This window comes from Cygnus olor, chromosome 15 (genome assembly GCF_009769625.2).
Source record: "Cygnus olor isolate bCygOlo1 chromosome 15, bCygOlo1.pri.v2, whole genome shotgun sequence".
Classification (NCBI taxonomy): Eukaryota; Metazoa; Chordata; class Aves; order Anseriformes; family Anatidae; genus Cygnus; species Cygnus olor.
The window spans coordinates 11,790,100-11,892,874 of NC_049183.1; the positions used below are offsets into that span (position 1 = coordinate 11,790,100).

General features: G+C 48.0%; 4 protein-coding genes and 1 long non-coding RNA gene across 10 annotated transcripts; 2 read left to right on the plus strand and 3 right to left on the minus strand.

Annotated features, from left to right (window-relative positions):
• Window positions 1-235: 235 nt before the first annotated feature.
• Window positions 236-60,384, minus strand: ADAP1 (ArfGAP with dual PH domains 1). Of its 3 annotated transcripts, none has more exons than XM_040574693.1 (11): window positions 60,239-60,384; window positions 47,797-47,927; window positions 45,946-46,037; window positions 36,376-36,458; window positions 11,497-11,609; window positions 8,743-8,889; window positions 4,122-4,205; window positions 3,594-3,656; window positions 3,124-3,195; window positions 2,594-2,822; window positions 236-2,228 (listed from the first exon to the last, which is right to left on the minus strand). In XM_040574693.1, the coding sequence occupies exons 1-11, from the start codon at window positions 60,294-60,296 to the stop codon at window positions 2,200-2,202; spliced, it is 1,101 nt and encodes a 366-aa protein (XP_040430627.1). In that variant the 5' UTR covers window positions 60,297-60,384; the 3' UTR covers window positions 236-2,199. The 3 variants fall into 3 exon arrangements, with proteins under 3 accessions (XP_040430627.1, XP_040430626.1, XP_040430628.1); XM_040574692.1 differs by lacking the exon at window positions 60,239-60,384 and adding an exon at window positions 57,951-58,247; XM_040574694.1 differs by lacking the exons at window positions 45,946-46,037; window positions 60,239-60,384 and adding an exon at window positions 59,192-59,210.
• Window positions 60,385-71,119: 10,735 nt separating this feature from the next.
• On the minus strand, window positions 71,120-72,789 carry LOC121078468 (cytochrome c oxidase assembly protein COX19). The gene is made up of 3 exons (XM_040574707.1): window positions 72,576-72,789; window positions 72,330-72,441; window positions 71,120-71,658 (listed from the first exon to the last, which is right to left on the minus strand). The coding sequence occupies exons 1-3, from the start codon at window positions 72,754-72,756 to the stop codon at window positions 71,571-71,573; spliced, it is 381 nt and encodes a 126-aa protein (XP_040430641.1). The 5' UTR covers window positions 72,757-72,789; the 3' UTR covers window positions 71,120-71,570.
• A 285-nt stretch (window positions 72,790-73,074) lies between these two features.
• On the minus strand, window positions 73,075-98,889 carry LOC121078470. Of its 2 annotated transcripts, none has more exons than XR_005824580.1 (9): window positions 98,706-98,889; window positions 94,376-94,548; window positions 91,921-92,027; window positions 89,760-89,844; window positions 87,394-87,523; window positions 85,351-85,634; window positions 84,126-84,303; window positions 83,153-83,283; window positions 73,075-73,678 (listed from the first exon to the last, which is right to left on the minus strand). It is a non-coding gene; the product is annotated as an uncharacterized LOC121078470 (long non-coding RNA). The 2 variants fall into 2 exon arrangements; XR_005824581.1 differs by having other exon boundaries at window positions 91,921-92,030.
• On the plus strand, window positions 77,964-85,690 carry LOC121078469 (cytochrome P450 2K4-like). The gene is made up of 9 exons (XM_040574709.1): window positions 77,964-79,100; window positions 80,962-81,124; window positions 81,322-81,471; window positions 81,879-82,039; window positions 82,844-83,017; window positions 83,546-83,687; window positions 84,256-84,443; window positions 84,927-85,068; window positions 85,457-85,690. The coding sequence occupies exons 1-9, from the start codon at window positions 78,903-78,905 to the stop codon at window positions 85,642-85,644; spliced, it is 1,506 nt and encodes a 501-aa protein (XP_040430643.1). The 5' UTR covers window positions 77,964-78,902; the 3' UTR covers window positions 85,645-85,690.
• On the plus strand, window positions 91,151-101,577 carry LOC121078461 (cytochrome P450 2W1-like). 3 transcript variants are annotated; one of them, XM_040574685.1, is made up of 9 exons: window positions 91,151-91,348; window positions 93,398-93,560; window positions 95,425-95,574; window positions 95,674-95,831; window positions 96,621-96,794; window positions 97,795-97,936; window positions 98,278-98,462; window positions 98,990-99,131; window positions 100,576-101,577. In XM_040574685.1, the coding sequence occupies exons 1-9, from the start codon at window positions 91,151-91,153 to the stop codon at window positions 100,764-100,766; spliced, it is 1,503 nt and encodes a 500-aa protein (XP_040430619.1). In that variant the 3' UTR covers window positions 100,767-101,577. The 3 variants fall into 3 exon arrangements, with proteins under 3 accessions (XP_040430619.1, XP_040430621.1, XP_040430620.1); XM_040574686.1 differs by having other exon boundaries at window positions 91,278-91,348; window positions 93,398-93,465; XM_040574687.1 differs by lacking the exon at window positions 93,398-93,560 and having other exon boundaries at window positions 91,213-91,348.
• The last annotated feature ends 1,198 nt before the right edge of the window (window positions 101,578-102,775 follow it).

Consider the following 102,775-nt stretch of genomic DNA (forward strand, 5'->3'; position numbering starts at 1 on the left):
ATACAGTACAGCTCTGTACGCACACGGACGCTGTGTTACATAACACACTCATTTCACACATCCACCCACCCCCAGCCCACCCCTCGGGCAGCCCCAGGGGGCCGCGTGGTGCTGTGGGTGGGCAGCGCTCTACCAGCACCCTTCACACCTCGCCCCACTGGGGTTTTGGTTTGGTTTGGTTTTAAGCCCCCGTCTTACCTCTCCCGCAGAGCCAGCACGACACTGCCACCCATCTGACATCATAATTTATTGGTGCGAATGACATTTAGTACCACAGTTGTCTTACCAGTGACATAACAAACGTACACAGCCCATGAGATGGGTTCGGTTACAAACACCAACGTAAGGAACGCGTCGGACAGATCAGTGTCTCGGTCTGTTACTCAATGGATGCAGAAAAACATTTTTTCAGGTAAAAATTCAGCATGTTCTGTGCAGGTCCCAGCCCAACCGCCACAAACGCGTCGCCCCCTGCCCGCATCAGTTACAGTGCTCAAAACATCGCTGAAATGTCACTTCAAGCAGCTTTTTTATCTTTCAGAAAAAAAAAAATTAACCAAAAAAAATATCAAGGGATGAATTGGGGGAAAAAAGTGCAACAACCAGTTTGCAGAAGCACCGTGTCAGCAGCCAGCAGGGCTGAAGGGAGGCACCTGCCCTTGCACTGGGCACAATCCAGCCTAAAGCTCAACCCCAACCAACCCGGCCCCAAAAAGACAGCGACAGCCCAGCTGGGGGGCAAGAAGCCTCTGTTGGAAACTAGCCCAGAGACAGCATCGCCACCACTTATGAGGCGTGACACACCCACACCCAATTTATTTATAGTTTACCTCTACGACAGCTGGAGGATCAGTCATTTAGCAACATTTACATGCCACAAGACCACGCAAGCCAAACTTGGGCTCCATTTCCACCCGAGCTGCCCAGGAGGCGCATGCCCAATGGCCCCTGCAGCACCTCCAGCCTGGACCACACACAGCCATGGCCCCCGCTGCCTCTCTGCCGGGGCCAATGCCCACATGGACACCGTGAGGAAGCGGCCACGGTGATACCGGTGGTGGCTTCCAGAGGACAGGTGGGCTCAGCTGGGAAGGGCAGCACTCCCCTGTCCCTTTCGGGGAAGCAGGAGGAGTTTCACCTTGGCACAAACTGGGATGGAAGGGTGGAAGCGGCCAGGGCTCTGCACGGAAAGTACTGTCCATGGGGTGGAACGCGGGGACAAACTTACTACCAGGAGTTGATTTAAGATGCTCTGAGCTCTGGCACTTCTTCGTGTTTTAAGGGTCTGGAGGATGTGGGCGAGCAGGACACACAACGCTGCCTTCTCACACGGTTTGGTCACCTCCAAACTCCCCTGCCAATGAACAGCTGCAGCTTCCTACATTTAAAGACAATGTTTTCCCTCCTTCATGTCTTTAGGGTCATGCTTCGCATCCTGTTAGGATGTCAGCATCTCAGGGACTCACAGTCTCCCCTGGGAAATGGCTGGCAGGGAGCTGGGTCAACAGGAGGTGCGGGTGGACGCCTGTAGCAGCAGCGGGACCAAGGCTGACCCAGACGAAGCCCTCTGGTGAGGCTGGGCCTTGGCTGAGCTCTGCCACCAGAGCAGGCAGCTCGGCCCTGGGGCCGCATCTCCCGCAGAACTGAAGCAGCACTGAGCCACAGGGGAAGAAAAGCAGCTTACCACCAACCCCGCCACCCAGCAGCACCTCAGAGAGGGCGTCTGAGTGGGCAGGAGGGAAGGAGCACATCCTCTTGTCCCCCAAAACAGTCACCACTTGCCACAAGGAACCCTTTCGGGTTTTTGCACTGGCCACGGACCACATTGTCCAGAGAAAGCCCCACACCCATGAGATGTGCCACCAAGACTCTTCGTCATCCCATGGTGGGGCACCCCTTCCAGCCAGTAAGGTCCTTGAGGCAGGTACCTACTGCAGGAGACACCCAAATCGGCTGCACGTGGACACGAGGTGCAAGGGGGAGCCATGGAAACAAATTTCAGGTTGAATCAGCATCTCTCACATTTCGCTGCTGCCCTTCTTGGCTTCCAACATGATCAAGTGAATGATGAAGGGAAAGGGAAGTATTATTATTATTATTACTGTTATTATTATTAATAATTATTTTTAACATTTCAAATAAAACCATGTTGTGTTGTAAACAGAAGCTCATTCCTCAGGTCTGACCAGCCAGTCCCATCTAAGGTTTATGCTTGAAATGGGCTTCCACTGAAACAACAACAAAAAAAAACAAACAGAGAAAACAAAGTTAAAGCCAGGAGCACCATGAGCACAACAAGCCCAGCTCTGTGGGCAGACCTCGTGCTGCTGATGCTCTTCAGGTCTAACTATCCTCATAACTGGGTGACCAATTGTCCTTACAGTACTGTGGACATCACCACAGGGTGAGGAGGAGGGAAGCAGCAGGACGCCATCCTCCTCCTCCAAAAGTGAGCCTCGCAGAGGCTGCTCAGACTACATGCAAGGGAGCCCCCACAGTCATTGCATCCCTGACCCCTCTCCATCCATCCCGTCCTCTAACAAATGGGAAATAAACAGGACGAGCCTGTTCTCCAGACCTCTTGAGCACACACCTGCGTATTCCTGAGGCAGCATCGGCCTGCTTATAACCTTCTGGAAGGTGGTGATCCACTCCAGCTGGTCGTCCTCTGTCTCACAGGCGAAGAGGAATTTCCTGTCCGGGGTGACAATGGTGATGCCGTGCTGCCAGTGATTTCCCTGCGTGGATGGCGGGAGCCCTTCCAGAACTTTGTAGCTGTTTTCCTTGCTCCCAATAAACACCTCCCCTCTTGCAAAGGCATCCTAGAAGACAGTGGAACAGTGAGGCAGGATGCAGATGAAAATCCATCTCATGGGCTTGCTCTGCACATGGCCAGAAGAGCAAAGTGCAGCCAAGCACCAAAACACCGGTGGCCCCATGGAGCTTCCCACCAGCAGCACCCAGGACTTGGGACCTACGCCCCCAGCCCCCCCACCAGGAACGCATAATCCAGATGCAGAAAAATCTGCAGTTGGTAAGGGTTGCTCAAACATTTTGGTGAGTGTCAGCCTGGGCTTTACTGCAGATGATGCCCTGCAGACAGCCCAGGCTCCTTTGTCTTACCAGGGGATCTTTGAAATACATGAGCCTTCGGTCATCCATGGTAAACCACCGCTTCTTGAATCCTTCTGTTTGCTGAAGAGTCAAGAAGTGACAGATTACACACCAAAATAAGCAGCACCTTTCTCACTAGGCACGACCCAGGGCATTGGGGTTGTGTCGGGCAGCTTGGAGGACCCAGGAGGGCTGGGGCAGTTTCAGAAAGGCAGTTTCTGGGGCCAGATGCACCAGGCGGGCTTGCAGAAATGGCCAGCAATCAGGGAAATGAGGTGGGTCGGTCTGTGGTACTTTTGGATTTTTTAACCTCTGCTTCCAAATGCAAAGTGTGGGGGTGAAATGCTTATTAACGTGATTACAGCGTTATGGCTTCACCTCTCCAGTGAGGGTGAGTCTGTCCCACCAGCAGACCTCTCTCCACCCGGTATAGAGAAAGCCTTGGTTTTGGGGGTATTGCAGAAACATTTATACCCTACCTTTGGCCCCGTTTTCTCCATGTATCCTTCCTTTAGGTAGTTTCTAGAAAGCTTTGGCACCAGCTGGAACAACCCAAACAGGAGAGAAAAAAGAACGTGGCATCAGCTGGGGGGGGAATCAGGCAGCCATGGGGGTTCCTGGATGGGGGCAAGCCCCCACCTAAGCCCACCCAACCCCTCTGCCACCAGATCCCACGGGAATCCAAACCTTCTCACTGACCACTGGACAAAACAGCAACTCTATTAAAGCTTCTGGAGAAGGGGGTGGGTTTATTTGTTGTTTTTTGTTGGCAATTCTATGCAAATGAGCCAGCCACCTGTACCACAGCAGACCGGTAAGGCTCCCTCCTTTCAGTTTTTAGTATTTACCCCGTAGAACTTTTTGTCTGAAAATGGTCTGAAGTCTCTTGCACCAAAATAATGGTAATTGTACAGCACACATTGAAGGATGGAGCACTCCCAAGCTTTCCTGCTTTTTAACAAGATGATAAAAATGAGTAAGGAAAAAAAACATGCAGGAAAACTCACATCAGCATCGCTGGCTCCAGGGAACGCCACTTGTAAGTAATGAAAACGTGCTGCCCGGATGGCATTGAACCAATCCACGATTTCCTAATAACAAGAAACGAAAAGAACAGCAAGTCATGTAGTCTGCACATAACGAAATAATGTGATCCTGCTTCATTTCAGCTCTCCCAGCACTTTGTCCCAAGTGACAACAGTGGAGTTTAGTGGCAGCCCTCAAAAAAAAAAGAAAAAAAAAAAGAAAAAAAACATAAAACATAAAAGAGGGGATAAAGCTGCAGTGAGAGGCTCATGGCAGCAATAACCCTGCTTCCAGCCACAGCAGCCTGGGCTCACCCAGCGGAGCAGGGGAGCTGCTTGCAGGGCGGCCTCACATAGAGGGGCTGCAGCAAACGGGCGAAGGCTGGGGAGCAGCTAGCTGCTCTCCTGGACTTCACAGCCTGCATGGGGCGCCCAGTGAGCACCCAGGGTTTTTCTGCAGAGGCTTGTGCTCCCTGACCCATGGACAGCACAGTGAGGTGCCCAGGCAGTACGCAGGATGAGCCATAACCTCTGAGCCATCACCTCTGAGCAAACTACCCCCATAACCTGCAATGGGCATCACCCTTTACGTGCCATAGCCACTGCCCAAGCATCATTTTTCTGTAAAAGATGCCTGCAGGGCTCAGAAAACTGGTAGCACTTCTCATCCTAGCTCCCCATCTGCTTAAGTAGTGCTTGTGGGAGGGGGAAGGTCAGCAGAGGAAAACCCAGCCGGCGGCTTGAAATGAGATTTCAGGTGAGTCAGGAGCCACCGCTTAGGATTAGTGGAGCCCAAAGCACTGGGGAGCTCCAGGACGAGGAGCAGGACATGCAGGGGATGCTTGGTGGCCCCAACCCCTCCTCCTGGTGCACAAAGAGCTGGTGAAGCCCATCGTGGATATGCTGAGCCCAGCAGCGAGCCTAATCCTGGGAACATGTTTTTTTACCCCCGTTGCATCCCTTTTGCTTGCAGGTCCAAAGCCAGCCTGACACCACCGCAGCCTGTTCCCCATCACTAGTCCCATCCTTCTGAATGCAGAGCATGTGAGGAAACTTTTAATGCCTGAATCCTCCCCAGATTTGGAGGCTGTAACAATATAGTTCTGTATTTTGCTAAAAGAGCGACCAAATATCTCCTTAACCTTGTACTTCAGACCACCGGTCATATCCTTGAGACCTCTATGGAAAAGCACAATGATATTGAAGTCCCAGCTCAATTCCCAGACGCTGTGGCACTTCTTCCTTTCCATGGAAAACATCTCCTTCCATTCTTTTCCCCTCCAAAATAGTTGTGGTTATGAAGGAGACGGATGCACTGGCTGTTATTAACACGCGTGAAGTGTTCTGTGAGCCAGACCTGATCCTAAGATAACCGACCTTCTAGGTGAGGTTGCTGTAGTGTAGGAAATACCGTAACCAAGTAGAAGTCAGCCTTTGGTAAGATTTAAATTTTTACATACTTTAAAGTGATTGAGGGGGAAAAATAAGGCTCTTATTTGTAATTTTGAATATCTCAGTTTTAAGGAGTTGAACTTGAGGTATCTTAAAAATGATCTAATGTAGCAAATGGCTACATCCTCTAAAAGTTCTGATGTTCTGCTTTGGCTTGTTACCTATTTCAAGTTGAAAGGGGAAAAAACATAACAGGACATACACAAACAGCATTTTGGAAAACTCTGACCTACTTCTCTGAGGTTTTACTTACTTATCACTTGCTTTTCTACCTTAAGCAGCTAAGCAGACCCCAGATAGCAGCACAAAGAGGATCAGCAGAAGGAACTGGCTCCTCAAGTTAATGATGACCATAACAGGCTAGAGGTAATGAAAAATAAGCTGTAATTTTAAAACGGTGATATTTCATACAATCACCAGTTGCATGGCTACTGGATGTCCTGCCTGAGGGTCACCTCCTTCACTGGGATGTGAGGTAGGGTTTCACCCTGCAGAAAAGCAGAGGATGAAACTCTCATGGACTTCAGACAATCGATCGTTTCTTAGAGCATGAATCACCCATTGCTACACCACCTTTCTTTACACAAACCTCTACCTGTGTCTGCAAAGCCAGGAGGCTCACTTGCTAAAGGTTTTCTGCATTTATAATCATGAACACCACCACAGATTTGGTGAGGATATATCTGATGTACAAGAACAACTTTAAACTGCTCGGTGGTTTTGGACAGGAAAGTGTTGTCTCATGAGCTCATTAGTAGAGATTCCTTTAACTGATTTACGTCTCAGAGCAAGCACAGAAAACAAACTACTGGCAGTACCTTTGCAGATGGCTCTTGCAGGCTCTCAGCTTCTTCCTGATTTGCTGCCAGTGCCACCTCAGACCTCACCTCACAGGCCTGATGGTGCCACCTGGGTGTCCCTCCAGTCTCTGTCCCGAACCTGAGTTACCTGCACTGCCAATGGGATCTCAGACTGGACAAAAATACAACTTCTCATTGTTCCTCCTGCTCATCAGTCACTGGAGCTCGAGCAACAAACTCCTGCTGTTGCTGACTGATCCCCCATGCCGTCTCTGCCCGTCCTGAAAGCCCCTGGTGTGGCTCAGCAGCATCGGGGAAGAGCACTCAGATGATTTGACCAGAGAAGATTCAAAGATACTGATCTGCACCCCGAAGGGTGCCCTTTCCTGGAGATCCAGCCCACCTCTGAGGATGCTAAGGATGACGATAACTTCAGGGATGTCAGCAGCACACAGCAGCTTTCTGAGCTGCTCCTGTGATGGCTTCCAGAAGTCCTGCAGAGGGAGCTTCAGCCCCAGACAGGAGCTCAGTGCGGTGGGAAATCAGCTTCTGCAGATCTCCTGCGAGCCACAGTGTGCCTGGAGCCCTGCCAGCCTGCCTGCCTTCAACCATCAGAGCAGGTCCTGATGGTACGGTGTGCAAGAGCTGTAACTCAAACCCCACTGTTCTCCTCTCCTGCACCTCCCTGCCTCCAGCTCAGGCCATCGAAATGTCTAGTGGCCTTTAACAAACTAACCCTTCTCCTGGCAAAACAGGCAGAGTTCTACTAAGGCCTTGTTTGCACTGGAAAATGGTGCCAGGTAGAACCCCTGGATCATTTTTAGTTTAATGGACATGGGGTGTGATGCGCACAGCCTTCAGCTGTGGTGCTCCGGCCTAAAGCTTCAGCTGTTGTGTCCTAAAGTGAAAGAGCGAGCTCCTCAGCTCCTCCCGCTCACACACAAGGTGTGTTGCTCTTCATTTCATTTCCAGCAGACCCGGTGTCCACCTCTAGCAGGTGCCTCAGGCTCACCTCAGCTGGCCTGATCCATCTGGTGGTGGGTAGGTGCTAACGAAACCCCCAGCTGCATGGAACTGCCCCAGCCCCTGGAGCTCTGGGGCAGCAGCAGGGTGACCCAGGCTGGCCCTTCAGCCTTGATCCTCTTGGGTGCCTCACTCCAGTGAGTTTTTGGGGTTATTACCACAGGGTGTTTGACCTTCTTGCACTCCTCAATCAGCCAAAAGGGCAAAGAAATTTCAAGGAAGTCGAGAGGCATTCAGCTTAGGTGTTATCAGACGGTATCAGTGAGCTTCCTGCCCACACACCCTAATGGAGGCAGGAGCAACCGCGTTCAACCCGTGGGAGCAGAAATTCAGACCAGGCAGTCCTGCCTACAGCAATGGCCTGAACATCACAAAATGCTCCTTCCATGAGGGGCCTTGGCTGAAAAATCATCTTTTTAAATCTAAGCCAATTAACAGCAAAATCCCAACTCTGCCGAGCAGACTGCCAGCAAACCAAAGACAGCAGCACGATGGTGGGATTCAGCTTTCACAGGAAAGAGCTCCTTCCTTTTATTTCCCGTGCTCGTCCTCAAATCAAGAGCACCTTGGTTTTTGGTGGCATGACTGGACTATGGTCTGGAGACAAGTGGCTCTGCTGTGAGCATGGACTGCTTATTGCTAGCAAGGCTGGCTGGCTCCCCACACCTGGGTGAACAGAGAACGGGCTGTGCATCCAGACAATTCCACAAATCCTGGGGGACCTGCCATGCTGGTCCACATGGGATTGCCCCAGAAAGCCTCACAGACAGACAGGGCCCTTAGCTAAATGTAACATCAAAGGATGTAAATGCAACGTGAGCATGACAGTTTTAGGTTTGGGTTTATTGGCCACTCCAGGGCTGCTATTTTATGGGGAACCCAAATATTTGGTGGAGGAAAGAGATGAAGATATGCCTGTGAGATGGCATCACTGCAGACTCAGCCTGGTTCTGCTCTCTGCATGCATGCCAGTGCATGGAGACAAAACCCCAACCTGCAGCTGCTGAGTCCAATGGGGCAGTGTGATGACTCTCAGGGTTCTTTCATGGTGACCCCATGGACAGGTCCCCTCTGACACTCTCCAGGAGGACTGTGACCCTCCTCTCACTGCCCTGACCTCTGTGTCCCACTGTCCTCCTTGTGCAAAGAAATGCCCCAGGCCCCTGAGCCCTCTTCTCCACAGATTTCCATTTTAGAAAGCTCCACATCCCTCCCATATCCCCCAGCAAGTCCCAGCTGGGTTAGAGGCAGGTGTGACCCAGGCTGGCTCTGCACAGCACCAATCCCCCAGGACCTCAAACAAGCCCTTGTTACCTCCATGCTCTCACCTTGCCATCTTCGTGATAAACAAAGATGTTCCTTGTGCTATTGTCCTTCAAGTAAGTGATCTGTAGTCCGTGCGGGTTCCCAATTTTTGCAGGCTGGAAAGTTGCATTTAAATGTTCAATCTTCATAATTGCTTTGGGTTCTTTTGCCTGAAAAACACAGCTGAGTGAGCAAACACCTGAGAATTGGCTTTCAAACCAGAAAGCAGTTCACTGTGTCAGAAACAAACTCGTGATTGAGGCCATTAGCTACAACACGACGCCCAGCACACAAAACTGCCTGGTGATAATATATCTGAGGCTTTGCTCAGGCAGCGACGAGTGCTTTCTACCAGCTTGGGAAAATGCTCTGCTGTTCTGTGAAATTCAGCAAAGTTCAAGGGGAGATAGATTTCAGCCCAGAAGCAAGATATACAGGTCAGGTCTCAAGATAGGATATTGTGCTATGAAAGACAAGCAACTTCATGCCTCTTCTCCCTGCTTCTAATTCCATTGTCTCCTGACTCACAGATTTCCTCCAGCCTCTTTACATAATGATAAATGACCAGCATTACACCTGGATGAGCACTATTAAAGAAGAAAGAAAACCAATCAGCCAGACAAAAAAAAAAAAAAAAAAAGCACAGACTGCTAACTAACAGGCCAGAATGCTTTCTGCATCTCAAGCACCCACAGCCAGTTCACCCTTGCCCAAGAGGGATGGAGGATTGTCCCCTTGAAAACATCAGACCTGACTGCCAGGGATACCATGCCCATGTCCTCACCAGTCCCATCCTTCCACATGAGTCACTGGCTTCTGACTCTGCTCCTCTGTTTGCCCTCTAAACTGGGTATTTGCTTTCCGGAGGAACAAATGTACACCTCACAACCACCTCTGGGGTAGATTAGCCTAGCAGTGAGTCTGGACCAGGCCCTTCCCAAGCACCAACCCCATCCTCACCCTCTGTGGCAAGTCACCTGTATTTTGCAGCACAATGTCTTCCTACAAACCAGGGCTAGAAGCTTACCGCCCTTTTAGGATGGAATGAACACAACAGAGAAATTAATCATTCTGAGAAATAAAGATTATGCTCTTTGTAACACCAGCTTTAGGCCGTGCTAAGTCTCCTGACTTACAGCTGCAATTAGCTAGAGGAGAACCCCCCCAGGGCCAATTCCCACTCCATGGGATGCGACTCAGCCCAGGCATGAAGACGTGAGTGTCTCCAGACAGCAGCGCTGGGACACACAGACGAGAGAGGCTCCATCTCCCTGGAAGCTAGATGGCACTTGGCCAAGTTGGTATCGCTTTATTCTGCTGCAATGGGGACAAAACCAGAAGGATTTTTCAGAGGGAGCTGAACAGCTTTGTGGGTGGTGACTAATTTCAACCCAATGCTCCCACTGCCTGAAGCATCACGGTGTGACAGGACTTGAAATCTCAAGAAACAGAAGAAAACTCCTCAGTAGCTTTCCGCTGCTCGTTTCTGCACCCAGGATAAGAATGGTGGCTGACACGCGGCCTGGGACACAGCCAGGGGACAGTGCTTGGGGACAAAAGGCCACACAGTGGAGCCATGGTCCCCCCCAGTGCCACAGGGAAGTCCCTGCATGGGAGGAGATGCCAGAGCTGCTTCGGGAACTTGGGGACTTAACGTGGAAGCCAACTCGCCGTGGGTGACCGCGGCGGGGAAATCCCGGCAGAGAGGATGCGCCGTGGCAGTGCAGTTCCCACCATGGCTATATGGTCACCAGTGAAGCAAAAAAAAAAAAAAAAAAAGCCTTAAGCCACACCATAGCAGTTAATAGCAACTGAATTGGGGCTGGATTTGGGACTTTCACTTCTCCCTCACTTATGACTGGCTGTCTCCTCTCAGGATGCATAATTGCACCACCCCACGCAAAGCTGAAAATGAAGACAGCACTATCTAAGCTGGTCACTGGGCATGGAGAAGAGTGGCTGGATGGTCCCCTCCTCTGCACGCATGGCCAGTGATGCCCCCATCACAACACAACAATTGCACCAGATATTTTTAGAGCCTTGCTGATGGCTCTGTCTGGATGGCTGTCAGTGTTTTACTGGAGCTTGATGCACAGCTGTGATGGAAGCATTACCCTCTCTGAAGGTGATCAAGACACATTGAAGGTTTCAGGGGAGACTAAAAGATCAGAGGAAAACACCTCAGCTCCCTCCATTATGTGGTACAGAGTAGTAGAGTGTCTGTCCATTCATCACCCATCCAATTTTCATGGTAATAGCTCTGTATCTCACTTACAATAAATGAAATCTGCTCTGGGGAAAAAGACAAATGCTTCTACCGCTTGACACTGAAAGAGAAAAACCCGAGGACTTTCCCTCTGGATTGCTTGCCAAGTCAGTTAAAGGAGGTTTCAGATCCCAGTGACCCCCATGAGGTGGCGTTACCTTTGCCATTAGCTAGCCACAGACACAAAATCCATCTCAACTGGATCATACACAGACAGAGCTGAGAAAAACTCCTTCATTGGTGGTTTAGGGAAAGCCTTAAGGACTTTAAAACACAGCAGGAGGGTGTCAAATGGTCATTTAGGGTGTCTCACTGTGACTGTGGTGGTGGACCAAGAGCATACACTACAATGAGGCTGGCAAGCTGGTGCCTTTTCCTGAACCGATCGGTGACTCAATGCTATGAAAACTCTGTAACCCTATAAATTAAACAGTGGCCCAGAAATTACTTGTTCGCAGATGCTCTTACAGCTGTGATCCCCCATCCACACAGAGCAACCCCAGAAACTCACGTCATTTTTGTTGAAGTACTTCAGTGCACCTTCCCTCTCCGATAACACAAATTTTCGGCTTAGGAATTGCCCGTTGTCACGTCCTCTCTTCCACAGGAATCCTTCTCGGTACCCTGCAGCAGAAAGCAATTGCTGAGACCCAGGGATAAAACACTTCACTGAAAAAAGAGATAGGGTAAAGAAAAGGAGAACTTTGACATCAACACCAAGTAGATCAAAGGTGTGGCTGGACTGCACAAGACAGAATAAACAGGCCTTTTCCTTCAGATTTGCCTTTCTCACTCTGATGCTCTTGCCCAAGCTCTCGTGCTTCAGAGATCTCCACGCTCTGATACAGCGACGTTGACAGGTAAAGGGGGACTTGCACCATGCATCACATGCTGTGGTATGGGCAAAGACTTGAGCCCTTGTTCCCAAGGGACAACCCCACCACAGCTCCTGGCACCACCTCTCACAACTCATGGAAATAGCACTTCTGGAGCAAGAGGAGGGCAGGGCGGATGGGGCCTCCTGCACTGACGAAAAACAGGAACCCCCAAGAACTGTCCAATAAAAGCTTTATGAATATCAGCAGAGTGGTTGGATAGTCTTCTTCCAGCTGTTTAAGACACAATTATTAAAAAGTCCCACTGAAAAAAGTGTTCCCCTTTCTCTTAATTTCAATCCTTTCAGATTTCTGGTTTTGGCTCTCAGAAGGGAGGATTTTAAATTAAAAATTGCACGTTATAACAACTTGCAACTATTTTCATTTGTTCTAGTAAGTGGAAGTGACTATGGAATCATCAAGCAGCCTGTCCTTCATCTGAGCGTTATGAATGGTGGCGTACAGAAAATCCTCATTCAACCTGCTTTTCAGACAGTTGCTCATGTCACCCAGTGTCATGTAGGATTTATTTAAAACACAGATGAAAAGATGCACAAAAACCACTCAGCCGGCTCCTTAACACTCACTCTACAGGTACAAATGATATAAAATGGTTCCATGCCATAAGAAACCTAGAGAAAAAAAAAATGTCCACACACACACAAGCACATTTAACAATCAGAAATCACAGAAAGAAAAGAGTGACACAGACAAGGGCTATAGATGCTAACTGAAGAGAAAGTGCCCATCTAGCTAAATGTGCCTTTGCTGATAAGCCAAGATACCAGTTTATTCTGCCTGGACTGCTGAAACCCCAAGCCAAATACTTTATCTAGCTCCTCAGAGAGACTTTTGCTGAATGCGAGGCAAAGCCGTCAACATCTGGAGTAAATAAGTGCAATGGCAAAGCCCGTGCTGTCGGTAATGCTGAATGCTAACCATAGAGCGTCATAAATCTGAGCTCACATCAACTGCTGGCGTGCAGGACTGCAAGTGGGCTGATAGCGTGATGCAGATGTAAGGGGTGGAAGTATTTAAAGCTGTCAGCGGCCTCTCCTTTGTTTCTGTATTTTATACGGGTCGTGTTGCAGCAGGGCTTTCTTTTAAAACGTGATGTCAGGCTGCTGCCCACCCGGTCCTTCCATCCCTGAGCCCTCCTGTCCCTCCGGCACTGGACAAACGCTCCTCATGGGCAGAGCACTGAGACCCACTCACAGCAACACACATACGCCAGCCCGCGAACCCAAGCACCGACACCAGAGACATCAGGAGAATTAAAGGGGCAAAGCTCTTACTGTGGTCCAGCCGTCTGTCCCTCAGGCTTGGGGTGCATCCTCCCCAAAGCCACAAGTAAGGCTGGCGGATTCAGTCTAACAATTCAACCCCATTCCAACTCCAGCTGGGACTTTTCTACCAAAATGCCATGCCCAGGCCCTTGGGGGGCACTCGCAGTGTTAGAAAGAAGCACCCACTGACAGTGGAATTACCCAACGCCTAAGCAAGGGGAAGCCAGCCAAGAAAGCCACCAGAACAGCCCAGGGCAGCAGCATCCACGCAAGGCACAGGCTGAGCTGCTCTTATCACCGCCACGGCACAAATTAATTCCCAGCTTTGCAGGGAAGGCCACTACCTGCCAGGTTTGTATCAGCAAAACCGCTACGCGCCCGATAGCGCCTGAACAAGATGGAGCTCAACGGGGACAACAGCCCCCACAACGCGGGGCTGACAGGAGAGAGACAGGCAGCAGGTTCTGCCCGGCTGATAAGTTCATAAAATGTAAGATTTGCTTAACACGAGGCAGAGATGCTGCCAGGGCTCTGACGGCTGGCGGCTGCCCTCCGGAATGGGAAATGGCTAAGTGGCAGGGATGGTTTCAGAGCCTTGCTGTGGCTGACACGTGGGAAACACCGCCATCTCGTCGGGGGCTGGAGAGAGCTGGATCTGGAGGAAAGGACACTGGTGTCAAATAATAGAGAGGGAAGACAACACGTGGAGGATGGTGACAAATGCAAAACACAAGGTGATGCAGGAGGAAACACAATCTTGTAGTTCAAAACCACCCACCTGGGTTTGCCCAGCTCAGCAGCTCAGCCCTCAGCAGCACAACCTCAGAGCAGCTCCGCTCTGCAAGTTTTGGCTGCGGGTCATATTGCTTCACTCATCTGGAGTGTTCTGTTACAAATATCTGAATGGCACAGGGTGTAAGGATGCTGCAGGCATTCCCTGTTAAACTTGTTCCCCTCCACAATTTTTTTTTTTTTTTGTGATTTCTCTTAACACTTAAGGAACAGGGAATAAAAACTTTCTGCATTCCCCCAAAGAGGATCTCAAATAATTGGAAATTTGTAAAGCCCACATAACACTTGCCCCAGCACACAGGCATCCTAATGGTTTTATACAAAGAGGTGGAAGCACACAGAGGTTTGGTGAGCTGCCCAGGATGATACTGTGAACCAGTGCCAAGGCCAGGATGGAAGCCTAGGTTTTCATGCCCCTGTATGTATGGATATTTTCGTTGTTTTGATCTCCTTTTTCCAGACCTTTGTGGCAAAACACAGTTATCTGAATTCCACTCCAAGGGAGAAAAAAAAAGTAGAAGAAATTAAATTAAAAAACAAACAAACGAACAAAAAATCCCAACACAATAGTAAATGTAATCCCTTCCCATAGTTCACATGCCAGCTCTTTCCAGAACCATCACCTCTGCAAAAGAGCTCCTGGCTGCTCTGACAAAGCCAGCTGCTAATTTTGCTGTACTTTGGCACAGATTTTCTTAAATCCTTTGCTTGCTTCTTTTCTTTCTTTCTTCCTCCAGGGCTGTGTCCTCAGGAGCTGCTCCTCTGCTCTGTCCAAACCTGCTGCTTGCACCCCTGTCAGCGCTGATTAAATGCAAAACACAACGAACTGGACGTGAACTGAACATGAACTCATCCAGCTTCCCCAGGCAAACAGTATGTCAGCAAGACGTGTCCTCAGCAGCCCGATGTAAAAGATTGCGAAAACAGCTGGAGAAAGTGTTGAGAAGCAGAACTGCAGGAGGCTGGAGAGTGGAGCAGATCTCAGAGCAGAGGTACCAGAGTCCCTCCTCGCCTCTGCACTACCTTACCAACAGCTTCCAGTGTAAAGGTATCTGGTCACATTCAGACCTTTGTGAGGGTTGTTCTGCTTGTGCTGAAGCAAAACAATCACCAGCCCTGCCACACTTGCCAATTTGTAGCACCAGGGCACGCAGCACCCTGTTGTCAACACATTTATATCCTCTCCCAAAGGACGTGGCCGCCTGTTGACACCGCGCTTGATCACGAGCACCCAGCCGTGGCTGCAGGAAGAACTACCTGACGGAGACCTGCAGGCCAGCACCCTTTAGAAATAACACTCTCCCACTTTAACCACCTGCCAAGAAGAAAAACCAAACAGGCAGCTCTGCCACAAAACCGGGACACTCGTAAAAAAGCTGCCAAGCAGTTGTGACAAAGTTGGCCAACAAACAGCACGTATATTACCTGAAATGGCATAGCCCTTGGGGTGCTCCAGCCCAACCCAGCTTTCTCACCATCCAAGGGGCCACACAGGAAGCAAGGGAGAGGATTTGCTCTCAAGACAGTCTAACACAGATACCATCTTTCCATCTGACTTCCTCCAGCAATTTGCCCAAGTTCCCTATTTTTAAGAAGAGGGATATTGCTACTTCCCCAGCGCAGAGCGCCGTTATGGTGTGTAGTTATTGATGGGGCTTTTGGTATGTCTGAGCATGCGGATTATAGGAAGTACCCAAAATGACTCTTTCAGTTTCAGCCTTTGTTCTCAGAGAACAAAAAAAAATCATCCCAAGAGAAGGACAATCACATACACTGCCTTGGGAAAAAAAAAAAAGAAAACCGCCACGCATGGACTTCGCTTTCCCTCATCCTATGTAAAGCACGATAAACTTGTACTTGAACCACATCTGCTCTTCAGTTTCTTTGGTGCCCTACTTTGCAGTTTCAGCTGGGAACAGAACTGCTTGTTTCCATGACATTTCTAGGTCAGTGGTAAAACCAGGTCTGGTGCGAGGCTTTTAGGAGAAACATGCTTATATATCCAAACCCAGCACAGTAATTTATTATTAGCCAATACCATCCCCAAGAACAAGTGCATTACTGCGTTGTTTTTTTCCTGGTCTCACTGCAAGACAAAGCATGGAAGGCTGAAAAAGAGGAAAAAATGTACTCGTGTGCAATCCAAGAACAACTGCATTTTCCTAGAGTTTGGGCAGTGCCCCTCCACCTATAGAAGTAGGTTTTCTTTTCTCTAGGCAGTCAGACAAGGTGCTCTGACCCCGATTCAGAGCTTTGCAGATGAAGAGGAAGATATAAACACAACTACATCACTTTGCTGCTAAAATTACCTGGTACATATCACCACTTCTTCTGTATGTCAGAAGCCGAGTAGCCTGCTATACTCACGCTGTAAGATGTTAATTAAACCAGAACGGTGGATGGGTACTCACTGGAGATGATGTGTCTGCGTTTTCTGCGAGGTTAAGGAATTGCATAATTACTTGGAGCAGCTGAGTGGAGAATCCCTACCATCCTTCACTACCACTGACACTGATGTCACAACCTCCATTTAGCACAAAGAGTCTGAAGGGTATTTCTTCAAAAATAAACCATAAACAGAGAGATGGGTTGAGGTGGCGGCATATTCTAAGGTTTCCCAAGGGACTGGACTTCTAATAGTGTTGCAAAAAGAGCCGCACACCTCTTGTTTGGCTGCATCAGTGTAAACCGTTCAATTTGATTGCTGTAAGTTGTAATATTTCTTTGTTGTGTTTCAATGACTTCAATGTGAATTTTTTAAGCATTCCAATAAAAATAATTTTTTAAAAAGCCAAATTTTCTTGTGGAGTGAGAACAGCACTCTTTGTTTGGAGACAAATTTGTCCGCCCCACACAGAAAGCAGTCCCCTGTAAGTGTTGTCAAGGGCAGTCAGCCAACTGAGAGCTTGCAGCCAAGGCTTCAACTGCTCCTCTGGTCCACCGCACAGCACCAGCAGCTTTTTTTCCCCGTCTGCAGCTGTGCTGAGTAGCTTATAACTTCCCTGAAAATAATTCTGCAGTCATCTCCAGATAAATACACTTCCTGCTGGTTACACGTTCAGCAGTGCAGATAGAGGCGTACTGGAGATGTCAGCAGCCACATGTGCAGGAGGCAGATGGGACCTCGGAGGCTGGGGGATGCGATGGCATCCTCTCCTTTCCCCCGGGCACTGCTGGCATGGGCCACGTGAGGAGCCACCCGGAGATGCCCCCATTCAAGCACAGTTCAGTGCTTTGGAAATGAGAGCCTCAGCAAGGGGTGAATGTATGTTGAGTGGTCCTGCAGACCAAATAGTTTCCTCGCCCCTGGAAGGATGCCTGGGAGGTAAGCTCTGGGTGCACCTTGTGTGGGGATGGGTGCCTGGCACATCTCGTGTCATGCCAAGTGGGACCCCTCATTTCATGGCACTAGACATGACCTCCTTCATCCCACCAGCAAGACAACATCTCTTCAACCCACCCCCAGGACAACACGCCTTTACCACGCCACGCTCAGACAAGCAAAGGAGCCTAGGATCTACCATCCATGACACCAGCCATTTTCTCATGCACACGCATTTTAGAGGGGAGAATTTCCCAGCTCTTAATCAATCAGGCCTCTCCTAATGAACACTTAGCATGCAAATTACCTTTCCTAAAGGCCATTTTGCAGAGAAAGGTTTCCTGTTGCCATCCAGTCTGCCTCTGCTGCCTTCCAGGAGCTCATAAAACAATTATTGTCCTGCTGCATTGTAGCGCCTCAGCTATGGATGCAAGCAGCTGATTAGATCGATTGCTTCCACAATACCCAATTAACCCACTCACTCTGCAAATGATTGACTTAATCAAAGGCAATTAGTGCTTGAATGGCTACATCACACACAAAACAAGGATTCAGTAGATGACTGAGATAAAGTGCTACAGATCTCCTTGGCCTTCTGGGGGAAAACATCATTATTAATGTTCAACTCTGCGCTGGAAGCACCCAAAACCTTAGGTTGGTGGTTTTAGGTGGCACAAAAAAAACCCACAAGGAGCAGGAACACGTGTGTTTCCCTTTACTGATAAGGGAAATAATGCCACATGCTACTCCTGAGGAGAACTTGACAAATGTCTATGTTCCCCTTTTCCCCCCTCTTCTTGTTCATGCCGGACTAAGAGCACCAACCAGCTGAAGAGACCTCAATGACCACCTGTCATGAACTGGGGACTTCTGTCCCTGACAGCTTTACACAGATTTGATCCACACGTGCCTGACATACAAGGTTGTCTCCCATTACCTTTTCTCCCAGCAAAGTCAGAAGCGTTTTACAAAACCCTCTTCAACGATGAGATCTTGCAGGGCATCTTTTCCCACAATGTAAAAAAGTCACCCAGAGAAACTGGATTTGGAGGCAGCGACTGCTTTCCCTCCAGCCAAATCACCCAAAACCAGCACAGCTAGCCCACTCCCCCTAAAACAAAGGATAGAGACCGTTTTAGATCATGCCTACAAGAACTTTGAGGTTGAAGCCAAGGATGGAAAACAAACTCTAGAGATCACTGCACAAAGAAATCGTCATCTTGCTTCATTGTGAGCAGCAAAGCCTTTGAAATGGAAAAAGTTCCTTGTTCAGCTACCCATCTGCTGGAGATCAGCACGTGAAACAGAGCCAAACACATCGTCCCTATGGAAACAACATGGGGCTGAGCTTAATAGAGCATTGAGGTCTTGAGTATGATGGAAAGAAGATGAGGTCTGTCCCCATACATGGGCACGTGGTATTTAAATGCAAGGTCAGTCCCTGGGTTTCCAGTCCCTTTTAATGTCACTCAGTACACTTACATTGCTGGCTCACAGCTGAAAATCCAAATTGCTTCTAAGCAAAGCCCCAGTAATAAAGCTGAAATCCATTAAGCTTGTGATGTTTGCCACCGTTTAAAAACGATTAAAATTGTTCATGACACCACTAAGCCCAGCACTCAGAAAACGCTCTTGTTGATTCCGATGTCTCCCAGTGTAATCCAGACACCTTTCTTTCACTGGGCTGTCAGATAAAAGGTACCGTAGTAAGAGATCATGTACCTAATCCAGCTTCCTAAACTGTTTTTAACTGGCTTCTTTAATCACATATTATCATTCCCTATGAAGTAGCTCTCAGGTGACAAAGACATTAATACAGTCATTAATACTCCCAGAAGGTATCTTGGGTGGGATCTTATTGCCCCTTGTGCTGGCTGAACGTAGCAGAACTGAGACACGGGAGGTGCCTCCACGGAGCCATCCATGGGATGAAAGGTGGGGCACAAGGCAGCAGGATGTGGCAATCTCTGGGGGAGTACAACGTAAGGTGGTGCAAAGGACATTCACCAGAGAAAAACTTCAATTTTTAATAGATTCATTCCTGGAAAAGCTGATCTCCCAGCGAGCACTCACCTCCCCTGAAAATGCTATGCAAGAATGAATATCGGGAGAATACACTGAAACACAAAATTCCCAAGTCTTTACCTGACCATTATAGGCATATCAGGTTTGGTCTGCTCTGTAGAAAACACAGCCACAGCCTCCTTTTTATCAGTTTATCTTATAATTGGCCATCGATACAGTACAACTTCCATGGTAACTTAATTATTGAGCAAGCGTTTACATATTGAAGATAAGGCAATAGTTAGCTGCTGCAGTGCAATTAGATTGTATCTGCTGGGAGAGGTTAAAACCCTCTACTACAGAAAACATCTTTACTGGAAGTCTTGTGCTTGTGTTACTGAGAATTGAATGTGGAATCTAATTTTACTTGGAAATCAAATGCTTCCTCCTTGAGTGGCATCCCTGCATTGCCACCTGGGAGCTGCTGGCTGCTCGGAGAAAAATTCCAGTTACAGGTAAATAACCTTCAGGTTTTGATCTTGTGAATCTGGTCTTTCATTTTAAAAAGGCAGATGAAAGCTGAGAGGTTTGCAATGCGATGTTCATTCCCCTTACCAGCACCGAATGCATCTGAAGTCTGACCTAGCTGGGAAGCCGTGAGAGAAGACATCTAAGGACAGGCACGCAGTACTGAGTCACGGCAGTGTCTCTACAGCAGCAGCATTACCCTGCTGAAACCACTCCCAAACCAGAGACTGGGGCAAGACACGCACACCCCAAAAGTCCTCGCAGAAGCCATTGTGCAGTTACGTGCACAAAAGCTGCACGTGAAGATGTGCTGCTGAGAAGGAAATGGGCACAGGGATTGCCGACCACCACCCTGCAGAAGGCTTTGTATGAAATTTTAAATGCTTGAAGCCCCAAGGAGCCAGCAGCACAGACAGATCCTAACCCTGCTCTGAAAGGATAAACCCCGTGCTCAAGGTTTGTGCTTGGCAGAGCTCAGTGCAAGTCTCCCACATGTTCCACCTCACCACTCTCACCCAACACGACCATCAGCAGAGGTTTCGCGATGAAGACACGTGGCCAAAATAGTGAGTTGTATGCAGCAGGCTCTCTTCCTGCAAAGGGGTGAGAACCTAAAAAAAAAGGCTTGAAGATGAGGAGCCTTTCCGCCCTCAACATGCACCGCAGATGGGCTATGCCAAGCCATGTGCTGCTGAGGCTTTGGCTCAAAATGACTGCAAAGCTCTGGGAAACACCTGAAGGTTTGGATTTCACGCAGGCATTGTGCAGCATCTCAAACCACAGCTATGGGCGCAGGCCAAAATATCCTCCAAGCCCTGAACAGTTTTAGATGGACTGTCTAACACCGCTAACAGTAAATAAAATCTCAGCCCGGGCAGCTGCTCCCATAGATCAATCCAAGCAAGGATTAAATGAACTTAACCATCGACCAGAGCTCTAGTGAAGTCAGCAGAGAAGTTCACCACTGACTTCAGACGGGTTTAGGACCCTCTCTCCAGGGCGTCTTGGAATAAAGCATTCCCCCCACGTAGGCAGCGCTGCTGTACGATCGTAAATCAGGGAAATCCATCCTCACACGCACACAACATTCCTCTTTGTTTGCTTTGAAGAGAAATCCAAATGGCTCTGAGCACATCTGCTGCGGTGCTAACGGCTCCTGATCATCTATTATTGAGGGTTCGACACATTTACAGGCGAAGCTATTGCTTTATGTGGGGAACGGAGAATTTTTTCATTTAGGACTTGTTCCTCTCCCGGCTGCCAGTTTTACAGCTGTCCCAGCAATCAGCTCGTTTCGGTGCTCCTGGAGCTGGGGGATCGAGGGAGGTGCACTCGGCGGTGCAGCCACAACCTCCCAGTTGCACGAGGATATTTGCACACGTTGGGATGTTTGCTTTTCTAAACCTACCACCCCCCCGTCCCTGGAGCAGGGCGATCCCACTTTATGAACTCCTGTAATTATATAAATCAGGGCTAAATCCTGGCCTAAATAAATCATTGGCCAAAACTCCCACTAACTTTACTATGCTAAAATTTCTTCTTCCAGCCTCTGCAATGCGTGCAAGTTTGAAATTCACTCCCTGCTGAGCAGCTTTCTTGCCTTTCAGATATTTTGGGGATATGGTGGTTGTTAGCCATGTGCCACATAATCACATCCCTCAAGGGCTGTTCTCACAGAGCTGGTTATGAAAATGAACCTGGCTCATCTCCGTAGCTGCTGTGTGTGCACCTCAACTGCAGTAATTTTTTTAAAAACAGTCATACTGAGACAGCTGGGGAGGCATCTTCAGTCCAATTTCTCTGCAAGCGTTCAAGAGGTAAGGGGTGGGGTGTGGACAACTCCTCTGCTGCAGGCTTATCTGCTGCATCCAAGGCATCAGGGTAAAATCTCAGGCAAGCTCACTACAGAACATGGTGTCATATTCTGCCCTTACCCCACCTGAGAGCTCAGTGGACATGTCCAGATAGCGCTCGCTGCTGGATCACTCATGTCTGCAACCGGAGCACTCGTGCAGAGCTTCCCTGCATCAGATGCCAAACCTTCCCCATCCCTCCACAGCTTTACAGATTTGCAGCGTTTTATTTTTGGAGCACAGAATTATGAAATCAGTGATGGAGATGGGCTAGTGCCGAGCAGGAAGAGGCATCACCAAATGCTTACACTTCTTGGTCAAGTTTGATCTAAGGCTCAGCAATGTCTTCGGCAAACTCCAGAACAAGAGACATGACCTCACTCCGGAAACATGTTCTTTATCTGGTGAGACAGAAACTGCCTGGCCCTGCACAGGTCTCCAATATAAAATGGATCGTTCTTTAATAGCAATTTAATTAAGCTAGAACAAGTTGCCATGAAATCAGCCTTTTCCATGTACTTGGTTACAGCATTACTTCCCAGTCACTCCCTCCCCATCATCAGAAGATGCTGCACCAGCCTTTTGGCCCTGTGTCACTACACCGTGAAAATACCGTAGAGATCAGGACACCAAGAACTACCTTCACAAACCATCAGAAATAGAAAGGGCTTGTTCCTTTATTCTTTCTCTAAAAGTTATCAAAAAACACAGAGAACCAGTCTGATTTCTTTCTTTAGCTCCCTTCCGTTCGAATGGATTCATTTACTGACTGCAGAAACACAAGGTTACAGGAACAAACAGCCCGAGCAATGCCAAATGCAGTATTTCGAGCTGGTTGACCCTAGACGGGGAAAGCCATTGAGGACTGACTCCTGCCATTTACAACTGGGGTGTTTCAAACACCTATTGATCTTGCAGCCTACACTCACCTTGTGGACTGAGTGTCCCGGAGGCACAGCAGCTCGAGGGGCTGCCAGGAACCACCCCAAAACACAGGGGATGCCTTCAGCCGCTGAGTGTAAGGGCAGGAAGGTGCTGAGTGTCTCTCCCATGAGAACCCTGACTAGCTCAGCTCACGTACCTGACGCCGAGTTGACCACAAATGAAACTTTTTTTGACTTGAGTTTACAAATGTAAACATTTTCTGTTACGCACGATGCAAAATGAAACAGCGCTTCTTACTCGTTCTTTTTTGAGGGGAAAAAGCAAAAAACCTGACCAAACATTTTGCACAAAGCACTTAGATGGAGAGGAAAAAAAAAAAAAAGAGACCAAACCACAACTATTTAAAATTTTATCAGCCAGCCTTTTCCACTTGCAGTAAGGCTTGCTCCCTTGCCTTTCTGCTTCCCCTGCCACAAGCAACGCTGCTGCTTTAATTTTTGTGAGAAAGCTGCTGCTGCCGGGCTAATTATAGAAGCTTGGATCAGAACCGTGTTGAAGGCAGCTTGACAGAACCAGCTGTTAAAATTACAGCTGGATCCTAACCTAGCTCTGAACATCCAGCTTCAGCTGGTGGTGGTGCCACAGCCGGCAGTGCCAACACCTTGCTTGGCCGACTCCATCCCCACTCGGACCCACGCGTCCTTGCCTGCAATTCTGGCTGCCTACGTGCTTTAGGGGAGCTGAAGCCATCAGCACGTTGCTCGTTGCTCCTTGATTTTCCTTGCACACCACCTATCTGTAAGAGGAATATTGATTTCCCGCCACCCCCATGCACCAACACTGGGTCACTGCAGCGCTCGCGGATTTCCTGGAGAGCGCAACAGCAGTCCCTGGCATCTGACCATGACCCAGAGGGGGCTGTGTGCCTGTACGAAAGGCAGAAAAAGTAAAAATGCACTGAAGTTATTTCTAAAGGAAAAGCTTTTGCATTTGCTGCCTTGTCCACTGTTTTCTGGTGCTGGTACCGCATGCTTTCCTTTTAGCGACGGGGGGGAAGCGGCACAGCACCTTCCTTGGATTGTAATGGAGCCTCATTAGGTGGCATCCCTTTCTCAGAGGGGTCACCCTGTGTGAGAATCAGCACTTAAAAACGTTACTGGAAAGCACCGAAAGGCTGCTTCAGTCCCTGGGTGCACGCCGCCACCCTGCCGAGGCCCAGCACATCCCACCTGTCACAGGGACACACAGCGTGGGCACATCCCCGTCACCTGGGAAAAAAAACAAGATGACAACCGTGCTGTGATCTCCCCTTGCATCTTTCCTCCTGGTTTTGTTAGCTAAACAGCTCTTTGATGTGCCTTGTCTGTGCAGCAGCACAGTCCGTGCTTGATGCTTACACCACCTGTACTGCAAAGCAGGCTGCTCTCGGAGCCAGGGCCGCGCGAGGCTCTCCAAAAGCACTGGGTTTGCCACTGCTGATGCCTGCAGTGGGTGTCGTTCGTCTGGCAGGGAATTACAGGGGAGGTTATTTTATTTAGTGTTTTTTTTCCTGATGTACACCTTTCCTTACCTCTACCTCTGAGCACTGCTGTGGGGTTTTTGCTCTCGGCTTGGGATGAGGCTGCAGAGCCAGGCGAGGTGAGCTGTCCCGCAGCACGCCCCACGCCTGCCGAGGAAGAGGAAGCAGCAGCCCTTTGTTTGAAGGCGATGGCTGCATTTCCCTCAAACCACCAAGGAGACGATGGGGAAAGGTTTCCTGAACCGAGTCCTGACGGGGAGTTGTGTAACATTAAATACGGGGTTAAACCAGGAAGACATAAAAAGGTGACTGAACATGGGCAAGTGGCGATGCAGATGCTTTTCTCCCAAACCACAAAACACTGGGTCTGGGCTGAAAAAACAAACAAACAAAAAAAAACAAAAAAACCTATGGAAATCTCAGCTTGCCACCTACCAGCTCTGAGGGCTGCCAGGCCAGCAGGAGGAGCCTGGGGGGAAGGATGCTGACCAAAGCCGCTCACCAACGCTCCTTCCACCAACTTCTTGTGTGTGACCAACCTGCCTGACAGCCCGGACATGGTCCAGCCAGCCACAGAGGAGCATGAGGGCTTTGAGCGGGTGCTGTGCTTGGCGCTCAGTGCCACGTCCAGCACCTCTCTCTGGGTGCTGCAGTGCCCGCGGAGCCTGGCTCCTGGCATGCGTCACCTCCCGGCCACCCGCGTGATGTCAGTGAAGAGAACAGAAGCCCTGTCTGTGCCTGCATGAGAAGGAGGTTTCACGCTGGAGGGATGCTTGCGCCTTAACCCCCTCCTGGCCACCAGACTGCAGTAACCTCGACATGCAGCTTTAAAAACTGATTACATCTCTGAAGCAGTGGCACGTTGGCGGGCATTCAGGTTTTAGTGTCAGTATGGACACCCACACACCCACCCCTGCTAAATGCTCTTTGATTATAATCTCGCTGGACCAGGGCTGCTTTTTGCATCTGCACACCAGGGCACATCCCTACGGCATCTGGAGCACAGACCCAACCCCTTCGTAATGCTCTCGTGTGCCCTTGAAACGCAAGGAGTGGCATCATTTTGGTGAGGGCTTTGTCCCTTCACTTGCCCCCCAGGCTTGTGCATGCCACCATCCCCACCGCTCCAGGCACACTTGCTCCTCTTTTCCTGCCAGGCACCAGCCACAGCTCGTATGCTCAGTTCTGCCAAAGAGGTGCAGCATCCCTGCTGCCCATCTTCGGAGGGCAGCCCTCATCTCCCTCAGGGCACAAAACCAGGTTGCAAGGGTATAGCAATGCCAAACAGGAATCGCTCCTGGTTTCAGCTGGGGATGGTGAAAACGGAGCCAGAGCTAGGGACGGACTAGCCAAGATCTCACAGACAAGGGGAAGGCTGAGCACGGCTTTGTAACAACATTTTACAGAACTCAGAGCCAAACCCGGCACTTCAGTTCAGCCAGACACCGGAAGCAGCTGCTGGGAATTTACTGGAAACCATGATTTAACAGAAGGCACCAGTGATGCAATCATGGTACACACACCGAGCACCAGCAGGCATCACACTGTCATGACTTCCTCCCACAAAGCATCTTTGCTGGTGTCTAAATCTCAGTCGTGCAGGACTCTGCATGAAGTTTCAGCAAAATATCAGGCTGCCCTTAGCTTCCCTGCTTTTTAAGCAGCACTCCTCTTTTACTTCAATCTCCAGGTCCATGAAAGCTCTGCTTGCAGGGATGGGAGAGAGAAGGGCCATACCAAAAGCACCAGACTGTGACGGATGCTCTGCAGGCCACTGAGCATGCCTCACCTTCCTGATGCACGCTGCAGCCCTGCCTCAGTCAGCACGACGAAAACAAGCACTGCCCATCAAAGAGAGGCACCAGCGGAAAACGCCAGAGCTGCGCTCAAAGCCCAGCTCTAATTCTCAAGCCTTTCAAGCAAAAGAAGATACTTTCATCCATTTTGCAGCTATCATCAGATAACAGTGGCATTAAAAATCACCCAGAGCAAAGCGGCACTCCTCTTTGAGGCTAGGCGGTAGAAATAAATTAACTGATTTCTTTGTATTGAAAATTCCTCTCTGTGGGCTAAGGTCAAGGCTTGCTAAAGCTTTTGACAGCTCTGTCGGCCAATCAGTCATGGGTTCACTGAGGTTAAATAAAGATTTACATTCACAGAAACTGCTGAAAAAAATCAGATCTTTGGGTGGAGATTACAGCTGAAACCAGTATCTTCAGAAGTTCAACTCACAAAATAGCAGAAGAGCCCATTATAAACAGCCTTTTCCTAAATTTCTATATATGGTGTAAATCAAGAGTCAAGTCACTGGCATTATAGGAAACTTGCCAGCATAAAAACAGAAAGGGAGGAAAATAAACTCTCTATTTGCATGGTTCTATTCACTTTATAGACACACGACGCAGGCCGCGCTTTAAAGACTACTTATAGCTCTGCATCATCCATGTGGATCTTAAGACCTTTGTGGTATTCAGAGTCTAATGTAACTCAATGTTTATAAAGTGACACTTCAGATCTCGCTGCTGTCAACAGAAATATCGCTAGGATCTGGGGAGGACTTGGGGTTTCATGAACACAAACCATTGCAACTTCTTCACAGCTATTTCTCTGCTGCTTGAAATACCAAACAGGTAGCAGAGATTATAAACTCACTTTTACTGGTGCTTACAGCCTGATTAAGAACGGCTCCAAGTTGCAAAGCCAGTCCCGTCGATCACCAGATTAGCTGCAGAATTTAGCATCTGTGAGCTCCCTGTGCTCACGCTGCAGCCCTGCAAGAAGCAGGCAGGCAGAGCCGCCGCGGCCCCGCTCAGCCTGGCACAGCTGCCTGCTGGCACCGAGGGCTGCTTTGTCACAAGATGTTGTGAACTGGTGGGGGGGGCAGGAGAGAAGGAGCACTGGGAAAAAAGTGCTGAAGCATTTATATCACCGGCCACGTCACACAGGAGAGGGGCAGCCCGCGTACGGCTGCAGCGTGGCCAGGTACACCTGCCCCGCACCAGAGCCACGCTGCTCATCAGGCAGCTCGCTGCAGACAGAGTGAAACCAAATCCTGCCCCAAAAGGATTTGCATCACAACACTCCCCTACAGCAGGCACTGGTGTCTGCTCATCGAATTGGGTGAGCTACCGATGATAGGCTTGGAAATGCTTATCATTTTTATTATCAGTATACATAATTTTGATATATTCATATAATTATATAATTTTTGTTGTTACAAAAAATAAAAAATTTATCACGTGGCTTTTCTTATCTTTCTTGTAAGCTTGGTGTCCTAGGGAACCAAAGCTTATGCAAGCATTGCCCGCTCATCTTCCCCTCTGGCTTTTCAGTGTCTTGGACAATCCCAACCAGATGCAGCTGTGATTGCTAAATGCTCCACTTCTCCTTGCTTATAAAACAACAGGATAATTCACATGCTTGCAAAAGAAACAATTAAGCTGACTTTTTTAGAGCCACTCTTGCAGCGGGGCAATGCCTCCTTTTTTTTCTGAGCAAATGTCGCCTGTCTGCTCTCACCTTACACCCAACTGCACTGCAGTCCCGCTCTGCACTTGTGCAGTGCTTGTCACCATATTGCCATTGTCACCTGGGGAAAGTGAGAAGAGCTTCACTGGACTTGGTGGAAACATAAACAGGAACGTCAGCCAAGGATTCGTCCACATCGCGTTGTATGTGGTTGCAAAAATACAACAATGAAATAATCTTCTTGTCAGTCTGCATGAGAGAAGCTGAGATGGCATCAGGCTACCGTTCTGAGCGCATCAGCTGGCTCAAGCCTTCCCAGTGCTAAAAGCAGCTCCTCATTCAGCTGGTAACACCTTTGCAAGAACAGAGTTTCGATTAGACCCTTTTGCTTAATGTGCTCACCAGCATGTACAGGATGCTACAGGAATCACCTACGACACTGCTGCCTGCCTAGGAGGAGATGGTGTCACACGACAGATTTCCATCATCTGTTTCGGGTTGTTCCCACACTCCCATTTCGTCAGGTGTCAGGAGAGGATCTCATTACCCACGGCATCGTGATGCTCTGAACACAGACCGGGTCTGATGTCAAGGCATTCTGAGAACAGAACCCAACGCAAGCTTCAACAGAGCAACACACATTCACACCAGCCAAGGACGCAGCCCTCACCTGCGAGCAGATAGCCCTCAGAGAGGTAGGACAGGGCCGAGAGGCCGCACTCACCAACCCTGCTGATAAACATGACCAGCGACCAGCCTAAAACCTTGGCTGCAACCCAGGGAGCTTCACCTTGAGGCCATGAGCCCCTTTTCCCACCGGCATTGACCCCCCAAGCGAACAAGAGCTGGGGCTCCGTCCCCTGCCACGCAGCAGCATGCAGACCCCCAGGGCCCTCCATGCACCCACCTGTGAAATGGGGCTCGAAGGCAAACACCGCCCACCAATACACTTCACTCCTTCACTGAAAGCATTTGCATCAGAAAAGCCATCTTTGCCCAAGAAGTCAACGCTTCAACACACGTTGTTCAGACACAGCAGCAGCACGAGGGTACAGAAACCAGAGTATGCATTACTGCAATACCTGGAGAATTCACTTTCTGCAATTTCATGCCATTCCCATAGCCCCCAGGCCATACACTCCCCTGTCTGAAGGGGGAGTTACCAGAAATCAGAAAAGGAGAGGGGGGAAGAAAAAACAAAACAACAAAACCCAAAAAGCCACCCTTGCCTATCTCGGTGCACAACCCACTGCTGTGACCCTGACACTGCTACAGGCCCTCAACTGCGACGTTGCAGATGTCTCTTTCAGCAAGCCTTTGCAGTAGCATCAATTTCTTTTTTGCTCCAACTGCCCTTCCCTGCGAGGGAACTGCGGCCAAGCCCAGGAGGCCTCTGTTGCAGGGCAGCGAGTTACTGGTACAGCCACATACGTGGAGAAGGATGCTGGTGAAAACGCCTCTCCTTTGAGCAGCACCAGAGCACGCTGCAGCACAAACCAACCATCCCTGCCCTCCCTGGTTCCTCAGGACACAAGCCTCCCCCCACAAAAGCCCTCTCCTCTCTCCAGCACTCCCAAGACCCTCAGGCTGTGCTCTGCCAACTAACCAGGAGGAGGGGGAAATACGCCAGCCTCCCAGAAGCTCTCAGCTTACCACGATTCAGAACTCATCCTATCAGACTGGATGCTTCTGGCAGCAGCGATTTGACCTTCTGAAATTGCCTGTGACACTTGTTCTCCCCCACCCACAAGGGAAAGGTGGGCAAATGAGAAGTCTGATAATTCTCTAACTGCCTTTTGAAGCTGTGAATTCACCAAAGCTGGCCACTTCCTGCAAGCATCTGACGACGAAAGGCAAAAAGCGTTTCACAGGGAAAGTCTGACCACCTTTCCTTTGCTGCCGTTGTGAAAAGCTGCAACCCTGCCATCTCCCATCTCCCCCCTCCACTCTGCACTTTCACCCTCTCTTCTCACAGTCAACCACAGCTCAGAGGGCACAGCCCTGTCCCTGACCAGCCAGTCCCGTCCCCATCACCTCCACCATCGGGTCCTACTGGGTGTGCTTGCCAAGCCAAGGGGATGGTGCTGATTCACACAGCACATCCAGCTCCCTCCTGCACAAGCATTTCCTTAAGGACTGCGTGCATTAACATCTTAACAAACGACAGCAGCAGCCCTCTAGCTGGTGCTTTATTTCTGTGCTCTGGTTGCTTCTGAGGCTGAGAAAAACACAGGGCTGAAGCACGGCATCGCTGTGTCACTGCAGGCTCACTCGCTGAAACAGGGAAGTGACAGCAGAGGATGAGGTCTGTCACTTAAAATACTTGGGTTTAAACTGCAACACTGCTCACCACTTTGTCTGATCACGCCCAAAATAAACCGCATTACATCACTGCAGGTCAGGCTGAACTAACACGGGTATCTTCCTCGCGGTGAGAAGGAACATATTCACATCCCGTGTGTTTGCTCTAGTCCTTTGCAGCCTTCCAACTGTGCAAGCGCCGTGAAAAATTAATTCAGGTTGTTTCCCAAGTTATGCAAGAGCCACATGGAATAGAAAGTGCACAGATTTTACTATTTCAGGGTGTTCTTTCATGTCTCATAATTTACTGTGCTATTATATTTGCAGACAAATACAAACTAACACATAAGCAAAGTCATCTCTGGGGTGTTGAGAGAACACAGGGCAAGTGAACGGACACCCTCAGCCAAATGCCCACCCTTCAGAGCTACCTGGGTAGAGCTCACCCTTCTCAGACCTCCGTAATGACAATGAGATCTAGTCCACGCTACAGATACAAGGAATATAAACCAACAGAGGCTAAAGCCATCTAAGGCCGCAGCGCCACCGAATTATCTCACGCTGCGGAGCGATAGGCCGCCACCCTCAGACATATAACCACCAATCAAACAATCAAGGCCTTTTCCGACTTCCATCCCAAAGGGCAGGGTTTAAATCTTCAGCCTGTGTAAATCTCAATTCCTTCGCCATTTTTACGGGACCTAGGACAATTTGCATCAGCTTAGGAGCTGCAGCCTCCCATGACTGAAGAACGAAAGCAATGATGCTTGCTGGCATTTACATCCTCCCTCCTTGCAAAGGATACATTCCCATCCCGAACGCCTTTGGGAAATGTCTCAACGTGAAAGATACGCAGCAGTGTGTGCTGTGAGGAAGGGAGAACTGCTGCTCCCCTGTCCTACTAAAATGGAATGGTATTGGCATGCCGATTTGGTAGCAGCACGTTTGATCTGCAAATCTTCTCCTGTTATTGACTGCTCTTCCACGACCTGATAAATTAACAGCGCTAGGACGTGCCGGCCTATTTATAGAAAATACAAGAAAGCAGCATTTGCAGTAAAGTTGCAGCAAGCTGCATTTGGTGAAGCTGTTGCTTGCACGAAGTTCACCCCGTGCTCGCCATCTGTTCACACTGTGCTGGAAAGCACCTCCACCCTGGTCTGAGAGCCTGTAAATCACTGCTGAACCATCTCAGTGACCTTATTAAATAACAATACATGGCACAGAATCTCTCAGCAGTCTTGTACGTCTGCACCTCACTGGTGAGGCTTTGCTCTCCTGGGCTTGGACTCTTTAAGAAGACCAGTGAGTCAGAATCTCTCCCTCCCCCCATAGAGATGACCCTGCCTTTGTTTTAGTGTAAATAACATCAAGTATTTGGTCAAATGATTATTCGTATGGCCTTGGCCACTACTATAGCTGGTAGCATTTAAGCCAGAACCCAATCCGCCGTTGTTCCTTGTATCCATGGTGCTCCTCTGGCTCCCTGAGAGCACCCCCATCTCCGCAGAGCAGTGAGTTTCACAACCGGCTTTGGAAGGAGGGAAGTGCTAACAGCATCCTTGCTGGAAACAAGGGGATCAGCTCAGGGAGCAGACCAGCAGAGAACAGTCTGCTCGGATGTGTGTGGCTTTAGCAAGGCCGGGGAAACACCACGTGTACGTTCAGAATTGCCTTGTTTGAACTTTGTACAATCAATCTGGTTTTAGGAAGCAGAATTCCTACTGCCTTCCGGTTTCCTATTAGATACCCTGCCTGAGAGACACCTGACACGAGCTGCTTCCTCTCTGCAGCTCAGTGTCTTCCACACAGCAGCACCCTGGGGAATCTGCAGCATCTCCCCCTCCCAGCAATGGTGAGGCAAAATGCACCCACCAAGCAGCAACCAGCTGGAGCTCAAAGAAAAGCTTTGGCACCGGACCAGCTCATTGCATCACGAGACAGGATTTGCCTCACCATCCAGCTGAGGGTCACTTCAAACCTTTAAATCTTCCAACAGCTACCGACTGCCAGTTCTCACATCCCCTCCAGCAGAACATCTCAGTGCTGGGTCCTGCATGGAAATCGCAGTTGGAAAGATGGCGTAGGAGGCAAAGAAAGAGGGGAAAAACATTCTGCCCAATGACAAGGAACAGTAAGGCAATGGTAGAAGGGAACCCAGTCGGTTTCACACTGATTTATTTGTAGAATACTTTTTCAGATGCATCTTATCTGCCTACCATCAATTGTGCAGATATTAGTCAAAAAAAGCTGGGACCTCTGTTGTGGTGAGCTTTGTCTGCATGGACTGCATGAGCACCCAGGGCTCACCCACAACGAGCACCCGACAACAGACCGACAGAGTCAGCGTTTCCAAGAAAAAGGTGCCAAATCCTCTTACACAGACTGACATCTCTGTTCGTCGCCCATTAGCTCTCTCTGACTGCCCTTCCCATGCTCAGCCCACGGGTAAGTGCTGTCACGACCCAAACTGTAAAGTTACGCCATTTTTTTTTCCTGACAATCATTAAGAGATTTAACACCAGGTAAAGCAGTTTCATTTGCTAATGTTAAAGTGAAGATCCAAAGATCTCCCTGCACCTTGGTGGTAATGGGAAGGGTCCATCAGAAGCCAAAGGCAGGCTTACAGGAGCTGACGCCTCCCTTTTGCTTTCTTCTCTTGGCCACAGGCACATCCCCTTCTCATCTGTGGCCTGAGATACATTAAAGCAGCTGCATCTTTACCAATTTATCATAATGCTCCAGCTCTGAAAACACTGTTCTACTTCCTCCACACCTTCCTTGGTTAAAATAAATCCATTTGATAAAGAGTAATCAAAAGCAACCAAACGAACTAACTTTCAGCACGACATTTGGAAAGCATTGCCGTAACTGCTGCCAATCAACAGCAGGGGAAAACATCCAAGCTCTTAAAGAACAATCACACAAATCTTTCAACTGCCTCGAGTTCCAGATCAGAACTTGACGGCAATTAATACCACCCTTCACTTCCAGAAGTCAGTGCCTGTGCCCCATTAAACTCCCCGAGAGGGGACAATTAGCTGGAGACTGACAGTAATTGAGTCAGTTCATTTATCAGAAGGAATAAAACCACCCTCAAACACATTAATGTGTGGGTCTTAAAATCAGTATTATTCTATGCCACTGCGCAACAAACGTATCAGTAGCATGAGGAACACAGCCACAGCATTAATCAGGATTACCGGGGTGTAAATAATGTTTTGCCTCGTGAAGTCTGTCTAGGACGATCAGATTATTTAGCTCTAATACTACAGTTGAATTAAGAGCTCAAACGTATAAAAGGGTGTATCTAAGAATCGATAGTGGATCACCGAAGCATTTAATCACTGTTTTACTAATCTTCTTGCACTACCTGAACTCAAACTGACTCCTTGCACTAAAATCAATGGTGCTAACATACTCATTAATGATGGCTCATTCAGAGGAATGAAACCATCAGAGTTTGAAAAACTAACCTACGGCACAGGAGCTGGAAGCTGCAGCTGTCAGTGGCGCACGGGCTAACACCCAAAGGCTTCCTGTGGGAGCAAGAAACTCCCTACAATTTCAGTGGAAGTTCTTATAAGGAATCTTGTACCAAGGGAAAATGGCCACGACTGCAGGTGTAATAGAGTGTCCCAGAGAGGAGACATCTGAAGCAGGAGCCGTGGATCTCCAGCCATTGCTCCTGTCTGGGGTGAGGCTTGAGAACCTGCTTGAACATTCAACATTGCCCACACCAGGGATTTCTGTTCACACAAGGTGTGTGTGTTTCCCAACTCCATTGTCTGCTGCCTTACATCACTTCCCACCACAGAGGGCAGCTTCCTGTTGGTCCAGGGGCTATACAAAGCCTTTTGGAGCTATGCATTGCCTCTGCATCCCACACTCGTGTCTCTTGTTTATACTTCTCACCAGCAGCCAACGAGTCTGCCGCATCCCCCTGCCAGGCTCCCCCATGTGACTGTCTCAGCGCTGACCCGCACATCTGACACTCCTGTCCTGAGACTCATTTCTCCAAGGTCTGTCAGTTCGGCTGCGATAGCTTCTGCTTGGCATCTACAGGCTCCAGGCAGTCTCTCCCCAAAGGACTTTCTGAAGATGAGAACACTGAATTTCTGACTAGGGTTTCGTCAGGCTGCCTGGAAAAGGATGTTACTCAAAACTGCTCAAAGATAGCATTTTCTTATTTCTATGCAATTGTTGAGCAAATATCAGAATGCAAAACTGCCCTTGGGATTGTAAAATGGAATTAAATCTTCCAACAAACAACAGAAAATGGATACCGACACCTCTATTAGCAACAAAATGTTTCATGCTTAGAAATTGGTAATCTAACACCCCTCCAGGGAATTCAGAATGGTGAGAAAAAATGGTCTAAGGCAACACCGGAGAGAAAGCGAGATATACATAAATTTAAATGAGACACAAACTGGGTGTGGGGTGGGCAAGAGGGCATCCTTGTATCAGTCCCACCCCAGTGCATCCCCATTCAGGAGGTCATGAATGGAAAGCAATTGCCCAGATGCTCTGCAGCTCCCAGCAGCGCTGAACCCAGCACGAGCAGGCACATGAGGATCACTCCACACAGGGCGCATCCTCCAAGCTGCTAAGCTGGATCACTCCCTGCAAGCAGTGATAAGGGCAGAGCAGGGACGAGTGATGTGGCTGAGCTTCTTCTGCAAGTGCCAAACTCCAGCCTGCCTTGGATGGCATAGCTCAGACAAGCTCCTTGATAGCACTGGTTCACACCAGCTTGGCAACCTGGTGATCCGGCACCGTACACAACACAAGCCACGGCCCTGGGAAACAACTGATCTCAGTGCAACAGCCAGAGAACTGAAAACAGTGTCCTCAACTGAGCTACGTCACGCTGTCCAGCAGAAGAAGCATGGTTTGGCACAGGCAGAAGCACGGGTATGCAAGCACACTTCAGGAGCTGTTATGGTGAAGCAGAAAGGGTAAGTTGGCACTGGAAGTTTGGTCCCCACCTCCCTGCTTTGTCCAGAAGAATGAACAGATGACATCCTGGTTAGCATCACCAAGGTAATTTACACAGCTCCCATGTTGGATTTTGATGATGATACAATTCTCAGAGAAAATACACAAAACTAAAAAAATGGTACACAACCTACAAGGTGCCCATCAGCCTGCCTTCCTTGCCTCTCCTTCTCCCGCAAGTGTTGTACATTTAAAATGGCTTGCCATGTTCTCTTTTATGTTCTGCAGTTAATGGTGTTTGAACTTCAAAGAGGAGAGAAAACCCTATCCCTTCACCACGCAGTCAAATATTACGCAACAGCATTACTGAAAAGCAGCTACAAAATACGATGCTAAAATAAACTCCTGTTTGAGCTCTTCCTACGGTATTTTTCAGGAAGTTCAGAACACACTGCCCTTCTGCCCAAACAACACGGAAACATACTTCTCTCTAACCAGGTACACCCTCTTCTTGGAGTCAAAAGGAGTAATTGTGCTTAAAACGATGCATTTGCCTGAAGTACCCAGTTGAAACCGGGCTTTTATATCTAAAAGTTGCACGGTATGAAATGGCAACATTATTCCTGGGTGAACGTTATACACATACTGGCAGATAAATTCCAAATCTGTCTAGGAAACCAACAATTTATCGTTAATACAACACGTCCGACTCCAGCAGACTGTTTGGAAAACCTAAAATGTGCAGCATACTATGCATGAATATGGATAACACACACACATGCACGCACATTACGTGCAGGTTTCATATATAGAAAAAAGCGGAGCAGAAAGACTCTAAACATAAATTGAGACTATATGAGATCAGATTTTAATTTAAGTTTTAATAGCAGCAAACTGCTGGAGCTACCTGCTTGTTATTAGTCTTGAAAAGCAGAATGAAAATAGAATTTTAACCTTTCATCTGTAACATGGTTCTTGGTAATAAAATTATCCCAGAGTCATGCATGCACATAGCTGGTGTCAACTCCTTAATATGCAGAATAAATTAAAGGCCACTTACATATAGCAAAAAAGTATCCAGTTAATTTCATGTGCTTTCGTGCCAGTCCTTATGCTGGTGCAGCTGCACAAGGAACCCGGCCAAGCCCTGCACCTCCTCCTTAAACTCTGCCCTTCTTTAAGAAAACTGACTCATTCTCTGAACCTGGCCCTTACTGACCATTACCCAGACTGTGTCATTAATCCTACTTCATCTTTCCACAGCAAAAGCCACCGTGATGAGACAAACACCCTTACCTCCATTTTAATGTGCATTTACGTCTCCGGCTATCAGAAATAAAATCACTGGTACTTTACTGACTGTGGGTGAATAGCCCATTGAAGTCAACAGAAAGACTCCTGATAACTCATTTCTTTCCATCAGGCATTGACATTGCCAATATTCCCAATCAAATACATGGAACACCGGCCAAATCTTGTCCAAAAAAATCATACTGTCTCTTCCTCTTTAGTGCCGTACAAGCAATAATCAATATAAAGAAAATATAAACAGATACAAGAAAAATGGAAGGTGCTGGACATCAAAAAACTTATCTGCCAAAAGTTTCTTTCACTACCTGCAGAATAAGGCTCCTGCTTCTCACTGTGAATGAATTCTTTCCTTTCGTATTTGGCTCTGATCCACTGTTCCCGCAGCAGTCTGGAAAAAAAGAAAAAAAAAAGTAGACACGGTCCAAGATAAACTAAGGAAGAATCCATAATCGTTAATTCTACAATCAAAATACAACTGTGATTTAAAAGTCTTCTGAAAATTAAATTGCACACTTTGGAGTCAAGGGCTTCTTCCACTGTGTTAGAGAGCAAATCAATTGTTTTATTTTATTGGAAATTTACTAAGACCTACAGATTTAGCAAAATAGCCCATTTCCTTCCACCCACCCAATCAGCCTCTGCACATAATTCCCTCAGTACAGGAACAATTTTAAACATAAGCTCCTCAGACTGGATTCTTTAGTAAATGGGATCATTGAACAACAACAACAAAAAAACAACAACAACAAAAACAATAAACAAAAGAGAAAAAAACTTTGCCTTAAAACTGTCAATACAAAAACTGAAACTTGGTACATTCAAACTTAGAGCCTGGACTGCTTACCCTAAGAAAGAAATCTATGACACATGGTGGAAAACATGTCTATTATGAAGTCCTCTATTCTTCATGCTGAAAATGATACCAAGACTTCCAGAAAGGAATAAACAACCCAGACATTATAAATATATTTTTGTTATTTTATTTTAGCATGAGTACTGGAATTAATGAAGGACATAAGTAGTTTAAATCTAGAATAAGACAGCAATTGCTTCAAACAGCTCTAACTGTGCTTTGTTAATTGCACAGGAACCTTAAATAGCCCAAGCAGGCAGAAACACATGGAAATAACGGCATGTGTCATCCCAGCTTCACAGCAGACATTTAGAAGTGGCCTACACTGACGACAGTAAAAGATCCCCCAGCATCAGGCGTGTTCTGTAAAACCCATCACACTTCAACACATCAACACCCCGCTAACGAAAACTGTTGATACGCTTAAGAATCTCCGCTTTTTTTTTTTTTTTGCTGACCGCACAAATTTAACACTAGCTTCCCAGCAAGACACATTCCAGAAATGTTCGAAGAAGATAAGCGTACTAGTATTGCTTGTGAAAATTCATCTGGGGGCCACAGCAAACAAATAGATCAAATTTGCAAGATATTATTCAAACAGAACCGTGGGTGTAATAGGTTTCCTGGAAGTAAAGAAGGAAATAATCACATGTATTTTATCCCACCCATTGTTTCATCTCCCCACCCTTCTCCCACAAGCCTCAGGGAGCAACACAGCTTCGCTGCATCCAAAACTCAACTGGGAGCCTCTGCTGTAACAGAAATAATGCACTGAATCTGCCTTTCCCACTTCTGTTCCTGTTTTCAGGACTGATCTTTAGTTGTTACACACATCTGCAAGTTTCACTGTGAACTCGGAAGGCAAACACCCATCTCCCTTCTGCTGCCACCCTGTGCCACGCTCTAGTCTGAGGATAACCCATCCTCAGACCTTCATGGGGGGGGGGTTCAGATGGGCTTCGCAGAAGTGTGCAAGGGGGTCTTCTGGGCTGAGCAGGATCCTCTTTCTCGATCCGATACCTACAACACTGTAAATGTAGAGTGTTGTTGACCCAGAAGGAAGAATTTAATGGCCTGTTTCTGTATTCTGCTGCTCATCAAGAAAGCTACAGAAACTTAACCAAACAAAATCAACATTAGTACTTAAATTTGTTTCTGTTCGTGCAATTTTCCAGCCTGGCCGCTGCAGACAGCTTGCTGTCACTGTAGCCAAACTTGGACCTTTTCAACAAGACAATTAGGAATTTAACGATAAGGAAGAGAATTCACACCACCCTCGGCTCCAGCTGACTTCAGTGGGTTCAGCAGGAGCTGCAGCTGTTCAGAGCCTCTGAAAGTCAGCCTTCCAATGCAAATGTTTAAATAAGGTTCATGCGCAGCAATGGGAAAACACTCTTGCTCTATAATGCAAATACTACAACAGATACACTCTGCTGGTCTTACGCCTTAGGGAACAGTGCTCTGCAATGACTTATTTCCCGTGATGCTGTCAGTGACAGTGGTTCAGTATCTCCACAGCTGTTGTGCAAGAGAGCACAGATTTATCAGTCGTGAGGCACCTAGCCCAAGTGTACGTCCTGAGAAGCTGCAAAAAGCTCTCGGTAACCTCTCCCAGCACTTGGGCCAGGCCACAAGTGGCTCCAGTGGCAAGTGCTATGGCAGATAAGACTGGCCACGCTGCGTTCCCAGCTCACACAACTTCCCACCACCTCACACGTTCTTTCTTCCTTCTTCATCATCACAAACCCGGGTTCTTTCAGCAATAAATTTCCCAAAAATCAAGTTACACCAAGAGCAGCCCGCAGTTAGGACGACTCGGTGCAAGGCCGGCAGCTGCAGCTTCTGCTCCAGTTATTATTTATAGAAAGCAGAACAGCTCTAGCAAAAGAAACTGAAACAAAGGCCCAAGGAGGACGGCGAGGAGTCCAGCTTCTCCTTACAGAAGACTAAGAGGCTGAGCAGGGACTTGACCATACTCAGTACCATGGACCGGAGGCAATCCTGCCACAAAAAAAAAAAAAAAAAAAGCTTTTGAGTCTGGAGTTAAACCCTAGTGTCACTGGCAATCCTTGCGTGAATCTAAACAGGAATTTGTCTCAGTATCTACGGGATCTGAAAGCAATCAGAGCTCAGGGCCAAGCCAAAGGTCCCTAAGCCATATAGTCCCTCTACTGTTTCCATTAGACTTCAGAACTGATCTCCATTTCATTTTAAGTATGCCTTCGGGGGGCTTTTAGACATTTGCTGCTATTAGTTGAAGTGTATTTTTCTTGAGGTTAATTTGTACGTAAATAACCCAGGTCAGATATCACATGCCTAATACAGGACGCTACATCCAAAGCCCCCTTTGATTTCAACGCTCAGTGAACAGAAATGATTGTAGCAGTAGCCTTATGGTATTTTATTGCATTTCTGGTGATGGGATGTGCAGCAAATAGGCAGTTTGTATTTGTTAGAAAAATATAACCATCATTCCTGAACTGCGGAGACGCACAGCTTTCAGGATCAAGTCCAAAAGCTTGAACAGCCCACCTAAAGTCTGGCAGGCTGCTGCTTACAGGGAATGTGTCATGGTTTTGGCAATTAAAACAAAGCTCTTTGTAATTACCAGGATGAAAACCTGGGAGCAAAGGAAAAAAAAATAGGGAAAGATTACATTTCCAACAGAATAGTAGCTGCCCACTGAACGGAGCAGGACTGCGTGGCACCAAGGAGGCAGTGGATCCGGAGGCCAACAACACACTGCCAACACCAACACCTCCAAATCTCATCGTAGGTACTTGTTTGCTTGCCTGGCCACCCACACGAAAGTGCGTGGCCCCTGCCAAAGGATCAGCAAGAAATGATTTAAAAGAAGTCAGTGGAACAGCTTTATCTTGGTCCCACATACTCAAAGCCTTTGTTGCAGAGCACAAAACAGCACAGCACAGGCTGTTCTTGTGTTCCAACAGTTTGATATCAAACTGTGGCTGCATGGCCTCACTGTGCTCCACACAGGAGTGCTGGTCAGCCAAGTTTACAGTCTCCAATTTATTGTTAAACAAGACCTTCAGCAGGGCTGGCTTTCCTAGGATGCTCTATGGTGCACCCACCACAGGGGCTGCATAGCTGCTGCAGCTTTTTGGACACGTAGGCCAGTCAAGAAGCCCCAGCCAGAGCTGTAAGCGGCCCAAAAGCCATTGAAGAGCAACCATCAGTCTTCTGGTGATGTCCTTGTAAGCCACCAAACCAGACAAAGACTAAAGAACGTCATCCAGGAACGTCTTTTCCGAAACCCAAATCTGCAGCATCTGGAGCTTGTCAGAGGTTTGTCCAGGAAAAAATTAAAAATGCTTTTTCAAAGGCAATTCTGTGGACACGGCTATGCCAAGTTTCTGTCAAAACTCTGTTTTAATGAAATTTTAAGTCTGAGTCCAAATTTTTGCTCATACAGTGCAAGGGCAGCCATTGCAGCGTAGACTAAAAGCCCTTCCAGCTTCACATCCTGCTCCAGCACCTTTTCCTATGGGGTAAGACAGCTTTCACTATTTCTGAGCCTTACCAGTGCAAGGGGAGTTGAACGTGACTCAAGCCATCACAGGAGGCTCCAGCACTCGGGAACCAATGAGCAGCCAGTCTCTGAGAGGCTGTGCTGCAATACCTCGAGATCTTTATACCCAAGACATCAAGGCACTTTTTGAAAGCCATGGATATAAGATCTGAAGAATCTGACCAATAAGTGGGAGCTGGAGCAAAATGCTCAACCTTATATCATTAAGCCTTACTGGGATACATCCTTTCTCTGACTGATGCCTCACCTCATTCCAGATGAGGCAACTACCCAGCACAACCCATACTGCTCCGTTTTTCCTACCAAGGCACTTAAGTGCACTGTACAGTCAGTATATTTAAGTGTTTTGCATGAAGACCAAATGTATGATGCTCTATGTTACTGAATCAAGCAAGTAAGCAACATGAACCACTGTTAAGTATTGGGCAGGGACACGGACGTACTTCCAGCATCGCAAAAGCCCAGCAAGAGCTTGTCTCCATCTTCTAAGAGCTTTCTGTCAAGCATGTGGCTGAAGAAGGCCTTTTTCCTTCACTTTTACCCTGTGCTTGCACTGTATCCACCCCAGGAAACTCTACTGGTACAGCTCTCAATCTGCTGCCAGCACACAGAGCTGGAACAAGATCACTCATGACCATCCAAAGAGTGATTTTGTGGTTTAAGTTCCTCACCCAACACTCTTTGGGTCAGCGCTGTGCTGGTGCAGGAGCAGGGTCTGGTATTCTTTTCAGCCTCAGGGACTCCCCAGATGTACAAAACTTGGCTGCTCTGCTCACTGCTCCCGCTGCATGGGCCAAGCTGTTGGCAGATGGAAGATGAAAGGAGAGGGCAGAATGGATTTTTTTGTTGTTTGGTCTGTTTTTTTTTTTTTGTTTTGTTTTGTTTTTTTTTCTCCTGTGCACAGCTGGTAAAATTTCCCTGGGCAATTCCAGAGCACTCCTCCAACTTCTGTAACCACTGCCAAGTTTCTGACAGAGCCAGGAAGCCACAATGGGGTTTCTGGAGGATGCAGAAGCCAGATGCAGCAAGCAAACACCACATATTTTCCAAGGAACGAAGCAACATTACAGGCAAGTAGAAAAAAGGACAAGCTGGCTCCAGAGCACTTCTTCCCTCTCGTTCTGAACTTTGCAATTCTTCAAGCAACCAAGGCAGAGGGATTCCCAAAGAAAAGACTAAAATGAGTGAACAGCCTGTCCTTATGGCTCTTATGTCAGCATCCTGACGTGCTGAGCTTGAGAGCGGCTTCTACAAAGCATGCCCAGCCACCGCAGCCATCCAACACAGGGCGTTGTAATTAGAAGCATCAAAACCTCCAGATGCTGCAGAACGCAGGTTGGCACACAACAGCGTGGCGCTAGCGGTGGCTGGAGGTGTTAGCCATGGCCATGCTACCCAGGGCTGCGAGCTGGGAACAGCTCGTGCTGCTGCAGTGATGTGGATGCAGCAAGGCAGGGAGATAGCTAAATACACACCCCTTTACAAGGCAGAGCTCCCCTGATCTTTGCTAGCATTTATCTACTGAAAGGCAGAGGGAGCCTCTGACCAGAGAAAGAAAAATACAACCTTGCATATCGCCCTCAAAACATCCCCAACACACGACATACCCACAGCTGTTTGTACAGCAGCACAGTGTGTGAACAAGACCTGCTGCTGCAAGGGATCACATCCATCTTGCTATTGCAGAGAGCACCTACACGAGCAGAACTTCAGGCTCAGCTCTGAAACTCGGGCATGCAGGCTGAAAATTGTCCCTGTGCAAAATATTCGCAAGTTACAAGCACAGAGCAGACAAACCGTCCCAGAAGCAGCAGCTTGCAGGAGGACTAGCATTGCCTCCTAATTAAGAACAAAATTAAAAGCCTTAAATAAAGAAACAACAACAACAAAACCTTAGCCCCCCTTGTAACTTGCAGGTTATAAGCCTGGCCACGTACATCTCCACCAGGCATCCGGGAAGGGCTGCAGATTGAGCAGCCACCCCAGCAGGGTCAACGTGATCTCGGAGACTGCTTTTACGGGGCTGTGGTTGGAGCTCAGCCACTGCTCGGCAAAGCTCCCCGGAGCGCAACAGCACCACAGGATGAAAGAAAAATACAGCAGAAGCAAAGCCCATGCTGCATTATCAAAGGAAGCCAAACTAAGTGAGCTCAGAACGAGCCACAGTCATTTCTGCCAGCCCAGCAGCAGAAGGGATGAAAACGCTTGTGGTCTGAAAGCTGGCTGAGCAGCAGGGCCAGCTTCCGCGTGCTCGCAGCCTGACCGCTGTGAGGGGAGCTAGGCGCAGTTCACAGCCACCTCACAACATGCAGCACAGGTCGGATGGCCCCAAAAGGACACGACAGCAGCTAGGGCTGGCACGCCATCACCTAATTGAATTTAACCGAGACGTGAAATGGAACAAAAACCCTTCGGTATGGGTTGCATACACATTTCACTCCCATTATGCTCAATGCAATTATTTTGCAGCTTGTCAGTTGAAGGAGGTTAAAATCTGATCATACCCCTGAGTTTAGCATCAGGAGCTGCAGTTAGCGAGGATCAGTTGGGCAGGAGCCTCTGCCATTTCTGGCTCTTTTCTGTTCAGTAGCTGCCCTCCAGTGCAGGAGGGCACAGCTGCCTCAGAGGTGTGCTGACCTCCAGCACTGCCAAACGCCCACAGCGTCCAGTGAAGCCAGTGGGATGCATCTCCATCTAAATCTACAGCTTGCAGGTTGTTTTGAGACACAGGGAGACAAACTCCCCCAGCGCTGTCACTGCTAGGAGAAGCACCACTAGGTGAAGACCATCCTTAATATCCCAAGTACAAGCAAGTCTGAAAACAGCACAACCAACTGCTGGGATTTTGGATCTCAGCGACACAAATGTGGTACTGGGCCCTCTCAGGACCGCAGCAGTCCATGAGAGCTGTCTGGTTATCAAGGACAGCATCCACGTCACAGTTGCTGCTGGCATAGCTAGCAACTCCTCCTGACATTTGGGTAGCACGGCGAGCTTGCAGCACACTTTTTCTTCTTTACATCAAGGAGACGCTAAGGAGAAGACAAGGGAAACAAGCATGAGTAATGCTCTGCCAAAAGACTGTAGATTTTTGGTTTAAACCCAGCTCCACGGAGAAGCAAAAGAGAAATAAGCAGCAATTTTCCTTTTGTAGATGCACCATCTTAGGAAGTGCAATCTATTTACTCAGCAGGATCCATGAAGCAGTGGATGCACAGGGATGACAAGGATGCTAGAAGCATCTGCAAGGGGCACCACAGCCCTCATGGGGATGTTGAGACATGCATCATAAGAAACCTGAGGCCACCAGGCCCTGCAGCAATGGGATACATCTGCCCTGGGGAGACAGAGGCAGGCTTTTGTGCATGGAGCTGGGTGGGCTAATGGCATGCCAGAGCCCGTAGGAAAGCAGGCAGCCGGGTCAGGACAGGTCTTCTCATCCCTCCATCTGGGTGGGGAGGCCAGTGCTAGGCAGAACAGCAATCCTGTCACCTGAGCACAGACAGGCAGAAGGCAGGTCTTGTCCTTGACTGTCACAAAGCAAGTCCCCTCCATCTCCTCCAGCTGCCCAGTTCGAGGCATCTTTTTTCCATCACGAGTCCTTACGAAGTCATAGCCCTGACCTTTCAGATCCTCACCCACACAAGCACTTCTGAGCCCCAAGAAACCCCACTTATTCTAGTGGTGAACCATCTTCCCCCACCTTCCTCTAGTCAGGACCCAGGAGCGTCCATTCAAGGTGGGAACAGAAAGGTCCCAACCTCCCCACATGGTCAAACAAACGTGGGCTCTTTCCTCTCTCCTTCTTGGGAGAGGCAGAGTTAAAAAGGAAAGAAAAGTCACTTTTGCTGAAGCTATTTTTTCCTCCAAAATAGAGAAAAAAATAAACAATGGTGCTGCCACGTTGAGCTGAATTTGCATTGTCTGCTCCCCAGGATGAACACTACACACCACAGAGACTGCGGGACTGCTCTGGCTGGAAGCCCCTTCCTGGCAGCTCCTCCTTGGGCTCTCTCCCACAAAGCGCAGGTGTTGGAGCACGAGGAGAGGTAAGGCACTGAGACGTTTTTCTTGAGAAAAATAATCCTGGCAAGATAACCACGCCACACTCAGAGCATGCTTCTCCACAACACACAGTGGCTTGGCCAACCCTCAAATCACTCCTGCAGTTGCAGGCACTGCGGAAGTTGTTGCCAGAAGCCATTTTAAGATCAAAACCGAGATCTGCCAACTGTGCACAAATGAACGATTTCTGTTATTGTAAGGCCAGGCAGTGCTGTTCACACCTGGGCCTTCCCAGATTTAGCATTTGGGCATTGTTGAGTAGTGGGTAATGGATGCACCACCAATATACTTCACAGGGACAACGGGTGCCCTCTTCTTTCTTTTCTACAAAGGCTTTTTGCATGATATAGGAAGACAAATATAGGATTAAGAATATAAAGTCACCTTGAAAATGAGCGGAGACTCTTGTGAACCCTTTGGCTCACTTTTGGTGTGATTTCAGATTTGGGGAACACAGCAGAGCCTTCCTACTCAAAGGCTAGCATCTCACAGAGGGAGTCCTACAAATGCTTCCAATATTTCAATTTTAGGCACCTCTTAATGTCTGAATGCATTTCAGAGCCTCATATACAGACCAGGCATTTCCATAACACGGTGCTGAACAAAACCTCCTGTTCACTGGTGACAGCAGTTCAAGCAGCAATCTCAGGGCTACTACTCACCAGTTTGCTAATACTAAAATACTGGCTGGCTCTGGAATTTATGCCCTCCAGAGAAGGTTCTGCAAAGACCGTTTTCACATACATTTAAAACTCCCTTGGTACACGGCAGGATCAGGCCCTAGAAAACAATCCTGCAGAACAAACACCACTTGTTCATCCTCTCCTTGCTCCCTGGCCAGTACAACACGTTCTGTCTGCTCGGCTGCAGTGGTCTGTAAAGTCTGCCCCAGCTTACGATGGAGGTTTACGCTACACGGTAAGGGATACAATATCTTTTTGCTTGTCCCCATGGAGGAGATTATTTGTCATGTCAAGAGGGAAAAAAAAGAAAGGAAAAAAATCCACCATTTTGGCACTAAAACCCAGCATTTCTGTATTACAAGTAACATAGCCTCTCATATATCAGATAAACGAGCTATGTTTTGATGCAGAAGGGCTATTTGAAAAGGCAGAAATCGATGGGTAGAAATTGGCATTTCTGTAGCCCTAGGAACCTGGAAGAGTCTGGGGAACAGACAAACTATTGACTTCTCTGCATCATCTCAACCGGACTTATTAAATAAGATCCCACGCGTGGTATAAACTCTACCATATGCGTTCAGAAGAACAAAGATTTTCAGGGCCTTCTATAAATGAAACTCCCCTCTGCAGCGGAAAAAATGCATCATGCTAAAACTAAAACATTACAGAGGCTGCAGCTGCACAAACAAACAAATGTTGTTTACCAGCAAAGGTATTTACTTACTGACAGTCAAGAAATGTTGGCTTGTAATAAAACGGTGGCATTTTTGATTCATATTTTGCTTTTGCTACATTGTTTCCATTTGCAGCCATAAACTGTAAAAGAGAAGAGAAAAAAAATAAGAAATTTTAATGCTATTTCCTCTTGTCCTCCTTTGTTTCTACAGAGTAATAAACTAAGTGGGATGGGACCTGTGTTCATTTATTAAAAGGTTTCTCTGTGTGCAGAAGGGATGCTGTAAAGGCTGTGCCTGCAAACCAAGCCTCAGAAATTAGCCCTGGAGACCCGTCGACACTCTGACTATACAGATATTACATCTCTGATCCAGCCTGGCATTTCAGAGACAGGGCACAGAGGTGAAAAAGGAGCTAAAACTGTCCGTGCTCAATATCCCACAGCAGTCTGCTTAATACTATCAGGGTGGGGTTTTTTTTGCTACAGATTTGCTGTAGGATAGAAAATCCCATCAGATCATTTCAGTCATTTGGGCTGCTGTCCCTCCTAGGAGCCAGGCCACCCTACTGGGCAGGGACTGCCCTGAATATTATCACATCCCACTGCCTGAGAGAATCTGCTTAATGCAGTGCTGGGGATGGGTGCGCAACCCAGTCACACGTGCACAATTTCCACTGGTCCCCATGACAGCAGAAGGCAGCACACAGTGGCATGTCCCACCTGCAGGCATAGGAATGTGATGGCTCCCAGAGATGGCTCCAGCAAGGTAATAACCTGACAATATGACCTATGCTGTTTGCTTTGGTGAGGAACACATCGCTTGTAAAAGGATAATTTTATTTTTGCAAAGCCATGCCAACAACCTCAAAAAGGAGCTTGAAGTATATTAAAAAAATAAATAAAATTATCTGCCCTGACAGCCCTTCTTTCCTCCTGACCTCTTATAAAAACGGCTAGCTGAACACACTGCAAACAAAACCACATCTTTTCCTATTCATAGATGTTATTTTATTTAATGAAAGTCACTTTACAAGCCTAAGAAAAACATCTCCTCCCATACAGCCCATGCTAAATGTGTTTTGCCTTGTATCAAATGCCAAGCACACAAGCAGAACAAGCAGCTAAGCTTTTATTTTATTATTTCTAAGCACTTTTTTTTTTTTTATTACTTTCATGTTTTGAAGGTTCTTGAGTTTACATACAGAGTCTACTCAAAAAAAAATCAGGGAAGGGAAAGCCCATGCAAAACAAAAGCCTATTTTCCTCATAAAACACATGACTGAGAGCTGTGGCTTTCAGAAAAACCTCAAATCTACAAAATAAGATAAAAATCAATGACTGTTAGCATTCTCAATGCCTTTAAAGATAACGACAGTCAAAGCACATAGGTTTCCTGGTTGGTTTTAGCAACATCATCCAAATCTATTCAGGTGTGTTGTATAAATACAGAGAATTTATGTTGCAAGGGTTCAGTTCTTCAGGACACTGAGTTTAAAAGCTTTCAATGCTAAGTGGAAGAAAGTCAGAAACAGCTGAGCTGGGCAGGAATGGCAGACTACAGCTGGAGGTAATGTGAGAAAACGGAGACAGTCCATTTATAATTAATAATTTCTACACACTATTTTAATGATATTTTATAGGGGTAGGGGAAATCCTCCCAACTTCTTCATGAAATGGTTATTCCATTTTTCAACCAGATCTCATAAGTACAGCACCACAAATCTCATTCCCGCATTGAGGAATTTAGTTTCCTGGGATCACATTTGCTGTAGTATCTTTAGAGAGGACTTGGTTTTACGGCTTTGCTGGTGAGGAAGCTGGAGGGTAGGTGGCATTTAGATCAGTGATGTAAAACAATGACCCAAGCTCACTGACATTTCAAGCCCGAGACGCATGTACCTCCACTTGAGCATCATCCCAGTCATCCAGACGGACAGACTTCACTTTGCTGACTTGTGGAATGTTGCGATGGATTCCTGAACAATTCAAACAGATGAAGATCCCTAGGCTATGGGACGCCCAGTCCGGATCTGAAAGAAAAACGGAAAGAAAATTGCACTTGGCTGGTCTATTAAATTCAGCATGGGAGGCAGGAGAGGTGGCCAGGACAGGGGATGGCAGGGGAGGTAAGGAGTCACCAGGGCTGAGTTCCCTGATTGTAAAGGCATCAAGTAAACATACAAGAAAAAGGTTTATGTTAGTTTAAATTAACAGTTATGCCAGTTACACTAATAATTAACAGGACTGCAATCTCAGCTGCAGCAGTTATTCACAGAAACCCAATACACAGACAACTGCATGTGCCCAAGAACCCCAGAAGTCAATCCACACTCACACGAAGAACAAAATGTCTACCCTTCACCAGCAAATCCCACCCAACGAGCCCTGTGTGGAGCAAAACTTCCCTATAAATCAAGCAGCTCAGGGAAACCCTTATGCTGCTTCTCTACTTTGACAGTTCTTACTTTATTTATTGTTTTTTACAGTGGAAATGCAGCACACAGACTTTCCTCCCACAGTCGTGGCTGCACGGCAGAAAAGGCCTCTGAGCCAGGAGGGTTTCCAGCCCTCGCCTTAATGGAAAAAGGCTGCTGGTGGCAGCTCTGTGCTTTCTCTGAGCAAAACCACACGCTGTTTACAGCCCTGAGCTGACGTCTCACACAAAGCACTTTAAACACACGTCCCTCGTCTCCAAATTCCTCCTCAGGAGAGTTGCTGCCAGCCACCAGAGGCAGTGCCCAAAACGCAGACACGAAGCAGCGGAGGGCAGGACGCATCCAGCGGCATCTCTCATCACCAATAATGCCAATACAGGCCTCTTTGTTTGAACCCTGACCAGCAAATGTCAGCGCCTGCCATTCCAGCTGCACCCCAGAAGAAAGAGCTCCCTGACAAGTCGCCAAGCCAGCCACAAAACCATCACACAACTGATGGTGGCTCCTCCGCCTCCTCCCTGTGGAGAACTGCTCCCAGCATGGGCCGCTCGCCTCATCCTCCCCACACCAACACAGGCCTGGGGGCCGCCGAGGCCTAGGCCGCCACCGAGCAATGAGGGCAGGCCTTGCTTCCTCACAAACCACCATCATTTGTTTATTTCCCCACAGTAATTTGCTGAACACTTGCTCCTCACGGAGCAGCAGTTATTTGTAACAGCAGGGGAATGCACGTTCTCCTCACACATGGGTACGGCCTGGCCGTGTCAGTGCAGCAGGGAGCAGGGTGGCGCGGGGCACCACAGCTCTTCTGGGCGGGCAGCCAAGGCCTGCTGCCAGCCCCTGCCCGTGGGGACGGCCACCAGACCCCAGCACACCACGGAGGGGACAAATCCAGTTCCCTGGTTGTGTTCAGCTATAAAATCATGAGCTAAGTGAGCAGCCCCACGGGATGCAGCTAGGTGTCCACCCTGGAGAGAAGACCGAATTCCCAAGTTGCTGCAAGTCCCACAGAGCCAGCAGCCACATCACAGGGGACTAGCAGCCAGACATAAAGGTGTTTTTGAGTATTTCATGTGGCCTCCCATCCTCACGCAGGACTCCAACCACTACAGTTCAAGCATGGTAAATAAAAAAACGTGCAAGTCAACCTAAGCCTACTGCAGCAGGAACCAAGCGCCACCAGCATCCAGCAATACCAGTGAGGGCAGAGGGTGCTCTGTGCCATCGGCCCAGATCCCTGGATGCTCACCTGGGGCTGACTCTCCTTCACATCACAAAAGAAGCACTCAGCAGACAGGCACCCCTATTACAATAGCTGCTGCCAGGTACTGAATTATAGGCTTGCAACAAGAATCAAGAATTATATACACTGCAGCACCACTGTCCTATGGCAGTCCAGGAGCTGCCTTACAAACCCAAAAGCTGGTTCAGTTGTAAAAAGAAACAAAAAAATAGGCAAAAAGGAGCACATGGAGCTCATCACAATCCCCATCCTCATCTCTAGCTGTGAGTTATAGGTCTATCTTCAAGCATAGTTCAACACAAAGCCTGCTGAAGTCATGCTGCAGCAAGCAGAGAGGGTCAAAATGGCCATGGTAAAGGTCTGATGGCAGAGAGGGATCAGGCACGAGGGATGGTGAGAGGGTCTGTGGGATGGGGTGACCACAGAGCAGCAAATGACAGCAGCAGTGAGGAAGAGGAGGTGGCAGTAGCAAAGTCTGTGAGTCAGGAGCTAGTGCAGTCAGCAGCACCATGTGCTCAGCCACGCTGCTACACAATAATCACACTTCAAGCCTTCCCAGAGCACTGATATCTGATTGCAGCAGCACCTGTCTCAGGGAAACATGTATCAAAGCATGCATTGGCTTCTGTGGGATTTAATCAGGAGCTTCAACACTTGTTTTACGTTAACAGTTTTATCTTACGCACATAGGTAGATTTCTTTATACTGTCTGCAGCTTCATGTTTCCAAGTCCTCTCAAAGAAGTAAGCCCTTCACCACCTACACTGATGTGTGCTACGGGACTAGGAGACGTCAGATATTCCTCAAGACAGGGGTGAAGATCTGTTTCGGTAACACCCTGTAAAAATATCCCTGGGCTCAGACAGAGGTGATGTCAGGTCTGAAGGACACTGAGCCAACTCATACCCAAGCCACATCTTTTCAACATGGGCTAACAGCACCTTAAGCAGTAAGCTTTATCCACAAAAGGGGCTTTACGACATTCTCCTAACACCAACAGTATTTTCTTTAGGCCAGAATCTTAAACTTATATCCCCCCCACTCCACACAATATCAAGCTGTGTTTAATTAAGAAAGCAAAAGTTGGGCTACACACAGGAGCCCATACGTGTGTTCAGAAAAGAGATGGAGACCGCAGAGCCAGTGGTGTCAAGACCCAACTCTTAGAAGGGATAATCTCAGCTCATTCGATAAAACCACACCTGCCCTTTCCTCCTGGTCACCCTTCTTACAGCATTTCTTCTTTTACTCAGCTCTGAGCTCCGTTTCCATCAAACGGCAGCATCACACGCCGTGCATGTAGGGGAGCACCGCAGAAGAGCTGCACATTTAACTGCACTTACCGAACCTGACACCGGGCAGTTTGCGCTGCTGCCGTACATTAATAGCAACTTCCTGTCTGTTGTTCTACGTGCTTTAACAATATATAACTCTTCAATCCAAAAATCACACAGCAAGGGGGATGTGGGGTGTGTGTGTGCGGCGGGGGGGGGGATGTAAGAGCTGTACATGCTTGGCTCTTTGTGGCCTGCTTCCCTGCGAGAGCTGCAGCCCAGAACTACACGAATTTGCCAATGGTTTTTAGCACCAAAGAGAACCTTATGGAGAAGGGATCGAAAAGCCTCAGGAGTTGAGTAAGACCCCTCCAAAAAAATCGTTAAGTAGTGAAATCCCCCAAACCAACTGACATACTGAGGGAAATCTCTCCGAAGTGTAACTGGTAAAATAATTTATTAGCAAATTTCTAATTTTCTGAACAAGCCAAGGGGTTATGGTCCATGCAAGCCCCCAGGCTGGTGCATCCCTGTGACTCTGCGTCACTGCGCTGCCCCTGGGCAGGAAGGAGGGCGGAGGATTCCCTTTTCTCCATCTTCCGGAGGTCTCTGCCAAGGCCACTTCCCCCTTGCACTCATGCCCCACAGCCTGCCCCGCGTGCTTGTGACACAGTTTTCAGAGAAATCCAGCTACAAAGCCACTGCACGCACAGATCCGCAGAAGCTGGTGGCAGATCCACAGGCAGCTGGCCAGGGTGTGCACCCAGTTCTGCAGGGATGCTTTTTTAAAGTCCTTCATAAAGCACGCAGCAGCTACAGCCTTCCCCAAAGCACATCACTGCCCCTCTGTCTTTGTTTCTGCTCTCCAGCACAAAAGACATGAAAAATCCTCAGCTCATGGCAGATAATGACAGAGATCTTCAATTTTGGCATAATAGCAGGCTTCAACACTTCAAATGACTGCACTAACATAGACTCTGAGACAAGACAACATTTTATCAACCATCTGACTAAATCCATGTCTCTACACAACTGGGAAAGGAAGTTTGGGGAAGAACTGGTGGCACCTTTTAGGTTAAGGGAACTGACTTTCCCTACTGCACGGCCAGTGGAGAGATGCTTCTGCAGAGCAGTGATCATCAGCAGACGTAGCATGAGTAGCAGCCAACTGGAGTCTTTGCAGCCACCTGAAGATCACCTTGCTGCTAGATACCTCAATGGCTGGAGCGCCCTGGACTCCTGGGGATTTCAGTAACTTTATTTAAGCCACTTCATTTGTTTTGATCCAGCAAATGCAGTCACTGCCACGCACTCTTCACTCTTCCAGATTATGATATATTGCCATTTTGGTGCACTAGTCACCACTTGGGCCCTGCCCAAAAAAAGATGATTTTTTCTAAGCCTCCAGAGTGTCAAGCAAACAGCAGTGAAGCCTAATGAAAACTCTCTGCTGTTCCTAAGTTCCACACAAATGACTTTATTCCATTATGCCAAGCCAAAAGGAATAAAGACTAACAAGGAACAAAGGGAACATTAAACCAAATGAAGTCTTTTAAGTGCAGTAAGTCTCTTATCCTTCAGCATCACTGCTCCAGAATGCTTGCTCTAGAAAGCTTTCACTGCACAAAGCAGTAGAGATTTTTAGTCACTTGTAAATAGATTATAATGACTTTAAAAATAAAAACATGATGCAACTTCATTTAAAAACAATAAATAGATAAAGCTAAACTAAAGTCAAGATAAGGACATTGGGGTGACATTTTCATATCTTGTTCATCTGAAAGGGAAGGCACAGTCAGAGATTAGAGAAGCATCCAAAGCAAAACTGAAACACTTGGGCAACACAGCTAAATTCAGAAATTAACTTCCCTGACCAGCCTCCTGGGGCCACCACAAGGCCCAGGAAAACCCAGCATACAGCAAATGAACTCTGCAGCTTCAACTCAACGTTACTAAGTGTAGGAATGGCCCACAGAGGAAAAAACTAGGGCTGAACCCCCAAAAATAATAAATGAGAACCAAGATAAGATAATTTATACAAACCAAAAGGAGAGTAGAGAAGATTGGAGGTGGGATGGCAGTGGCATATATTTTTTTCAACCAATCTTTCCAGTACCCTGGCTATAAAAACAAGGTTCCACTTTGAAAAGCCCTAAATGCCATCAACCTGAGTAAAACCCCCATGAAGTAGAGAAGTAATAGGCTCAAAATAGCCACGAGACAAGAGCAAGAACTGAGTCACAAAATTCACCCACATGTCCCCCTCCACCTTTTGCCTTAAGCTAGTTATTGCACCAGTGCTGACCAAGACAAACATCCGCAAGAACGTGGCCAACGCATTGCAGCGCCCCAGAAACGCATCCGCCAGCTCACGCCACTGGCTCCAGCACGCGAACGATGGCCTGGGCCATAAGCTGTGGGGCTGCATCCCAGCTACACTGGCTGAGCTGGAGCCAGTCTTTTACCGGGATGGGGCTTCCACACGTATTTCTGACTTCCTTCCCCTGTTTGAGGTGATAAAGACTTATCAGAGGGGAGAAGAGAACCTCTGCAGGTAGGCAAAACCTCTTTTTACCCTGCGCAAGAAAGGTAACTTGTGCCCTGTGATAGGAGATGTAATCACTGGTGTGAGTTTTAGTGCAGTCAACGCAAGCAAAGCCCTTTCTGCTTGCCACTCGGCTGCTGTTGATTTGCTAAATACCACAGTCAGGAGAAGCCCATGTTCAGCACTGAAGTTCTGTCGCTATTTACTTTGGGAAAGGATTAGGAGGTTAATAAACAGGCCCTGGCCATGCATGTTTAAAAATAACAATAAAAGACATTAAAACTGAAGCCAAACAGCCTCCCACCAACACTCCTCGTTAAGTAGGAACATTTTTCAGTGAAGGCACTAAAGTTGCCAAGGTCTTTTGATTCAGCTGTCAGGTCTCAGCAGCCCCCTCTGCTTGCTGCCTGCAACCCACAGCACTGCTGCAAGCCTGGGCATCGGGAAAGGACAGATAGCACCGTCACATTACACATCCTTTGTCTGAAAATGTTCCCTTTCCCTGCAGAACGTGGCTAAATACAATGGCCACAGGACTTTTTCCCCCCTTCTTTCCCTCCACTCTGTTTATGCCAAGGGAGAAGAGCTGGCAAATTCCTGGGAAGAAAAAGAACTCTTTAAGTTGGAGGACAATGGAGGTGCGGGAACAAGTTTCCGCTTTTAGCTTGAAAATGAAAAGACCGTTTCACGCCATTAGAGCAGCAAAGCTCTGGAACAGCTTTCCAGTGGGAGGTGGTGGGGGCAAAAAGAGAGAACGAGCTCCACGGCAGAGCCCCATCGCTCCACGGAGGGGATGAGAAGATGTCACTGCGGATGACAGTACGAGACAGGACCCGATGACTCAGTCACCTGCCTTCCAAATCTGTGTTTTTAGGACTGGGGAGCGGATACGGGATGGAGAGGCTTGAGATCAGATCTTCTCAGTGCCCTCCTTAACCCAGGAGGAATCAAGCCATGCCTGGCACTTGTGTGTTTTCCTCGAATCACCGCCCTTATTTCATGAAAGCAAGGGATTGGAAAAGCTTCACCTGCTTTAGAAACAAGAGGATGCTGGGGCTGCAGGAAGGCGTTTATAACCCCCTCAGCCGAATGCCACCCACCCTCAGGCTTTTATATATACCACTACACCAAAATACCAAATCCACTCAGTTTTGCAGCACAAAAGCCCTCTGATATAAGGCTCCCCTCTATCGCTCACCCTCTGTTCCTTCTCTGTTTCACCCCACCTGAGCCCCATGCACAGAAAGGCCGATGTTTCCCTTACTCCTTCCAGGGTCCAGGTCCCCAGTAATCCAACCCAAATAAGAAAGATGAAAATAATAATTAAAAAAGAGAGAGGAAAAAAAAGCCATGTAAACTACTATAGGGTTTAAACTGCAGGATACTTTGATGGGATTTCCACTTCTGTCATCAGAGCCTCACTGTCCCCCACAATGTAAAATGACTCTCGCTCTGTGGAAACACAACCGTAAGTTACAGAAAAATGGAGTAAAGGGAGAAATACTCAAGGTCTTGTTATGCCCTGAGATAACCATCGCTCTCCTGACGTGTGGAAAGATTGCCTGAGACAAAGAATCGTTTAGGGGGGAAAAAAAGCACTGAATTGCCACATTAGTCTTGAAGAAAAAAAGATTATTCTAATACATTGAGAGCTATTACACACCAGTAATTCAGAGCGATCGCTCAGTTTGCACTTAAGGCTGCATTTACCATGCTGTCTTCATTGTGAAAGCACGTCTTTAAACCCACCAAAACAAACACGGCCCAAAATGACATCTGGGACCCTGACTTCAACACAGGAGAGCGTAAGGGCAGGGCACTCCACGTCCCATAACAACCCTACTGCTGTGGCTCCTACCCCACAGTTCAGTTTCAAAGATGTAGCTAATGCGATCTCACTATTCATTACGGATAGATGACATTTCTGCAACTGGTTTTTTTTTATTCAGAAACACCTTTCACTGAAAATTAAGGTTCTGCAAAGCAGCAATTAATAAAAAAAAAAAAAAACTATGAACCTTAAAATAAAACAAGAACTGCAAGTGTGAAATGTAGCCACAGTGATTTTTTTTTTTGGCCACGCTGTCTCTGCTTCAGCATCCTTTCTGCATTCCCAGCTGTCACGGCCAGAGCACTGTAACCCTGTTCCCCCTACCTGAGACATGTCCTCAAAATCTCGTCTGGGACAACGCTACAGAAGCTCTGCTTTTGCGTAAGAGATTTTCCTGCCAGCCCACACGCTGGTCCTGGGGAAGATAGAGAGCATAGATCTGACCTTCCCGAGCATCAGATTCAATGCCCCTTGAGACTAACCCCGCAAGTAGCGTTGGTTCTAGGACTTGGCCACTTAAATCGTCCTCAGCTGGGCTGATCTAAGTGGCAAATGCTGGCCCAGAGCCAGGCAATCATGAGGTTTTGCCTGGAGCTCACCAGCGATCCAGCTAGGTGACGACCCTGCAGAGGACAAAGCTCCTTCCACAGCCTAGGAGAAAAGGTGCTGCCTCCCTGACGTTCCCTCTGTCCTGGGGGTTGATTTTTTGCATGGTCACAGCTTAGTCACAACAGTGCCCAGCTGCAAGCAATTCTGCATCAGGAACTCGCGGTTTTGTTACGTGAGCCTGCAATGCCTGGGACAAGCCCTCACTCCAGGGCTGTGGCTACTGTTTTGGCACCTGGGTGAGGCGCAGGAACAAAAGACAAACCCTTTTTTAACAGCAGGGAGGGAAAAACTTCCACTGACTCGTAGATTTCTGAAACAAACATTTCCAAGAGCAAAAGAAAACCCAGCTAGTTTCCAAATACATGAATTAAACTGACTAACAAAGAATTTTCACCTGGTTTATTTCTAACCCATCCCATTCTTTGTTATCTGTATCCCTGAGCTAAATGGCTACCTCTCATCATGGCTCCTGAACCACCTCAGGATTTCAGGGAAGGAACACACCCACCTGGAAGCAATCATGATTAACCAGGGATCCTGACCTTTCGCTTCCCCGCAGGTGCACCAGATCGGCAGCATGACGACATGTAGGAGCACAGAAGTACTACGTGCTTTTGCATCTCCTGTTCGTTCTCCACTCTCCTCTTCTTTCATTCTCACTTTATTTTCTCTGCATTGGTACTTTTCTGTCTCTAGCTGTCCACCCGGTACCAGCTCTCACCCTTCTCTCTCTGTGCGTCCCACTTCTCAGTGAAGACCACGCTTACACCCCATTCTGGAGGCTCTCCAGCCACCTGTCCCACATTACCTCCTACCCAGCCTCAGAAAGGCCTGGCCTGCCTCACCTGCCCAGGACGAGCAACCGGACCCAGCCTGAATATTTCATATACTACCTACAGACACAAGTTACGCATCTTATATTAAATAACCCAGGGCACCTCATATTTATCGTCCCTTCTGAGCAGACAAGCACATTACAGCACCACTACTAGCTCTTATTTGCCAAAGGTACCGAAGCACAGCGATAATTAAAGAAATTGGGTTTCAGAACAGAGGTCCAGTCCCAGGGAAGCATTGCTGGGACAGTTCAAAGCGGCTGAATGATATTAATGTAGCACACGTCGTGTTACAAAAGACACTGGCCCACATTCGCCGCTCCAAGTTTCACCAAGATATCTCTGCATGCAAGCGTCACCAAAAGCAACACACATCTTTGTTGTTTTACCAACCCATTTAGTCTTTAACAACAACCACACATCCCCAGCATGAGCTATTTCACTGACCTACAGCTTCACCCTTATTCTGCTGATGCTGAGAAACTTCCCATTTTGCAGAGGGGCTTCATATCACACACAGGGCAAGGAAGAATTATCCCATTAAGCCAAGTGTCCTCCGGGAAGGGACAATTTAGGGAGCCACTTATTTGGCGAGCCCGAGCCGTGCTCAGCACGACACCCAAGAGGGGGGCTGCTACAGCAGATGGGTGGGAGCAGAGCAGGCAGCGCGGCACGGCACAGCACTGCAAAGCAGTTCACACCATGCAGAAAGTTCTTTGTCCTCTCCAGCCACAACGCGTCTGAAAGTGTGCTGCAGCTTCCTGAGATGCAGGCTGGGGACCTGAAACCACTGGTGACGGTGGGAACTGGATGGCGGTATCCAAGAGAGCTTGGAATCCCATAGAAATCAGTATCAGTAATTTAGCTGAAGCAGGATTTATTTTTATTATTTTTTTTTTGCCTATGGAGTGATGGAGGTTGAAAGGACATCCCATCCCTACACCTCTCTGAGCCACCCTGCCCAACCTAACGCACATTTAGCTGTTACCATGCAGCGACTAAAATACATAACGATTTAAAAAAAAAGAGGCCGGCGAAGGCGAATTCACCTGCTCCGCGATTTCCAAGCCCCTTCTCCCGGGCAGGTCCCGCAGCCCCCAGCTTTACCGAGCCCAGCGGAGGGGGGGGCACTGCGGGCAAAGGCTGCTGCTGTGCGGGAGCGGCGATGCCTCTGCTCCCCCCGCCACGGTTGCGTGTGTACGGCTGGGTGGGGGTCTGCAAGACCCCAAAGCAGGGGCTCGGAGCCCCCCCCGGCCCCCCCCGCCCCCCGGTGCCCTTACCGGGTGCGGTGCAGTCGGCGCACGCCGCGTTGCCCGGCCGCTGGAGCAGCTCGCCCAGCGCCTTCCTGCTCCTCTCCTTCGCCATGGGGGGGCTGCGGAGACTGGGGAGGGGGGGGGGAAGGCTCCGCCGAGGCTTCTTTTAGGCGAGCTTCATGGCGAGGGGCTGCCGGGGCTGCTGCTGCTGCTCCATGCGGCCCCGAGCGAGGGGCAGGCCGGCGGCTCCCAGCCCCCGGGAGGCTCCAGCCTCCGCGCCCCGCAGCCTCCTCGCCCGGGCACGGAGCCGGGTCCGCCTCCCGCCTCTCCCCCTTCGCCGAGCCGCTCGCCCGCGACCTCCAGCGGCCGCTCGCCGTCGGGGCTCCGCGCCCCAACCCCGCCCGCACCCCGCCGACCTCCCCCCCGGCTCCCCATCTCGGCCGCTCACCGGCTCCGGAGGAATTTGGGGGCGCCCCCCCCCGCCACCTCCACCCCAGGGGGTTCCCGGAGTCCTGCCCTTCGCTGCTTGAGCGCAGCTGGGGTTCTCCTGGCTGTGCCGCTCTCCAAAAGGACATCACCACCTTTTTCCTCTCCGTGTATCTCAGGACCATCCGCTGAGTGTCCCCCCACACCTTGCACCCCAATCCTTGGTGCCCAGGGAGCGCTGGGGTGAGGGCATCCCAACGCCACCTGGGGCAGGGGCACCACGACTGCGCTGAGATCAAGGACTGCCACCTCTGCTGCATCTCACCTGGCCTCCGGGCAAACGCTCCTGGCTCCCATTTTGCCACTAAGGGTAACTGAAGGTGGTGATGGGGGAAATCTGCCAAGAGGAGGGGTTCAGGGATGTGGCTGGAGAAAGACCCCTGCAGAATCCATCCTCTCAAACACAGGCAGCAGGCAGCTGTTATGCTGCTTTGACTTATTCGTGGTAAATGCAGCTCTGGTTATAGAAAGGGTTTGGGTTTTGTGGAGCGAGCCCCCCATTCAAACTGTCCATCTCTGCTCCCTTAAGCAGAGCAGGGAACCTCCTGCACAGCCCCGCTCCTGCCATTTGTGCTGCCCGCAGGGCCGAGGGCAGCTCCTGGAACCCTTCCACCCCGAACCACCACCTCGATCCTGCCAACGTACGCGGATGTGAGCAGGGCTGCAGGTCCCAGAGAACACTTTGTGCAACGAAACCAGCATACACCCTTACATGCGGGCAAAACCACGGCCTGATACGTTTACAATGCCCCCGTTGTCTGGAACACATTTTCCTAACTGACCTTTGCATTCGTGCCATCAGGCGAGCGGCCGTAACCGAGTTAATTTCTGATTGTTCCGCGCTGACGTCAGGCTGCTCCTCGCTGGCTGTGCGGCGCTACGCGTTGCGCTGCCGCTTGCTGCCTGTACACGTGTAGGCTGATGACATCTGGAAACTCGTTCCCATGCTAACCAAAGGCGTAATCCCACACAGAGTCCTTTTGTTGAGGTTTTTCAGCCGCAGCAACCAGCTGGTGTGCCCAGAGGCGACCTTGCCTTCACCCTCCCAGCCCGTAATACTAACCTGGAGCAGCACTGCTGCTAACACCTGCCAGGGACTTACACCAGTCCAACTGGCTCCAGCACAGAATCACAGCCCTAATCCTCCAAAACCCTGTTATATTCCAATTTGTGGGACTACTGCTTGGTGTAAATGCTTACAGGAGCAGAGCTCTACCTAAATCCAAGCCAGGAGGTGAGGTTTTCATTTGCACTTCAGCCCCAGTCCTCCGGCATTTCCAGCACAGGCAGTTGCTGAATCCCTCACGTGGCAGCCGGGATGCTGCAAGTCATTATGAACTTACCAGGGGCAGGGGCTGGGAGGGAGACTGGTTTTAAAGTCTCTGTTTAGCTTTCCATTAAGTCTTATTGATTCTCTTAATTTTTTGTTCTCTTGGTTGCTAGGCAATCCCTCTCTGCGTGCTGGAAACCAGGGCTGCAGACAGAAATTTATATCTTGTAATAAAATCAAATATAACAGAGCCTGTTGTCAGCGATGAGAAGGGAGCGGTTCATAAAGGACAGGCTGAGCAGTGGAGGTGCAGAGCAGGGCCGGCATGGACCAAGCCACGGCCATCTGCAGCATCCAAGGCCCCAAACAATTCCCAATTCCCCCAGCACAAACACAACGGTGTGAATCCTGTTTCGGACTTGCAGCTGGGAACCAAACAGCACAGGTGGGTAGAGGGGGCATGCAGAGGGAGAAAAGTTGGAACAGGACCAAACCAGCCAGGATGCAGGAGAAACTTTTGTTTAGTTGGAAATCAAGGGCTTGATTCAATCTCACATACCAGTGCGTTTCCAGCGGTCTGTGGTGGTGGTAGCAGGCTCCTGGGAGGCTGGTGGCATCTCAGCTCAGGCAGGTCCATGTCAGACTGCTCCCTGTAGGATCCAACAGCTCACCCGAGCTTTTCCCCACGCTCTCCCTGTGGATAGGACTTGTCAGGGAGTGCTTAATGAATTTGCTCCCAGTTCTTACACAGCCCCTGGCCATACCCTCCAGAGACCAATTGTCACTGCCAGTACGTCGTCCTCGTTCAGGCGGTTTCTGGCTCTCCACTGCTGAGTGACTTCTTAAGCCTGATATCATTTTTATATCTATACACACATATACGTATATTTACACAAATACACATTTGTGTGTAAAATGTCTGTTTATAAACACCCACACTTTTAGCTCGGCTTTTCTAAGTTGCAAGGTTGTTGTCTTAGAAACAGACGTTATTAATGGCATCTCTCAAGGTGCTGAGCATGGTGGCAGCCAGGGCAGCCTCTAGAAATGCTGAACCGTGAGGGCAGGGGAAAAGATGCTCAAGAATTCCCGGAAACCTTTTCATCATCTTTGTGGTGACACCCTGAAAATTCACTACCTATCCCCAAATTACCTTCTCCTTGCCCCTCTGTATCAGCTCCTTTCACCCTGGGATTGCTCTGTTTTGTTACCAGAGAGCTGTTTACACTGGCATTCAGATAATTTTGCAGCCCCAGCCCTGAAACTGTGAAATCAATGCCACAATCACGCGAACACAAGGATATTAAACTCAGTCCCTTACACGACCTGGGAGCGCATTCACAGTGCAACGTGGGGAAACATTAAAAATTCTTGTGCGAACAGCAGACCCTAACAGAAATATCAATAATTCATGCCACTGCAACCGCATTCAAGCAAAACTCTGGAGCAGCAGATACACCAGCCCGCGTCCCTCACGCTTCCTCGACGCTACAGCAGAGGTTGTAGCAGTATCTGCTCTTGCAGCTGGAGGTTGTGTGAACAAGCCATAGCACTGACCACTCCCACGTTAAAGCAGCTAGTTTCAGTTGCACTATGGTTTCCTGTTCAAAAGAAAAAAGGAGAAAAAATCTAGATTTTTTTAAAAATAATACTGAGTTAAATCAAGAGTGGCTACACCTCGGGGGGAGGAATGCCATGCAACACTGAATTCAGGCCAGGGCAATTAAAAATCCTTGAACTGAAAATCTGATAGCAACACCAACTTTCTCTGATTTTGACCAAATTGCTTTATGGTTCCTGTGGTCTTTTCTCCTTGTGTAAGACAGGGAAAAGCACGCTCCCTCTTTGAGATGTGTTGATCACATGGAAGAGGAGAATGCAAAGGAAAATTACGTGAGGCTGCCCAAATACCAGACCTAAGCCCTACATCTGCAGAGCTGCTCTGCACCTGCTCCAGCCCCAAAGAGGAAAAGGCATCCCGCAGCTCTAAATGTGCCTCGCTGTGGAGTGATTTGCAGATCAGGGTTTCACCACATTTGCATAGTGGCCAACTCTGTTGCAAAGCCCAGCCGTACTGACATGAAAAGAAGCCTGCTACTCCCATCATTTACTGGCTGTGCACGCCACACCACTGAGCTTGTCATCAAGGGAGAAAAATACGGGGAAAGAGGACAGGAAGGAGTTGCAGAGCACAATTTATCTGCTGATTTACTTAGACACCATTTTTCAGGCTTCTGTGAGAGCCACTGATCACAAACCAGCCAATTTGTTCCTGCCCTGCATCCATGACTACGCCCCAGAGCTGCGACCTGCTCTCGCAACCCTGCCGCCGCAGAAAGGAAAGTTACCCCAACCACTTTTCTCAGCCTGTCCGTCACGTGCTCGGGCCCTTTCTGTTTCTTCCCCCAGTGTGACAGTGCTCTTCGCTCTGCCTGGGCTCGCTGCAGAAATGGGCAGGTTTGGGAATCGTTATACAGAAGGGCAAGTTCCTCACCAGGGTCACACGGGCTGCTCTGTCCCGCTGACGGGTGGCTGGGAGCCAGGAGACATCCGTGAGAGCAGCTGGGTACTTGCTACCTTCAGGATGTCAGGTGTTTGCATCTGTCTGCTGCACAGAGGGAAATCTGAACACAAGAAAAAATGCACTGCAAATATCCCTTCGCTCTTTCATACAACATAAAATAGGACACCAAGGGGCAGCTGGGGGAATGGGCTCCACAGCAGCTACCATGCACCTGACGGGAGCTGTGCTGCCTAACGATGCTCTCAGAGAAGATGAAATTAGATCAATGAAGTCAATAATTCACCTACACCCCTGTTACACCACTGCTTTTAGCGTGATTCCTGATTTACAGGAATTAGAAGACTTAGGTCTGGGGAACCAGATGGAGAAAGCCATCGCACACGTGAAGAGATTCGCACATCAGGGCACCAGCTCCTCCACGAAAAGCCAGCGTGACCAGTCAGAGCTGGCCATCATCAATTCAATCTGTATCAGGGACAGGTTCGACGTGCAAACCGCAGGGCAAACACTCATCATGGAAATTGCTTTTGCTCAATTCCAATAACTTAATCTCTCCCTGGCTCGAATGGCTCATCCTTCCAGGAACAGCTCGGAGATGTTTAAGCAGGAGACTGCACTGCACGATGTCCCATCGCAGGGTGCAGACTGAAGTGGCCAAGGCAGCTCCTGTGCCCTCTGGGGGACTAGGAGGTGCCCCCGCCAGGGACCCAGTGCAAAGAGGATGATGGAGAAGCTATCGGTAGGACTGTGGGACAGAGAGAGGAGCTGAAGCCCAGCACAGCACTTCTGGCCTGGAAGTCCCTGCAGCAGAGCCAGAGTCATCAGAAAGAAGCCAAGCCGTCTCAGAAGGGCACAGAGGAAACTGGGCGCAGTTACAGCCCCCAGGAGCCCGTCTCGTATCACGGGCTGCTGCCTTCAGCTGCCCCTCCAGCTCAGACAGCTGAGACCACATCACTTTCTGTAATATTGTTCAGCTGTGATTTGAATAAAGCATTAGATGGAAACAAAGCTGTGGTTTTTCTCTAGAAAGAGATTAGAAATGATTGCCTGGAGGAAGTTGCCGAACAGCTGGAGCTGGTAATTGAGCCTCCCCCAATTAACTTTGTCCATAGAAAGTTGAAGACCATGTCCTAACCTTCCTCTGGCTGCTGATGGGATCATTTGGATGTCACTGCATGCCTCGTAACAGCTCCCACAACATCAGGATACAGAGCATGCTGTTCACTTATTTGTTTATTTCAGTATGCTTTGCCAAAGAAAAATCAGCAAAGAATTAATTAACAGCAATTATTTCTAGCAACAACAGAGCAGCCCTGCTCCAGAAGCCATGAAAACAACATCATGAGACCCCTGTGGCTGAAAAGCCTTTATAAACAGGTGCAAAAATAAACAATTTTATAGCAGGCTATAAAAAGAGCCCAAGCCAGGTTGGGGAATGGGAGGGGAGAGAGTGACAGAACAGCCATTTCGGTGGCTGAGTCAAAGCAGCTGCCCAGGTGACTTCTGTGAAAGAGCTTTAATAACCAAGCCAGCCCTGAGCAGCAGCAGCAGCCTGATTCAAAGAACCAGCAGGGCCGGGTTATTGCTGCAGCAGAGGGTTTGCCATACCAGTCACTTTGTGCTATTAGCGCTGCTAATGTGATTTACAGTCTAAGCCAGTCCAACCCTTTAGAGCTGTGATCTCAAGTACTAGCCAGCTCCAGTTTCAGTGATAAACGTCACCCCCCCCGCCTATTATTTGCTAAAGTAAGCCAAAATAAAGCCATCAATTCAGACACCTCTCTGTTCCAATGAGTCCTTCTACCTGGCACCACCACACCTGCAAGTCTCCTGGAGTGAATGCTGAAAGGGAAAGGAGGGAGATGTTCCAGACCCGCTCTCATTTTTCACCCACCTGGTTCTTTTTCAACAGCCACTGAGCTCAGTGACCCTCTGACAGAGCTCACACATCCTGTATCACCAAAGCTGTGCAGTGACCTGCTGCTGGTTACGTCTTTGTCCTGCACGCAGATGGCCCCACCGACCATCTCCCCACGTGAGGAGGCCAGGATGCATCTCTTCCCAGGAGTTCACCTCCAAGCAGGTGGCAGTGGACAGTCGCTTTTCCACTGGATCCTGCAACACCGTTTGGAGAGGTAGGAACCGAATGGAAACCCCAGTCTCACCTGTGCATTCACACCGTTACCTGCGCATGCAGAATATTAACGCCTGATCTACGCCATTGCTTGCACACTCTCACACAGATCCCAGTCTGGCACACAGCTACCTCTGAACTAGGCACAAATCTGAATGCACAGAGAGAAGGGGCAGACTTATGCTGCCAGGCTATGGGCACACATGGATGCTGCCTTTGCAAGCATTCTCAGTATGCACACACACGCGGGGGACACACCAAAGAGCAGGCAGAGCCCTGCCCGCCCAACAACACATGCTCTGGTACACATGGGTCACAGCATGGGTGGCAAGCACAAGGGGTTAAGGACAGCCTGCTAAATACTTGGTCAAAGTCCGCACAGCGTGACCTCCCCATCCAAAATATGGAGCAAAAACATGGGGAGGCAACTGCAGCAACGCCAGCAGCCAACCTTATCCCCACCCTGAGACTCCCAATTTGGTACCTGGTCGCAGGGATGTGAAAGCTCATTTAGCAATGTTTTGACTTTTTTTTTTCTCCTGCTTGGTTCAGCAACCTGTTACCAGCCAGTGTCTTGGCACTGATCTGATCTGCAGCTTCTGTGCAATTCCCGAGTAGCAGTAGCAGGACTTTTTCCTCCATTTAGGTCTGTCTGCTTGAAAACAGCCTGCTTTCCTCCGTGCAGTGAAATGCTATTGACCATCTAGCAAGCCATGTTACCATGGGCTTGTCGTCAGAGCAACCCAGAGGGAAAAGCCCCCTGTAGATTGCCAGCAAATTGCTCCTCTAAGCTCACGGGAGATTTGCTGTTTCCTGCAAATGAAACCCTGGCTCTTCACCAGCAGGTTTGTGGGAGCAGGATCTCACCCCATAAACCAACAGCTCCACTACCACCTCTCTCAGAGAAGAGATGAAAGAATTTGAGAGTGCAGACTGGGCTAGAGAAGATAATCCATGCAGGAGGCTTAATTTTTGTGTGGTGTCCACAAATCTTGCCTCTCCTAAAGAAAGTCAGGGTTTGGCATTAGATTCTGCTGAGCACTCACAATATCTGAAGCAGGCTGCAGCCCACAGCATCACAACAAATCCTCAGCACAGTGCTGGTGTCCCAGATTCTGCGGGGCTACCAATCTGCTGCTTGTCCTGAGGAGAGATTCAGTGCCTCCTAAGCTTGCTGAAACCCAGAACGCAGTTTGGTAACAGGGAAATGCAAATTGAGCAACCAAAACTGGGCCTGACTGCCTTGAGAGCACCTCTCCATGTGACTTGCTTCCCACATGCCCTCCCTGATTAGCAGCTTTGCAAGCAAGATTAGAACCAGGTGCGTTAACAGGTTCTTGCTGGGCAGAGCTTGCTAGCATTGAGGACACCTGAAAGCCTCCAGAAATTAGAGCTGTCAGTTCCTGGAAAATTACTAAAATAGACAAAGAGCTCACTCATCCAAAGGGGCTGCAGAAACAGCCCCCACTGCCTGCTTTTTAAAATCATCGAGATAAAGTTAAAAGTTCGAGCCGTTCTGGGCAATTCTCCTTTTCTTCACCACCCTGCTCTCTTTTTGCAAGGCTACTTTCCATCACTGCTCCTGGAAGAGTTTGTCGTAACCCATAAGGACCTGAGCAGAAGAGCATCTGCAGCAGTGGTTTAAGGCACCGCTCACTACCAGCCAGCAGAACACGCGGCCAGAAGGACCACCACATCCCTCCCACGTCAGTGGGAACTTGCCTTACACTGCGTGGAAGCTGGGAAAGACTGCTCGTGCTGATAGCTACACATCCCACCAGAGCCAGGGAAGTGTGGAATGGCACAGGCTGGATTCAGCCCACCAAATTTTAGGCACCTGAGCTGTTTCATGCTCACAGAGGTAACTGGGAGCTTGCCTGGGCTGTATGGTGAATGCTGGGCTTGTCTGGGGTGTCTTCCATCCAGCCAAGCCCGGCAGGAATCAGCAAACATAAGAGACCGATGCACCTGCTAATGTAAATCCCAAAATCTCCTGGAATAAGGGGAATAATCTAGTAGTGAAACAGCCTGCGCAGTCCTAGAGAGTGAATACAAACATTAGAGTCTGTAGGAAGAGTCACAAAAAACCTGTATTATCATTGGTACCAGGAAATAAAAACTGCATCAAGGTCTATCAAGTCCTCTACAGACGCACACGTTGCACTTCTGGGTGACTTTCTATGAAGCTCCTATTTCTAGCAGTGATCACTTCTGTGCTTCAAGCCATATGGCACCATCATTCCAGAAGGAAAGCATTTTGTCTTGAAATCTGCTAGCTAGAAAATCTGCTGCATCCTGACAGAAGTGCAGCATTGCCAGCTATTCACAGGGGAAAAAAAAGTCATTAAAAGAAATAAAGAACCGGGTTAAGATTGATCAGACATCCAATTTTCACTGAAACACCCAGGAAGGGGAAAATGACCCTTGCATGTACCTTCCCCAAAGTGTTTTTGTTCTCTTAATCGATGAACTTCGATTTCTGTGGGAAGCCTGATACAACATAGCCACATTCCCAAATTTAACAGGAGAATCTACTGCAGAAGGGATCTCCTCCAGGCAGAACAGTAACCAACACCCTTTGGGGTCACTGGTTGTGCTAGAAATTACTCTATTCCCACCTGCTGGCAGAATCATTCCATGCCCAGGAATCACCGAGAAGTCTACAGGCACACTGCTCTCCAGTGGAACTGGAACACCCAAGGCACTTTTCAGAGCACACAGCATGAAGCAATGCCACAGATGCTTTTCATACAGGGAAAAAAAAAATCCTTCTTTCATGGTCTGCCTACAGAATTTCCTCATCCTTAACTGCCTCCATGCAATGCCCCAGCAGCTTAGCGCTGCCTCCCGGAGCTCTCTGGGCCTGCTTGGAGCAGAGTGAGATAACAGGGTGCAAATGTATGTGCTCCAACCTACCTCCCGCAGTTAGCACTGGTTAAGTGGAGCCTCCAAAAGCGGCAGTAAGTGAAAGGCTATTTTGATTGCTGCCGCAAAAGGCGATTAGTCACCAGCAAAGGTCAGCAAATCTGTGGTCACCAAAGGAAACCAAGTGGGCAATCACTCACTGCAAGCGTAATGCCCAGCTGCAAGGAATTTGTGGCCTTGGAGCAGGCAGCACAACCCGAGGAGAATGCTTTGGAAGGGGACTGGGGAGGACCAAAGGTGAAGGTCAGCCTGCTGCACCCACTGCCTGCCCACAGCTCCGTGCTGACAGGTGCAGCCCTTCTGCTACGCCTGGCGTCCCACTGCCAGGGGGCAGGTGCAGCAACAGCACGGTAACAACCCTTCCCTACCGCAGCAGCACCGCCTCATCGTGCTTATACGCAGGACTTTGGACCATGGCTCGTTTCCAGCACAACCACAGGAGGCTCTCTTTGTATAGGCTTTTTTTTGTTTTTTAAAGGAACTCGCAGAGCCTTGGAAATGTTTATTAAACCCCTTCTTCCTTGTTCTGCAATTCATTGCCATTGTTTGGAGATACACGTAAAGCTCAAGGTCTCCCAGGAAGATGTAACGAGGGCTGGCTTGCAGCAATGTTCTCTTTCTGTAAATAACTGCAGCGATCAAGGTCAAACTCTGTGGTCGAATTGATTCTAATCTGAACAAAGAAAGGGGGTATGTGCTCTAAGTGCCAACACGTAAAGCTCTGCTGACCTGGAGCCCTCTGGGGATTCCCTGGGACACAATCCCAAGCAGCAGAGTGCCTCCTTATTGTGTGAGGTGGTTTGGCTGAAAAAGAGCTACAGGAAAGACTATTACAGCCCCCTCACTTATTGATTTCTATTGTTGTATTAGCAGCTCACACAGATCTTCATGGCAAGATAGTCAATGCCTCCTTCTGCTTTGGGCTCTCCCTTCCACACCTGTACAACTACAACCAGACCGGCAGTTTGTACATTAAGCCGAGCAGAATCTCGTTCTGCAGCTGTTTGCATTTCTCCAAGTCCCAGGGTCTGTCAGCAGGGGGTGCTTCACGGCAGCCTTTGGCAGGCAGCACTGGTGCAGGCAGGGACGTTCACCCAGTTCTAGCAAAGAGGAATGCACTTGTGTGGGCCTTACCTTGCTCCTGGTACCACACGTAGCACAGCAGCTCGTTAACTCCGAACAGCTACATAAAGAAATCAGCTCCCCAACAACGCTGCCTACCCTGTACCACACATGCCTGAGCCTCAGCTCACCGTTTCCAGAATAAACTTACCCGGCCCAGTGTCAGCTTCTGGAGAGCTTCCTCCTTGGTACGGGAACAGGAAAGCTTACCTACAAACTTACGACTTTCCTTTGGCTTAAAACACTGCTGTCATTTGACAGGAGAACAAACCTGGATCCCACAAGCAAAGCTAAAATAAACAGGTTTTAGAGAAAGGTTTTAATTAATGACCCGTGTGTTGGCAGGAATAAATCAAAGAGCATTCCGGGAACTTCTTCCAAATGACTCCGGTGTTGCAGGCACATGTCCCCAGAGCAAGTCGGAATTGTTTGACCCCAGGCTGTGCACTGATTAATGACCTGTTTTTCCACCGCTTCTTAGTTGCATTAGATCTCAATCAAGACCAACTGATAGCCCCCTCCTGCTTTGAACTTGTCATACAATTCCACTGAACACATTATCTTCTCCAGTTAATGCCCTACAGCTAGAAAATACGTGTCTCTGTCAGCTCCCTGAGTTTTCAGCTATCCGCTCACAGCCCTTGGTCTCGTCCTGGTGCAAAAGGGCCAGCGCCATGAAGCTGACTCACCGTGCTGGGAGGTGGGATGAAATCTACTCGTGGATCTACACAGGGCAATGTTTTCTTCAGAGTGGTGAAAGGTGCAAAATTCCCACCCCGGCGTTCCCCGTCTGGATGGCAATTACTACTTCTGTAGTTATTTTGTGAAGGACGGAGCACGCTCTGCCCGTTTTGGTGGCTCAGCAGCAGTGAGCCCGTGCTACGTGGGGTCCTGCTGGCTACATCACCAGGACACTACGGAAAGGCTCCAGGCCTACAAGCAGCACCCAGCACTGTTTGGTTTGGCATGGCACGCAGTTTTGGGGAACTACCTTTGTTCCCACCAGCCCTCCTGCAATGGGTCCAAAATTGAGGCCTTGGACACTATTAAAAAAAAAAAAGATGCTCCTCTCTCAGCACGTCATCTCAGTTCATTCAAACAGCAGCTATCACTCCAGCTCGGCAGCCGAAATTCAGTCAGACGAGACTTGAGAAACATTACCCCTCTTACTCTGCAGTAACCTGGACGACAGCATTAACTCTCCCAGGAAAAACCTGGGCTGAAATCGTGAAGTAACTGTTGGGTCACATCAGCGTGCGGAGTGACACAGAGAGATGTAACGACCACTGAGAACACCCCAAATTACTCCACCACCACTGGTGGGTTTTCAATCCCTTGTAGGTATAAACATCACTTCATAATAATTAAGGAGCATGGAAGCGTGAAATTTGATTTCTTTCTTCTGAAGATGTAGGAGATTATTTTAATAATTCTTACTCAGTATCACCAACAGAAAGCTCTTGTTCAGTGGTTTAATATAAAGCCTTTTAATATCTGTTTCAGCAATAAAATCTCTGCTTTCTATAAATGTACTAATCTCACCAGAAGATACAATTTAAACAGTAGAATGAAGCAGAATAAAAATATGCAGCAGGGACCGAACATTCTTTTCAAATGGGGACCTGCTCTGAACTATCTGTAGTCTCTTCAATCAGATTAGACCCAAGCAACAATTTAAATCTCATCTCCACCCCTCAATATGAAGAGCAGAAAATATTCCTTCACCTTTTCCTGGATGTCTAGGAACACAGAGATGCAGAGAGAGGAGCAGAACCAAAAAGAGCAGGAACAGAGCGCAGGAACGGCAGGATGGATCAAACAGAGGACACCAAATAAAGGAGAGCGTAAAACTGCCTTGGCAAACCGTGTGCGCGTCCCTATCTGCAGGCCCTGCCCCTAAACCTTGCTGTTGGAGAGCAAGATACAGAAAGAAATGATTTGATGGATTTAAAACAAACAAACAAAAAGGGTGTGGTCTGGAAAGACAGTGAAAATACATCCAGAAGATTTGTGAATCTATTGACTGCTTGAAACACATTTCCAGGGGGGCTAACAGGCCAAGTTATTTTGGCCTGAACTCAGTATCAATTAAGAAAGACTCATTTGCATTAAAAATAGTATTAGCTCTGATAATTTATGGTGAGTTGTACAAACACCTTCAAGGGATCTCAAAGCCATACTCAGATGTGATTTAAAATCTACCGTACAGGCTGGTGCATCACATTCTCAAAGTGAGGGCTGCACCTATGTGTTTTGGAATGAAATACTGTATTTCCTAGATAAATAGCTTCAATCTATTTAAGATTTTTTGTTTGGTTTTGACATAACTCATGTTTTTAAAAGAAAAAGTCCAGCCACATTTATAAGTACAACTCACGTTCACTTCGAAGACTAATAAGTATCATTGCCATCTGCACTCCGATGACCGACGGATGTGAAAAAGCATACGGCAGCTCTGAGTGAAGAAATGAAGATGCACATAATGAACACCTGCTGGTTAAGTGATGAAGTAAAGTTAGGTGAACATTGTTGGCACAGCAAATAAAAGCAGAATCACTACTGGCGACCCAACTACAGACTCGTGTCTGGAATTACAAATCATCTGCCAACAGCAATGAAGGTAAGAAGACTGGAAGAAAGACCCACAAAAAACAAACCCAAGTATTTTCTATAGCTGGGTGAGAAGGAGATCAGCCTAAAAGTAGGAATTAATTCCAGTATTTAATAAAAAGCAATTTGCAAGTACCACAACAGCTTTATTTCCACCTGACAAGTAATTGCTGTAAGCATACTAGTAACACCACATGTAAGACTACAGGTTCAAGATCTACACAATAAAGGTGGGGGGTTTTGTTTGTTTGCTTTTGTTTTTTAAAAACAAGAGTTTACTGTTTTTGAAGAGGCATGGAGAATACTTCAGGCAGCAGTTGTTTTCTCCCAGGTAAAGTTCTCATGGATCTTCAAGAGTAGACTAGAGAATTTAAAAGAAAAAAGCTAAGAAATACTTCAGGAAAGTAAACAAAGGCAGCCCTTTCTGAAGTGAGGAAAGTGTTATTTTAGGAAAGAATATTTTGAAAGAAAGGTTCCGTCACGAAACACTTCCTATTGCAATACGCACAGGAGTACAATATGTACTACGTAAGAGTTGTGTTTTCCATACACGAAGAGCAAAGTTGTCTTTCTTCATTATGACTTCTCAGGTTTTGCTTCTGATTTCTCATCTATCAGATCTTTAAATCCCAATTTTTCCAGTGGTTCGTTAGCCATAAGTTGCCTAAGTTAAAAACAACAGAACAAAAACGTTTTGCAGAACACAGTCTATAACCAAGAGAACAACAGCATTTTCTATTTCACTTCATGTTATTTCCTGTAAAGAAATCCAAGACATCTGTAGAGTGACTGTCAGCTGGCAAAGCCTCAGAAACCTCAGTCTGGGGAAAGCAACATTCACACACGCACACACACGTATATATGTATACATATACACATACACACACAATTGGAAAATTGCTGTTAGAATGAGTGCGTTGCTGTCTTCTGATATTAGATATTGAAAGAGTTTCCTCAGAAGCTGACCTTTTGGTTAACTTAATTAACAGACTGTGTAAGAGCTTACTAAGATTCTACTTGTGTCATCTACTGCATTTCTAAGCGAATGTGGTTTACAACATCGGTGGTGCTATTATACTTTACTGCTGTGCTTTTACCCCTGTTTGGGTTTGCAACCTCGCCACCCACCCATGCAATACCCGGGTATCTCAGTGCCCTTAATAACACCCCCATCCGCTTCCCGAAGGGCGCCCAGCCTCACCACCGAGCAGAACCCACTGCAAATCAAAGCCAGAACGGCGACACCCCTATAAAAACCAAAGGGCGCCACAGAGGGGCCGGGGGGAAGGGGCAGCCTCCCCCCCCCACTCCCCGCGGGAGCCCCCCGTTACTTGCCTCTCCATGCGGCACTGCAGGTAGGCCATGGAGAGCTCTCGGCAGGCGCCGCTCTGGAAGCCGCTGCGGCGGAGGCACTCCATGAAGCGCTCCTTGGAGGCGCTGCACTCCCCTGCAACACAGCCACGGCCGCGCTCACCGCGGGCCCGGGGCGGCAGGGCCAGGCTGAGGCCCGGCGCTAGGCCGCAGGGGTAGGCCTGAGGCCCGTGGCTAGGCCGCGGGGAGGGCAGGCCCGCCTTAGCGCACCGAAATGGTCCAAGGGGAAGGCTCCTTTGTCCGGGGGGCGCGGCTTGAAGCTCTTGGCGCCGAAGTTCATGGCGGTGGACATGGTGCGAGCGGCACCGGACCCGGACCCGGACCGGGACCGGGACCGGGACCGCGACAAGAACCGGGCCGGGCCTGCGCCGCCGGGGAGCGCCGAGCGCATCGAGCGGGCCACGTGACCGCGGAGGGCGGGACCCCGCTGCTATGGAAACGGCATCGCCATGGCAACCGCGGCGCCAGCCGCGCGGGTCGTCATGGAGACCGTGCCGCCGGCCGCCATGTTGGCTGGGCCCCCCGAGGGGACGGGAAGGGAAGGCCGGTGGTGCTCCCTGCGGCCGGGGCCTGACGCGCCTCATTGAAATAAAGTGTTTTGTTCTCCTGAAGCTGTTGTTGTTGTCATAAATCGCCCCCCGATGGGTGGGAGCACTGGTCATGGGGAATCTGCCTACAGAAGGATGGGAGGAGGGTGGAGATGGTTTATTTTAAAATACATTTGTTCATTTGTAAACAAATGGAAAAAGAACAAACCTCTGAGACCAGCATCGACAAACATGTTTATGGGAGAACCGGTACCCCTGCTCCTGCCTATGAGCCGCCTTGGCCAGGCCTGGCTGAGACAGGGCCCCAGGTGGGACGTGCCTCACACACCACGGCCATGCAAAATTCACTTTTCAGGACCCCCTGTTGCTGGTGGGGTGAGCCCAGAGCCTGGGGATCCGTGCACTGGGCTGAGGCCATGTAAACTTTTCTTCGGTTCAGCAGAATTTCAGAAGAGCCATCCCTGCCCCATTGCAGTGAGCTTATCCATCAGCCCCCCAGCAGCAATGGACCTGCTGATCCCTCATTAATCCTCACAGTTAATGACCTGAGTGAGGGTAGCCCAGCACAAAGCACACGGACAGCACTACATTATTTTATGCCTCCTTACAGGCAAGGGGCGAGCAGGCAGCTTACCATGACGAGGCCAGTAAAACCAGGAGGTCATTTGCAGACACAAACTTGCAGGTGTTCACAAGATAACCAAGGACAACACTGTTTTACTCATAGGTCTACAGCAAGCTCTCTGAAAATCCTCAGATCTCATCCTGAAAGGAGAATGAGAAATGGTGTTAATTTAACCCGAGTATTAACTGTGGATTATGCCGTTGCAATCTTTTTTCTTCTTTGCCCATAGCTGCAATTGGTTTAAGATGGTCTTTCATCATTTTAAAGTTGATTTTCTTTTAATTAAATGACTGAGATAAGTAGAAATAATGTGAAGCTGGGAAAAAAAAAAAGAAACAGCTGCAATTGTAGGGAACAGGCATTATGGAAATACTACCTGCAGCACCATTTAAAGTGCTTTTTGTTTATGCTTTGATTGTTTTCTTATTACAGTATTTGAAATTGTAAATGGAAAATTACACCTTGTTCTATTACATAAGCAACTGGTTTACACAGCCTGAAATATGAGGTTTTATTTATTATTGGGTTTTCAGGCCTATGAACAATAGATGTTTTTTATTATATGGTAAATAGCACTTTTCCACTTGACTTCATTATAACAGTTAACAGTAAAAAGGAGATACTCCTCTTTCATAAAGACATGCAACAAACTCTCTCCCAGACCTCAGAGGGCTGAGCAGCAGAGAAGCACCTTTGGTTTATCTTAACAACTTCAATGGAAGTGTCAAGGCACTCGATTTTAGCAAACTGCCCCAATTATGTTCCTGAGTTTCTGGCACAATATTTTACTGGTTGATTGCCTGTGTGATGGAGGAAGAAATCAAAGCAAAAGATATGCCGGGATCCCACAATGGAATTATTCCCTAACAAAGACAAATCTATGCAGAGGCTGTATCAGCTTGCTGTATTATATTACATCCAAATGTTTTGATCACCTATTAATTAACTCAGTGTCGTTCTTTGGAGTGTTAAGTTTTGTAGTTACCTAAATTCAGGTCAGGTATAGCAGCAGGTATTTGGTTATGATTACTTAACATTTTTACTGCAAATGTCAGTTGTATCTTCTAGAGTTTCCTTTAAAGGCACAGTGTGTCTTACAATCTAATACAAGTGTTTTAGCAGTTTAGCATGTATTTTTTTTCCCAAGGAGATCAAATAAAACCTCCATTAGATAATCCTTGTTAAGAAAAAAAAAATCTCATTTGCAGATTAAGCCAACCAGTTCCGGAAGAATTCAGTGCCAAGAAGAGCAGTGTCACTAACACAGAATTAAATGCTTTTCACACATTGTCTTTCAAAGAACTCAGAGACTTTCATGGCACTGGAGAAATCCGAAGTAGCTGGTCCAGTAAAAAGCTGCCCATTGTACAGCAGAGATCAGATAATTTGTAAAGCCTCAAGTATTTTACAGTATCTCTAGTCCTGAGCCTTTTCCAAAAAAAAATTAGAAGGGTCAGAATTTGTGACTCCCTGAACTAGGAAAAATCTTGGACTTCCCAGTTGCACAGCTTCATAGATATAAACCACATTGGTTTAAAAGCTTGATTTAAAAAAATCCTTTGCTTGAATCAGAGCTGTTAGTCATTAATTACGCACTAAAGCAACATTTAAAAAATCTTTGCTCTTTTACAGTGTTGTCAGAACATACTGAAAACTTTTAGCACTATTGGTGCTTATCTGTCAGCTGTACAAATGCACCTTCAGATGGGCTTTTTACCCACTTCGCACTACTTTTGGAAGTACCACCTAGAAGTACTACGCCAGAGCAGAAACCAGAATCCCTTTTCCTTGTAGTGAGCAGTGCTAAGTCTGGGTCTTCATTTGTTTTCTCCTCCTCACCTTGCTGCATCTCTTAAGAGCCTACAGAGCCAAATTAACACACAGTTAATTGGAAAATAATTTACCAACAAGCTGTGAAAGCCTCTGAGTAAAGCAGTAGGCAATTTTGTTGCTCGACTTGGGATAGCTGTAAGAAATGAATCAGTTGAACAAGACCAAGCACATTCAGGCGCTGGAATTTGTGCCCTTGAGACGGCTGTTCCCAGCCCCGGCACAGAACACACCTCAGAGAAACATCCTTCCAGGAGCACTCGCTGCTGTGCCTCACCCTCACGCCGTGAGCTCGCCGCCAGCTCTTACATAAAATCTCTTGCTACATCACTGCCACAGGCTGTTGTAAACCATTTTTCTCCCTTTTAATTCAGGTTCCTAGACAAGCAAAAATGCAGAATATTGCCAGAGTAGTCTGGGGAATGGAGATTTCTGTTATGGATGACTAATGAAACGTTATTGTTTTGCACTTAGAGGGAAATCGGTTTCATGCCAGTAAGGTCAGGGCCTTAATATGCTATGTGCTCTGCAAAGATGTACAGAATGATAGATCGTTTTCTGTAATGATTGAGCCAAAGCATAGAGGGGAACGTGGCAGAAACAGAAACATGGTGCTGAAAGCCAAAGCAAACTTCTTCTTATGTTGCTAGTTGCAATTCTGGTATATCTAAATCCACATCTCTATCTGCTTAAGACAGAGGCCCCAAAAGTAAGATGCTGGGGCACTGGCTCTAGGAGAAATTAAAAGAAATCCAGTACAAGTGATTCGTATCAAAATAGCCACAGCAAACACGGATCACTATCCTGTTGTGATCCCACAGAAGTACTGATTTGCAGGATGGGAAGAAGCAGGTGGAATCCAATAAAATACTGCAATAATTATGAAAAAAATGAAGCAGGTCAAAGTCTATGGCTTTTGATTTTTTTTTGCACTGGCATTGTCAAGGTGAGTGAAATCCCTTGGCAAGGAGCAGCCTGAGTTTTAACACATCTGAGTCTTTAAAAATGTTAATGTTTAATAGGGTGTGCTCATGCTTTATATATCCCTGATAACAATGCACGGGCTGATAGGCATCTCTTGTGGTTGTAAATCCGTTGCAGAGACTTGCAAGGCATACAAGCCCTTGGTGTTCACTCTCATGGTTTATTATGTTATCAGAACTCATTGACTGAATTATGGCTTTATAATAGCTCTTTCTCTGCCTTTTATCCAACTGTTACTGTAGCATTGTTAACCTGTGTCCCATTAGAAGATTGTATCCAGATTGATTCCAGATGAACACACAGATGAGTGTGGCTGTTTAATGTACAGGCTCCTTTTTCAGGAAGAACTGATTATTTCCCTGAGCTATGCCCACAAAGTCTGCTTACCTGAAGATTGTGCTAGCGGAAAGACAAAGACACAGGTGGTCAGGGAACAGAGTTTACTCCCCAGTCCTGCATGGGGTGCCTCACCCACAAACCAACTCAGTTGGCTGTGCTCAGGATTGCATACTGGAAGCGAAGGTTTGTAAGAGAGATGGAGGTGAGGAAATGGCATTAGTGGTATTTTAAAACTGCCATGATTCCTCTCCACGGAGAACTCATCCATTATTTACCACAGTGCATGCATCAGTCCAGCAGGCTGCAAGTTCATGGGCTCATTGCTTGAGAAAGGATTTCACCATCTCTTATCACCAGGTAAAACTTGAGCTTTAAGTGGTTTGAAAGCCCTTGAGAAGGTTCTCCTTTCAATGCCAGTAGCCACCTCTACTCCAGCAGAGCACTGGCAGCTGTATGTAAAGAGATGTATGTAAACGGGAAATGGTAAACTCCTTCCATTGGTACCCAACTGTGCCCATGAAGGATTTTTCCCTCACTCTTGTTGTATCTTACAAACTGTCAAGAGGCCCCCAGCGGTCATACCATCTGCTGAGAGGAGTCTGGCAGAACTGGAGATTCTTGGAAACACCTGGGAGAAGAGGGCATAGACCAAGACCTCTGTATTTGTGCAGCAGATTTTAGAAGGACGTGATCATCTCTTCTCCTTTCTTTGCCCGCCCTGCCAAGATCTCTTCTGCGCAGGGTAGGTCCCCCTGTGAGAAAGCCCCCCTCCACCCCGCTAACTGGCTGTGAAGAACAAGCAGACATGCAGGCACCTTTTTTCATGTAAATCTAGTTAGAGTTTACTGATTCTTCTTGCCTTCAGCTAATGTACTTTTATTATTATTAATAAATAATTACCATTTTTCCATCAGTGGAGCCTGCACCCAGGAGCCCTGAAGGATTCTAGCAAAAGTATTATTAAAACTAAAGGTTTCTAAAGGGTTGAGCAGCAGCACAGCCCAGTAATCTGACAGAATACACAACTGGGGAGCAGAATATCCCCACCAGAGAATATGTGATGGAGCATCAAATTGGCTCTTTCCCCCTGAGCCACCATTTAAAACTGTGGCCTCCTGTTCACCACCACCTCTGCTTTGCTGACATCCCCCAAGGATGCAAAGGGTGCGGGTGGCTCTTGGCGAGCTGTCTTGGCAAGCCAGGCACGCTTGCTCTTGCAGACCCTGCCCTGGCATGGAGGCTGAATGACTCAGTGCCCATGGAGTGCCAAAGCTGCTGCTTCGTGCTCCTCCCGGCTGGCACCCACTCTGCAACAGCTGCCCAGGCAGCCTCCTTCTGCCCAACCTGCTGCAGAGCCTCATCCTGGCTCCCCTCGGCTTAAGAAGGTTCAGGGTCTCTTTCCCAACCTAGCATTGTCTGGAGGGGATGGTCCCTCCTAAAGCATTGCATGTATCTGCTCAGAAAAAGGCAGGACAGCTGGGAAGGAGTCGTCACCAAACTAGACAAAGATGGGCATCCAAGCACACGAACTCAAAACAGTGACTGGAGTAGGTTCAGGGGCATTTTGGAATTGTCACTAGAGGACTTGCAGGACAATAACAATGTCTGCAATGAAAACATTGGGTTGTTCAAGGAGGTGATTTTACTGGAGTGGCAGAAAAGCAGAGAGAAGCAGAGCTGTCACCTGTAAGCTGGCCAAGCCTAGAATCAGTCCATCTTCATGTCAGCTTCATTCCATCTCCTCCTTGGTCAGTCTTGTCTTCTCCACGGACTGCCTTGCCAGCAGCACCCCAAGCAATACTGAGGGATTTTCCTCCTGCGTCCTGCTTCTTCCAGTGCCTCACCAGTGCCCCAGCCAGGTCCTGTGACCTGGCACCATGGCAGCCATGGGGGAATCCAGCACAGGTCCCGTCCCTTCATTCTGCCCCAGAAGTCGCATTGACTACAACATGCCCGTAACACTGGAAACAAACACCTTGCCCTGGTGTTGTGGATGAAATAGGAGCTCCAGATTAAGATAATCCATACTTCTCAATAAAATTGGGCGCTTTTTTGGCAAGAAAAAAGTACATGTGGTCTGAATGGACGTAAACAAGACACGAGAGCCCTTTTCTCTGTGTAAAGCCACTTCCCCACGAGGTGCGTTCAGGCGATGACACAAGGGCTATAAAGGAAGCCCCAAGATGCTCATACCTACATTTTGACCTAGACATGGCCATAATGAGTTTGCTGCAATGCGTGGGTGCTAGCTCGCTGCTCTATTTGGCAGCAGGGCTGGTCGCTCTCCTCTACTTTCTGACCAGCTTGAAGAAGACAGTTTGCAATTTGCCTCCTGGGCCGCGACCTCTTCCTCTGATTGGGAACTTGAATGTGGTGGACCTGAAAAAGCCGTTCCAGTCTCTGACAGAGGTAGGGTGTGAGCGAGCAGGCAGCAGGAAAATGTGCAATTCCCAAAGTGAGAAATGCAGCTGGGGAAATTGAGATGCGATCGTGTTTGCATTGTGTGGTGGGCAGAAATGAGATATTGGCGTGTTAGGCAGGCTGGTGGAGTGACACTTTACCTACAGAAGTATACACACATGCAGGCATTTTTATATGTACATCTTAGACATGTTTCTTCCTATATGCACACACAGGAGTGGGCCTCACCCCTTGCCATCAGCTCTGTCTTGCTGTCTCTGCAGCCCTTCAGAGGCTGCAGGCAGAAGGCACGAGCTGGGCCAGCCCGCTGACAGATCAGGGCCACTTAATACCAGCACAGCTCCCTGCAGACAGACCTCTCCCTCCTCTCTTCAGGAAGGAAGGATATCATCCCTGCAGCAAAGGAAGCAGGGTCATGTGCACATTTATTTCCCAAGCCAGATACATCCCTGCAATGCAAAGCTCAGCTCTGCCTCCCAACCCCTCCCCTGCATACGCACTGGCCAGGGTTATTTAAGAGTCGATGTTTTTGTATGTCTAGGTGAACAGATTGCTTTTTCTTATACAGCTCCATGGATAATTTTATTTCTAAAGGAGAAAAAAATACCTACATATTTTAAAGCCAGCTGCAGTGCTTGTTTCAGAAAGCATCTGCTGTGTTCCCACAGGGAGGCAGGGGCAATTCTGGTGCAATTCAAAAACCATAGGTGTGCTTGTGGGGGCCCCTAAGGAAAGGCAGCTATTTTTGGTGGCACTGGGGGATTTATGATACAAATGTCTCTTGAAGGCACCAGGTTCACTCCCCCTAAGCTGCCGGACAGCTTCCTTTAGGCTTCCAGGCGTGCCATATCCAATCCTTGTGCTGCTGAGAAGAACCAGGGCTGATGCCAGGAAGTACTAACGTAAAGAAATGACCAAAGGAAGGCCGGGAAGCGGCTGCGATGCCCTACCCCCGGACCTGCCGCACGCTCTGTTCGCTGCCAGGGAGGCAAGAACCAGTGCTAACGTTATCTCCCAAGCCGTCAAACGACCGCTTGATGAAAACAAATTCAATTTGTCTGGTGTAATAACAGGAGCTGCTTCTAATCTGAAATTCAATTTTCGGTAGGTATCTAATGCATAGCAAATGGTAACTCAGGCATGTCGGAAACACGAAGACATTTGGAGCGGATGGCTCTCAGTGTGTTCAAACCAAGTCTAAAATAGCGAGTGAATTATTAGATTGCCAAAGCCACCCTTCTGTGTGACAGATGACTCATATTTAATTTCCTATAAAAGGCTAGTGCTCCTGTGACATTATCTACAAGAGTATGCTTCCTGGTTGTATTCAAGTTTCTGGTGGCCAGCAAATAATTTTGCCATGACTCCAACACTACCCACCTTGCAATAATTAGAAACAAGTGCTGTCCTGAAATAAAGACTTATTGTCTAGCTTTGTTTTTCTAGTGTTTGTGGCTTCAGCCCCAAAGCTGTGTGCATACCCTCTTGCCTCAGATCAGTGATATTAAAATAAACAGGCCTGCCTGCTGCAGCATTTGCTAACCAGCCTCTGAACAGTGGTATCACCATGCTGGCCTGTTCCTGCAGAACACCACAGGAATGCAATGGCATTTTATTGACTGCTCAACTGATAGGAGCAGCGATAGCAAACACCTTGTTGTGCAAACAGAGTGCAAGCAGAGATGCTGACAAGTGATAGTTGTTGCTCATTAGTTGCACTCCGGCAGCACCTGGAGACTCGAGGCAGGGCTGGGAGGGTCTTTGCGGGCTGGAAGCTAGCTAGGGTGGCTGGTGCTAGTGTTTGGGTCCAGGTCTGGTTCTGAATGAACATACTTATTCACCTTGTCAGCTCTCCAAGACATATGGCAATGTCTTCACTGTGCATTTCGGACCCAGGAAAGCTGTGGTACTGGCTGGATATGAAACCATCAAGGATGCCCTTTTAAATCATGCTGACAAATTTGGCGAGAGAGCAGAAATACCCATATTTAGGAAAATGACACAAGGAAATGGTAAGTGACCTTTCGGATGGTTAGTTTCGAAGCTTGACTATGTTCATTGTATTCTCGCAGCAGAGAACATTATCTTCTGATGATTGCCTTTTGTCTATGTAACCATGTATTGAGCAGCTGTGGTACCAGCGTGTAATAAGGCCTTACAAACATTTACTAACCACAGATAGCCTAAGGATTTTACACCTTTATTTTAGGCATAGCATTTAGCCATGGAGAGCTGTGGAAAGCTATGAGAAGATTCACCTTGTCCACACTGCGAGATTTTGGGATGGGAAGGAGAACAATTGAGGTCCGAATCCTTGAGGAACTAAATTCTCTTGTTAAATATTTTGAATCATATCAAGGTGAGTGTCAAGAATTTCATCCAGAAACAGAAAACATGTCTAGCAGAACAATAAAGATTAATGAAAGTTTAACTTTGAGCAAATGGTATCTCATGGTTAAAGTTCAGCATATGCTTAAGTAGGTTATCGAACTGAGGCCTTAAAACATTGAAACTGAGTTCCCTGCCATGCATTCTGGGTGGTGAATGAGTTTTTTTGTGGAGCTCGGGACTACATTTCCGCAGAAACCTGACTGAGCCTCTGCTTCTCTTCCTATTCATTGAATGTGGTGTTTTACGCTGCCATGTCCATGGACGGTCAGCTACTCCAGGGCAAACAGAGCCTGTCCACCCCTACCCCAGCAGGATACTCCTGCACTGCAATGGGCATAATCACATTGTCATTTGTTTGCACTACTTGAAATACAGGGAAACCATTTGACACAAAGATGATACTCAACAACGCTGTATCCAACGTCATCTGCTCTATATTGTTTGGAGAGAGGTTTGAGTATGATGATCCTGCATTTCTAACTTTGCTGAAGCTGTTAAATGAGAATACCAAGCTGTTGGGCTCCCCGATGGTGCTGGTAAGGGCTTGATTTTAAGTTTTAGCTTTTGAGGGGATATTCCATTGTGTTTGTACTCATGGCCTCCCATGTCTTGCTGATTGAGGAGAGAACAAGAACATTACCAGCCAGCCAGCCTGTACTGAACACATCTGTGGTTCTGTACCTCCAACACACGGGTTCCCAGGCTCCTGGGCTTTGTCTTTGCAGCTTATTAGTAAGAGAAATAAAAATAGTCTTTATCAAAGGAACTATTTTACCCTCTTTGAAGAGCAGAAGCACAATATGTCTCTCATATCAGAGATCGGACCTGAAATGCCTTCTCAAGTCTGCCTCCAAAACTGAAACATTTGGACAAACTTCTTTCTCTTTTGTTTTGGCCACTGAAACTCAATCTTAGCAAGCTAACAGCTAATATAAGCTGCGAGTGGAGGGGATCTGTTGAATTGCTTGCTAGGTCAGCTAGTGGTCTCCTTGGAGAAGTGCACACCTCTCATGGGAGGATGGAGTTGAGACCCCCCCTTCCTCCAGATAGCAAGTACGTCCACATGGCATACTGCAATGCAGCTCCTAGGAATGGTGTAGCTGAGTTACAAGGTGCTGTGGCTAAGCTAAGTGCCAGAAGTCATGGCAAGGGCTTATGCAGAGGTAGAACAGAGAGAGCACACTATTCCTGCAGCAATTTGTAGCTGCTTGGACTGTACAAGCTAAGGTGGAGGAATTATGGCATGAAATGTCAGGGCATGGGACAAGGAACCAGCAGTGCAATTTGAGATACCTGTATATGTTCAAAATGTCAATTAACAGATTTCTGTTGCTCCACAGTTATATAATTTCTACCCATCCCTTGGATTTCTCTTTGGAGCTTCCAAGACTGTGCTACAAAATATCAATGAGCTGAACGCTTTTCTCCAGAAGCTCTTCCAAGAGCACAAAGAAGAGTTTAATGAAAATAACTTAACAGGTTTTGTCGATGCCTTTCTGATGAAGCAACAACAGGTACTTTAATGCTAAGTCTTGTTTTTTTTTGTGTGTTCTCAGTTCTGACTTATTATTAGGACTGATCATTTGTCAGGGCCTGGGGGTGAGTAAAAACAACTGCAGCGAGCAGAACACATCAAAACTCATACTCACAGTGAGCAGTACTGTACTCGCTTCATTGCTCTGCTGAAACTGCTGGTTAAGGGGATCCAATTGTCAGGATTGTCCCACGTGGTGAAGTAAGTTGCCACACAGCACACGCAAGGAGATCATCCCAAACCTTCCTGCAAGAACAGTATGGTGATAAGCTGCATCGCAGTAATTGAGTCCTTACAGACCCAGTATCTGGACTTGGGGACTGTATATACATTCAGGACAGGGCAAATTCTATACAGTGTACATCCTAATGCTAAAATACTAAACATTAGTTTCCCAGAGCATACGAAATCACGGAAAGCTAAAATGCAGATAAAAATGGTGGCAAAACAGTCATGTACTGGTATCTCTTGCTGTAGAACTTATGGCTATTACCTGTATGTTTTGAAGGAGTCAAAGAAACCCCACACTATGTTCCACAATGAAAGCTTGTTGTTTTCAACCCTGGACCTGTTTGCTGCTGGGACTGAGACCACTTCTACAACTGTGCGCTGGGGTCTTCTTCTGATGATGAAATACCCAGAAATTCAGAGTAAGGCTGAGAAGTCCTCTTGTACAATATTCTGTTGCATGCTTAAGGCTTTGGTTATGGAAGGGAGTGGAACTCATTCAGTATTGTTTAGAGTAATTATTTATGAGTGCTCTGAGGGAGATAACAACCTCTGACTTTACAAAGGGATTTTACTCAGATGGATTGCAATAAAACAGCCCAGGCAAGTGGGAGAGGCTAAGGGCCAGCCTACAGTCACAGGAAAGCTCCCCCAGCATTACTGTCCTGCAGGCTATTGGCTTACGTCACTAAAGGTCTCCTGGCTCCTCAGGATCTGATCCTGATCTGGCTTGTGTTGAACGCTACGGGGTAACAAAGGTATGCAATCAGAATCAGGCATGTAATGTCCTGTAGTGGCTCCATTCAAGTTCCCTTAGTTCAACAGCAAAGCTGAAAGAACCACAACATGCCCTGACTTACCTGCCCCACTTTTTGCTCTTCCTAAATGCCCCTCAAAGTTTTCCCTTTTCTTCATCTTGGCCAAACTGAAGACTATTCTAGTTGCAAGATAAGAGAAATATCAGCTTCTTACTCCTTTCCTTCCTCCAAGGAAAGATTCAGGAAGAAATGAACCATGTCATCGAACCTGGAGAGATGCCTAAGTTGGAGGACAGGAAAAAAATGCCTTACACGGATGCAGTGATACATGAAATCCAAAGATTTGCCAATATTGTCCCAATGGGTGTATCACGAGCAACACCTACCGATGTGAATTTCCGAGGTTATGTGATTCCTAAGGTGAGCTTTGGGGCCAGCAGCTTATGCTACACAGACTCCTTACAGTTTTGTTTAAAGCAGACAAGAAGAAGAATCTAAAGATGCCCTGATGCTTGGTTTAACCTATGAAGTAATCTTTTGCCTTGGATCCAGGACAGCTGTTATAAACATGCACTGGACTGTGGTCTGTGATAGCTGTTTGAATCCAGAATAACCAGAGACTGTAATTAAGTCACACTGGTTGGAATATCTTATGCAAAATGTGGAACCTCTCTCTACTTCAGTATATTTCTTGAAAGACCACTCTGAATCTGTAAGATAGAAATCTTTTGTGGTCCAAAAAGAGGGCAGCAACTACTGATAACAGGCAAAGCCACAGTGGGGCCAGGAAGCATCCTCTAGTTCTATTTGCCATGGCTCAGTCTTCTTCTTCTCATGAGAAAGAAAAAAGACAGCTCACTTCTGCTTCAAACAGCTACCGAGAATCTCTTTGATCCTTTTTAGGGTACAGAGGTTATTCCGCTGCTGACCTCCGCCCTGAACGATGAGCTGCACTGGAAAACCCCGGATCAGTTCAACCCTTCCCACTTCCTGGATGCTGATGGGAACTTCATTAGGAGAGAGGCATTCATTCCATTCTCTATAGGTGAGAGGAGTAATTTGTGCCTCACCTGGGGCTAGGCACAGTTCCCACTGACCCCGGGAAAGTATGGAAGTCAGGGACATAGAACACAGGATAAGGGATTTATGGTCATTTGTTCTGTCCACCATTTCTGTTAAGTAACCACCTCTTCCTTGAAAGATCTGGGAGACACCAATTTACCCCCAGTCACTGAGAGATCTCATGTACCTACAGGCTTCTGTGTGGTTTGAGACCAGGTCAGTAGCACCTCAAATATACATAGAGAAGGAAGGAAAAATCTCCTACCTCAGTAGCCTGCTCTTACAGACTGTGCACCCAGTTTAGAAGGTCTCAGATGTCAACACTAGCAGTTACGGTGCTTATCATTTACTTCTCTCCTGGTTGTTTTCAGGACGAAGGGCTTGTGTTGGAGAAGGACTGGCCAAAATGGAGCTGTTCCTCTTCTTCGCAGGCTTGCTCCGCAAATTTGTCTTCCAAGCCCCTCCAGGAGTGGACAAGTCAGATCTAGATCTCACTGCTGATGTCGGCTTCACCCTGAACCCCATGCCTCACCTGGTTTGTGCTGTGCCCTGTGAATGAATGATCAAACGACAGGCAGTTAGTGTAGTGAACACTTCGAGCTTGAAAGCAAACCTAGTTACAGGGAAAAAAAGCTGTCTATACCTGAGTTTTAGGGAAAGGGCACTGGGCACTGCTATTGTCTCTCCTTCATATGATTCCTTCCAAAAGCTTTTGTGGTGTCTGCATAATGTAAACCCTTCAGACACCCCTGAGTACTGCTCTCAGAAACAGCATGATCCGTTCCTGGAACAGCACATCAGACATGCAGTTTTCAGGGCTGTTTGAAAGAATGAAATGGTTTTGAGCATCCTCTGTAGATGTAACCCATCAGAGGCTCTTGGCTGAGAGCCTCCGCAGGGAATTTCTCAGCCCAAAGTCCATGCTATACAGCAGAGCTGATTATCAATGGCCCAGCTGGAGAGAACAGACACTTAATGGATCTGGAAATCTCCCCGGGATGGTTGTTGAGATTGGACTCAGACTGAGCTTCCATTGTGCAACGCAGCCTGCCTTATCTTTATCACAGCGTCCCAGACACTTGGGTGTAACATGGGCTGATGCCAAGGGCCAGGCATGGGACGGTTATCAGGAAACACCTAAGTGGTTTGGGAAGTGGGCTCATTCCACATCACACTAGGTGCTTTATACTGGAGAGCCTGTTTATGACGGGGCCAATCTAGCAGCTTGCTGTTTCTGCTAAGAATGGTATTTCTACCACTCCCTTGCCTCGTGCTGGCTCTGACACACGTCTGACCCCTTGCTGGGCCAGCTCAGACACCTAAATTGGCAGAAAACAAGCAGCCACAGAAAGTGAATAGTTTCTCAACCAGCACACCTAAGGCCAGACACAAGCCTGAGGCAGGGCGAGGGCTGTGCAGGGGCAGACGGGGAGCAGGACAGCCATGCTCCCATCGGAGGGCTGTCAGAGAGCCTCAGCCCTCCTCACCTGCACCTCAGGAGCTGTAGCTCCTCTCTGCATCCACGGAGAGAGAAAGGCTCCTTCAGCGGGTGGTTCAGCTGCCACGAGGTCTGAATCACTCCCTCTCCTCTGACTGCAGGGTGAAGCATCATCCCCTGGCTCCTGATTCAAACCTTGCAGTCTGATGCATCGGGTGTGGTGGGATGGATAGGGGCAAGACTGTTTTCCATCTGACTGAAAATTGGGCTTAAAATCTTTTGAAAACATTACCCTCTGTCTTCAGCTCTAGACAAGACACACATCCCCTGGCATTTCAAGCTGTCTTCCTCTCCAGACATTCCTTGTGCCAGGGATAGGCGGCCAGGTCTCCGGGCAGAGCAATGGACTCAGCCTGAAGCCTCAGCAGTGCTGAGCAAAAACCACTGCCATGGTCTTCCAGGAAGTTACCATGCTCAGTACTCAGCAAGATCAGGGCCATCACAACATGAACTGCAAGCAAAACTTTAGTGCTTGCAAAAAGTGCTAGGTAGGAACCAATGTCACAAAGAGCTGGTAAGGCTCATGCTCTGCCAGCACAGATCCTACATCACTGACAAAGTTAATAGCATTTTGTATGTAGTCACTGAAAATTGATGTTGTAAAACTGGTAATACTGTGAAACTGGAAGGAGAAGCAGGTTAGACCTCATTACCCAGTCTCTCATCTGTACCATGAACTTGTTGTATGGGGTCTCTAGAAAGCTGGTGACATCCCGGGGGCCGCAGCCTTCCCAGAGCAGCTGCTTGATGAGCACAGTTAATGATTTATCTCATGCAGCAGCCATTATGTGTAGGAACAACAAGCTGTACCTGCAGGGAGGGAAGGTGTGAAATCTGAGTGATGGTGCAGGTAAGAGAGGAGCTTCGTTTGTAAAACAGAGACAGGAAACCAGATGTGGGCTAGGGAGCGGTGAGTCACTGGCCATGCTTTTGTGTTGCTCTGGAAGCAGGAAAGGCAAGTTAGGATGAAAAGAAAAAAGGCAGAAACTGACAGTTACAGAGACTGAGGGGGTGGTTGTGGCAAGTCTATAACAGAATGGCACTGTCATCTAAACCTGACCCGTGCAGCAAATGGAAGGGAAAAAAGGAGGAACAGGCTATGAAGGGATGACAAAGCAGGTGCTCTTTGTTCAGCCAAGACACTGACTCTTCACAGTAGCTTTAGTTGACAGCTAAAGACAGCACTCTAATAGTTGCACTGTGCCTTGTACCACTACTGCACCGGTACCTGCACTGTACTTGTACTGGTGTTGCACTTGCATTGCACCTTGCAGCCAGCTCCAGCTTGCAGATACATCTCAAGTAGTCTGCTTAACAAGCTCTGTAACAAGAAAGCCTTTGCTGCTGTGCTTGCTTACACTCATTTTGCTGTTGCTTTATTTGCAGTCTAACTACTGCAAGCTTGACCTTAGCTCCTACTTAACAAATAAATATTTTGTTCTGTTGCTGTTGATTTATCTGGTGTTGCAGGATGAAGTAGATTTAGGGTCAAACTGATAAAGTTGGGCTGCAGCACCTTTAATACGCCCACGCTTGAGAGGTGAGTGCAGGGATCCCTGGGCAACACGCGGCCAGAACATGTTTAACAATGCAAAGGGTGAGCAATACTCCGAGCCACAGGCAGCTCATAGAAAATCAGGGAATTTCTAACTCTGTAAGGTCACAACAGAAAAGGTCTTTTCAATACGTTAACAATCATCCCCTTCAAAAGTATCCCCTATCAAAAACATATGCACAGTCCACATGTTGATGGAGGGTAACTACGTAAGAAGGGAGCAATTTTCAGAGCTCATTGTCAGGTGAATTAGAGAGTGAGTCGTCCCAGATTTCCAAAATGCTTAAGACGCCGTGCAAGGCTTTTTCTTGCATTGGTCTCAGGGAGACAGACAAGCAGTTGAGATGGTATTGTGTGAAGGGAAAACAATGACAGAGAAGGAAAACCCTTCACAAACACACTGCCTTGGAAGATGTGCTTGTTTGCCGTAACGAGGAGATGTAGAAGAGAGGCAGGAAGAGCAGGGCCACACAATGTCCCAGAAAGGACAAGCCATCTGCTTTCATTAGTCTTTTCTCATCCGCAGGTGCAAAATGGAAAATTAAAGTAAATTGCAATAAATTTAAGCTAGTAGAAGGAAATAGTTTTTTCTGCCTGTTACAACTTCAACACTGGAGAAGGGATGCAACTCCACATTCTTCAAGGTAAAAGCCAGATCAGAAAAAAAAACCTTTCTTGGCTGGGGAATACATTATCGTACGGTGCTCACTTGGAGCTCCCCCAGTGCCTGGCTGCTGTCTGAGGCAGGACACTGCTCTAGATGGCTCTCTGATGTGGCCTCTTCCGGTGAGTCCTGAAGCTCCTGCACTTGCTTAAAAGGAACTCATCGTGGTAAAAGCCAGCAAGGATTGTCTGAGCCTGCAGTCCTGGATGCACTGCTAGGAACAGGAAAAGTCTAGAGTGGGGCTGGCGGGGAGGGCACCGAGATCTTTGGGGATTTAAGTTAAATTAAGGGACGCAGGGCTGGTGCTTTCCTTGGCTTTACACACCATGGGCTGCCAAAATGTGATGGCTGCACGCGGGGGCGATGGGCAATGCTGATCAGTGCCTGTGCTTGTGTCCTCGCCAGCGTGCTCGGCTCACATGCGGTGGCGGGGGGCCGCAGGGACCAAGGACAACCCGGCTGCGAGCACCCCGAGGGGCCCAGCTGCCCCAGGAATGCACCCAGAGCACTGTCAGAGCCTGGCAGGTGCTTTGTGCTGGGCTCTGTGTGCTCAGGCAGGGCAGCACGTAGCCCAGACGCATTATTGAGACAGGAATTTCTTGTCATCGCAAGAGCTTGACTTACCTTTGTCATTTTAATGCATTGCACTCAGAGGTTGGTTTGAAAAAAAACACAACACACTCCCCCCCTGGCTTTTCAGAGATAATTTAAGGCTGTTTCTCTGAAAGGCCTTTTTATGATTTCGGTGGCTCCAAGGGCAAGGATGAAATACCACAAGCGCGGCAGCAACATGTAGCTCTTGCACTGCTGGGTGCTCTGCTCCAGCAAAGCCCTGCAGGAGCAGACACCGTGCCCAGGGCATGGAGCTTGTGCCACTGCCAGCTGTCATCGCGGTGCCCATGTCCTGCGCCCTGTGCCAGCCCCGATCCTGCTCACCCGCCTTTACACCCCCCCTACCTCTCTGCTCACTTGAGCAGGCAGGGTTGAGTCATCCCAGGCATGCTCTTCGGAAAACTGTTGCCTCCAGCCCATTTCTTGGAAACTAATAAAAAAAAAATCCCAGAAATGTTGCGACACACTTACAGCTTCTGCTTCTGGGCACCACCGCGCTGTGACTTCTCCGCACCGTGCGGCAGCTCCGGCAGGCACCGAAGCAGCCGTTTGCCTCAGGACCGTGCTAACACAGCTATGTCCCCCTCACGTCAGGCCACTTCCTTCCCTACCCTCTTTGCACTCACAAGTCTGAGGACACGCTTGCTGAATAACATTCTTTATACTATCTAACCTTTGGATAAATGCACCTTTAGCCTTGTGCTTCCTTACAACGTAAGAGATCTTTCTTCCCCGAACAAACTTATTCCGTTGACTATTTATTACCAGCATCCTCCTGAAGGCCACTGTGCAGCCAGACAGATCTCAATTTCCTCTGGAGGAGATTTTAACCTTTAGGAGGAATGCAAGCTCCAGGTGTTTTGTGCCTTTGACTTAAACTAATTCCGTTCTCCATCTTGCTCATGGTCTGGAGCTGCCAGGGTAGCCACCCTCATTAACTTCGTTTCCTTCCCTCTCCCCCTTAGAAGCTGCTCTCTCGAAATGAGGAATCCCCCCCCCCAAAGTTTCAGATCTAATTTTGCCTTTCCATTTAATGTATGCTGAATCCACTCCTGATCATTTGATCCAAGCTAATTTTCCGTGGCTAGCTATTACATGTCTTTCACTTCAGACACGAAGTCTGCAATCACATCCCTTCTGGGCACCTCAGAGCCTACTTTATGAAGAAGTTTATGGGCTACAACACCGAGGCATACAAGGGCTTTACCATCATCAACAACCTTTGATCTCTACTTGACATTGACAAAGTTAAAGCCTCCCTTAATTACACTATTTCTTTCTCTAGCAGCCCAGAGATCTCAAACCCTATCCAAACCCAAATTTGGAGGTTTCTAACAGGACTCAAAGAACCTTTTTATTTCCCTGTGTCAGCAGAGTGTTCGGAGGGTCATAGTACTGCTAGTAAAGGACTTTGAGGTCTCGGGGAGGAGGAGGCTATAGAGGAATGCCAAGCACCTTTTCCCATGTATATGTTCTTGCACACACATGCATAGGTTTGTAATTTGAAACTCTCTTTACTTCTGGACAGGCTTTGCAAACTGCTTAGACCACATTCTCTGAGGTGTTTAAAGAGGGTGGAGTAAGCAGTATTTATTTAGGTACTCTACAAACCTTAATAAGAATCGAGTGCTTGTAGCAATCGCAGAGAACAAACAGAAAGCCAGCTGGCAGAAACTGAACAGTGCCACTGCATTTTTATTGCTTCTAACACCAAAAAAAAAAATTATTACAAAAAAATGTCTTTTTTAATTTCTTTTATCTCTGATCCTGTATTAGTTTGTCTGCTCTGTGCAGCAGTATTATTAGCTGTAATCTATTTTACAACCGGCTCTAAAAATTCATCTTTTAAATTGCCTCCTGGTCCAACTCCTCTTCCGATCATTGGTAACCTGCATTTGGTGGATATTAGAAGGCAAGATAAATCTCTAATGAAGGTAGGACAAAAAAACCCCAAACTCAGACCCTTGTGCATTTTAAACCTGCCTGGGCTATATCCGTGCGATTTTTTTGTCTTTTTAAATTTGAACTAAACTGTAAAGGTTTGAAAATTGCTATATAATATTTTCTCTGATCTTCTTCGAGCCAATGTCTGTGTTGATGCAATGTCATTTGTGAGCGATCAACCATTAAAAAAAGACCTCTGGGTAATATGTGATTTCTTCATGTAATTGTGATGATGTACACGAAGTATATAATGCTTGTGGGATTTTAAATATTAATTTGACAGCTCTGATGCCCAGAAAACTTGTATAGCATTAGGAAAGAACTAGCATGAAATGAATCTGCTTCCTTATCCCGCGCCCTAGAGAAGCGGTGGGGAAATTTCACGATGCAGTGACCCCAGCACTGCTTCAGAGGGTGCCAAATCCAGACACCCTGTTGCAAAATCAACTTCCCTCTGGCTGAGTTGGATTTGCATTAAAATCTAGATAGCAGTACAATAGTGGGATGGAAAGTTTGAGCAGCCTGGAAGCTCTTCCATTAGCTTGCAATTAAAACGACTTACTTTGCTCACGCTGGTAAACCGCTCGTTGGCATCAGGTGAGGCTGGCACGGCCAGGGGGTTGCTGAGTGCTCCCTCCTTGCCCTGGCAGACGGCACCAAGGGATCGACCTGCTGGGGACACGGAGAGAATGAGCAAACAGCAGCGGCGGTGCCCAGGCTCCCTAACACCCTTGCCACACAAATGCTGGCGGCTCTCGGGGAGGATTTGTGGTGCTGGGGGGTGAGGCTGCAGCCCCTTGCTTATAGGCAACGGCAGGGTTGGGGGCAGTTTACCCAGGGGGGCTGGGCAGATGTTTGCCTCTGAACTGTGTTTTTGAATTACCTCTGCATGCTCTCATCACCCACAAGGCTGTATTTGATATCACCTATGTTTGCCTTTAATTTGGGATGAATCCAGAGAGGTTATCCCTGCTTCTCACCCCATAGATAACAAAAAAAAAAAAAGGTGACTGCATTGAGCAACATGCACCAGCATCTGCAGGCTGGGCACTCCGACAGGAGTGCTGCAGGCAGGCGGGGATGCACCCTTCTCCTCGGCAAAAGCTGCCGCTGCAGCAGCAGGGGCTGGGGCTGCACACACACAGCGTGTGCCTGCCTGGGAGGCAGAGCGGGGCTGCCGCTGCCCTTCTCTGCTGTCCCCAGGGGCTGCCAGGGAGCACGGTGCAGCTGCAGCAGCGGTGTTCAGCCTCATGGGAAGGCTGCTAGTGCAGCGATGTGGAGATACCCAGGGAAAAAAGAGGTGCTGAGGACACAGCAGGCACGTAGCACCAGGCACACATGCAATGGTCCTCACCGGGTGCACATTTCCCCACCTGCCTGCTGCTACACTCTGCAAAGAGCCTGTCTGTGCTGTGGAAAAGCTGAGTCCTTTTCGGTGCAAAACGAGCATCGCTGTGTGTACAAGCACAGGGAAAGCCAGCAGTTTGGGCAGCCTCCTGCTCCTGACGCAGGTTTCCCTGCTGTGCCCAGCTAAGCTAGAGGTACCAAAGCCAGGTCCGAGCACAGGGGCACAGGATTGCAATTCGTGAGTCAAACCTGTCTCCTGATCTAGCAGCAGGGATGCGGGAGTGCTTTGGTACAAGATGAGTGTCATGAGTAAGAGCTTTCCCGAGTGACAGTGTCATTATTTGCACTGAACTGCCTGCTCCATTTTTGTCTTTCTCTGGTTTGTCAACTTGTGCTGCCATTTGAGGTCTGCTCTTTAGGTGCTTGGTTTTTGTTTTTCACGTTTTGACTTTCCCCTTAACATAGAAACCAGATTAGCAATGCCCTGACTGGGGGCGGGGGCTGCCGTGGGGCAATAAACCCCAACACCCAGACTGGCATCCATGCAAACACCTGGTGCTTGACCACGACAAGCTTCGGCTGATGGATGCTACTCTGCAGGGGTTGTTTCTCCACCAGACATAGCAAGTCCTTTCTGAAAGAAAGGGGCATTTTCCTTCTTCGCTGACTGTCACAGCTTGCCTCTCTTTCAGCTTGCGGAAGAATATGGCCCGGTCTTCACCCTCCATTTTGGCTTCCAGAAAGTTGTGGTCCTGACTGGGTACGAAGTTGTGCGGGAGGCGCTTGTGAACTACACAGAGGAGTTTGTAGACAGACCATCCATCCCAATATTTGACCAAATTCAGAACGGAAACGGTACTAGAGAAATGAGGGGGGGCGGGCGGGAGGGATGGTACCGTCGCTCAGTGCTTCCCTACAGCCAGGCTTTTAAAAATCCCCCTTGGACCCTCCCAAAGCCAAGCCGATGGAAAAGGTTTGGTTTTTCTCACTTTCATGCATGCCTCCTTTTCACTGCCATTGTTTTTGGCAGTGCACCTGCAGACTGATCCCTATCCTAAGCATCAGAGGCCAAGGTGTGGGATTTTTAAAGGTGCAATGGTAATTCTGGGGTAATTTCCATAAATGCCCGTGAGAGCAGCTTGCTGCCACCACCATGTTTACAAAACTCCCTGGCGGGGTCATGGGTTTTTGGACTGGCTGGCTGGGCTGTTTGGAACTGAAGGGTTTGTCCTGTTCACCTGGTGCTAGGTACCTCAATTTTGGATGCAATTATTCCCCAGCATCTTGTCTCCACCAAGGCTGGAATGTGAAATGTATTCAGCAGTGGGCTGAGTCTGGAAATTCTTCCCACAAACATCCCATAGTTTTTCCAAGGTGGCTCTTCATCCCTGACTAGTTCAGAGGACATCTTGCCCTGTTCTTCCACCCTCTGCTTCGGCTGGGGCTTTAGCTGTGAGCAGCCAAAAGGCAGCTTTATATGCTGGTCACAGGCTGGAGCTGGGATTACAATTAGAAATTAAATTACCCAGCCATAATATCAAGAGATGAATTTATCGCTACATAAGGAAAAGGAATCGATGGGGAGAAAAGCATCGTTCAGAGCTAATTTACATATAAAATATCCCTTTGGGAAACTGTCAGTATTGCACTATAAGTCCTTTCACACTTACCTTCCTAACCCAAGTTGGAGCTGCTCAGAGGTGACCCGAAGCTGTAAATTCACAGGGGCTGTTAAGTAGCAAGGGTCACAAATTCTCCAATGAAACATTTTTTCTCTCCAGCAAATGTCAATTTGTTGACTCTGAAGCTGTTTGCAGAAAATGAGTGGTCCAGATGAAATTGCCTAAATTAAAGAAAAATCAAGTTTAGAAATTTGCTTTGACATTTTTAAATTGAGAAGTTTTGCTTTCCAAATTAAAGCTACCCTGCTTTAAAATTGTGTTTGTTCTAAAAAAGGCAAATACATGTAAAAACCTTGCAGCCAAGATGTGAAATACTATTATCCAGCTTTTTTAATTGACACTGTCTGAGACAGTCTCCATACTACTAACACCATTTTTTTCTTTCGCTATCTCCAACCCTCTGATGGGATGAAATACGCATCCCTGCTCGTGGTGGCTGTGATCATCAAGGCACGAGCTCAGTTACAGCCACAAAATGATAGTATTTTTACCACTGCTGAAAATACATTGGGAATGTATTTTCACTGTTATTGGGAATCTCAAAAAACAGTTCAGCACTGACTAGGGTTGAGGAGACTGAATTATCCCATCCCACAGAGATAAAAGATCTTTATGATTGGAATAGAACAAAGGGAGAAGCTTCAAAGATACAAGGCTGTTGCTTGAGGCCCTGGACTTGCAACCAAACAGGGTCAGAATGGTTGCACGATTGACTAAGTCCAACCTCTCTCCCCAGCCCTACAGCCAAGCAGTGGTGGTCTGAAAGCCCTACCTGCTTATCTTGCAGCTGGGGCAGGCTGGGCTGGGTGGGAGCTGGTTTTTCACGAACTACAGGCTCGGTGAGACTGGGAAGACTGAGCTGAGAGGATACAGGGATGGGGCACAGAGAAACGGGAGATCCTTATTCCCCAAACCCATCAGAAACTGGGCAGCAGAAACACTTGTGGAAATCCCTCTTCGTCCAGTCCTGTATCTTGTTTTGTGTGGTGGGGCTCCTCCGTGCACGGTCCCAGCGGTGATGTCTCATGCCCCCCCAGGTGTGTTCTTCTCCATCGGGGAGCTGTGGAGAACAACGCGGAGATTCACCGTGTCCAGCATGCGCAACCTCGGCATGGGCAAACAAATGATGGAAGGGAAAGTCTTCGAGGAGCTTCACTTCCTTATCGAGATGATCAAATCCTTCAAAGGTGAGCTAGGGACCATCACGGTGTTCCACAGCATCATTCATGTCACTGCTGCTGCTGCTACAACATCACACCAACATTTCCATCCTCCTCCCATTGCAGGGGAACCTTTCAGCCTGAGGTCCTTCAACATCGCTCCGATCAACATCACCTTCCTCATGCTCTTTGGGGACAGGTTTGACTACAAGGACCCAACATTTCTCACTCTCTTAAGGCTCATAGATGAAGTTATGATTCTTCTGGGATCTCCATATTTGAATGTAAGTAACCTGTCCCACAGGTTAACGTTTTTTTCCACTGGCACATTGCAGCGAGCCACACAGATCACAGGACACAGGTCAGCAGTTTCCGAATGTTCAGAACCTGCTGTTACACCTCAGATGTTCTCCACATAATACCTTGGTCACCACAGGTGTGCAGCCAGATTTCCCTGTGATATTCTGCTTTTGCACCATCCTGCATATCTGTGTAGAGCTAAAATGAGAACTGAGCTATGGTCATTTTAGCACCACAGGTATTTTTTGTCTCCTTCATCACAATCGCAATGTCTAGGCCTTCTTTGCCTTTGCTGTGTTTTCTAAAAAGACACATTCAGTGTTGATGTCCAGGTGAGGGAGACTTCACAGACTGCATTAAAAATGCTTTCTTAGAGAGTACCAGGAAAACTCTGCATATCTTCAAACTATCATAGCCAATCATTCGTAGCTGATGTTGAAAAAAACTAAGCAGCCACATAAACTGCCTGGCTGCCTGGCATGCTGGAGCCCCAGCTCTGCTGAGAGGGTGACCAGTCTGTTACTGGTGGAGTGGCTGTTCCCACAGAACAGTGCAGATGCTTATAATTAGGTAGTACTGAATAAAGGCTCATAGGTTGCAAAGCCCACCCTCACGAAAATGTGCCCAGGAGCCCTCTGGGAGGTCCCCGGGATGCTAAAACTGTACTGCTAAAAGACAAAACTCACCTGATCTATCATGTCCTAGGAAGAAGCTATTTCAGCACATTGAACACACTACAGACCTAATGCTTCTCTTTTTTAATTCCTCGTTAGTATTTCAATTTCTACCCGTTCCTTGGATTTCTCTTCAAAACCCATAAGATTTTGCTTGAGAAAATAGAAGACGTGCGCGCCATTATAAGGCAATACATGAAGGCAAGCAGGGAAGATATCAATGAGAACAGTGTGAGGAGCTACACTGATGCACTGATATTCAAGCAACACGAGGTATTTCACTGCTTAGCTCTGTTGGCTGTTTGCAGCATCTCGTTTGGATTTTCTAGGTCAAACAGTTGCTGAGTCTTGATTTCAGTCATCTCATGTAAACCTATGGAAGGTAACTCTGTTATTCTTGTGGCATTGAAATCGGATTCCTGTCTCGTACAGTTGGTGTAATTTACTGCAGGGATTTTTCTACCAAAATGAAGAAGTGAAAGTCACTCTCTCAGTCCAGTCCTGAAATAGCAGCACTAATAACGTGAGATGAACTCTTTGTTCGTAGTAGAAAATGCATGAATTCACATGAAAGCTGACTCTGCCTTTCTTTTTATGACAACAGATCAATTAATCATTGATACAGTTGCTCCAAGATGAATGATACACTTAAAGCACTTGAGTGATAAATTGTCAGTACGTTTGCTAGCCCTGCCCTGCACCTCACTTTAGCAGAGACTCTGCAATTTCACACATCAGTTGATTTCATTCCATACAAAATATTTGGGCTCTGAGTTTTTTCTTCTTTCCCACTGGAGCTGGGCCAACGTGAGGCATTAGCTCTTCCACACACCTATATGGAGGAAGGTTCACTGCAGTCCTAAAGCCCAGGAGAAGCACTCTGAAATGTCATTTTGAACACTGGTGGGGATTCGGTCTTGCTGCTCCCTTCCTGGGCAGGAGGAGTCTGGGATTAGCTGAATCTCCCTCCGTACAGGGGAGAGACTGGGATCTTTCCAAACCTGTAAGGCTGACACTATCAACAGCATCTGGCCCTGGGCCCCAGGCTGCTTCTGGGTGGGGACGAATGCCAAACCAACACTCCACTCCAAACCTCCCGCCTTTGGTGCTGTTTGCTGTGTGTGCAAGATGAGGCCATCCATCACCCAGCTCACAAACACAGGATCGTGCCCAGCAGTTTTGTGGGTTATGCGGTATTTCCCAAACCCGCTGAATGCTAACACTTACTATTTTAAGAGCTTTCTTACCACGCACTATGCTTGTGTCTCTCAAGGAGAAAAACAAGAAAGACAGCATCTTCCACGATGAAAACTTAATAGCATCCATACTGGACCTGGTCATGGCAGGAACAGAGACCACAGCCACGACACTCCAGTGGGCCATCCTACTGATGATGAAGTACCCGGAGATTCAGAGTGAGCTCCTTTCACCTACTCTTCTCCTGTGGTATGGCTGACATGGGAGGGAGAGGCCTCCCACCTCTTTAATTTATGAATTCCCGATGTAATTAGATGCTGAATGAAGCAACAACAAAAGAGTCCCCGTGCCTTGCTGGGAGAAAGAGTGGAGACGAAAGCATGATGCTGGAAGATCAGCCCATGCATGTGCCTGAGCTAGAGACAGAGCTGGGGAAATCTGGGATGGTGTTTTAAGAATCCTCTCCCTCCAGACCCTGGAAAAGTATATTTTTACCAAAACTGAATCTGAAGGTATTGGGTTCCTTGTGGGACACATCCCCTTTCTTTGTTCCTTCCAGAAAAGGTGCAAGAGGAGATTGGAAGAACCATCAAAGTTGGAACATGGGCCACGTACGAGGACCGGAAGAACATGCCCTTTACCAACGCGGTGTTACACGAAGTGCAGAGGTTTATCACCCTCCTGCCCCACGTTCCCCGCTGCACTGCTGTTGACACCCACTTCAGGGGCTACTTCCTACCCAAGGTAGGTAACTGCTCCAACCCATTTTTGGGTTGCTCCTCCTCATTTCTGCTGGTAGCACTAGAGACCAGCTTCTTTACAGGGAGCTACAGGACAGGAGCCCAAAGTAAGTATCCAAAATTACCCACAGAAGGGTTTCTTTCTCTCCAGTGACTACGCTGAGTCCATGGAGAACAGTACTGTAGGACTCGATTCAGGCCCTCTCATGCTCAGCACTTCCTCACTCCAAGAGTGACCCTGGTTTACCTCTTTGATGCTATCTGCACAGTGAAGCATCTGCCAGGGAATTTACAGGATCTGCCTGAGGTTTTCACTGCACCACGTGGCATTTGGCTTCGATCCTTGGCACTGCTGGGAAAATCTCACTGACATCTCTCTCTGTTGACTGATGGGATAAAACCTTCAGGGTCAAATCTCCTGGGACAACAACGTCTGTGTCACAAAATAAAGCAAAACAGAGGAACAAATCCATCACTCCTGCCCTACTAAGAATTTTACTGACAAAGCTACTTTCATGTATTTTCTTCCAGGGTATAATCGTAATCCCATCACTCACCTCTGTGCTGCTGGACAAGACGCAGTGGGAGACACCACACCAGTTCAACCCCAACCACTTCCTCGATGCTGAAGGGAATTTTGTGAAGAGGGAGGCTTTCCTGCCCTTCTCCACAGGTGACTAAAGCCCTGACTTGCAGAGATGAGGCTACAGGAGGATCATTTCATTGCAGTGCGCACTAATGGGGTCTTCTCAGCCAAGTGGTGCCTTTTTGGGGCTGCCAAGGATTCCAGCAAGACCATTTCTTTTAGAGGAAGAAGCCACCCTGTGGTTAGGGGGGTTATTGGGCACTTGGCATCCTGGGTTCTGTTCCTGACACTACCTTTGTCTGCCATTTTGGTCATCTCAAAATTTTTTATTTTTTTTTTAAATTTCACCTGTAATATACAATGAACATTCTCTCCCTGGCAGCTCATAAACCCAGCCCCCTTCGGACTCAAACTGAGCTAATGGCTGGAACAGTTGTTAGGTATCAGAAACTCTCCCCTGAGCCTTCCTAAAAGAAGAAATATCACTTAGTGCCTTCCTGACAGCCATAAATGCTTCCAAAGGCTGCTAATTTCCAGAAATGCCTGCCTCCCAGCCTGTGCTCTCCACGACTACAGCCGTGTGCATTACAAGAGGGCACAGCTGGATGGAGCAGTCTTGCTGGGATTTTAACAAATCTCAACACTGCAGGAGCCCATAAGTACTACAAAGGGAGACTTCCTGTAAAATCCTACAAATCCTCCTGTGTAACCTTACACTTCCCAGCTGTTCCTCTGCAACGATGGCTTGAAGGTGTTCCAGAACGCGCTACAACACCAGACCCTTCTGACATTAGGAAGCCAGTTCTTGCTGACCACCAAGTGCTTCACCCCTACAGGGACCATCACGCAAGGGCTGGGAATCTAGCACAAAGTGGGAGTAGGAAAGCAGAAACACAATCCTTTATTAAAGTGAGAAGTGAGTTTTTGACCATTCCACTTTGGGAAGAGGTGGCATTTTTCTATCAGGCTGCTTTTCAAGAGAAAGGGACTGGATAAAGATGCTGAGGGGGTTGGAAGACTCTTAAGTCCATGCATGTGATTTGGTGAAGGAAAGGATCTACTCCTTATCTAACACAAAAATTGCGACCCTAATCCACAGCCTTGCTGTGCTAAGCACCCTTATACACAGAACAGGAGCCTGTCTTTGCTCCACATATCTGAACAGGCAGTCTTGCAGGGAGGGGAACAGGGCAAAGGGAAGGGAAGGGATTTGCTTGGTCTCTTTGCATGTAAGTGACAGGCAGGATAACAATTCATTTCCTAATGAGGCAAGAGATCTTCCATTCATTAGACAAGATAACCTCCGAAGTAAGGAGAGGAGAGGGTACATCATAAATACAAAATAACCCTGCAGCTTGCCACATGGCTTCCACTTGGTGCCAGTGTGAGGGGTCAGCTACGTTTAGCAACTTGGGCTGCTCTGCTCCGAAATGCTCTGAAGCCACCTCAGAGGTTTCACTCCTGTTTCCATTATGTTTCCTGTTTCTAACTTGGTATTTCCATCAAGTAAACCCACTGCTTTCCTCTGCAGGGCGAAGGAACTGCATCGGAGAAAGCCTGGCCAAGATGGAGCTGTTTGTCTTCTTTGTAGGATTGCTGCAGACATTTACTTTCCAACCCCAGCCAGGAGTTTCAGAGTCTGACTTGGACCTCACTGTCCCCCAAACAACGTTCACGTTAAGGCCTCGGCCGCAGGCAACCTGTGCTATCCTACGTGAATAAACACTGCCTCACTGAAGAGCCCCCCAGGCAAGTGGGGAAGCTGCTAAGGCCCAACTTAGCTAGGCTAGGACTCGCCACCCCCATCCTGACACATCACACTCGTATTTCCTTCTCGCTGTCTCCAACCACTCCCACTCCACTGCCCTCCATCTCTACATCTGCCCCACAGGTCACTGACCCGCTCGTTGGTCCCGAGCTGTGAGGGGGTGCAGACGATCGATGTCAAACCGTGATTCTGGTTCACCAACACACACTTCTCCAGAGAGGGCGGCTGTGCCTGGAGCAGCTGGAAGGACCACGGAGGATGTCTGGTGACATGCATGCAGTCCATGAGATGTAGGTGTGACACCCAGGCTCCCACAGCAAAGCAGCGAGGCTTGATAACGTTGCAGAAATCTGCCCCAAATCCCTAGGAAAGACACACTGACACTCACAGGGAGTCCCAGAAATATGCCGTGGGTCACACAGTTGAACCATCTGTAGGAACCTCCTGGACCAAGCTCTCCAACCATCCATAGCTTCTAGGCAAATAATATCGGGCTAGGCAGCCAGATCAAACACAGAGTGAAAATTAACAGACCAGTTCACGTGATTTGGGGATGAAGTTCTTTATGCCTTGGAACAGAGTCCTGAAAGACACCTCAAACTCTGCGAACCTGTTTAGAGAGCCAAGTGCTGCTACCACCAAGTTCAATACTGCTTCACAGCCTGAAAGAAAGAAGACCTACATTTCTGACAACGGTTAATATTTGTACCAGCAACTGATCATAAAAGGCTAATGATACAGGAAAATAAACGAGACCAATTTCTAGTTTTATGACTCTCTGTTTTTCCTGACCGTGTTGAATAGGAGCAAATGCTTTCCCTCTCTCAGGACCTCCTGGGGAATCAATCTGGTATTTGGGACACTTTGGCCATTGAAACTGATCGTGTAAATAGAGTCTAATTTCATGGTGCCTACATTGCATACACGTACTCAAGGAGACTTGGGACCAGGGATTAGAAGAGACCTGGTTTGGGTTATTTTCCTTTGCTCTGTAGCTTTATCTGGCTGTTGACCCTACCTGTAGCACTCTCGTCTTCCATCACACTCTGCAATCCTACTCCAGTTGATGTATAGCTCAGCCAATTTTCCATCCACATAACCACCTGTGAATTGCTACTTTTCCATATGCATTATCTATCATGTACTTTATCACACTGTTTGTCTCCCCCTTCATGGGAACGCAATAAAGTTTTAATTTTCCCATGTCTTCATTATATCTGATGTGCCTGCCACCCAACTTTGTGCTGCACAGAACATGAAGGTTAATCCTGAGCCCAAGAGTGACAATGAATATTGTCAGTTCAACTCATATCTTGGGGGTGAGAGGTTCTGCATGCCCTGGTCCTACTAACAAAGTGCTCAGTAGGAGACCCTCCATATCTGCAGAGTGGTTTCTCCAAGGCAAAGAGCTTTCCCTTTGAGCTCAGCTATGGCTACTGGTCAGTCCTGAGGATAGCCTTTGTTTTTTCCTTCTTTTTCCTTGCCTAACCTTCACATCTTGCTTGCAGGGGCAGAATGAAAGGTTCCCACCACACCTTCACTATGCTAGTGCTGTCCCTCTGCGTAGCGCCTTGGACCTTGAGTCTCTCACCTCAGCTCTGGCCCTCCCAAAGCATCACTTGCAGACGCTGTTTCTCTTGGGGAGTGGTGGCAACAGGATGGGGTCTTCTTCAGGGGGGAGACAGGTAAAGCAACTGAGCAACAAGCTACACATCAACTCAATGAAGGTAGTGAAGCCAAATAGACTTTTGCCTTTGGCTTCTGAGAGGCCAGGCCTGTTCCTGCTCTAGCCCCCTTCAAAAGTAATATAAACTCAGAAGAGAGATGCGGCAACCACCTAGTGCTTGGGGGAGAAAACTGGGCTGGGTTCAAATCTGCATTAACTCACTGGTGGAACCTCAGAGCTGACCCCTTGTCACTGGCTTTGGGTGTCCTGGCTTGGAAGGAGAGAGGTGGATCCCTT

Bases quoted from the DNA above. Each gene is read 5' to 3' on its own strand.
- ADAP1 (XM_040574692.1), bottom strand. From the start codon at position 58,035: ATGGCGAAGGAGAGGAGCAGGAAGGCGCTGGGCGAGCTGCTCCAGCGG. The intron at 36,459-45,945 runs GTAAGTAAATAC...CTTTTTTTCCAG, and splicing joins CCAACATTTCTTGACTGTCA to ACTGCTGCGGGAACAGTGGA. The intron at 2,229-2,593 runs GTGTGTGCTCAA...TTGTTGTTTCAG, and splicing joins GCTGCCTCAGGAATACGCAG to TGGAAGCCCATTTCAAGCAT.
- LOC121078468 (XM_040574707.1), bottom strand. From the start codon at position 72,756: ATGCGCTCGGCGCTCCCCGGCGGCGCAGGCCCGGCCCGGTTCTTGTCG. The intron at 72,442-72,575 runs GTGCGCTAAGGC...GCTGTGTTGCAG, and splicing joins CTTCCCCTTGGACCATTTCG to GGGAGTGCAGCGCCTCCAAG. The intron at 71,659-72,329 runs GCAAGTAACGGG...TTTTTAACTTAG, and splicing joins CTGCAGTGCCGCATGGAGAG to GCAACTTATGGCTAACGAAC.
- LOC121078469 (XM_040574709.1), top strand. From the start codon at position 78,903: ATGGCCATAATGAGTTTGCTGCAATGCGTGGGTGCTAGCTCGCTGCTC. The intron at 82,040-82,843 runs GTAAGGGCTTGA...GTTGCTCCACAG, and splicing joins TGGGCTCCCCGATGGTGCTG to TTATATAATTTCTACCCATC. The intron at 83,688-84,255 runs GTAAGGCTGAGA...CCTTCCTCCAAG, and splicing joins GAAATACCCAGAAATTCAGA to GAAAGATTCAGGAAGAAATG.
- LOC121078461 (XM_040574685.1), top strand. From the start codon at position 91,151: ATGTCTTTTTTAATTTCTTTTATCTCTGATCCTGTATTAGTTTGTCTG. The intron at 95,575-95,673 runs GTGAGCTAGGGA...CTCCCATTGCAG, and splicing joins GATGATCAAATCCTTCAAAG to GGGAACCTTTCAGCCTGAGG. The intron at 95,832-96,620 runs GTAAGTAACCTG...ATTCCTCGTTAG, and splicing joins TGGGATCTCCATATTTGAAT to TATTTCAATTTCTACCCGTT.